At 39.1% G+C, this 144,179-nt stretch overlaps 1 protein-coding gene across 2 annotated transcripts; it reads left to right on the top strand.

Annotated features, from left to right (window-relative positions):
* The first annotated feature begins 2,292 nt into the window (after positions 1-2,292).
* Positions 2,293-61,091, top strand: CENPF (centromere protein F). Of its 2 annotated transcripts, none has more exons than XM_014865782.3 (20): positions 2,293-2,427; positions 4,855-5,057; positions 5,888-6,084; positions 10,304-10,425; positions 10,866-10,957; positions 12,556-12,841; positions 13,971-14,173; positions 22,602-22,727; positions 24,106-24,234; positions 27,595-27,717; positions 33,040-33,175; positions 35,085-38,479; positions 39,742-42,588; positions 43,788-43,940; positions 48,094-48,270; positions 48,861-49,022; positions 51,367-51,529; positions 52,745-53,221; positions 54,673-54,851; positions 60,164-61,091. In XM_014865782.3, the coding sequence occupies exons 2-20, from the start codon at positions 4,896-4,898 to the stop codon at positions 60,365-60,367; spliced, it is 9,333 nt and encodes a 3,110-aa protein (XP_014721268.3). In that variant the 5' UTR covers positions 2,293-2,427; positions 4,855-4,895; the 3' UTR covers positions 60,368-61,091. The 2 variants fall into 2 exon arrangements, with proteins under 2 accessions (XP_014721268.3, XP_044613941.2); XM_044758006.2 differs by lacking the exon at positions 2,293-2,427 and adding an exon at positions 2,493-2,739.
* Positions 61,092-144,179: the final 83,088 nt, after the last annotated feature.

A 144,179-nucleotide genomic window follows, 5' to 3' on the forward strand; every position in this document is an offset into this window, starting at 1 on the left:
GGCATCATACGTATAAAGTAGAGGAAGATGGGCACGGATGTTAGCTCAGGGCCAGTCTTCCTCAGCAAAAAGAGGAGGATTGGCAGCAGATGTTAGCTTGGGGCTAATTGTCCTCAAAAAAAAGAAAAAGAAAATGGAATGTGATGAGAGAGAGGATGACCACTGTAAGGGAATGTAGTTTGAGAAAGTATTTCTTTTTAAAGGGAAAGACTTGAGCACTTTAAGTGCTTTGAGGAAGACCCAGGAAAGTAGGAAAGTGAAAGATTCTTGTTTGCAAGTGCATAATTGAGAGCCAAGTTCCTAAGAAGCAAGGGCCTCCAGAACACGGAACGATTGTTTGGGCTTAGAAAGAGTCACAAACATGCTTCTTATGGTTGTAACAGGAAAACTGGAGGGAAGAATGGGTACAGATTGTGCCAAATTTGAAGACTTGAGTGGCTGGAAGTTGAAGGTGTTCCAGTCAGACATACATTTTCTGTGAACTGGGAGATGAGGTCACCTTCCGAGAGGTAGCGGGAAGACGATGGTTGGAGAAGATTAAGAGAAATTGTGGAACTGGGCGAAAGGGCTGGGGAGTGGCAGTAAGGCCCCAGTTAGAGGTCGTACAGTTACAGCGGCTCTCTGCACAGTCCTGGGATTTCTCTCTAGCCCTATTCTGCAGCAACAGTGCTCTTTGGGAGGAAATAGAAGGCTGCATGGATACAGATTAGGGGAAGCAGAGAACAGGGGCAAGAGAGCTGAGGACACCAGCAAAAGAATGGTTTAAGTGATGGGCCCTGCATTCTAAGCTGGAGAGGAAGAGATAGACTCAAGAGCACTGATTCATAGGCAGAAAGTAGAAATGGCGGATGAACTGTCCAGAGAGAGTGGACTGGCTCAGTGAGAGAGTGGCTTTACAAAGAGAAGGGGAGGAAGCTGAAAATGGCCTCTCAGAAGATATCTACATTTGGTTGGATGGGGTTCACCCTTTTCTCCCCTAAAAAAAAAAAACAATCTGGGCAAAAATAGAGGCACGGGAAGGGAACGGTAAAATTGAAGTCACATAAATATCACAAAAGTTGCTAGAAGTCTTCACCACATAATCCCCTTGTTCAAGAAGGGAATGTATTTCTTTATTGTTTATTATAGAATAATAATAATTTGAATCTGATGGGGGAGTCACATATAGACATATATACATATATATATATTTATATTTTATAAATATAAGGCAAAAATCCTAAAAGTGAAGTATAAACCAATTTGAGTCTGATGGGAGAGCCAGATATAGACACACACACACACACACACACACATATATATTTATTTATATTTTATAAATATAAGGCAAAAATCCTAAAAGTGAAGTATAAACCAAGCTCTAGGAAAGGCATCAGAAATAATTATTGTAGGTGGGAATAGGAAGGTTTAACAAAAGTGGCATTTGAATTGGGTACTGAAGGATGAGCAGAATTTCAGTGAAAGATAGGAGGCAGTCTAGGCTGCAGGAGCAGTCTGATGAAAGGAACAGAGAGGGATACCAAAAGTTTGGAATCTACTGAGGAGAACAACAGCATCAGTTCATTGTTTGCTTTTGCCTTTAGAAGCTTACTTTTAGTTGGATAGGAAAATAAAACAAGTACATCAATACACCCCATAATAGTGGGCTTCCAAAAAAGAAAGGAGAGATTACATCCAGGTTTAAAGATTCTTCTGGCTACATTGTCCTCCCCTGGAATCCTAGCTAACAAGTGTTCAGAGTCACCTCTTTAGAACATGATCATTAGAGCACAGTTGTTAGTGAGATCCTGCATGTTCTAGATTTAATTTCAAAGTACTTAGCTTCTATGTGCCTCAGTTTACTTTTAAATAAAATGAGAATACTTCCGTCAAAGAATTGTTAAGAATGGCACTGGATGAAGAACGCATGGCAGCATAGTACCTAATATCTCTATCCTGATTTAAATATTTAATAAATAAGTAGATATATACGTGCAGCATTAAGAGTTTTCACCAGACAGCGCCTCACCGCTGGCTGTAGGCGATAGACCACACCCTCCTAATCAGCCGGCCCACTCCCTGGCTTTTGCGGAAATAGAGGATCAAAACATCTTCTAGCCCCAGCAACAGCACGTGGTCTCCGCCCCCCTGCAAGAGCAACAAAACTCTAATTCCGGCGCCGGCAGCCAGGTGGTGATAACTTGATTTTTAAATCCATCCGAAAGGACCAATCAAAGGCCGCAATCCGAGTGCGCGGAAGCGGATTGGCTCACAGCTGCTCGCGGCGCCCAATAGGCTTGGAGGCGAGTGCCGTCGAGACCGGAAGCGGGCGAATCGAAAACGGGTGGCGGCCGCGGGCAGTTTGAATCGGAATCTGCGCTCCAGCCCGCGGAGGCTGCACCGGAACCCGACTCTCTGCGGGGTTGTTTTCCCTTCCCCGCCAGCAAGGTGAGCATCCTGCCTAGGTCCCGGCTCCGGCGGCGTGCGTAGGGGAGCCGCTGGCTGTCTCCCCTAGGATACTGGGCGGGGATGCTTGTGGGATCGCGCTCCCGGCCCCGAAGGTGCAGCGGACTGCCCCCTCGCTCCTGACGGGCCTGGAGAATCCGACCCAGGTGAGCTTCTTAGGGGGTGTCGGCGCCCCTCTCTGCTCCGGGTCAAGCTGTGCTCGCAGTAGTATCCAGAGACCCTGCTCGGTCACCACCTCGCACTTTGGGGGATCAGATTCCTCCTCTGAAAGGTCAAAGAATTGGAGATCAGCAGGTATTTCCTAGCAGCCTTCCACGTTCAGGAACCAGTGGCTCCTATTTGAAATGTGGATATCGGTCCTTTGTTGCGTGGAGGAGGCGCAAGCTTGGGTTTTGATCTGGGCGGCGGGTCGGTGTGCCTATTGTTAGTTGCGAGAGCATTTCTCTCCTGCCTTCCACATTTATTTGGATATGCCTGTGTACCTGGTTCTGCTGAGTTATGAGAACCCAGAAATAAATGACCTGACTCCTATCTCTTGAGTCTGATCTAGGGGAGCAGGCAGCGTATTCTCAGGCTCACCATGGTACCCCCCACGCCCCGTAGGCGGAGACTCGGGTTTCTTGGTGGAAATGGGGGATTGCGATAAAGGAAAAGCGTGAAAACTGGGCCTGCAGTGCTGGGGGTTGGGGGGGGGGCTGTCACACGTCACATTTTGTTGGCTCTGGCGTCTTGACCTAATGCTTTCAGTGGCTAGCAGAATTCTTTAGGACAGTTATAGTTGTGTGCCTCAAGGGTGCGTACTCCCACCCCTGAGTGAGCAAGCTAGGTCAGAATGGAAGGAGTAGCCTATCGGGACCTGTAAACTGTCTTTTGTTGGTGGAGAGGCAGGCATAAGAGTTTTGGGGCAAATGGGAGTGGAGTTTAAGATGCTGTGTTCAAAGAGCTGAGACCTGGAAAAAAAAATTCAACTAGCAGAGAAAACACAGCTTTCCTAGGCTTGATATCTACATTATGCGTTTTCTGAGGTCTTTGCTTCTCTCTTAATTTTTGAAAATCTTTTTATCATTCTTAGTACTTTCATCAACTACTTATTAGTTGTTCTGATAAAAATTTCGTTGAAATTCAAAGTCAATTGAAACAAAACACTAAAATGGTCGTGGACTTCATTTAGTAAAAAAAGAATCCTTACTCTGTTGCCAAAATAACTGGGAAATGAATGCTTTTTTCTTTAAGTTCTAAAGGCTAATGAGTAAAGAAGAATTGCCATACTTTTCTCCCAGGTGATTTAAATTTTCTAAGATGTGGCTGAGAAGGAGGCAGGCCACTTGTGGGTTGGTACCATAGGCTGAAATATACAAATGAAAAAGTGTTTTCAAGGACCAACATAATAGCTAACGTGTACAGAAAGCTTATCAGGAGATGCTGTTCTAAGACTTTAGGAAGTCACACCGTTATTATCCCCATTTTACAAACGAGGAAACCGAGGCACAAAGCAGTTAAATAACATGCCCAAGGTCACACGTCTAGTAGGTGGCCAAGCTGGGATTTGAATCATTAAGACTATATACCTGTTTCCCGCTAAGGTCTGTCTGGAGCATGACTTCACTGCATTTTGCAGTGGTTCTGTTATTATATGGCATTCACTCTTTGTTCATTCATGCATTAATTCGACAACTGATAACTGCTTGGAAGGAGAGGGTGGACCTGTGCCATGAGAGACTGTGACTGGGAGATGCCACCAGGTTATGGATGGGTCTCCTCAGGGAACGCTTCCCAGAGGAAGAGGGACAAAGTATGAGTGGGAGTTAACAATGTAAAGAAGGGAAAGAAGAGCATTTGCAAAATAACTTGTCGTGTATTTTATTTGTTTACAGGACCTATTTCATCTGAAACCTTATAGCAAAATATTCATGTTTTGTATAAGGAAAGTCAGGTGAGCAGTAGAAAGCAGGTAGCCGTATAAGAAGTCAAAAATGAAAAATAAAATCGGAGGGGGTGCCCAGTGGTGTAGTGGTTAGGTTCGTGCACTCTGCTTTGGCAGCCCAGGGTTTGCAGGTTTGGATCCTGGGTGTTGACCCAGTACCTCTCGGCAAGCCATGGTGTGGCAGCATCCCACATAAAATAGAGGAATTTTGGCACAGATGTTAGCTCAGTGCCAATCTTCCTCAAAAGAAAGAGAGAAAGAGAGAAAGAAAGAGGAAGCTAAAGAAGCATGTGATGTACTTCACAATCAGAGTTATGGGGAGGGGCCTTTCAGAGGATGGAGAAGATAGATGTTGTACTGTGTTATCTTTTGAAATGTGGAGTTTTGAAACTTGATTCTTAGTGGTGCTTGTGTAGACTCATTAGTCTTAGAACATTACGTTTCCTTTACTGTCTTAAGACCCACAATCTGGTTATTCTTTTCAGTTAATTTCTAAATGTTTGAGTGATAAAGGAAGGAGAGCAAAATGAGCTGGGCTTTGGAAGAATGGAAAGAAGGCCTGCCTACAAGAGCTCTTCAGAAAATTCAAGAGCTTGAAGGACAGCTCGACAAACTGAAGAAGGAAAGGCAGCAGAGGCAGTTTCAGCTTGAAACTCTGGAGGCCGCATTGCAGAAGCAAAAACAGAAGGTATCACTGTAATGCTGGTATTGATTTCATCTTGGTCCTTTAAGTTTAGAGAAAAATGATTTTGCTATCGTCAGGTGTTAATTCCCTCCTCTCCTTTTTGGAGTCATTTTTATTTTAATCGCCTCATGTTCTCCATCCTCTGTCCTCATTTCTGCTTATCTGCAAATATTTAGGGCTGCTGGGTTCCATTTTCACTTCTGTTTCGGACCAGGAATTGGGAACTGCTTTTGCGTTCTGCACCAGCAAGGCCAAAAGTCTCTGGCTGTGAATCTGGGGACAGTATTTAAGTGCGTTGCAGTCCAAATGGATATCGCTTTCTGAGAGGGGGCTTTTCCCCCTCGTATTTCCAGAACTTGTCTCTTCAGGACTACAACATGAAAACATCACCAGTCCTTTCTTGCCTCTGTATTAGCCAAGAAGACAGTGATACAGTCACTGCTTCCAAAAGGTTTTTGCAAGTGAGAGAGTTTCCCGGTTTCTTAGAGTCATTAGCTTGAGCAGCCGAACTTGAAAGTGAATTGCTAAGGGAAATTTATAGGGTTTATTTTTTATTTTTTTAATACTCGAAAGCATATTAAATCTCCTTTCTAGGATGAGTATGTGTGGCTTTGGCCAAAGACGATGTAATCCATGACTTTGTAGACATTTCATGTCTATAGGCTTCAAAGTGAGGTCATCTAAGATGTCTGTGTTCATCAAGCATTGACATCTGGATTATTACAACCTTATCTCAGAAACTTAGCTGTCATTGTTAAACTCAGATTCACAAATAATACCCTGGTAAACTCACTGAGTAAGAGAACGATTTCCTTTTGAACGATTCCCATTAGGTGGAGAATGAAAAAACTGAGGGCACGAACCTGAAAAGGGAGAACCAAAGCTTGATGGAAATATGTGAAAATCTGGAGAAGACCAAGCAGAAGATTGCCCATGATCTTCAGGTCAAGGAGTCGCAAGTGAATTTCCAAGAAGGACAACTGAATTCAAGCAAGAAACAAATAGAAAAACTGGAACAGGAACTTAAAAGGTAATTTTTTTTTGAATGATATATATACATTGATGTCTTTGTATGGATTCATCAGATGCATTTATCTTTTCCTTTAAGGATGTAATTATTATACATTGCAATATATTTTTTTCCAGTGGAATAAAGAATGATTTGAGGAAAATTAATTCTTTTCTTTTATACTTCAGTCCTATCATTGCAAGGCTTAGTACTATATAAATTCATTAAATGGTTGTTTGCTTATTTATTCATGCAGCATATGTTTATTAAGCTGCTTTATGTGCCAGACACTGTGATTATTACTGGGTGATACTATAATAAATAATACAAAAACTAGCAACAGTGGTTACTGAAAAGATGGAGGGAAGTTAAAGCATGGCTTATACTGATGGCTTATGTTTTCTCTGAGTGGAAAAGCTGTTGTAGAGAATGAGAGGTAGGGAATTACAAAAGGACTGAGAAGCACTGAGGGCCTAACTGAGGTTGGAGACCAGAAATTATAGTGGGACCAATCTGTAGAGTTGTATGTCTTTTTTTTTTTTTTCTTTAGCATCTGGGATGTAAGTGCTGAGAAGGTAAACAGGAGGATGGATTTCTGGTTGTTCTTGGCCAGGGTAATGGGGTAGAAGACAATGGAATAATCAAGGATATTGGGAAGAGAGTGGTTAAAGTCATGTGCTGTGGAATCTAATTGGAAAGGGAAGGAAGTGAAGTCAAGAAGAAGTTCCTTCGAAGATCCCCATCTTAAGCATTACATAATCAATTTGCCAGTTTCAATGCCATATTTAAGCAATAAAACGGTGCTTATTACTACTCTTACATTAAAAAAAAAATCCCCCAAACAACAAGAGGCATTAATCAAAATAAAGTTAGTGGGACCTAATAACTGCTAGCTTATAAGTGGTACCTTCTTGTTCTAATAATCGAATTTTGTCAAAATAACAAGGAGTGATAAAGGCTAAAAGCCAAAAGACTTCAGCAGTTTGCCCCCTTGTTGGTTTGGCAAATGCACACCCAGAAATTATAATAAAAAATTATATTGAAAGAACTTTAGACTTACAGAAACGCTTGTTAACATCTTATATAACCAAAATACAATGAGACCAGAAATAAACATTGATTCAATACTATTAAGTAAACTGTGGACTGTTAGGATTTCAGTAGTTTTTTCAGGAATGTCCTTTTTCTGTTCCAGGAACTGATCTAGGATTCCGCCTTGCATTTGTTGATGTTTTCTTAGTCTTTTTCTAAGCTGTGACAGTTTCTTGTCTTCTTGTGACCTTTACATTTTGGAAGAGTATTCATCAGCTCTTTTGTAGAATAGTCCTCAATTTGGGTTTGCCTGCTGTTTTTTCACTGATTAGATCAGAGTTTTCCAGCAGTGTCCCAGTTGACATTTTGGACTAGATTATTCCTCGTGGAAGGCAGCCCTGTGCATTGTAGGATACTTAACAGCATGCCTGGCCTCTATCCACTAGATGCCGGTAGCATCTACTCCATTTCCAAGTTTTGACAATCAAAAATGTCTCCAGGCATTGCCAAATATCCTTTGGGATGGCAAAATCATCCTGGATTGAGAACCACTGGGTCAGACTGAGGTTATAAATTTTTGGTAAGAGTACTGCAGAAATAGTGATGTGTCTTTCTCAGTGCATCAAATCAGAGGGTACGTGATTTATTATGACTTTTAACTTGATCACTTGGTTAAGGTGTTGTCTGTGTTTCTCCACTGTAAAATCACTATTTTTCCTTTTGTAATTAATACATATCTTGATACCAAGAAACTTTTTTTCCTGGCATAGCTATAGTAATCTTAATTCTACCTACATATCAAACATATTTCTGAAAGTTAAAACATTTTAAAATCACTTTTATTTTTCTTTCTGTGAAGATCATTCACATGCACAGAAATCTTTTTCTAATTTTGTTTCCTATCCCTATAGGAAGGTGGTGTCTATAAGTTGTGTGTATGAATGATAAATAAACTTCGATCTCATTGAGTTTTTTGTTTTCTTGTTTGTTGTCTGTCATCTCTAACTCCATGAGAACAGAGACCTTGTCTGTCTTGTTCATCACTTTGTCCATTGCACTTGGCAACTGCAGGCCCTCAAATATTTGTTGAATAAATGAATGAACGATAGGCATTGTTTTGGATAGGAGGTGCTAGGGAAGTGGGAAGCTCACCTCAGTATGTTGGAATAATTATTTCTTTGGAAAGCACATTTTTGCTGTTGGTTTTAGAAATAGTTGTTTTAACAATTTAGATGGAAATGTTTGTATTTTTAACATTTTAGGAACAAAGACTTTTGTATACATTTCTATATTTCATTGCACAATGCCATTTGGTAGCAATACTTGCAAATATAAAGTGCTCAGGATTGTACATGACATGTAGCAACTGTAAAATGGTAGCATTGTTATCAGTTGTTATTAGCTGTCATTGTCATATCATGGGGTTAGGATACCCCCATAGCACATTTAGTTTAAAAATATTCTTCTCTCTCCATTTAGATGTTTAAGAAAGTTTGTAAACTGTAAACTTTAGACTATAAAAACTGTTGAGTATAGTTTTCTATAGTATAAAAACTATAAACTACAACATTATCGAGTATAGTTTTCAAATTCTCACTGGTAACCTTCAAGTGGAGTGCAGGAACTTATTTCTCCGTCAGTGGCCACTGATTAGGTTTCAGGAATGTCTTGAACAAGTTAGTTTGAACCATTTGAAATGATGGCCAAAACTGTAGCATGGTGGCAATCTCATATAGTTAAACCTAGTAGAAAACAGCTTAATTTAGTGCTTTTTCTGGTGGTGGTGGTTTTCTCCCTAAGAGAAAGGAGAAACAACAGGTTTATAATAGCAGGGTATACTTTTATTTAGTATTTAAGATAAATAAACTTTTATATTTTTAAAATGAAAGAATAGGGAAACGGGTAAGGTGAATTTGAGAGGGGAAAGAACACTGATTTTGCAAGGTTCTTCAAAATTCCTCTCTTGAATCACCAACCTTGTGAGACCTTTGGTGAGTCTGTAGACCTGCCCTGTCCAATATGGGAGACGCTGGCTGCATTTGGCTGCCCGACACTTGAAATGTGGCTGGTGCAATTGAGGTGTGTTGTAAATACACAGTGCATACCAAATTCTGAAGATTTAGCACAAAGAAATGTAAAATATCTCATTAATAATGTTTGTATTGATTGCAAGTTGAAAAGATAGTATTCTGAAAATATCAAGTTAAATATTAAGATTAAAGTCACTTATTTCTTGTTACTTTTTTCATGTTAATAGAATATTTGTATTGGACAGTGCTGTTACCTCCTGTAAGTTCGAAAGTGATGATTTGATTTGCTGAGTGGTCACTTTCAGCTCGCACAGTGCTTCTTTCTTCCCAGATTGAATTTGGAGCTTGGCGGAGCTAGGGCACCAAGGCACTTTCTTCATTCCCTGCTTTGAGTAATGCATTGATGGCAAAAAGACTGGTGCACGTCATTAGCCATTGTAATAGGGTGTTCGTTTTATTTTTGTGTTAAGCTAAAATCAGAGATATTAGAGACTTGGAAGAATTGAGTCCTCTTAAAATAGGTTGTTTGATTCTGAAGGGTGTTCAGAGCACAAACGGTAGGGATATTCTGTACATATATACAATATATAGCTTACTTTCCCCATTTCTTCGTGTCTGTTTCCAGCCATATCGTTTCGAGATGTGTTATATTAACTTGATTTTTATATCTGTGTTTTAAAAAAGTCACACAATACATGGTATGTATGTCAAGTCTATGTTTTTGTGGTAACTAATATTATAAGTAATGCCATCCATTCTCACGATTTGTACCCAAGCTTCAATGATAGCAGTTTTCTCTTGTGTTCCTGAGTTCTGAGTTCTTTTATATCTCTCTTTCTTTGGCTTAGAATATAAAATTTGCCTGGACTATATCTCCAACCTCCTTACTCTTTACTACTACAATGGTTATTACGGATCTTCATCATAGCCTTTATAACACTGTAATTCTTGGTTTATATTTCTGTTTCCCTAACTAGCCTGAGTTCCTTTGAAGACAGGGGACTGAGTTTATGTCTGTCATACAAGTTAGTTCTTATTAAATGTCTGTTGGGTAAGTGAAGTGGTAAGAATCCTTAGAGGGGGGCTTCCTTTGTAAGTTTATTACTCTGGAAACATATGGTGTAGGTATCCTATAGCCTTTACTCTGATTTGCATCCTCTTGGGTCCTCCTCTAACAGGTGTAAATCTGAACTTGAAAGAAGCCAACAAACTGCCCAGTCTGCAGATGTCTCTCTGAATCCGTGCAGTACACCACAAAAAATTTTTGCAACTCCATTGACGCCAAGTCACTATTATAGCGGTAAGGATTTTTTCCCTTAGTGTAAAAAGCGCTTTTATTGAGGTTTAAATTCTGCCAAAGAAATGAATTAATTCAACTTTGAATTCAACTTCTAATTTGGGCATTAAAAAAAAAAAACGCAACCGCTTGTTACATATCCATTTGTGTATTTGTTGAACTCTGTTGAGCTGCCACATTAAACCTTTAAACTTTTATCTTTATCCTTCTCTGGGATGTTTTTAAAAATAATTCAGTTTTCGAATATTCAAAACACCTATGTTTCTGTGTATTTTCATATTTGAGTAATTTGATCAGTATTTGTTGCCCTAATCAAAATGTTCTTTTACTTGATATACTAAGATACTAATTTCTAGATTATCTATTGTGATGATTATTGATCTGTGAATTCCTTCATGAAATCAGGGATCGAAATAAAACTGCATCTCCTTGTCTGTGTTTAGGTTCCAAGTATGAGGATCTAAAAGAAAAATATAATAAAGAAGTTGAAGAACGAAAAAGATTAGAGGCAGAAGTTAAAGCATTGCAGGCTAAAGTAAGTTCATTCCGGGCCTTATGATCGAGTATATAGTTAGAGAAGTATGTTGAAATTTCCTAGTTTTAAAAATAGATGAGATGAGTAAAATAGAGCTGGGAGATTAGCTTATCTCCAAATCTTAAATGTTCATCAAATTCCAGGGGAACAGTAGCCATGTAGTTATTTCCCTATTAAGATCTAATGATAAGTAGAGTATTTGGAGAAGGTAGGACCAAGAGTCATTCCTGACACTCACTGGCTGGCTTTGTCACCGGGAAGCAGCTGCTTCCTGTTCGGTTCTTTTGTTAGAATGTGGTGATTGCTACCAGGAACATGGGGTTTGAGGATCGTTATTTATGAAGTTTATTTCAGAGGAGAATGTTATCAACATAATCTCGTCAATTCTTTTAAATGAGTTGCTGACAAGTGTTCTGAACTCCGTTTTGATGTGGGTGAATAAGCTGAGAGCGGTGGGTGAGGAGATTTGCTTAATGTCGACAAGATAAAAATGCAAGGGTTAGAAACCCTTGCTTACAGTTCAGGGACTGACCTTGAAAATATCTGGTATCTACAGAATTTGCCTTTACCGTTTCTGCTCTCATGAACTTATTTGCTAGAAAAAAAAATAACAGCCCAGTTTGGCACTTAATGGTGCATTTCCACCAAATATAAGAACTTAGGGAGATGGCACCCTTCAGCAAACAATTTAAGGTTGAGTTTTTAAGTAGATACCTTAAATACTGAGGATCAATAAGTATCTATTAGAACTTTAACACTTTTAATTTTTTTATGACATTAACCCTTGAGATAACCAGGATTCTGGTATGTAGCAAGACACTGCTTATCAAGATGAATAAAAATTAAACAATAATTTTCTGGTTTGTCCTAGAAATAGCATATGCTTTGTTATCCACTTCAGTCATTGGTACCAATTCTGCCCCTGACATTGATTCCCAGAGTTATTTATGGAGGAATATGAATCTCCATAAACATGAAACCTCTCCCTGTGGCAAGAAAAGCACTTGCTGTAAAAAGCTTAATGCAGCATCTACAGCCAAGTCTTGATATTTGTCAGAATGGAGCCTGAGAGAAGAACCAAAGGAATAATTCAAGGCAGTACAAAATACACAATGTGTATTATATAGTACAGAATACCATATATGACATTTTCGGGGGGAGTGATATGGTGGAAAGTGAGATTCTTGAAAGAATTCTTTAGGTTAATATTTAATTTTGGTTCTCTTTGTGCAAAGCCACAGGGAGAGGTGACCAAAGATGGCAAAGGAAAATCAATATCAGAATTCAAAATGGCGGTGAATACTCACGTGTGTTTAATGGAGTATTTAAGGGATGCAGAATAAATGCAAAACGCCCATTTAAAATAGATTGAGCCTCAAATGGTACTGGCTTTAACCCTTCAATGCTGAAGTCTGACCGACAGAAAATTTCCTCACTGGGTATTGGGACTTAATGGTTCCCTTGACATGATGAACATTCTTTCTTGGTACACAGTGGAAGAGTTAACTTCTTGGCATCATGGCTTTATGTTCTCTCTGAAAATAAATAGCCTTGAATATTGAGACTCTAAAGAGCTCTAAAGATTTCTATTTTTACAGAAAGTGAGCCAGGCTATTCCCCAAAGCACCATGAATCACCGAGACATTGCCCGACATCAGGCTTCATCGTCCGTGTTCTCATGGCAACAAGAACAGACCCCAAGTCGTCTTTCATCAAGTGCTCAAAAAACTCCGATTGGGAGAGATTTCTCTGCATCTCACTTTTCTGGGGAGGTGACTCCAAGTAGATCGACTTTGAAAATGGGGAAAAGAGATGCTAATGGCAGTTTCTGTGAGGATTCTAGCAATTCCTATCTTTTGGATCAATTAAAAGCCCAGAATCAAGGTAACTTCTTGAGCAAAATTTAGTTCTATATTAAATTTTCCTGAGATAATTTCAGAGGTGATTCCAGACATTTTTAGTCCTATGAAGTGCTTATGTGTTTTGTTAGACACATCGGTGGGCAACATCCCAGTGTGGTGATGTGAAATACTGTCTTTTCTACAATAAGTAAAGATACCACAATTTTGGAATGTACCTTTATTTGTACTGAAAAGCTGGTGTCCTGAAGCCTTCAAAAGTAGGATGAGTGGCTTTGACTTGTCTTTCCGAAGGAGGGTGAGTAGGTTGGTTGTAGTTGACACTTCCCACACTTCTCATCAGGCTCCCTTTGTGGCCCATGGAACAATCATGTGGCCTAGGCTGCTTTGGCCAGAGGTGTGGCATGCGTCTGCTGAACAGCTTTGCTCTGCCCTGCCAGGTCGTCCATATGAGAGCAAACCTGTAAGTTTGGCTGCTGTACCGCACTGCAGCTGACAGCCAAGGGCACCAGGTGGTGTTTTGGAATCTACTCTGCAGACTGATAATTTCCACTGCTATGATATATTGAAAATCACCGTCATTGTTCACTGGTGAGAGCTGTCATACTGCCAGTGCCGTTGGAACCCATATTGTGTGTATGTGCGGAAAAAAATGAAAAAAAATTATTGTTAATTTTGGCAATATAGGAAGTTCACACTGTCTTCATCTTTACTGGAGATAAATCTACCAGAGAATATGGGAGGGTGAATTTTTCACTGCCTAGTGCTCATTTGCTTTGATATGGGCACAAAACAAATATTTTTTTGCCAGTGTATAAAACCAAGTGGTAGTTTTAACAAAGCGTGTTAAATGTCATGTGCTTTTTGCAGCTTTGCTGAGATTCTATTCACAATTTTAGAAAAGCATTTTCTCCCCCAAGTTTCTCTGTGAAAACATAAGAAAATTTGTTTCTTCTGCTTTCTGTGGGATGTTTGAATCCAAAAGACAATAGAGACTAAACATTGAAATTCAATCCCACTAAAGTAGCTTCTGTGTTTAAGGTGAATTGATTTATATTTGTGCAGAGTAACAAATCATACATTCTGAATTTAATTGTAAATTATTTGTGAAAAATATATATTAATTGGAATTTGGGTTTTGTTTGTGATTTAAGAGCTAAGGAGCAAGATTAGTGAGTTGGAACTACGTCTGCAAGGACAAGAAAAAGAAATGAAAGGGCAAGTGAATAAATTTCAAGAACTCCAACTCCAACTGGAGAGAGCAAAAGTGGAATTAATTGAAAAAGAGAAAGTTTCGAATAAAAGTAGAGATGAACTAGTGAGAACAACAGCACAGTATGACCAGGCATCAACCAAGGTACTTGACTTTTCATGAGTTATCGGAAAAAATTTCCATTTCTTCATGCAATTCTTTGGAAAGAGTACTTTCTACTTACGTTTCTGAAATAAATGTTAGTAATGGACCTTATTAATATATACCAGGTAATACTGATGCAGTTGAACTAGTAAAGTCTTTTAGAGTTGGGTAGATCTTGGGTCCAATCCGGACTGCACATTCTCCCAGCTGAGTGACTTGGGCAAATCACTCGTTTCTTTTATGTCTCAGAGGGTGGTGAAGAATAAAGATTATGTATCTACAGCACCTGGTGTGGTGCCTGGCACGTGGAAGAGGCACTTTGAAGTAATGGAACTTTAAAAAAGTTTTAGGACATACGATGGAATTTAATCGATCTATTCATAGGATCCAGTATATGTTCTGCCATTTAATCTTAAGGCTCTAATTAAGGCCAAGCTTCTTAGCCTGTTATTTGAGGATTCTTTTGTTTGTTGTTATTGTTGTTGTTGTAATTGCTTTGGCCCCAACCTACTTCTCTAGTCTTTTCTTCTCTTTTTTCTACTCTTCATTCATTCACCAACTCATTCAACAAATATTTATCGATTGCCTTCCATGTGTCAGGCACTGTTCTAGACCTGGGGATGGAGCAGTGAGAAAATAGACAAAGATCATTGCCCTTGTGGAACTTCATCCTAATGGGGGATGTGACATAAGTGTATGAGTCACATGGATAGTATGGTATATGGTGACAACTGTAGAGAAAAACGAATTATCTTCTAGGACCAACCATGATTATTTGGTGTTTCTTGAACCTAACCTTTTTTGGGCCTGGTGTTTTGCTCACATTTGCCTTTCTGCTTGGCACACCCTCCTCTTGGAATACTCTTGACATGTTCCTCATCCTGTGAGCTCCTTCCCTCATCTCTTAATGCACTGAGATCTTTTCTCCTGGCATCCCCCTTATGACCCTTTTAATGTCATTATTTGTGTTCTAGCCTGTGGTTCCCACACTTGGCTAATTGTCAGAATCACTGAGAACCTTGCAAAATTAATCCTATGTCTAACGTAGGCCTAAGAAATTAACTTTTGGTAAGCTCTCTAGATATTTTTAAGGCAGTAGGTAAAAACAGCTGTGGTAGGTAGACCTTTGTCTCCTATTTGCTTCCTGAGGGCAGGTTCTTTCTGTCTTTTTAAAAAAATTAATCTTTTTATTTTAAGATAATCGTAGATTCATATGTCATTGTATGAAATAATAGCTTGTTAAAATGGTGAGTTACATTGATTGCTTTTCAAATATTTGAATGAGCCTTGCATCCTTGGAATAAGCTTTACTTGGTTGTAGTGTATAGTTCTTTTTATTTATTTCTGAATTTTATCTGCTAACAATTTGTTAAGGATTTTTGAATCTATGTTCATGGGAGATATTGGTCAGCTGTTTTCTTTTTTTTGTACTGTCTTTGGTAATTTATATCAGAGGTGAGACTAGCCTCATATAATGAATTGGGAAACATCCCCTCCTCTTCTATTTTTTGGAAGAGATAGCGTAGAATTGATGTTATTTCTTCTTTATACATTTGGTAGGATTCTCCATGAAACCATCCGGGCCTGGAGATTTCTTTCTTGGGAGTTTTAAAATTGCAAATTCAATCTTTAAAATAGTTATAGAGCCATTAAAATTATTTCATATTGGGTGAGTTAGGATAGTTTGTATTTTTAGAGGAAATGGTCCATTTCGTCTAAATTGTCAAGCTTATGTGTGTAGAGTTGTGTGTACTATTCCCTCATTCTTTTGGTGTCTGTAGATCAGCTGGTGACTCCCTGTTTGTTTCTGATATTTGTGTCTTCTCTTTTTTTCTCTTTGCCAATCTTGGAAGAGATTTCTCAGTTTAATTGGTCTTTTATCGATCTTTCTAAAGAATCAGCTCTTTGGTTCATTGATTATTCTCTTTTCAAATTCATTGATTTTTGCTCTTTCTTAATTCCTTCTGCTTACTTTGGGTTTATTTTGCTCTTTTTCTACATTGCTGAGGTGGGTAGCTTAGATTATTGATGTGAGACTTTTCTTCTTTTCCAATGTAGGCATTTGATGCTATAAATTTCCCTCTTGGTACTGCTTTAACTGTGTCCTACAAATTTTGATATATTGTATTTTCATTTTTATTCTGTTCAGTGTAATTAAAAAATTTTTTTCTGAGACTTCTTTTTGACCCATGGATTATTTTGAAATACGTTGTTTAGTTTCCAAGTGTTGTGAGATTTTCATCTTTCTGTTAATGATTTGTAGTTTGATTCCATTGTGTTCAGAGAACATACTCTATGACTTTAATTCTTTTAAATTCGTTGAGGTTTGTTTTATGGTGTGGAATCTAGTCTATCTTGGTATATGTTTCATGGGCACTTGAAAAAAAAGTATATTCTGTTTTTGAGTAGAATGTTCTAAAAATGTCCTTAGCTCCTATTAGTTTATGGTGGTGTTGAATTCTTCTATGTCCTTGCTGATTTTCTGTCTAGTTGTTCTGTCAATTTTTGGGAGGGATTCTGAAATCTCCCATAATTGTTGATTTGTTTCTCCTTTCAGTTCTACCAGTTTTTGCTTCACATAGTTTGCAGCTCTGTTGTTTGGTGCATATACATTTAGAATTTCTATGTCTTTTTGGTGGATGGACCGTGTTCATTATACAATGTCCCTCAGTGTCCCTGGTAATTTTTTTTATTCTGAAGTCTACTTTATCTGATAGTATTATAGGCATTCTTCATTAATATTTGCATGATGTATTCTTTCTGTCTTTTTGCCTTCAACCTATCTATGTTACTTTATTTAAAGTGTAGACAGCATCTAGTTGAGTCATTTTGTATTTTATTTATATTATTGAGGTCATATTGATTTATAACATTATGTAAACTTCAGGAGTACATCATTATATTTTGGCTTCTGTATAGACTGCATCGTGTTCAACCACCAAAAGCCTAGTTTCTATCTGGCACCATATATACGTACCCCTTTACCCTTTCACCCTTCCCCCACCCTCCTCCCTTCTGATAACCACCAGTCTGTTCTCTATGTTTGTTTGTTTATCTTCCATATATGGATGAAGTCATACAGTGATTGTCTTTCTCTGACTTACTTCGCATAGCATAATACCTTCAAGGTCCATCCAGGTTGTTGCAAGTGGCACAATTTCATATTTCTTATGGCTGAGTAGTGTTCCATTGTATATGTATACCACATCTTCTTTATTCATTCATTTGTTGATGGGTCCTTGAGTTGCTTCCAAGTCTTGGCTATTGTGAATATTGCTGCAGTGAACATAGGGGTGCATATATCTTTTCAAATTAATGTTTCATGTTCTTTGTAGAAATACCCAGAAGTGGAATAGCTGGATCATACCATATTTCTATTTTTTATTTTTTGAGACATCTCCATACTGTTTTTCCATGGGGGCTTTACCAGGTTGCATTCCCACCAGCAGTGTATAATGGTTCTCTTTTCTCCACATCCTCTCCAACACTTGCTTTTTCTTGTCTTTTTAATAGTAGCCATTCTGATGGGTGTGGGGTGATATCTCACTGTAGTTTTGATTTGCATTTCTCTAGTAATTAGTGATGTTGAACATCTTTTCATATGCCTGTTGGCTATCTGTATATCTGCTTTGGAAAAATGTCTGTTCATGTCATCTGCCCATTTTTGATCAGGTTGTTGATTTTTTTGTTATTGAGTTATATGAGTTCTTTATGTATTTTAGAATATTAAACCCTTACTGGGTATATGATTTGCAAATATTTTCTCCAAGTTGGTGGGTGGTGAGTTGTCTTCTTGTCTTGTTGATGGTTTCCTTTGCCATGCAGAAGCTTTTTAGTTTGATGTAGTCCCATTTGTTTGCTTTTTCTTTTGTTTCCCTTGCCTCAGGGGACATGATATTCAAAAAGATAACTGCTAAGACCATGTCAAAGAGCATACTGCATATGTTTTCTTCCAGGAGTTTTACGGTTTAGGGTCTTACATTCAATCTTTAATCCATTTTGAGTTAGTTTTTGTGTACAGTGTAAGATAATGATCTACTTTCATTGTTTTGCATGTGGCTATCTGGTTTTCCCAGCAACATTTATTGAAGGGACTTTCCTTTCTCCATTGTATGTTCTTGGTTCCTTTGTTGAAATAGCTGTCCTGGGTCATATTTTTTGATTCACTCTTCTATTTGTCTTTTAATTACCATATTTAGATCATTTACATTTAATGTAATTATTGATATGCCTTGGCTTGTCTACCATCTTATTTTTGGTTTCCTATTTCTTTTTCTTTTTCGTTTCTCTTTTCTTTTTTTCTTTTCTTCCTGTGGCTTAGTTGAACATTTTTTAGAATTCCATTTAGATTTATCTATACTGTTCTTGAGTATATTTCTTTGTAGAACTTTTACAGTGATTGTTTTAGATGTTACATTTTATATACACTATTTATCACAATCTGTTGGTGGTGTATTTACTGGCTCTAATGAATTACAGGAAATTTACTTCTCTTTTCCTTCTTTTAACTCCCCCATTTATAATATAATTTTCTTGTGTTTTTTCTATGTACATTTAGAACCACATTAAACCAGTTCCACTGTCAAGCATAATTTAGAAAAATGAGGAGGAGAAGGAAAGCCTATAATATGTATCAGTATTGCTGTTTACTTTGGTCTTCCTTCCTCCCTGATTCATTCCAAGTTTCCTCTCTTCATCATTTCCTTTCGGTTTAAAGAGTTTTCTTTTCTGTTTTTTTTTTTTTTCTGCTTTATCTCCCCAAATCCCCCCAGTACATAGTTGTATATCTTAGTTGCAGGTCCTTCTAGCTGTGGCATGTGGGATGCTGCCTCAACGTGGCCTGATGAGCAGTGCCATGTCCACGCCCAGGATTCGAACCGGTGAAATCCTGGGCCACCACAGTGGAGCATGTGAACTCAACCCCTCAGTCACGGGGCCAGCCCCCTAAAGAATTTTCTTTACCATTCTTTTAGGATAGGTCACCTTGCTGCAAATTCTCTTAGTTTTCCTTTATCCAAGAATTTCTTGATTTCCTCTTTGTTCCTGGAAAATATTTCCTTGGGGTATAAGATTGTGGATTGATAGTTCTTCCCTTTCAGTACCATCATGTTCTTCTCTCGAGTCCTGAAGTCCCTTGTCAGTACGCTTTCTCTCCTTACAGAGTGTTCTTAACTGTGTTTTAAGATAATGTCCAGGGTTTTGCATTGTTCGTGGTGGGAGGAATAGGGAAATGCACATCTATTCTATCTTCCTGGAAGTGGTAGTCCAGGTACATTTTTAGATATTCTCCTAGTTCAGTGCTTGGACGGAGAAATTTTTGGTAAATATTGATTAGATGTATGAAGGTGCAGTGGAAGGTAATGGGACCATGACCTCCCGTGATCCATGTATTTATTCTCTTCATGCAGTCTAAGTTTGTCAATTGGTTTTTTAAGTTAGAAAGACTTGGACTTGATCCCTGGCTCTGCCATATCACCATTTTTTTGCTTTTGGAATTAATTTAATTAACTTCTGAGCCTCAGTTGCCTGATCAATAAAGTGCTGCTAGTAATGCCTCTGTCATAGGATTGTTGTAAAGACTGAGATAATTTTTCTAAAAGCTTTAGCATAGTGCCTGGTATACATGGTGAACTTATATTAATATTAGTTGTTTTTATTATATTGAGTTCCTTGTCAGTTAAGCTCATTTTCAGTTGCATTTTTGCCAAGTCAGGCCTTTCTGTATATAAGATTTATACTTATCTTTCATCATTTTGTCTTGTCGGGTTTGGTATGACAAGATCACCAAGTCCTTGTTCTGTCTAACATATTTGATGAGGTCTCTCCTTATCAGATGATGACTTAAGACTTTTGACTAGGACAGTGCTGAGAACACAGCTCTAGCTTTATTTCTGTTAGAGACTTACTCCAGGTTCCTTTCTTAGGGCCGGGAGGTGGGGTGGAGACTGGCCCTGAGCTCACATCCATGCCCAACTCCCTCTGCTTTATATGTGGGTATGAGGGATGCCTACCAGCATGGCTTGATAAGCAGTGGTAGGTCTGTGCCCACATCTGAACCAGTGAACCCTAGGCTGCTGAAGCGGAGCATGTGAACTTAACTGCTGTGCCACTGGGCCGGCCCCTCCTCCAGGTTCTTAGGACTCATTTGTTCACTGCTTTCTGGATTGCATTTTTCTCAATGAACTACAAATCCACCTAACTGAAAATTCAGTCCAACCTTCTCCATCTTGCCTCTAAGGATAATATGACTTTGTCAAATGTGTTGCTGAAATCAGATTATGCTTTGTTTATGCTGTTCCCTGATCTACCATTAGAATTACCTATTAAATAAAATGGACCTAATTTAACTCAAATCAATACCATGTTCATTAGTGAACAAATGCTGTTTCTAGTATGCTTCTTTTCCAAGTATTTATGAACCGCGTGGGATACAAGGCTGCAACTCATGTAGAAACAGAGTGTTGGGGCTGGCAGCAAACCTGGAGTTCAGCACTCACATTTTATGGGTGAAAAAGCCACGCCCAGAGCACTAAGTGAGTGCCCAGGGTCATATGCTACATATTTTCAAGGACCAGCTCTGGGCACTGTTTTAGAGGACTATGGAGCATTCATGACACCTAGTGGTCAGCTACTCTTACATGGATTTTGCATCATCAGTATCATAATGTGATTTTTGAAAAATTTGAATAAAGTGTAAATACCTCGTAAGGGTCTTTTTTAACCTGCTGTTTGATTCCTGGGATCCTTTAGTGAAATGTGTTGCAGTTTGAAGGATGGCCAGCAGAGGGTGCCAAGGGTTCATTCATCTACCCTGCCATGCCTGGTTTTCTTTCTTGAGAATTGTTAACCATCAAAATTTTGGACTATTATTTGGGCAATGATTTTTTTGTCTGAGTTGTTTCCTGCTGTATCCCTAGTGCCTAGAATAGTGCTTGATGTATAGTAGGCTTCCAGTAAATATTTGTTGAATTCATATTTACTGTTGTAAATAATTTGTGTAGCACTTTTCGTTGGGGATTTAAGAATTCAAGAATAGGGGCCGGCCCGGTGGCGCAGCGATTAACTTCACACGTTCTGCTTCTTGGTGGCCTGGGGTTCGCCGGTTCGGATACCAGGTGTGGACATGGCACTGCTTGGCAAAAGCCACGCTGTGGTAGGCGTCCCACATATGAAGTAGAGGAAGATGGGCATGGATGATGGCTCAGCACCATTCTTCCTCAGCGAACAAAAGAGGAGGATTGGCAGCAGTTCGCTCAGGGCTAATCTTCCTTAAAAAAACAGAATTCAAGAACATTAAGGATAATGACAAAGGTGCCTTAATGTCCAAGTCAGTGGATTAATTTGAACCACTGGCTCAATATTTTACTTTTTGAATGTGGTATTTTTATAGTTCTGATATTTGCAAAATCAGACCAGACTTTGATGACCATCTTGGGTTAGTTAATGGTGTCTGATTGGTCTTGTAGCAAAGTGTTACATCGTGTTTTCTTTTCTTGTGAATCCTCTGTTAAATTTTTAATATTTCTGATAGTTCTAAATGGGACTATAATGAGTCTCAGAGTAATATATTAGTAGAGAGATTTGCCAAATTGGGGCACATTTCTTTTAGACAAGGGAATTCTCCCTCAGTGACATAAGGTGTTCTAATTCCTGCCTGGGACTTTACAGTCGTTGGGTAGGGCAGTTTAAGGATTTGAGCACCACGGGGAAGAGTCAGAGGAACGGGTTTCAAGACTTGAAAATTTAAGACCGTTTTGTTCCAATTTAATTTTAGAAGAACATCTTAAATTTTGATGTAATTCATGTTTTAAAAATTAGTTTAAGGATAATTGGCTGTGTAAAAAGGCAAAAGAGTGTTCTTTGTGTTGCTTATGGCAGCTTGGTTAAAAACAAACAGTTGTGATGTATCTGGAGAACTATGAACCTCCAGATGTTAAAAACGGCGTCAGTGGGAGCATTGTTCAATTAATATTCAAAATTTCCCACAAAGTCTGTTATGCTTGGAACAGACTACCAGACTGTCCATTGAGGGTATCGGGTACCCTCTGATTATTCCACAGCCTCTAAATTATATGGGTCAACATCACTGCGTTTTAACCTCTCATTTCCAAGCAACAAAATGTTAGGTGAATTATTCAGACGTGATTTCTTTTTTCATAGCACAAATTATGAAGTATTTATTTAAATGGTCTCATGTTTTACCCCCTTGCTAATGTTTCCCAAATATAAATTTTATGTGTGCTAAAATAATTATGGTAGTTTTAGTATTTGGCTAATAGTTTTAAACCCAACTTTTTACAAAATAACAATATTAAAACAACAGTAATCTCGAACCAGATCTTGAGACTAATTTTTCTAAAATTCAAAATATTTGCGTCTTTCCTTGAATAATTTTTGTTTTGTACTGAACATTTTTATTTGTTGTCAGTGTACTGCATTGGAACAAAAACTGAAAAAACTCACTGAAGATTTGAGTTGTCAGCGACAAAATGCAGACAGTGCCAAACGTTCTCTGGAACAGAAAATAAGGGAAAAAGAAAAGGAATTTCAAGAGGTAAGGTAAATGGATTCAGGAGTTTGTCCGGAAGGGTATTGTGGGCATTTCATAGTTTCATCATTTGTAAAGAGAAGCTGTTGATCATCTTTTAGGTTGTTCTAGAGAGGAAATGCTTTGTGAAGAAAAGGTCACTGTATTTTCCTTCACACTTTCCATCTTTTTGTTTTTGATTGGAGAAGGGGCTCGTAGTCAGCATGTTCTTTTTTATCCATGTTTTCTGATTTGTTGGAGATTCGATACTGAGTGGGAAAAGATCATAGCCAGCCCTGGTGGTCTAGTGGCAAAGATTCGGTGCTCTCACACTGCAGCCCGAGTTTGTTTTCCTGTCAGGGAAGCACACCACCCATTGGTGGTTGTACTGTGGTGGCTGCGTGTTGCTGTGATGCTGAAAGCTATGCCTCCAGTATTTCAAATACCAGTAGAGTCACCCATGGTGGACAGGTTTCAGTGGAGTCTTCCAGACCAAGACAAACTAGGAGCAAGGACTTGGCCACCCATTTCTAAAAAAATTGGCCATGAAAACCCTATGAATGGCAGCAGAGCATTATCTGATAGAGCACCAGAAGATGAGAGGATGGTGCAGAAAGACCGGGCAGGGTTCCACTCTGCTGCACACAGGGTCACTAGGAGTCGGAATCGACTGCATGGCACAAACATCAAAGGAAAGGATCATATTTCTTTGAAACACTCTCTGTTGTGAAGGAAATTGTATTACATTCTACAGGTGTTTTTAGAGCCTGTGGGTTGGAAAATAGGAAATGTAGTTGATGTGGTGGGGAAAGAAGTTGGCAGACAAGTTAGGGCCGAAGATGCTGTTCTACACGTATTGGTACCATTTCTGGTGAGTTAGTCTGAAATTGTATCATACAGATTGAAGGTCTATAGTCTTTTAGTTAGAGAAACTGGAAATATTAATCCAGTATCCTTATGTGGTTATCAAAGTTAGTTGGTGGCATATGCTTCCTACCATTCTAAATTGTAAGTGGTATGTGGTCTTTGGTATTTTAAAGCCCGTTTCTGAGTGTATTTGATTTCTCGGCTGAGTTGTGACTATTACAGCTCAGCTCTACTCTCTTTTGCCCCTGGATATTTCAAAAGAGAGATAATTAATTTAAGATTGAGGATGGGGCGGAAACAGGCTAGTTTGCATGTGTTCAACTGGCTGCCTCCTTCCCCTTTCCCACAGAGGCCTGGATTTGATTACTGGGACCAGAGCTCAGGCTGATTATGTTTATCGCTAAGTGGATGGTCAGCCTGGCTCCCTGTTGTCTCCCGCTCTTTCAGTCTAGCATCGCCCTGGCGATGTTTGTGCCTCACCCTGGAATCTCCCTTGTTAACCAGCGTCGGTGTGATGCGTGTGTGTTTTGCTTTTCAGGAGCTCTCCCGTCAGCAGCGCTCCTTCCACACGCTGGACCAGGAGTGCACTCAGATGAAAGCCAAGCTCACACAGGAGTTACAGCAAGCCAAGAACATGCACAACATCCTACAGGCTGAACTGGATAAAGTAGGGTGCTAGCTTATTTCTCACTCCTTAATAACCCCCCTTTTTCCTTATATGTGTTATTTCTGTACCACAACTGACATTATGATACTTTTAAAGAAGAAATGCTCTATCCTCACTTTCCTTGCTTATCAAAGAGGAGAAGAAACTGAACCTGTCAGGGTCTGGGTTTTCTCATTTACAGAAGGGAGGAGGAAGTGAGGGTCTCAGATCTGAAGGTCTCTGGAGGGCTCTGGTATTCCAGGGGTTCTTGGTCATGTTACCAGGTGGGAGCTATCCCAAGTAGTTTATGCCCCTAAATAGTCAAAGCACTGAAAATTATAATCAGCTCACTTATTTAACACTCATTCCAAAAATGATCTCATCCAGTTTTATGGCTTTACATGTCATCTACATGACAAGGACTCCCATGTTTATATCTCCAGCCTGGATCTCTGTCCCGAACTTCAGACTTGTGGGTGTGTACCTGATATTTCCACTCGCGTGTCTCATGGGCATCTCACACTTACCGTGTCAGTAATGGAACTCCAGCTGTGGTTTGCAAACTTGTTCCTCCCTTCGTCTTCCTCATCCTAGTAAAGAACACTTCCCTCCTTCACAATGCTCAGGCCAAAACCTCCATGTCGTCTTCAACTTTGCTTTTTCTCTCACACCTCAAAGTAATCCATTAAAACACTGTCTACTCTACCTTTATTTATTTACATGTTTGTGTATTTGTGTATATCTGTGTATATTTGTGTGCATAAGTATATGTGTGTGTATTATATGTATAGTATATCTGAACTTTTTTGTGTTAAGACACAAAATCTATATAGAACAAATGTTTAACGATAAATTGGTATAAGGCATGCTCTCTCGTAATCATTATCTATGTCAGGGGATAGAATCTTGTCAGCCACCCAGAAACTGTGCTGCATACCTCCCTGCTAAGAATCAACCTGACTTATGTCTGTCTATGTTTTGTACTGAATATGACTGCTTTCACCAACTCTAGTGCTGTATCTGGTCTAAGATGCCATCATCTCTCACCTGGGTCCCCGTACCAGCCTCCTCACTGGGGTCCCCCTACTTCCTCCTCACTGTCTGTTTTCAGCCCGCGGCCAGAGCGAGCCTTTCACAGTGTGAGTCAGATCACGTCACTCCTCTACTCAAAACTCTGCAGTTAACTCCTGTCTCTCAGAGTAAGAGCCAGGTTCTTCCAAAGGTCTGCAGGACCCTCCGTGGCCTTCCCACCACCTCATGTGCTGACCTCATCTCCCCGTGTGCCCCTTGCTGACTCTATTGTAGCCACATGGCTTCTTGCCGCTGGTGGGCACACCCAGCACCTGACAACTTTGGCTTTGCTCTTGGGGATGCTCTTTCCCCAGACAGCAGGGCTCATGCCTTCACTTTCTTGAGCTTTCTGCTCCGGTGTCACCTTACCAGTGACATCTTCCCTGGGGTCACTACATAGATCCCCCCTCATTGCTTTCTGTTTACCTTGGTTTATTTTTCTCCACGGGGCGTATCATCCGACATAAGAGACAGTTATTTGTTTATTTTTATATTGTCTTCCATCACTCAAATCTTTCCACGAGGACAGAGCTGCGTCTGTTTAGTTCTCTGCTGTGACTATAGCACATAAACCCTGCGTATCCGTAGCTTTCAAATGGCAGAACATGCAGTGCCGTTGTTCATGCTTTTCTTGACTTGACCCATTTTGCCTGAGAGGGTGACACTGCTTAGAGTTTACCCTGAATATGTCGGGTATTCACTTGTTGTCACAGTGTCATCTATGTTCTCAGTGTTTGCTTCTTTGTTTATTTGCTAAAACTAAGGGTTTACCATTTAGGTAGAGTCTCTTATTTTATGAAAAATATATTAACTCTCAAATTCAAGATATAACAGTAGGGCATGTCGGCCTCTCTGAGTAGAGGAACCGAGCGTGGGGGATGGCAGTTGGGATGGGGAGAGCTACCGCTTATCGTCATCCATTATACAGGATGGACTGTCAGGAGTGCTTACAGAGTTATCCTGCTCTCTCTGCATCTTTCCAAGTTTGGTAAAAAGAAAAAAAATCCTCCTTTCCCAGGATAAATTATTAACTGTTTAATGGATTTCCTCCAAGCCCTTTAAATAAAAATACTTTTATAAATATGTAATTGGGGTTTTTTGGTTTGATTTTTGTTTAAAGAGGAATATTCTGTTTGTAGTGTCTGAGCCTTGTTGTTATTGGATGTTTTGTGGTCTATTTAATCACCCCCCTGCTGATGTATGTTTAGTTTCTCAGCATTTTTTGTTCACTGTAGCACTGTTGGTCATATCACTGTGCAGGTATCTGTATGCATGCTGAGAGCCCTTCTGTGGACCAGTTTCTCCATGTGAAATTGATGGCTTCAGGGGCATATGTGTTCTATCATTTGTTACGTACTGTCACCAAAAACATGTGGTTTACTCTCCCACCAGATGTGAGAGAGGTCCGTTTCCTCCCATCCTTGCTAATAGCAGACAGGTTGGTTTTGCCAACAAAGGAGTGAAAAATGTCATCTTATCATTGTTTTAATTCATACTTCCTTGATTGTCATTCAGGTTATTTGTTTCAGAAATTTTTTGTCGTTCATATTTTTTTTGCTTTTGTGTTTTTTTGTTTTGTGAGGAAGATTAGCCCTGAGCTAACATCCACTGCCAATCCACCTCCTTTTTTTGCTTGAGGAAGATTAGCCCTGAGCTAACATCTGTGCCAATCCTCTGCTTTATATGTGGGATGCCTCCACAGCATGGCTGATGAGTGGAGTAGGTTTGCACCTGGGATCTGAATCGGCGAACCCTGTGCTGCCAAAGTGGAACTCACGGAACTTTAATCACTTGGCCATAAGGCTGGCCCCATCATTCGTATTTTTTAAATAAAATTTTCTGTTTCTATCCTTTGCTCTTTTTAAAAATTGGTTTGTCTTTTTGTAAATGAAATCATAGAAGTGCTTTACTTATTGTGTTATGGATGTCTCAGTTTTATTCTATTGTATGGTATGTTCTCCTAGTCTGGTTCTTATCTCAACTTTTTTTGGGGGATTGTTTGTTACTATTTAGTTGTTTTATTTTTCATGGTTAAATTTTTTTCCTTCGTGGCTTCCTCCCCAAATCCAGCCTTTTTCGGCTCTCAAATGCTGTTGCTAAGTGATGTCACATGTTGATATGATGGCATTTTAAGTTAAACTTATGGTGCTGTATTTAACAGTCTTGACCAAAATTATATATTGTGTCTCAACCAATAGCGATGGCATCAATTTTTTTAATCCATGATTTGTTTTTTGTTATCGAAGAGTAATGACTATATAAAAAGTAAAGAACATAAAAATGAAACTTTGCCTTGTTTTCTCGCTGTAGGGCACATCAGCGAAGCACCAGCTAGAAAAAAATTTGGAAGAGTTTAAGCATAAGTTCAGCAGAACTGAGCAGGCATTACAGGCGAGTCAGATCAAGGAAAATGAGCTGAGGCGAAGCAGTGAGGTGAGTGAGGGGCAGAGACGCAAATGCAGCCGTTTCTGTGCAGAACGAAGAGGGGTCAAAGAGAATTTCCACACCGTTTTTCAGTGGGTTTTCATGACCCTACATAATTTTCTTTTTTATTTGCCACAGGTGAGTATTACAAAGTATTTTTTATACAACCTATAACATAGAACATAAGTGCTTTTTTTACTTTCTATTCCATTATAATTACTAATTTGCATCTAGCAATTATAGGAAACCTTGACTTCTATTAAGAACACGCACTCCGTTTTTTTTTAAGATTGTTTTAGACCACCTGGGAGGTGGAAGGTTGGAAGAAAGTGAAGGATTTTCCAAATGGAAAGAAAAAGAAATTGGCGATGGGACGTATAACGTAAATCTCTTTTCCAGGGGTTAACTTTTGAGTCATCAAATATTAAAAACCTTGTGGAAAATCATAGATTTCAATGAATAAAAGTAATGACAAAGAGTTTCTAGATTTAAAATTCTTATAAAAACATGAAGTTATTGTACATTATGTTACTCTGGCTTCAAAAGTCAGCACTAACCTTAGTGTTGAGCCTGTGCAAGCGTGGTTGACTGTGTCTTTGGAGATTCATGCTTTTTATACAGAATGGTGGATGAGGTATTCCTGATGGCATGGATATGAGGAGGACCCTGATGTTGCTTCTACTGATGGGATTTTATCCATACTTAACTTTAATTTGGCTTCTCCCTGAATTTATTTAGTAGCCTGGTGTTTATTTTAAAGGGCTTAATTAAGAACCATTTCGGGATGGTTAATGGGCTGAAACAATTCGAATAGAGCCATAAATCAGCGTTGTAATTTTACAAAGAAGCACAGGCCAACAGAAGTTTCTTTTCCTTCAGCTGTCACAGGAAAGAATTTTTTCCCCTTATTCTTTAAATATTTTGCAATCACTTTTTTAGACTGTAAAGATTCCTTTTTTTAAAAATTCTCTCTAAAGAACAGTTACTTATCCAGTTGAGGAAAATCTAAATGGACTTATCCCCATGGCTTTGAAGAATGTAGCGTGATTGTAAGATCAGAGCAGCTGTCGGTAGCAGACTCTTGTGAAAGCATCCAGCCTCAGAGGGTAATCCTGCTGGAGACAGCAGGCCACAGCTCCAGGAACCCAACTGCAAGAAAACTTCATATCAGATGATGGTTTCATCAGCGAACGTTTTCAAATGGAAGTGTTTGTTTCAGCAAAACAAATGTTTGCCTTTTGGCCAGTGGGGACCAACCAACAGATGCTTCTGCTCACATTTCCACAGGCAGACTGGCACCGAACTCTTCCCTCTGTGAGCTTCCCTTTCAGCCAGGAGCTCTCCCGCGACTCCACTGGCTGCTTGGTGGAAACATTTTGTAAAAGCAATCGTCTGGTTAAGAGGGTCCAAACGCTTGTGAAGCTGCTTGCTTGGCCAAGGCGCAGCAGTGGGCTGGACGTTGCCTTGCAGGTGTTTCTGAAGACTTGTGCATCCCCGCAGGGTCTGGTTTGTCAGCTGTAGAGCTGTCCACGATGAACTCCAGCCTGGACCGAGTTAAATGCCTATCGTGTTGCATTTATATTTCATTGATTGCTGCGTCCAATGAGGGCGGTCATGTGGAAGTGCCTAGCACAGGGCCAGGGAATTCATTTAGTATTTGTCTTAATTTATGTGTGTGTGTGCATGTGCATGTGTCTTCTTTTGAGGATGATATCAAGAATTCAAAGGATTTGGCTGACTCTTGCATTTTGAATTGGGATTGGGGTCAGAAGAGTGATTTACCCAGTTAGAGAGTGGTGTAACTTAGTGGTAAAATGTTGGTGGCTTTAGTGAGTGAGATCTGAAATTGCATTGCTTTTCTGCCACCTACCTGCTGTGTGACCTTGGGACAATGACTTACCCTTTCTGATTCTGACTTTCCTTATTTGCCTATAGGGACTAATAATACCCCTCCCTTTTCAAAGCTGTATTAAGGATTAAATTAAATTTTGTAGGTAAAAGGCTTAGACCAGTGCTCAGCACACAAATGCTCAGTAAATTATTGCAGTCCACCTGCTCATTCCTTTCATCTTCACAACTGTTGTGACCTTGTGTGCTGTCACCCAAAGTCACAGAAAGTCCTGAGCAGGGGACAGTGCATTTGAGACATTTCTCATTTAAAATTGTGCCTGATCTACTATTCTTTCACTCTGGTTATCTTTCTGTATCTAGTTATAAGTAAGTACAATCAAGTTTAGCATGCTTATACGTTTTGGATGCCGAAATAATGTGACAGTTGTACTGAAATTTTCCTCGTCCGTGTTTAGCAAACTAATATGTTGCTCACAATGAGAAACCGTCAGTAGTGGAAACGTGATTTAATGGCCCAATCAAGGGTACAGTTAACATTTAGTGTCAAAGTGAATGGAGGGTTTAGAGAAGCTGCTCGTCCAACATCCAGTAGCTGCCCATGTCATTGTGGTTAGCAGTAATAGACCATCATTTGACAGCCAAGATGAGGGAATGCTTGCTTGGGGACCTTCTCAAGCGTGGGGATCTATATTATACCAGGTCCTCTAAGGAGCTTTGGCTGGCAGGGAAGAATGATGCAGTGGAAGGCGAGAAACACATCCTTTGCATCCATCCCTTGTTCACGGTATAGACTTAGCCCCAGCAGGGGACGTATTAAGCTTCATTCATGGATGGGATCAAGAAGTGCCACACTGTAGCTGAAATGTGTTTTGTCTGGCCCTGGGAAATGGTGCTTCCCCTTCTACTGCTAAACCGAAGTTGATCTTGGTGGAATTGCTTGCTTAAGCTCTCACGCTGGCTTGTGGTTACGGGGATTTTTGTTGTGTTTTTCCAGACTAGTGCCCAACTCTGCACACCCTGTGAGGATGCAAGAGATGCCTAGGAGAATAGATCCTTGTATGCTTAACTCATTGTTGATAATGAGCTACCCAGTCAAGTCTTAAGTGGCTGTAGCCTTCAGAAAACTAATTGCTGATGGATGGCAGCCTACAGCTCCGTTTTCAGATGGTCATTTTCTAAATTCTGGCCTTTTAAAATTCTTGGGTTGGTCATAGCCATAGCATTATAAGCCTGCTGGGTCCCAGGATTGGCTGAAAATTTCTTCGTTAGAAACAAATATTTACGGAGCTAATGCCAATGTAGAGAAAGACATGTTAATCTTGCCAATGAGCGCACTATTCATTTAAACGTCTCTCAATATGGACAAAGATAGATAGAGACCACCAGATACATAAACATATGTTGCCCCCTCCCTGCCTGGCTCCCCCCCCACCTTTTCTCCTTCTTTTTACCTTCCTTCCTCCTATTGGGTTGTACCCAGCTTTGCACACAGTGTCTTCTCAAACTTCTTGTCACACCTCTAGATGTAGATGCCATTTGATTAACTTTTTAGAGTAAGAAAATATTTTATAAGTTGCAAAATAACAATGCTAAGTCAACCCAGGTGGTTAAATTCTAGCGATGCTCTTACCTTGGACTCATTCAGCTGTTCTTAGCATTGATCACATGGCAATGGCTGCTGTTAAATTTTGGGAAGGAATACTAATAATAATGCTCCATTACCCTTGTTAAAATGCTTTAAGGTATTTTTCCTTTCACATCTGTGGTCTCATTTGAGTGGTGATTATTCTGAGCCTGAAGAGCAAACAAGCAATTATAGTTTCTGTAGTTTAATGATGCTAGTTTAAGTCAATAACATCGTTGCACCTTAATGATCATTCTTTGCAGAATTTAACACTGACTGGTACAAACATTGGCCTCTCAGTCTTGAGGTCAGTTGGAGCTGCCCTTTAGTCCTGATCGATCTCTTAATTTGGTAGAGTGTGGGTTGAGCTCATGGAAGGGAGGCAGGATTAGGACAAAGGAGATGGGAGTGGAACTGCAACAGACTCTGTCTTATTTTGATGGTGAAATGAACCTCCATACATGAGTACAGCAGCTGCCAGCAAGTTTTCAAGTACTTTCTACTAGCCAGATTCTCCCTCTTCTTGAATTTGGCTTAGCTGCATCGGTACCCATCTGCTGGTAGTAACCAGACTGATAATTGAAGGCAGCCTTCCAGCACAGCGTTGCCAGGGCCATCTGTTTTCTAACAGTGCAGTAGGGTTTTGGAGGATGGGTCTTAATTGTTTCTTTAAGATTCAAAATTTTCCTCTGCTTCTCAGAGGGGTATTTTTGGAATGCAGTTTTATAATAAGTTAGCTCTATGAATTTTTTGTCCCCCCAGGATGTGAGGTGCTTGGTTCTGTCAGTTTGTAGCCCTATGTGCCAATTCCCCGTGGTCCACACGGTGGCATAGAATATAGGCTGAGATATTTATCAGCTATAAAATCGTCGAAGGTTGAAACACAGGTTGAGGAATATGGATAGAGGATTTATAAAATTTATTATGCAAGTCATATTTGGTTAATAAGCAATAGCGTTTCTATTTGGCATATAAATATTGCTTGGTTTTAAGATTCAGAAAAATATCCAGGTCTGCCTAGTAATAGAACGGAAGTGCATGTGTGTCTCTGTCACTTTGTTGCACATCGATGGATGGATTCTTCATTTCATCAGGTACCCAAAAAGCCTGTTTTCGTTGTGAAAGCTCAAATTCCCCATCTAAAATTAATTCTTTCTTCCATGATCCAGCTCTTTGCTTTCCTGTAGCATACGCCACCTTTTTTGTATTTTAGCACATCCTGATGTGTGTTAAGTGGTTGGTATAACATCTTCCCCCACTGGGGGACCTGCCCTCAGGGCAGAGACTCAGTCTTATTTATATGTGCATCTTTATAATGCCCATTCCAGCAGCTTGCACATTGCATATTTTCTTCATAAACATTTATTAAAGGTCGTTTTACTCATAAAGACATCCCCATAACAGTGAACCTTAAGATGGTTTTAATGACAAGTAAAAATGTGTCACGTGGATTTTTTGGTCCTTCAGCACCACAGACCTCTGCGAAGGTATATTTGATCATTCAAGTGTGATAGAAAGTTGGAGCTTGTGTCTTTGAGGATCTTAAGGCTTTTCCTTATGAGCTAACTCTTTAACAAGCATAGAGACATCCAGAAAGTTCAAAGAAATCTATTTCTTAAAGGAAAAAGATTATCGTCAGTATTGGGTTTTGTGCTTTGTGGTTTTTCTTTTGACTTTTATTCATAAATCATTTGATTGAAGTAAGAATGTCTAACTCCATTAAGTGCTCAAAGGGAAAGTGTGATTTCTCCCACAGAGAGAGAAACTAACAGTTCCTTTAGGGACCCTTCCGAAGGAAGAAGTCATAATTGGCTTGAGTGTTGTTTTGATTATAACCAACTGAATGTGTCCTTCAGGAAATGAAGAAGGAAAACAGCCTCCTCAAGAGTCAGTCTGAGCAAAGGGCCAGAGAAGTGTGCCATCTGGAGGAAGAACTGAAGAAGGCCAAACAGTGTTTGAGTCAGAGCCAGAATTTGGCAGAAGAAATGAAGGGTAAGTAAGCTTTGTGTTTTAGGGTTATATCTCTAAGCTCATGTTCCCCTGAGGGAGGATGGATGGCATTAGAAACTTCTCTGAATTTTTCCATATATTCTCCCAGAAAGATATCTGCAGTTAGCAAGGAGAAAGTTTTCCTTCTTCCACTTTTTAGTTTCCACAGTGATAGTCGGCCATTTTTTATATTGGAACACGTTGAGTCCCAAATTGCCTGGCTTTTCAGCACAACAGAAGGGTAAATATTTTCCACACAGAAGTAAATTATCAGTGCTGTCTCTTGCCCCAGAGTGCTATTCTTTGTGTCTCAAGTGTGTTAGTTATGTCTAGACAGCTCATCTCCCCACTCATTACCATTTCCCTGATAATGGAAAAAACCCTATATTAAATACTTGTTTTCCCAGCCCTTAATGACCGTTGTTTTTTGATGACTTACTTCACTGAGTGATTTTATTTCCTTACTTGCTGTAGAGCCGCAGAGTTATGCTATACACGCCAGATGAATCCACCGTTAGTTTCATGTTTATTTCTATGGACTATATGTCTTTTACTTACATTTTTTCTCACCTGAGGTATTTGCATGTCTAGGATTTCTTATGACCTGACCTGTGGAATGTGTGTCACACTTCTCTGTGACTGTTTTCTTTTTGTAAATTCTCATCTCCCCAAGGCAGCTTTCAGTTTTTCCATGGCAGTCAGTAGAAATGTCAGTCTTCAGCTTTCTTGAAAGAAAACTATCAGAAAAGGAAGGATTAGAGCATGTTTCAGTGTTGGTCACCGGTGTCATCGTTTGAGGTCCTCACAAGCAAAGTGGGTTGCTAGCCCTTGTGGTGCCATCTCCACAAGCCATCAACTCTCAGCGGGTTAAAAATAGGACTTGTTTTCCATCCACTGTAACATCTGAGGTTATAATACGTGCTACCTTTATCATCTGCCTTTGAGATTCTCAACTTGTTTTCCCCCGACATTCTTGAGGAATATGAAGCCTTCCCATCACTGTTGAATGAAAGAATTATGGTTATTCTCAACTAGGGAGGGGCCAGTGGGTTGAAGCGGGTTATTAGGCAGAAAACACTGTGGTAATGGAGTTTGAAAAATCTTACAGGTGATTCTCATATTCATGGATACCCCCGTTATTGTGAGGGGCTGGGCTGTGGGTGACGTTGTTCCTTTGTAATACATATAGGCCTTGAGAGCTACTGGTATGCAGCATCACTTACTCTTTTCTATTTAAGCCCGATCCTGTGGATTTTTGGCTAAAACGGTGGAGTAGTTATTTACTTTTCTGGGAAATCAGAATTCCTCCATAGTGAAGTGGGATATTTCCGTTTCAGTGCGGCTCTTGTCACAGTGTTCTCGCTTTGAATAAGTATTTCAAAAGGGGAAAAATACACATATACATAAACAGAAAAGAAAGGAAAGCTTCAAGTGCTTAGGAAAATAATCCACTGGTATTTTATACAACAACACTTGAGTAAGCTACTTAGAAGATGAAGAAATATATTACCATCCTTAAAAGGACTGTCTTCTTATTGTCTTTATATAATTAGATAATTATCAGATGGATCTGCTTTCCAGGAGGGACCCAGGTAATAATGCCAATTTTTTTTTTTTAAAGATTTTATTTTTCCGGTACATAGTTGTATATTTTCTTTTAGTTGTGGGTCCTCCTAATTGTGGTGTGTGGGATGCTGCCTCAGCATGGCTTGATGAATAGTGCCATGTCCACACCCAGGATCTGAACTGGCAAAACCCTGGGGCCGCATGAACTTAACCACTCAGCCATGGGGCCAGCCCCTAATGCCAATTTTTATAGGACTTGAAAAGCCGTTTTAGAGTTTAGAATTCTTGTAGAATAAATATTTATTAAAAACATGACAACTTAATAAAATTTATTTCTTTTTAATAGCTAAGACTACCTCTCAGGAAACCATGTTAAGAGATCTTCAAGAAAAAATAAATCAGCAAGAGAATTCCTTGACTTTAGAAAAACTGAAGCTTGCCTTGGCTGATCTGGAAAAGCAGCGAGATTGTTCTCAAGACCTTTTGAAGAAAAGGGAACATCACATTGAACAACTGAACGATAAGTTAAGCAAAACCGAAAGAGAGTCTGAAGCTTTATTGACTGCTTTGGAGTTAAAAAAGAAAGAATGTGAGGAATTGAAAGAAGAGAAAACTCTGTTTTCTCGTTGTAAAAGTGAAAATGAACAACTTTTAAGTCAGATGAAATCAGAAAAGGAAAGCTTGCAGAGTAAAGTCAATCATTTGGAAACTTGTCTTAAGACCCAACAAATAAAAAGTCACGAATACAACGAGAGGGTCAGAACATTAGAGATGGAAAGAGAAAACCTAAACGTTGAGATCAGAAACCTTCACAACACAATAGACAGCCAGACTGTGGAGGTAGAGACACAGAAGCAAGCTTATGTAGAACTACACCAGAAAGCTGAGTTCTCAGACCAGAAACATAGGAAGGAAATGGAAAATATGTGTTTGAAAGTTTCTCAGCTCACTGGGCAAGTGGAAGATCTAGAACACAAGCTTCAGTTACTGTCAAGTGAAATAATGGACAAAGACCAGCGTTACCAAGACCTGCGTGCTGAATATGAGAGCCTCAGAGATCAGCTAAAATCCAAAGATTCTTCTCTAGTGACAAATGAGGCTCATCACAGAAGTCTTTTGGCTTTTGAACAGCAGTCTGCAATGAGTAACTCCTTTGCGAATATAATTGGAGAACAAGAAATCGTGCCTTCAGAAAGGAGCGAATGCCCTTTAAAAGTGGACGAAAGTCCCAAAACTTCATCCGTCTTACAACACAGAGTCGTTTCTCTTGAATTTTCATTAGAGTCTCAAAAGCAGATGAACTCAGATCTCCAAAAGCAGTGTGAAGAGTTGGTGCAAATCAGAGGAGAAATAGAAGAAAATCTCATCAAAGCAGAACAGATGCATCAAAGTTTTGTGGCTGAAACAAGTCAACGCATTAGTAAGTTACAAGAAGACACTTCTGTTCATCAGAATGTTGTTGCCGAAACTTTAGTTGCCCTGGAGGACAAGGAAAGGGAGTTGCAGCTTTTGAATGAAAAATTGGAAACCGAGCAAGCAGAGAATCAAGAATTGAAAAAGAGCAACCATTTACTTCAAGAAGCTCTGAAGGAACTACAACTTTTGTCTGAAACTCTGAGCTCGGAGAAGAAGGAAATGAGTTCCTTCATTTCTCTAAATAAAAGGGAAATCGAAGAGCTGACCCAAGAGAATGGGACTCTCAAGGAGATTAATGCAGCCTTAAATCAAGAGAAGATCAACCTACTCCAAAAAAGTGAGAGTTTTTCAAACTGCATAGATGAAAGAGACAGAAGCATCTCAGAGTTAGCTAATCAGTACCAGCAAGAAAGACTTATTTTACTACAAAAATGTGAAGAAACAGGAAATGCATTTGAGGATCTTAATGAAAAACATAAAGCTGCCCAAGAAAAGAACTCTAAATTAGAAGGCTTGCTAAATGAATGCACTAGTGTTTGTGAAAATAAGAAAAATGAGTTGGAACAACTCAAGGAAGCATTTGCAAGGGAACACCAAGCATTTGTAACAAAATTAGCTTTAGCCGAAGAAAGAAACCAGAATCTAATACTAGAGTTAGGGGCAGTGCAGCAAGATCTGAGATCTGAGATTACAGATATCCAAAACAATTCCAAGAGTGAGGCTGATGGTTTAAAGCAAGAAATTGTGACTTTGAAGGAAGAACAAAGCAAGATGCAACAGGAAGTTAATGCCTTATTACAAGAGAATGAGCACCTGATGAAGTTAATGAAGACTGAGCATGAGCATCAAAATCTAGAATTGGAACCGGCTAGGGACTCAGTGAAAGAAAGAGAGAGTGAGATAAATAGATATGATCTTCAACTTCCGATGGATCTTGAAGTGGAAGATACTTCTCTAGACAGTTATAAGGCACAATTGGCACAATTAGAAGCTAAGATAAGAAATATGGAATTAAAACTTCAGGAAAGTGAGGAAGAAAAGGAGTGCCTGCAGCGTGAATTACAGACAGTTAGAGGAGAATTAGAAACTGGAAGTTTGCAACAGGTAACCCAGTCTCAAGAAGTTAGAGGCCTTAAAGATACAGAAGAACAGTATATTTCGGTGCTTCACGAGTTGTCAACGAGTCAAAATGACAACGCACACCTGCAGTGCTCTTTACAAACAGCCATGAACAAACTGAATGAGCTCGAGAAGTTGTGTGAGGTACTGCGGGTCGAAAAGTTTGAACTAATATCTGAGCTGAATGATTCAAGATCAGAATGTATCACAGCAACTAGTAAAATGGCAGGAGAGGTAGAGAAACTAGTGAATGAAGTTAAAATATTAAACGATGAAAATGGTCTTCTCCAAGGTGAGTTCGTGAAAGAAATGCCAGAAGGTGAATTTGGTGAACAACAAAATGAGCAGAAGTCTGTGTCCGTAAATCCTTTGGATGACGGTGATTTCTGTGAGTCCTTGACATTGTCAAACAAAGAGGTTCAGATGCACTTTGCTGAATTACAGGAGAAATTCTCCTCTTTACAAAGCGAACACAAAATTTTACATGACCAGCACTGTCAAATGAGCGCTAAGATGTCACAGCTACAGTCCTATGTTGACATGTTAAAGGCTGAAAATTCAGTCTTGTCAACGAGTCTGAGAAACTCTCAAGGTGACTTGGTGAAGGAGGAAATGCCGGGACCTAGGGAGGGGCGTTTTCTGTCATTGTCATTCTCTTGTGTGACTGACAGCCCTAGTATCACAAGTCTGGGAGAATCCTCCTTTTACAAAGAGCTTTTGGAACAGACAGGGGAGGCATCACTTTTGAATAATTTAGAGGGGGATGTTTCAGCAAACCGGTCTCCTGCAGAGGAGGCATCTTCCAGCAGTCTGGAGGAGGAGGTTCTGACCAAGACAGACATCCCACCTGCCCCTGGGAGGAGTATTGAAGAACTGGAGACCCTCTGTCAGATGTATCGGCAGTCCCTCCAGAAGCTAGAAGAGAAAATGGAAAGTCAAGGGATTATGAAAAATAAGGAAATTGAAGAGCTCGAACAGTTATTAAGTTCTGAAAGGAAAGAGCTTGACTGTCTTCGGGAACAGTATTTGTCAGAAAATGAACAGTGGCAACAGAAGCTGACAAGCGTGACTATGGAGATGGAGTCCAAGTTGGCGGCAGAAAAGAAACAGACGGAACACCTGTCACTTGAGCTTGAAGTAGCGCGACTCCAGCTACAAGGTCTGGACTTAAGTTCTCGATCTTTGCTTGGCGCGGACGTAGAGGATGTGAGTAACATGGGCTGTACGTGCTGTTTCTCTAATTACATGCCTAGTAGGCACTCAATGAATGTTTGTTGAGTTGAAATCTACATTAGATCTAAATTAAAATATTTTTAGGATTCAGGACATAAAAACCAAATATACCAATGTTTTTTGAAAACAAACCAGAACTTTAGGAAAATGAGTAAACCTTGCTTGAGGGGTATGTTTTTATTGTAATTACATTTAAACACTATTAAGTGGGAAATTACTAAAGATGTTTTTAAATTTTGGAGAAAGTGATATTAGGGAGTCAGAAAGTCTTCAGGATGTGTATGGGTTGTTACTCTTTGTAAGTTAATAAAGCACATTTAAGTATTAAGTTAGGGCTAATATGATATGAATTTTAACCTCTCCTCTTTTCAGACTATTTTTGATGTTATAGTTACAGTCATGATGCTAAATATAGGAGTTTATTACATATTATTGAGTAATTTTCTAACAAATTTGCTCTGATACAAATCTATGATTTGGTATCAGTCATTTAAAGAGACATTTCTTTCCTTATTGAATATGAAATTGTTTGGTTACTTATAACTTTGTCCTTTCTAGTCGACCAGCTAAGCTAATACAGCTGCTCAGTTGACGAGTCTCGCTGACTCTCTCTGTCCACCTCTGTAAGGTGGGGGGCAGGTGGGGAGGGTGCAACCGTAGTCGTCACAGCAGCAGATCCCCATTTTACAGACGAGAGGAAGGTGAGGCCCAGACATGTGATTGATCCAAGAGTGTGGATTGTCAGTGCTGGATCTCTGATTAGTCCTTGGGCTGGGAATCTGGTCAGGAAGCCTTGCTGCCTTTTCTTTTTGAAGAATATCATAAGTAGTAAAGATGGAAGTTGAGCATTTTGTGTGGAATTTGTTAGCCTCTTTTTTGATAATCACCAAGAGAAATTTTATATTTAGGCTACCTAGAATATTCCTAGCAAGAAAAAAAATATGAAATTTAGATACATCACAATTTAGATGATTAAATAACTCATCTGAAGGGTTTGTCCTTTTGATAGATGCCTTACCCAGGGCCTCAGCCCAGACGACACCTACTGATGTTTGTTTAATTCTGTTGAATATTTGAATGGAGAGAGGAGAATGTGCTGGGAGGCATACCATTTGAAGAGATGTATTTAGCAGAAGAAAGTAGCCAGTTTATATAAAATAATAATTAAGTCTATTTATTCAATTTTATTCTTCTTGAAAAATAAAATGCATTTTCGTTATATATTACAACTACAGGTTATTCGGGATGGAAATGATAGCTGTGACATAAAAGAATCAGAAGAAAATACTTCAGAAACTAGAGCGAGAACACCAAAGGATGACATTCATCAGATTGGTGATAAAGCTGATCAGCAGGACCTCAGCCTAGAGGTGGAGAAAATAACTGAGACTGGTGCAGTCAACCTTACGGGAGAATGGTCCAGGGAGCAGTCTCCGGACACCAGTCACGAGACCCCAGTGGAGGATAAAACCCTGGGCTGTTCAGAATGTGTTTCTGAATTGCCACTGTCTGGTCCTAATGCTTTAGTCCCTATGGATGTTCTGGAGAATCACGTAACCATTCAGAATCTCCAGCTGCAGGTAAAAGAGACATCAGATGAGAATTGGAGATTACTTCATGTCATAGAGGAACGTGACAAGAAGGTCGAAAGCTTGCTAAATGAATTAAAAGAATTGGACTCCAAACTCGATTTACAGAAAGTCCAACTAACTACCAAGGTTGAAACATGCCTAGAATTGGAAAAAACAGTTGAGGAACTTAAGAAAGAAAAATCAGATTTAAGTGAAAAATTGGAATCCTTTTCTTGTGATAACCAGAAATTACACCAGAGAGTAGAAAGTTTGGAAGGCGTCAGTTCTAATTTAGAAGTGGGCACAGAGAAATCGTCCCATGAAATTATTGAAGATAATGTAGCCAACGTGAACAACTGGAGAGAGAGATTTTTTGATGCGGAAAATGAGCTGAAGAGGATCAAATCTGAGAAAAGTAGCATTGAGCTCCACGCCCTCTCTGTGGAAGCTGACTTAGAGAGAGTCCAAACGGAGAAGCTGTATTTAGAAAAAGACAATGAAAATAAGCAGAACGTTATCACCTGTCTTGAGGAAGAACTCTCTGTGGTCACAAGTGAGAGAAACCGGCTTCATGGAGAATTAGATACTTTGTCAAAAGAAAATAAAGAACTGGACCAGGCGTCTGAAAAGATGAAGGAGAAAGTACGAGAGCTCGAATCTCGTCAAGGTGAGTGTCTGCAGCACCTTGACGTGGTGGGGGCTGAGGTAAGGGAGAAAACACAGCTCCTTCAGACTTTGTCCTCTGAGGTAAGTGAGCTGTTAGAAGATAAAGGTCATCTCCAGGAGCAGCTGCAGAGCTTGGAAAAGGACTCACAGACACTGTCTCTGGTAAAAAGTGAGCTGGAAAACCAAATCGGACAACTGAGTGAAGAGAAAGAATCACTCGTAAAAGAATCCGAAAGCCTGCAGACCAAACTGAATGAATTGGAACATGAAAAGCTGGATGTCGCCAAGGCCTTGGAGGCCGCACTGATGGAGAAAGGTGAGGTCGCAGTGAGGCTGAGCTCAACGCAAGAGGAGGTGCATCAGCTGAGGAAAGGCATCGAGAAACTGAGGGTCCGCATCGAGGCTGATGAAAAGAAGCAGCTCCACGCCTTAGAGAAGCTGAGGGAAAGCGAGCGTAAGAATGATTCGCTTCAGGATAAAGTTGAGAACCTTGAAAGGGAATTGCAGATGTCAGAAGAAAACCAAGAGCTGGTGATTCTTGATGCTGAGAATTGCAGAGTAGAGGCGGAGACCCTAAAAACCCAAATAGAATTGATGACTGAAAGCCTGAAAGCTTTGGAAGGAGACCTTACCACGGTAAGGTCTGAAAAAGAAAATCTGATGAAAGAACTCCAAGAGAAACAAGGTCAAGTGTCTGAATTAGACACGTTAGTCTCTTCATTTAAAAATCTATTGGAGGAAAAGGAGCAAGAAAAAATACAGATGAAAGAACAATCTAAAGCCGCAGTGGAGATGCTGCAGACAGAATTGAAAGAGCTAAATGAGGAAGTGGCAGCCTTGTGTGATGACCAAGAGACCTGGAAGGCCAAAGAACCAAGTCCAGACTCAGCAGCGCAGGGAGTGCAGCAGCTGAGAACTAGCATCGAAAAGCTGAAAGTCCTTCTGGAAGCTGATGAAAAGAAGCAGCTCCATACCTTAGGAGAACTGAAGGAAAGTCGGCATCACGCGGATCTGCTTAAGGATAGAGTGGAGAACCTTGAAAGAGAACTAGAGATCTCAAAAGAGAAACAAGAGCGTGTGCGTCTTGAGGCTGAGAACTCCAAAGCAGAGATCGTGACCCTGAAAGTGAAAATAGAGGAGATGGCTCAAAGTCTGAGAGATTTGGAATTAGATCTTGGCAATATAAGGTCGGAGAAAGAAAATCTGACGAAAGAATTACAAAAAGAGCAAGGGCGAGTATCAGAATTAGAAGTATTAAATTGTTCATTTGAAAATCTGTTGCAAGAAAAAGAGCAAGAAAAGGTAGAGATGAAAGAAGAATCTAAAATTGCAGTGGAGATGCTTCAGACACAATTAAAAGAGCTGAATGAGAAAGTGGCAGCTTTGTGTAATGACCAAGAGACCTTTAAGGCCAAGGAGCAGAATTTGAGTAGTCAAGTAGATTCTCTGGAACACGAGAGGGCTCAGTTGCTACAAGGCCTTGACGAGGCCAAAAGTAATTACATTATTTTGCAATCTTCTGTGAATGGCCTCGTTCAAGAAGTAGAAGGTGGCAAACAGAAACTAGAGAAAAAGGATGAAGAAATCAGTATACTGAAAAATCAACTCCAAGACCAAGAGCAGCTCCTCTCTAAACTGTCCCAGGTGGAAGGAGAGCAGCAGCTTTGCAAGAACCAGAAAATAGAACTGGGGAATCTGGTGGTGGAATTGGAGCAGAAGATCCAAGGGTTGCAGTCCAAAAATGACACTTTGCAGGACACCCTAGACATGCTGCAGAATTCTTACAAGGATTTGGAGAAAGAGCTTGAGTTGGCAAAAATGGAAAAAATGTCCTTTGTTGAGCAAGTAAGTGTCTTAATCTGTTTATGTTTGAATATGTTGTCATGTGAATTGTATTTCCTTTGGACAGTGTTTGCAGTATTGGACCTAACTTTGTAAAGACTTTTGAACTATAGGGACGTTGAGTTGGCTCCAGCACTAGTGACTCTGCTTTGGCTCACATTTACTTGAGATACTTTGGTGCATTGGCCCAGGGTTTCTGTGTGGCACCTGGACATGGGAGAAGCTTTGGGTTATGCACAGTTCCTGGTTCTAATTACATTTCCCTTTCAGAATAGTAGCCTCCATACCCATACTCAGTTGAGAACCACTGCTGTAGAGATTATAACAGATTCTAGTTAGGATCAGGAGGGATGCCCTTGGCCCCTGCTCTGCCTTTAGGACAAAAAACTATCAAAGATATTGATAGAACCAACAAAACCCTCATGGCTCCCACGGTGTGTGCTGGGAATCTTGTGTTTCAGTCCCTTCTTTTACACCTCTTTGTGTAGTCTCCTGTTTTGTTAGCTGATGATTAAAGGGCAAATCTGCCATCAAGAAGCTCAGTGATTAAAGAAAAATTAAGTTTTTCCTCTATGTGCTTGCTTACTGAGCTAAGAAAGTGATTCCTTCAAATTAAATTTTTACCGGACAAATATTAAAAGAAAAAGGGAGAGTCCAGAAAATGCAACCCACCATAACTGTATTTCCCAAGAATTTCAAATTTTTGTACACCTTGCAAGAGATGGCGTTATGGTAGAGATGATTAGAAAAACTGTACCAGGCTCTTTCAACTTCCAGGGGTGAACTCATACAATGGAGCTTTAGTTGGTTTTAACTAAGTACAAGCATGTTTCTTGCAGATTAGTATGGCAGTGGAGGATTAGTAGAGACCCGAGAACTGATAAAAATCTAAGATGCTGCCTCATTCAGTATTCTCTGATGTTTAAGTTTAATTCAAATTAATATCTCAATGAGAGACTTTAAGACTTAGTAATTTTATCTTTCTTTGTCACTCCTTTCCTTCTTGCTTTCATTAAATCTTTGCTGAGAAGAAAAGGTGAGCTTTCCAGTAGGTTTTGAGACTATTAGTTAAGGGAAGATTAGCCGGGTTCCATTTTGTTGTTGAAGACTAAAGCGAGTGTCACGAAATATGTGATGTCAGAGTGATTAATTTGATCAAAACAGACAACCCAAAGCAGATCCTAACAAAGATTAAATTTCAGGTAAACACAATGACTGCGAAGGAAACTGAGCTGCAGAGGGAAATGCACGAGATGGTTCGGGAAAGGACAGAGTTGAAAGAAGGATTTACTGGGGAGAAACAGAGGCTAAGAGAAGAATTAAACTTAATGTCGGAAGAAATAAAGAGCAGCAAAGTAAGTTTCCCTATCACAGATTCATTACCCTCTGATAATTCAGTGTGCACACTCTGCTTGTTTGTTTTTGTAAGGCCTTCTGAAATATACCAAACTTTTTTTAGCTTTTGAGAAAAAGTAACCCCACGCTATGTCATGACCAGACTTGCAGGAATCTTCACCACCCAGCGCTGTCATGAGCCCAGAAGGAGTCATGAGAGGCTTCTGAACACATGAAAACACCTGTCATGGAGCCCAAGTATTTTTGCACAGAAGACGAGCCTTGCACAACATTAACGCACATCAGAAATAGATTTCATGCAGTTTTCAGTGAGTTGATCTGCTTTCCTGGCCTGCCACAGATTACAAGCCAGAATGTTGCTAGAGACAGATGCACTGATCTTGCAAAGAACTAACAAAGTAACAGAAAGAAAGTCACAGTGAAATGTGAAGTTGCAGCAGTCTTGGGGTGTCATTTTAGGGCGGGGTTAATGTGCAGATCTATAGCATTTGGGCCACGCTCCCCACTGCTGTTTCCATAGCAGACCTTGCTGATTTGTGCCATCCCTTTCTCCTGAATTTCTTAACACCGAGTCCTAGGAGCAGAGCTGGCAGATGCACTGAAACCTGTCTGCCAAACCTAGTTAAATGGTAAACGTTCCTAGATCCACACAGGCTTCATACAACTTCATCCTAGAAAAAGGTAGCAAAATATAGTTGTGATTGTGACCCTCAATAATCACTAAAACTTGAAATGATATTTGTAATAGCCTGTATAAGGAGTTGGGGGAAATTTGTACTCTTTTCTAAATAAAGTATTTAATCTAATGAAAATGGAAAAGTTTTGGCATTTAATCTCAGCAGCTGATTTATGGAGTTTTCTGGCAATGCTTTGTGGAAGGAGTTCCTGTGGATGATGTCTGAGTGCTTCATCTGCTGAAGTCTTTGGTACTAAGGAGCGTGGGAGTATCCTAAGTATATTGTTGTTTGTATTTCAGTTGCAGGCTCTACTAAAAGGAAAAGCTAGGTGTTCAGCCTCAAGTCCATACATGTGAGTGTGTTAGTCTGCAACAGCTGTATTCATTCATTTGTTCATTCTATAAATAAGTGCTACTAAAGTCTGGATGGAACGTTGAGCCATAGCTATCCTGGGGTTCCTGTACTCAGAGCTTACGGTCTAGACACACAATAAATCATTAAATAGGAAACATGAAATATTCATAAACTGTTAAGTGCTATAAAGGAAACAAACAAGATTCTTTACTGCACAGTAATTGGGAAGTGTGGTGTGAGGGTAGAGAACAACTTAATTTAGATAAGGTGGTCAGAGAATGTCATCTGCAGGATGAGGAGTCCACATGCGAAGAACAGGGCAGAGGAAGGAGCCTTCTAGGTGTAGAGAGAAGTAGGATGAAATCTCTGAGATTAGAAATATCTTTGTATTTTTTAGAAATTGGAAGGAAACCATTGTGGCTGGAGTCAGATGGAAAGTGATAAGAAGAAAGATTGGAACAGTAGGAAGGCCGTGGTAAAGAATTAGAATAAGATCTAAAGTAACACCAAATACAGGAGGCTGGAGTTTAAAGGGAAGGTTTAGGCTGGATACAGGGATTTGGCTAGTACAGAATATAGGCTATTCGAAAATTATGGGAATGTTAGAAAATACAGATGGAGAAGAGAAGGTGGCTCAGGGCCTGGCCCAGCGGACCTCCAGCATGCAGGGTGAGATAGAGGAGGAAGAGCCAGCAAAGAAAACAAGAAGACGTGATGAGGCAAACCAAGAGAGTGTCGTGTTCTAGAAGCCAAGCGTGGAGGCTGTCTCAAGATGGAAGGAGTGGTCAACAGTATCAGATCAACTTCGAGGATGAATGAGATGAGGACTGAAGAGCTCTTCAGATGTGCAAATGGAGGCTGATGACGCCATGAAAAGCTACTTCAGGAGGAGTTTGGGATGAAACCAGGTTGAAGTGGGTTGAAAAGTGAATGGGAGATGAAGAGGACTCAGCATGTATATAAACATATGGAAGCAGCTATTTGGGATCAGGCATAGAGAAGATGGATGCCTCCAGGGCTGCAGTTTTGCCAGTCCTACACAGTGAAGGGAGAGAGGGGCAAAAGAGTTGGGGGCATTTGGAAGAAAATTCTTTTTTTTTTTTTTTTTTTTTTTTTTTTTTTATTAATGTTATGATGGATTACAGGCTTGTGAAATTTCAGTTGTACATTTTTGTTAGTCATGTTGTGGGTACACCACTACCCCCTCCGTGCCCTCCCCCCACCCCCCCTTTTCCCTGGTAACCACCGATCAGATCTCCTTCTCAATATACTAATTTCCACCTATGAGTGGAGTCATATAGAGTTCGTCTTTCTCTGACTGACTTATTTCGCTTAACATAATGCCCTCGAGGTCCATCCACATTGTTGTGAATGGGCCAATTTCGTCTTTTTTTATGGCTGAGTAGTATTCCATTGTGTATATATACCACATCTTCTTTATCCAATCATCAGTTTCTGGGCATGTAGGCTGGTTCCACGTCTTGGCTATTGTAAATAATGCTGCGATGAACATAGGGGTGCAACGGACTCTTGAGATATCTGATATCAGGTTCTTAGGATAGATACCCAGTAATGGGATGGCTGGGTCATAGGGTATTTCTATTTTTAACTTTTTGAGAAATCTCCATACTGTTTTCCATAGTGGCTGTACCAGTTTGCATTCCCACCAACAGTGTATGAGGGTTCCTCTTTCTCCACAACCTCTCCAACATTTGTCGTTCTTGGTTTTGGATGTTTTTGCCAATCTAACGGGGGTAAGGTGATATCTTAGTGTAGTTTTGATTTGCATTTCCCTGATGATTAGCGATGATGAACATCTTTTCATGTGTCTATTGGCCATATTCATATCTTCTTTTGAGAAATGTCTGTTCATGTCCTCTGCCCATTTTTTGATCGGGTTGTTTGTTTTTTTGTTGTTAAGCAGTGTGAGTTCTTTGTATATTATGGAGATTAACCCTTTGTCGGATAAGTGGCTTGTAAATATTTTTTCCCAATTAGTGAGCTGTTTTTTTGTTTCAATTCTGTTTTCCCTTGCCTTGAAGAAGCTCTTTAGTCTGATGAGGTCCCATTTGTTTATTCTTTCTATTGTTTCCCTCAACTGAGGAGTTACAGTGTCCGAAAAGATTCTTTTGAAACTGATGTCAAAGAGTGTACTACCTATATTCTCTTCCAAAAGACTTATTGTCTCAGGCCTAATCTTTAGGTCTTTGATCCATTTTGAGTTTATTTTGGTGTGTGGTGAAAAAGAATGGTCGATTTTCAATCTTTTGCATGTGGCTGTCCAGTTTTCCCAGCACCATTTGTTGAAGAGACTTTCTTTTCTCCATTGTAGGCCCTCTGCTCCTTTGTCGAAGATTAGCTGTCCATAGATGTGTGGTTTTATCTCTGGGCTTTCAATTCTGTTCCATTGATCTGTGCACCTGTTTTTGTACCAGTACCATGCTGTTTTGATCACTGTAGCTTTGTAGTATGTTTTGAAATCAGGGATTGTGATTCCGCCGGCTTTGTTTTTCTTGCTCAAGATTGCTTTAGCAATTCGTGGTCTTTTGTTCCCCCATATGAATTTTAGGATTGTTTGTTGAATTTCTGTGAAGAATGTTCTTGGGATTCTGATTGGGATAGCATTGAATCTGTATATTGCTTTGGGTAGTATGGACATTTTAACTATGTTTATTCTGGAAGAAAATTCTTATAGAGATAGAACGTGGACTCTAAGCTGGTCAAGGAAAAGAACATCAGTCTGAGGGGCTTGAATATGAAGGGTGGTGGTGGTGCTGCTGTTGATGATGTCAAGGAATTATTGCAATGCAAGTACTTAAGTAAGTGAGCCTGGAAGCCTAGGAAGGTGTGGTCCCAGAGTGGTTCTGTTCAATCTGAGGTTTCCGAGATTCTGTGGTCCCTGTGGATGTGACTTTGGAGGTTGGGCTGGAGCAGAGGAGATTGTCACTGGAGATGAAGGCGCAATTTAAAGTGAATACATCGCTACGGATTATAGCACTTTTCTATATGGGTTTTGTCTTGCCTGTAAACTATCTTTTCCCCCTCAGTACTCAGTATTTCCTGGAGATAGATATGCAAGTTCTTAATTATTTTCCTGTGATTTCACTTCTTTTCTCATTAGGGTCAATTGAAGGAGCTCATGCTAGAAAACAGTGAATTGAAGAAGAGTTTGGATTGCGCACACAAAGACCAGATGGAAAAGCACGAGAAGATGAGAGAAGAAATAGCTGGATATCACCTACGGCTCCAGGATGCTGAAAAGAAACACCAGGCTTTGCTTCTGGGTACAAACAAACAGGTAACAACGTGGGCTTGGTTACTGGGGGAGCTGGAGAGGATGTTTTGACCATGGTAATGAGGCATTTTTTACAAGAAGGTCAATGTTCTGCATTATTTTCATGCTGTATAATCTTACAAAGGATCCCATTGTATTAACTTCACTATCTTTCCCCCAGTTACTTGCATATATCTTATTTTGTGACTTGATTTTTAAAACTACATTTCCATCTTGGAGCAGAATAGTAGGAGAGTCTCAAAGACTATTTGAAATGGTCCTTGGAACAGCAGTGTTTTTTTTTCCCTACAATTTTTTTTGTTTGTTTTTGAGGAAGATTAATCCTGAGCTAACATCTGCCAATCCTCCTCTTTTTGCTGAGGAAGGCTGGCCCTGAGCTAACATCCATGCCCATCTTCCTCTACTTTATATGCGGGCCGGCTGCCACAGCATGGCTTGCCAAGCGGTGCCATGTCTGCACCCAGGATCCGAACCAGCGAACCGCAGGCCGCCGAAGTGGAGCGTGTGAACTTAACCACTGCACCACTGGGCCGGTTCCTCCTACAATTTTTTTAGCTGAGCCTCCTGGCTAAATTAACTTTTTTCTGCCCTAGTATGAAATGGAAATCCAAACATATCAAGAGAAATTGACTTCTAAAGAAGAATGCCTCAGCTCCCAGAAAGCGGAGATGGACCTCTTAAAGTCTAGTAAAGAAGAACTCAGTAATTCTTTGAAAGCTACCACTGAGATTTTAGAAGAATTGAAGAAGGCCAAGGTATGTTCACTTCTTGCTTCATGACTTCTCATGTTCTTATAGATAATAGTGGTTTTAATGGTATAGAATTAAGCGCTTTCATTTTAATTTTTATCAACATTTTTTTGTAGTCAAAAATAATATCGTTTATCAATTCTCTGTTGAGTTATTTTAAAAAATCAGTGGATGGCCTGCTGTCTCAAAGCTGGAATAAACTTTCCATTGCTCAGCGAATCCCCTCAAACTAGAGAATGTTAAAGACTTTTCAAGATGGATATGAAGATTGAGCCAATAACAGATTAGGGCAGGCCCCTCCAGCTGTAGATAATAATTTGGTGGGTAATTCCAAAGTCTTGCTTGATTCATCCTCAAATTCACTGCTGTCACCAAACCTACTTTCCTGGGGCTTTTGGGGAGATCAAAGTGTGGCAAAGTATTTGATCAGGCACACGGATGTATACATTCTTCTCTTCCTCTCCAGACAAGCATCATAAAACTTTTTACTTTAGATAAAAAGGAGGTTGAACCCTGGGCTCAGGATTGTTAGACTGTAGATGGTGCTACAGTAATTCTGCTTGGAAAGAGATGCTGTTTTCATTCCTACAGGTATTTTCCATAAAGTGAATACCATCCAGAATGCATAATAATGATCCTGGAAAATAAATATCTTTCAGTAAAGGTCTTCATTTATAGGGTGACTTAAATTTTTAAAATTATGGTATTAATTGTATATTGAATATATTGAAACAGAAAACTCTAGGTATAAGCTTCTTATGTTTATAGCTCTTACACAACTATTATCAAGGTGAAGGAACTATACCAATAAAATATAAACTAATAAAATTCCGTGATCAGTAATGTTCTGCTGCTACAAAATGAGAGATGAGAGACACTAGGTTTAATAATAGAAAGAAGTAGCTTGAGGTCTACTTTTTTATTTACTCACTTTCTGCTTTTTTAATCTTTGACACTTCTCCTATGGGGAATGTCTATTTATATACATACTGTGTACAAAATGGTACATTGCTTATTAGCTGAGTCTATTCAGATCTCATATAATTTTAGTGAGGTACCAGTTGATAAGCATTGTTTAAATTGAATTAAATGGATCTCCAATCCAGTTATGGTTGGAATCAGAAGTAGAAAATTCCAAAAGTGCAGATTTGCCACAACGTTGCTAATAAATTGTTTCAAGATGAAATATGCGAAGAATGAAATCTACTTGCAACATGACTGTGATGCTCAGGTTCTTCTTTATTTTAAATAGTGTGGTCCTCCTTTGTATGTTCATGATCTCTTATCAGATACTCCTAGAGCTAGATTGTTTTAGAATTCTGCATTTTTTAGATATTACATAGTATACACAATATCCCAGCAGGGTCTGGGGTAATACTTCATACTCAAATTCATATTTCTGCAGCAAAATGTATGCATATTCACACAAGGTGGGATAAATAGACGATAAATACCTTCATATCTGTTCAGGTCAAGTTTTGCTTCTAAATCCTTTACAGAGCTTTTTTTGGATTTCGCAGTTGTAAAGAACTGTGAACTTGTCCTACTGAGAAGTGTGTGGTGACACAATTCTCCAACCGTTCTATTCCTTTCTGTTTAAGCTACTATAAAATTTGAATTTGTGTCGTGAGTGATAATTTAGTCTTCACTTGGTGTGACTAAAACAAATGCCATCTTAGGTATTGAAATTGTGCGATAGCACAGGATTACAAATGGGAACACAGTTGTCTCACTGCAGATTCTTTCTTTTTTAAAGATTGGCACCTAAGCTAACATCTGTTGCCAATTTTCTTTTCTTTTCTTCTCCCCACAGCCCCCCAGTACATAGTTGTGTATTCTAGTTGTGGGTCCTTCTGGCTCTGCTGTGTGGGATGCCACCTCATCATGGCTTGATGAGTGGTGCTGAGTCCATGCCTAGGACCCAACTGGCAAAACCCTGGGCCACCAAAGTAGAGTGCACGAACTTAACCACTCGGCCGTGGGGCTGGCCCCTGAAAATGTTTGACCCCCCCAACAATGTTCATGGACTTCTACCCCCACCCCCAATATGTGATTCCCATTGGGTAAACACATACATAGTGGGCTACGCATAATAGGATATTATCTTAGGAATCATGATTTATGCTTGTCGATACTAAGAAAGGGAGTAACAAAACCAGTGTCTTTGGGGAGACCTCGGAAACGGAGTAGAGAAAGTGAATTGTTTTCTGCATCTTTGAATATTTTCTTTTGGACGTAATAATTCTTAAGTTTATAATATATGATTCTTAGTTATATCTCCTAATTAATTTTTCCATATGCTCATAAAAAGCAATTCAAGGTTTTAGGTGGAATTACTTTTGTTTTGTAGATGGACAATCTGAAATATGCAAATCAGTTGAAGAAGGAAAATGAACGAGCCCAGGGGAAAATAAAGTTGCTGATCAAATCCTGTAAACAGCTGGAAGCGGAAAAGGAAATGTTGCAGAAAGAGCTGTCTCGCCTTGAAGCTGCACAAGAGAAACAAAAAACAGGTGAGTGTGAACTGGGCCCGTCAGCGAGCCAGACCTCTTTCCCGCTAGTGACATCACACACGGATGGTGTCTGCCTAGGAGGTGTTTTCAGTGCTCTGTTCTGTTACTGCGTGCTCATTTTTAGCACTTATCCATTTTTCAATTTCTGATGTTTGTGCTCAGCGTGCAGTCATTAACAGGATTCTGAATGAAGCCTATAGTTTGAAATAGAATGATCGCATCTTCTGTTCTATAAAACATACAAAAAACTGGCAGCACTTATTGCTAATGAGCTGTTCCAAGAAGAGGTTTTCATGTGGATGTCCATTTACGTAGTTCTTCCATCAAAGGCAGACTGGTATCTGAGCTGGCATTGATAATTTATAAACAGCTGATTCTGGTTGTCTTTGGCTCATCCGAGTGGGTCAACGAAATAGAAGGGTTGGGGGCATATTTTTTGGGAGTGGAGGTAAAATAAAAATAGAAAAGAAATGACAAGTCTCCTTGTCACTTTTCTCTCCTTATGCCCCAGAGCGGAATGCTCTTACTGTGTGGCTAGATTATGGCAAGTGTGGTAGGCGTGGCTCTTCTGGGCCATAGCTTTGCAGAGTGGGTCAATAATCTTCCCTGCTGAAAAGAGTCCTGAGAGTAGACTGGAGCTCCAGGGAGGTTGTCCAGTGGATTTAATGCCAACCACGGCACTACAAGTTGACTAAGACATCCACCTTTGCAGTATCCTTCAAGCTCTTGTTCATCAGGTCCTCCATTGCTTTCAAATGGTTTTCAAAGCTTTTTTGGACTTACTTTGTCACTGGCCCCTGCCTGTCTCCCAAAGCCATAACAACAGAGACTTTATATTCTCTACTGACTTTTATTGTTCATTCACTTACAATGGAAAGAATGGACAGGGCAAAAATAGAGGATGTGATAAATTGATTCATTTGATCTCATATGATCACTCTAAGAAAGTCTGATGGATTGGCTGAAGTATGAGTTTGAGATTTTGGTGGATTTTATTTAGGCTATCCCAATAAGATGTAACTTACTAGGATATGGACCTTGGTATGATCCCTCCCAAACAAGAGCTATTTGAACTATAAGAACGTACACAGCTGTATCTCCCCCACTCCTCCAAAAAAAATCAAAGAGCAAATCTAAGGTTACCTGCCTTGTGACGCCCAGGGTTAACTAGAGAAGTGTCAAGTTAGACTTGATGTGTCACTTTATTTATGACAGGTACTGTTGTGGATGCTAATGTAGATGAATTAATGACCGAGATGAAAGAACTGAAAGAAACTCTTGAAGAAAAGAACAAGGAGGCTGATGAATACTTGGAAAAGTACTGTTCCCTACTTATAAGCCATGAGAAGCTGGAAAAAGACAAAGAAATGTTAGAAACACAAGTTGCTCGTCTGAGTTCACAACAATCCAAACTCAATCTCCCAAGTTCTCCTTTGCTGAATTCAGTTGTTCCAGGATCATCTCCGGCCCCTTCTGTTACTGAAAAGAAGTTACCGTCCGGCCAAAATAAAGCTTCAGGAAAAAGACAGAGGTCTAGTGGGATTCGGGAGAATGGAGAAGGAACGACGCCTTCTACACCAGAGACATTTTCTAAGAAAAGTAGGAAAGCGGTCAAAAGTGGCATTCACCCTGCAGAGGATGCAGAATATGCTGAGTTTGAGCCAGAGGGCCTCCCAGAAGTTGTAAAGAAAGGTACGTATAATTTAGAAACAAAATTATGTGTCTTCTTTTGAAACTCCATATAAAAATTCGCATACAAAAAAGACAAGCATTTATTTTTTAGGTAATTGTGCAACAGTACGAATTGATCTTCAGAAGCGATAGTCCACTTTTAAATTGATAGGGTTATATATTTTCCTTTCTGTCGTGAGAGAATGACTAGGATCTAATTACTCTTGTCACACTACAAAAGGGGCTGGTAGATTTGAAAAGGACTGGTAAAAACCTGTTTAGAATTTGATATTTCTGTGCAGAAAAATCCTGAATGAAAGACACCCTTCAAGCTTTTCTCCCTTTGGTTGTGTCGCACCCAGGTAGTAGGTGAGCTGGAGGATGGATCTGATGATGCTGGTCCCCTGGCTGGAGCCACTTACCACTTTTTTTTTTAACCAAGTGGTCCTCCAAGTGTGGCCCAGGGACTGGAGCCTGTCTAGGAACCGTTTGTTCCTTGTCCATGACAAAAAACAATGTGCAGAAATCAAGAGTAAGAGTTTAAAATTTTCAAAGCAATTTGGCATTGTTTCGACATCCAAGCACATAATCATTTTTCTATTGATTCATGCTTATTATCTTAGACAAAAGTATCATTCCACAGCAGACTGGGAATTAGGCCCCACCCCTCCCCTTCTAAAAGATCAAAGCTGGTTCTTTGCCATAGAAGGTTTCAGAAGCACTGTTCTGAGTAACTCTAGCCTTTAGGAAATCTGGCTCAAAAATCGTTAGCTGTCTTTCTCATCACTGTTTTTTATTTGTAGTTATAGGGTTAAAAATAAAACAGAAAGAAATGCTGCTTTAGTTAGCCATTTATGCTGCTCTGGAGTGTGTGTGATATGCTGTCTTGAGTGTCCTTCGGATTGACTTTCTCATGGTCCTCACAAGTCCTGTCCGGTTCCTCAGTGGAAGGAGACGATGTATGCAGAGAGTGAGGTGACCCGTAGCACAAGGTCAAGTCTCTCCTCCCACCTACTCTCTACACAAGAGCCATCACCCGAAGTAGCTGTAACCATTGCACATTAGCCCCCCTTAAACAAAAGCTGCCCTTTTTTTTTGTTTTTCCTTTCTATTTTATCCTCTTACTTTCTCAAATGCAAATTTTACAGTAAGGCCTGCTGGTGTGTTCTTCAGATCTTAGGAAAATGTGAGTTAAGACATCCATGTGGAAGAAGCAGGAAAAAATTTCCTGTTTAATATTATTTCCCCGTTGTGGTTTCTTATGTTTCTAATAAGAGAAAACCTGCTAGTTATTTATTCAATTTGATGACTCCCAGGGTAGCAATGAAGTTAATCTATTGTCCACTGTGGCCAGGAGAAAGTATTTTTGGCGTTACCCTTATCTTCGTAAAAACTTTACCTGATGACCGTCATTTCCACTGTAGATAGAATTGCACCCAGCAGTGTTGACAGTCAGCCTTTTTTGTCCTTAGGGTTTGCTGATATCCCTACAGGAAAGACAAGTCCGTACGTCCTGCGGAGGACAACCATGGCCACTAGGACCAGCCCCCGCCTTGCCGCGCAGAAGTTAGCACCGTCCCCCCTGAGTCTCGATAAAGAAAATCATGCTGAGACCTCCAAGCCAACAGCTGGTGGCAGCAGATCACAAAAGGTAAGCTCCTGTGTGCATGTCCCTCCCGTTTGAAATCCAGAGAGTTACAGCGTTATCTGGATGAGGATTTGACACTGCGCCCTCTGACTCGGGAGCTCTTTAAAGTCTGACCTTCTGGATGTGGTATAAATAGGTCAGTGTTGAGGGGAGTGGTAGGCAGACCTGAGGATGAGCATCACATTATCCTGCCTGCCCACAGTCTCATCCTTGACCTAGCAGGCCGCTTATAAATAGTCTATTGGGAAATGACATTGTCAGATCAGAACTCACAGGATTTCTAAGACAGCTTCAAGCATTACCGCTGGAGGATTTGAAGAGGTTGTTTCTCTTTGGGCATAGGCATTGGACATTGCTTGCTTCATCTTTTTTTCCTCTCACCTATCTGCCCCCCAGCTGCCGATTCTTTGTTTTTTTTTACTGCTTTACTTACTACAAAAAGCAAATACTTCAGTAGATTTCTAAAGAAAGGAACTCTGTTTATGGATTTCTATTTATTTATTTTGAGTAAGATTAGCCCTGAGCTAACATTTGCTGCCAATCCTCTTCTTTTTGCTGAGGAAGACTGGCCCTGAGCTAACATCTGTGCCTGTCTTCCTCTACTTTTTATATGTGGGATGCCTACCACAGCATGGCTTGACAAGCGGTGCCATGTCCGCACCTGGGATCCGAACCGGCGAACCCTGGGCCGCCGAAGCGGAATGTGCACTTAACTGCTGAGCCACCAGGCCGGCCCCATATGGATTTCTCTTTTGATTGTTGAGGGTAGAGCTCCGACCTTAGTGATCTCTGTACCTTGCAAACAGCCCGGAAAACGTTATTTAAAGCAGAGAATATTTGCTTAACAGGTCTTTGTTCCATTACTATAATCCATAGCAGCTACCATTTATGTATGCAAAGTATGTGCATTTTATTGAATTCTCAAGTTTTATTTTCTCATTTTATTGAACTCTCGCAGTAAGTGGTATTAGAAAAGGATGAAGAAAGTAAGACTCATAAAGACATAACCTGCCCAGAGTTAACACCTAGCTTCTCTCGACTATAGTTTTGCTCCCCCAGTGTTTCTCAAACTAGCAATACAGGAATATTGTTGGAAGTTGCTGGAATAGTGTCAAGAATTTTAAAAGTTTTGCGATTTTCCTCTGCTTACTTGTCAGTTTGATTAAGTGTGCAATCTGGTTACCTCGAACCAGCAAGCAAAACTTTGACAGTGTACTAACTCCTATTTGGTGATATGATAATTCTTAAGTGAACAGGCGTGCCTCCTCATTAGGCCCGTGGATGCCAAAATACAAAGACATTGGTGATTAGTTGCATCAAAACAAGAACATATGTGCAAATTTGTTTGGTACGTTGATAAATAAGAGCCTTAAGTGTTGAGGAATTTATACTTAGTATTAAGTTCATAACTTATAATAAAAATTTTTTAAATTCAGGGGTGAGGATGAATGGTCTGAGATTTTCTTTCCTTCGTTAAAATGGGCCCATCCTGAGCCAGCCTTGATGGCCTAGTGGATAAGCTTTGGCACTCTCACTGCTTCTGTGGCCCAGGTTTGTTCCCTGGTCGTGGAATCACACCACCCGTCTGTCAGTTGCCACGCTGTGGCGGCAGCTGGCATAGAACTAAAGGGACTTATAACTAGAATATCCAGCCATGCACTGGGGTTTTGGGGAGAAGAAAAAAAATGAGGAAGGTTGGCAACAGATGTTAGCTCTGGGTGAATCTTTCCCTGCAAAAAGAAAAATGGGGTGGGCCCATCCATTACTTGTGTTGGAAATATTCTACCATTTTGTGCAAATCCTCTCCCTGCCCCCCACCTTTTTTTTTCTTTCTTTCTTTCTTTCTTTCTTTTCTTCCTTCCTTCCTTCCTCCCTCCCTCCCTCCCGTCCCTTCCTTCCCTTCCCTTCCTTTCTTTCCTTTCCTTCCTTCCCTTCCTTTCTTTCCTTTCCTTCCTTTCCTTCCTTTCTTTCTTTCTTGTGCTCTTATCCACTCACATTTGGATTTAACTTTTGGATGCTGGTAATAACAAAACACTGAAGAGTTTCCTGGAGTAGGTCCTGACTTTCTAGTGATCACAAGAACAACTTCTTTTCGATAAAACAACTAGTGCTCCTAAAGAGGGAAGCCTCCAAGCTTGACCAAAGCTCTTACCAGCAAGATCACCCCTGACCTGCAGTACAGGAGGAGTCGGGGTTAGGTTCTGGTGGAGGCTGTGCCATTTCCTTAGATGAGTGCCTGGGAGCCACCCCTGACTCCTCAGTACACACAAATATCCTTTCCTGCTTGTCTCACACTTACACCTACAGGGATTGGATGAAGTGTTTGTCCGGCTCTCTCTCTCTTTTTTTTTTTTTCAATTTTTAATTCTTTTTTTAATTGCAGTAACTTTGGATTATAACAATATATAGCTTTCAGATGTACACCGTAATATATTTCGAATTTTGTGTAGATTACATCATGTTCATCACCCAAAAACTAATTATAGTCCATCCGCTCACATGTGAGCCTAGTCACCCCTTTTGCTCTCCCCCCTTCCCCTGTGGTAACCACCAATCCAATCTCCATTGCTATGTGTTTGTTTGTTGCTGTTTTTATCTTCTACTTATGAGTGTGTCCGGCTCTCTTAAAACAGAAAATCACGACAAATAGGCAGTACCCTATACTTCCACCATTTCGCGGTGGCTCACTTTGTTGTAATTACTTGCTTCAATAGCAGCCTTCTGAGTTCCATTATGAGTTCTTTGAGGTTCCTGATCATGTTTGTGGTTTACCTGTGTCCTCATGTCTAAGCACAGTGTTGACGTTCAACAGATATTTGTTGAATGAGTGGAGCTGTTAATGTTGTCCTGACATGACTGCAATAATAGATGTTTAAAGGTATGTCAGGAAAGCATCTTATGAAATCACCCTATGGGTCATTTTTTTCTCTTTTTATGAGGAATTGATGGTAAAAGCAGTTTGCATGTGGAGTTCAGACTTAATATCTGAGAAAAGAGCTTTGCACACTAGGGGGCCCGCTCTCCACGCTGCTGTTGAATCTGATGCGTGTGGAGTAGTAACCATGGTTTCCTGCAGATTTGTGTCCAGTGCATTAGCTACCAGCTGCAGTAGGCACCAGCGGCTATGAATTGCTAAGCAATTTTGTGCACTTGTACGAATGGGTGGAAGGGGGATCCTCTTCAGAGCAGCTTATAGGAGACTTCACGATTAGATGCAAACTCTTCGAAACCTAGCCTATTGAGTTTTAATTTAATTCAGCATTTTCTGAGTTGCCTTATAAATGATTGCCTCATCTGTTAGGTATAATTCATGATTTAGTTTGAAAAATGTAGAGCAGGATGTCATTTCCTAAAGCAGATGCTTAGAAACTCAGGATTATGAGCCCTCTCCTTAAGTGACTGGCTGAGTTTTGAGAGATGTGATTGCCTAGGTCGTTTAGCAGGACCTTTGGTGACATCTGACAAGTTCAAAGGGGAAAACAGGTAAAATGCCGAGTGGTGAGGAGCATTCTCTGTTATCTCTCTGGCATGAATAAGCGCAGGAGCTCCTAGTTTGCTGGCGACAAGGGAGTCGGTGATTGTGTGTAGGCTTGATCTGAACGTGGGATGGGCGCTCAGGGCCAGAGGACTGGCCACTAAATTATAGTCATCCTCTACAGTGAGGCTGGCACCACAGCGTCAGTCAGCATTTCTTGGGATCTTATGAGGTTCCTTTTCACTGAGCCATCTGCATACTCGCCCTCTCCCCACTCGGGCAGCAGACACAGTTTGTAAGTAAGATGATTAGGATATGACCTAATTGTTTAAGTACTTGGTGAATTTGACCTCATTTAGTTATGGACAAGTCTGAGGCTGACTAACCAACATGAGGATCAAATGCACAGTTTAAACCCTGATCACAGACTACGATTTCCTCAATTCAGTATCAGGGAAATTGAATCTGCAGGGGGAAGGCAAGGAGTTTGACTAGCTCAGATTCTCTTTTTCCAACGTGATCTCTCTCTCTTTTTTTTAATTGTGAACCTAAAGATTTGACTCTCCTGCATCTGATGGGTTCGAAGGAAACAGCTGTCTATTGTATCACTTTCTAATTTAAAAAAATTAAAAAGAGTACTAGTAAAACTGGGTTTTTTTCTTTCGACTTTCCATGGGCAGTAATTTTCCACCAAGTGCTGATGCTTCAAGGCTGCTCCTTTTAAGTGTCCCGCGTATAATCAGAGGTGCAGGCGAGCTTTCCAGGCATCCAATCTGTTGGCCAGATTTACTGTGTTTTCTGTAATGAAAAGTATTTAGCTGCCTTTTAAAACCACATACTTCCTGTGGAAAGACTATAAATGGGGACATAATTTCCATTCTTTCTTCTTACTGTTTGAGGAGGTCACGGGCCATCAGTCGCTGTGGAAGTGATCTGTCACCTAGCTGTTTTCCAGCATCGGCACTGAATGCCTCTCGCCCTTGTTAAGAGTCCTTCCTCTTTTTCTTGTGACGATCTTCCTACTTGAATCTTCCACTCTTGCCTTTAACTTTGATTAAGGGAAGCTTTTTTGTGTGTCATCTCTTTTGCTGCTCTTTCTCTTTCCTGACCCCCTATCTTCTTTCACAACTATGTAAACCTCAAAAATCTTGACTCTGCCAGCTATGTGGCCCTCTCTGCTGCTCCTTAAAGCCTCACATTTTCTGAGATCCCTCTTCTTTTTAAAAGGCAGGACATCAGAAAGGGGATTTGCTCTTCTGCTATAATCCAAAACCAATATGGAAACAAAACAACAATGTAAGGAGAATGATTAGAAATGCCATTTTATGAGTAACAGGTTCTAGGTCTTTTAAATGTTGCAAATAAAGCTCGCACCCTGTGAAGGTGGTGTCTCCTATTTGGATTTTATTCATTTGAATGACAGCAGGGGCTCAATGAGGATACATGAAAGCTGGTTGGGGTTCTCTTTGAGGAATAGATTGAGCGATGGCCAGGTAGTCAAGCATATTCTGGGCACTAGGGACACAAAGCTTAAGAGGAGATAGTCTTTGCTCTCAAAGAGCTTACCTGCTGATCTGAGAATGTCATGCTGGCCTTGGGAGTGAATCTCTGGCCATCAGAAGTGTCAAGGAAAGTTTGCAAGATGACTCGTCAGAGGTCGTGTCTGACGTCCTTCTAGCTTCTCTGTTAGGCGTGGCCTGTTAGTGAAGATGCAATAGTGGAACTGTGTACAACTCTGAGAGCAGAAGAACTTGCACTTTGGTGACATAAGTGCTTTACTTTTCATGTTGTAGAAATGTGAACGTCATTGAAGCCTGTAACAAAGATGTTTGTGTTGCAGGTCAAGGCTGCTCAACAAAGCCCAGCGGATTCAGGCTCTGCCTCCCGAGAACCCAGCATGAAGTCTCTCTCGGTCAGTAACCTTCCTGAGAGAAGTTCGGCCGACAGCCCCAGGGAGGGCCTGAGGGCCAAGCGAGGCCACCTCACCCCCAGCCCAGAAGCTGGCCCCAAGTCCAAGAGCAGCGAGAACTGTAGGGTCCAGTAGAAGAGACTTTGTGTGTCAGGACCCCCTGAAGGTGGCAGGAGTTGAATAGAAAGCAGTCAGGGGGCACATTATCAGTGGGAAGAAAAAGATTCCTTAGAAGTATGTTGTACTCTTTAGATCTCCCATGTATAAGTGTTAGAAAAGTTTGGAAGCACTAATCACCTATTCATCATCGATATTCCTCTTCTGTGATGTAAATAGCACTGTGAAAAGCTTTTTGGTAATGTTACACTTAAATGACAAAGAACTTCTGTTTGTATGTGGATTTTACACTAAAAAAATGAAAAACACATTGATACTTCCAGTTCACAGCTCCCAGGAAAATGTAAACTTTTGCTTTATGATTTTCCTACGTAGAGTGTTAGGCATGAAATCATTTTAGATCAAGACTTTCTTTGAGCTGAGTAAAATGAAGGAAAACTATGTTGAGTGTGTTTACGGAAGACTGCACACACATGCATATATGGGTGTATTCATCCTTCTCTTCCAATGTGTCTTCTCAATCTTTGCTTATAAAACCTGTACATATTTGTGTGTGGTGGTGTGAGTTGTGTGTTTATTTTCAATTAGCCCGGTTACAGGCTCCTTGAAGGTGTAGTATATCAAGTTTTCTGTCATTGTGCTGTTTCTTTTTAAGACTAATTTGGTACGCATTCTCAGAAATGGTGATCCTTATTAAAATATAGCATGTTTTTCTAATAAAAAAGTTTCCTTTGTTTTCTCTAAAAATGAGTCTTAAATATAAATGCATCGTGAACATTGGTACCATTTCTTGCTAATTTCAACAACCTCTTATAAAAGTAAAAATGTTTTAACAAGTGATACTAGTATATTTAGTGAACATATTCAGTTAAATTAAAAGACATGATTTGGAATACGGGTCATGAAGATTATATAGGACTATATGTCCAGCTAGTGCCTGGCACATTGTGTGTACCCATTAGATCACACACAGCAAGCATATAAGTACATGGTATTTTCCAGCTCATTTATGAATGTCGGGTTTCGAAAATATGCAGGCATTATGAGCCATATCAAATCTAAAAAACTTTGGAACAAGTCCTTGTGTCCTTGAATCAGGGTAGAAAAGTTTTGCAGGACATCAGCTAGTAAAAGATAATTTGTTCTTGGCTTTCAGTTCAGATTGCTGTATAAACCTTGACAAATACTATCATTATATTTTAAAATTGTCCTTTGCAAGGTGGTTCTATTGTTCAGTAATACTTCAATAATATTAAGCTATTTAGTATTCATCTACTGAAAGTGATATCCTGGCTCTTGTTTCTTCCTTCTGTTTCTCCAGTTGCTAGGGGTTGTGGTCTGGGGCAATGTCCTTATCATAAATCATCCCAAGGTTGCCATGTGCTCAAGGGCATGGCCCGGAGTAGACATCGCTGGGATCAGGCCATCAGCATCATTGGCTGGCTCTAGTGGTTGGAAGATTCCACTCAGTAGGTCTGGCTGGATAGTTCCGTGGGTCCTTGAAAGCTCTTCATCTTTTCCTAGGGGGATTGTAGCTGCTGCTCCTTGTTACAGGGAATACGTGGCATGCCTTCTATTTTCATAATTGTGGAGAATTGTTCACAGTCACAGCATATTACATAGTCTTTTCCCCGAGCTAACATTATGTGTTATACTATCAGCTGAGCTGCATATAGGATAAGTAAATAAGCTACAGTTCCAACTCTGAAGTACGTGAGAAACCAGTTGAGTCACGAAGAAGGTCTCAGTTGACAAATTATATGGAGAAATAGACCAAGTCCAGACATCTAAGAATCGGATTCTCATCTGTACAATGAGAGGCTTGGTAGACAATTCTTTCCTCTTGAAGATTCTTTAGAAACAGAGATGGCCCCTTTGTGTTATTGGGACTTATCAAGAATCCAAAGGGACTGCGTCCTCAATAAGAAGGGGATAAAAACCAACATCGAAACATAGCCTGATTTCCTAAGATCACCCCCCACCCCTGCACACACTCTCCCCTCCTTTGAGATTTATTTGTGGTTTTTCTCACTTAACTCCAATCACCGATTTGTTTGAACCTTAGAAGAAGACAGGATACCTCCTCCCAGGGGCCCCTCATCTAGGAGGGGAGACCTGTTCCACTTCCCAGCTGGCTGGAGTCCGTAACACTTCTAACTACTCTTAGAGTGGCTCAGAACATTGACCTTAGAATTTCCAAGTTAGTTCTTTCAAAGTCATTCAGGCTATGGCAGTAGGTCTTGAAAGTTAATTTAAAAGAGATATAGACTATGATCAATGTTTGAAATGATAGGTTTATTAAACCACAGTTAAAAGTTGAACTGGTCAATGGCATCTATGTCATAGTTCTGTTTCATGGTTGAGAAAGGGTTTATAATTATGTCTTCAGGAGGACACGAAGTACCTGGAGTTGGTAGTTGAGCTAGTTGAGCTATGCCCTCCCTCCCACTTTTATTCGTATCAGCTGCCTTCCCTTGTAGAGGAAGGGGCTTTAAATTAGGTTCACTGCCTAGAGAGAGCAGAACTTTGAGTGCCTGAGAAGAACCAGGCCATTCTAATTAGAAAGCCTGGGACCTAAAGCTAGCATCCTCTCTCCAGGTAGAGTTGTGTATCTAACGCCACCCCTCACCTGAGCTATGGCTCGACACCTAAAACACTGTGGAAGGTTATATACATTTTACAAAGTGTTTTCAAATGTTTGCTCAAACCTTACACCTTTGTGAGCTAGACTTTAAGATCTCCATTTCATAGGCTGAGATTAAGTAAGAGACACAGGCAGGACTTCTGAATCATACATCTGAGGAGACCTTGTTAATAATAATGATAATGTGCCTCACAACAACCTTGCAAAATGGAGATTATCCTCATTGGAGAAAAGATGCAATAGACTGAGAAAGTTGAAGTATTTCAACATCAGTTTTGTGAATACAGAGCCCACTGTCTTGTTTGTCTTGCGTCTCTCTAGGGGCAGGCTGTTCCAGAATAATTCGGATAGTACAAATATTCACGTGATAGAAGCAGCTTTTCTACTTTCTCTTTGCAGTGGAGACATCCTTAATCTAGGATGATGGCCGCTGACTTGTCTTACCTTGTACTGAATTTTCAAAAAAAAAATGAGACTAGCTGTAAATTTTGACTTCTAAAAATTGTAGCTACTAACTTAATGTATAAGCATTATTTACTTAAATCCTTTTAAAGAGTCTGTTTTGGAAAACCTTGGAAAATCTAAAAATTTGTAAGTCTTTGAATACAAAAGTTTAGTATAAAAGTGGATGTTAAAAATGAAAGTGAGGGGTCAGAATACCTTGGTTCCCCATGTAACCTTGGGCAAATTACTTAATTCACTATGCCTCAGTTTCCTCTGGTAAAGTTGACTATAATAATAATACAGTCATGTGTCACTTAGCGACAGGGATACATTCTGAGAAATGCATTGTTAGGTGATTTTCTTGTGTGAACACAGAGTGCACTTACACAAACTTAGATGGCATAGCCTACTACATACCTAGGCTATATGGTGCTAATCTTATGGGACCTGCATCATATATGCGGTCAGTTGTTGACTAAACATCATTATGCAGTGCATGACTAATAACAATACCTCTTGAAGTTGTCATGATGATTAAATTAATTAGTTAACATTTAACTATGTGTGTGATTTTGCACTCAATAAAATGTCTATTGTGTATACAGATAATTACACATAATTAAAATATTGCAGCTTAAAATTGTTAGATAAATCTGTTCATCCAATGCAACACATTAATTTCAGATTAAGTTCTGCCCTACAAAATTCTCACCATTCTCAATACCACTAATGCTTATTTTGCAAATGAGTTTAATAGATTTGTAGATATCGTTCAATTACTGATCTTGCAAACGAACCATCCACTTTTGTTGCAGTAAAAGAAAACAATTACTGCAATTTTAACTACAAATGAGTCGTGTTGCTGAAGTTCATATATAAATTGGTTGTTAGAGCTCAGAATACATTTCCTTATAGAAGCAACATTACAAATTGAGCCTACATTCAAGCCCAGAAAGTCAATTTAGCTGATAATATGTTGAAATGGCAGTTACTTTGTTTCACCTCTACAGAACCTCTACTCATAGCATTGTTTCCCTGGAAAAATAGATGTTAAGCATCGGGTTGCCAGAAACTCATTTTTCTACCCCTCAACCATTTTTCCAGTAAGTTCTCCACTCTTTGCTTCCCATTTTGCGGTCATGGACTAGAATTAGCCAGTTGCCTTGGGAGAGAGTAATGCAGGTGTAGATTCCTGTCCACCATATTTCTAACAGCAGCTGCTCCCAGTATGAAAGGGAAAGTGATGGCTTTTATGTTGGGTCTGATGCTGCAGGCAAGGTCCATCCTATGTAATGTGGATGTATTTGTGTGTGTAAATGTAAGCGGTTTGTTCTATTGATGTTACAAGGAAACACACACATCTCCAAACTTCATACATTTTTTTCTGACTATTGGATTGAGTTTCAGCCCACAAAATTTCCACCAGCCTCGATCCCTTCAATGCAAAGAATGTGGCAGATGAATATTACTGAGCTTTGTTATTCTTCTCTTCTCTGGGACACCTTGAGAACGATCCGGGTCTCATGTTTATCTGTATAAAAATATCACATTTGCCAAACCAAATCCTTGCAGTTTCAACTGATTTATCTCATTTGACAGTTAATAATCTTGGGAAGTGGGTCCTATTTTATCACTCAGGAAGAGACCCAAAGAGGTTATTAAATTTGTGGCAAGACAAAACTGAGGCTCCAGTCTTGATTCCCGGTCCAAAGCTCCTTACGTCTGACCATACACCCCTCAGTAGAGAGTAAAGGGATTCAGGAGGCTGAGAAACTAAATTCCAGCCTGAGAAGTTCTTTTTAGGATCTCATTCTGAACCCAGGGGAACTCAACTCCGCACCTCGGGAAAACATGCTTTATTTAACTTCATGGAATTCTTTGAGGTGGTCAGCGGTTTGGCCTTGGGTTTCCAGCAGAAGTTACCCTGTTGTGATAATGGAGAATTTCGCTTCTCCTGCTTTCATTTTTCCCCAGTGATGTTTTTTGCAAGAAGGTAGGAAAATGGCAGCTTTCCAGTTATAGACTTTTTAGCAAAACGTTGGATATTCCTGAGTTTTAAATGTGAACAGATTCTCGTGGTGTTGAAATTGCAGTTGTGTTATCTAACAGAATTTGCCGGCCATGTGTCTCCTCCTTCCTGCTAGACCTTAGGCCCTCCACATGAGGGTGTTATTTGTCTTGGATGCCACCTGCTTGGTTTTTTTTTGAGGAAGACTAACCCTGAGCAAACATCTGCCACCAATCTTCCTTTTTTTGCTGAGGAAGATTGGCCCTGAGCTAACATCTGTGCCCATCTTCCTCTATTTTATATGTGGGACACTGCCACAGTATGGTTTGATAAGTGGTGCATGGGTTCACACCCGGGATCTGAACCAGCGAATGCTGGGCCACTAAAGCAGGAGTGTGTGAACTTAACTGCTGCACCACCAGGCCAGGCCTAGACCATTATTTTTTAAAGCAACTTTCAGTGGCAAATTCTACTACTTCACTCACAAGCTTCCTGATATTATTGCAAAGACTGTTTTCTGATTTTTTATTAGTCAATGTCTACACACTTTATATTTCTTTTGGGTTTGGCCTGTTATCTGAGCAAGAGACTCCTTTGAAACCCATTTGCTTCATCTTCCCTTCTGCATGTCTGTCATGGAAAGCAATTCTGCTTAGACTCGTACAGGGCAACTGTCTGAAACTTAAGTTATACAGGGGAAAACGTGAAGAGAGTGCGTAATTTTCTAATGCTTCTTGATGCAAATCTTTAAAGCAATTCATTATTCTGCCTATTGTGATTTCCCTAAACATCTAGTGATTTAAATTATAATCACTACAAGTGCAAAATCATGACTTGCGTGCATCCATGAATTCTATTAAAACAATATGGCTTAATTATCTAGGTTCTCTTTATCCCTTTGAAGAAGAAGAAATTCGAGAGCCTAAGAAACAGATTCTTTGCATCCCATACTATGACCTAAAACCTAGATCCCAGCAACTCAGAATGATGCTTTTTAAAAATAGAGCACATGGCTCTTCAATGTAATTATTTGCACATTTTTTTCTAGAAATGATCATTCAAGGTACTAGAAGGAGTGGCAAGTTTGGATCGCATCAAGGTAACAGGACCTTGAGCAGATGGAACATCCCTCCACTCTGCCCTGGCCTTAACAACCAGGGGATGCTACTAGGGAAACCCCGTAGGGAAGCCATGGGTATGCTGCCGGCTGCAGAGACGTGTGTGTGTGCATGTTGACAGAATAGTTATGGGGACAGACACACAGAGCCTGAACACCCGGTGTCTTTGCTGGGAGGATCACAGAACCTCTGCACCCCCCTCACCAGGCTTTTCCCCAAGCCAAAGTCCACACTAATTCTGCCTCTTTACGGACTCGAGCGCTTCTCAAACACGGCAGTAGGTGCCTTTTACACAATGTGGGTTTTAAATTTTTAAAAAACTTCCTCAGCTGTCACCTGTCAGAATTTTAAGACCTCCTTTCTTCTCCTAGACGCCCCCCTTCACAGGTGCAACGTACTTGAATTCAACTGAACTTGTGAAAACCAGAACAAAATCAGAGAATGAATACTGATCTTTCCAAATGATTCCTAAGTATTCCCTTTCAATAACAATGGATGAGACCCCTGCCATATTACATCAGAGACAATCACTGGACAGAAAGACTGAATTTTGGAAAGAAATTGAATAAAGAGTCATACCCGCTGAAGAGTAAATAGAAATACAGATGAATCTCTGCAGGGGTCACTGGAAAGGCAGAATATCTTTTATGTCATTAGAATAATAACAGAGAATTTGGAAAATAGAAATATTGTTTATAAACTTGCCCTAACTCAAAAATTAGTCTTATCTGTAACAGATACATTGAGAAAACATTTTTTTCTCATGTAACTTTTCATGACATATCAACAGAGAAGAGTTATTAACCACACACTCAGACTGTTTACACAGCTGTTTACTTGGTTTCCTCTGAAATCTGTGCTTTGCTTTTTGTTACTTTTTAAATTTGAAAAAGATAAACAGTTAAAAAAAAATCTTTTGTCTTCTGGTTTCATATATCAAATTCCCACTTTAAACACAGGGTCCAGCCTACAAATACGTATTGATGATTATTGCCCAGATGACAGTTGCCTTCTCTTTTTTTATCAGGACACAGAAGGGTGAGAAACTGACAGAGTTGTACTGATTTCTCAGCCTTAGCCCCGACTGGTACTAAGAGCCACCTTCTTGGGCTTGTTTTTGGTAAAGCTAGACCAAATGCATCTTAATAAGCAATCAAATCTTTGCCCACAGCTGTTTCAACGGATTGATTGGGTGAACATCTTATGGAAAATTTCCATGTGATTAATCTCTGTCTCAGAATCCACAGAGTTATTCCATTATCCAAGAGAGTGGGACACAGACAAACCCTTTCCTCCCGCTAGTTTGCTAAGTCTCTACTTCCAGCTAATTTTCAATCTTTTTTTGAGAGAAATCAAGATGGTACATAGTTCAAGGATCTAATCACAGACAGATCAACAAAATGAAGCCCAGAAGGTTTGTGTGCACTTCATCTTTTCACTTTTAGTAAGATTACCTTCCATGACTCTACAGGGGCAGTAGAACCTACTGTATCCATTCCTCTTAAATTCGGAACTTGTGAAAACATCTTACATACTCTAGATGGCTATTTGTATTATCTGGGGAGAACAGGTTTTCTAAATGAATTTAAAAAGACATAGAAGATCTTGGGAGGAATGTTTAGCCTACTTAACTTTTAAAGTTTTTACTTTTTTTTTTTAAAGATTTTTCATTTTTTCCTTTTTCTCCCCAAAGCCCCCTAGTATATAGTTGTATATTCTTCGTTGTGGGTCCTTCTAGTTGTGGCATGTGGGACGCTGCCTCAGCGTGGCTTGATGAGCAGTGTCATGTCCGCGCCCAGGACTCGAACCAATGAAACACTGGGCCGCCTGCAGTGGAGCGCATGAACTTAACCACTCGGCCACGGGGCCAGCCCCCAAATTTTTACTTTTTAACGTTCATTTTTTTGCTTACAAAAATTTTGTCCCTTTTTCAATAGTACTTCCTAAAAGTACCATTTATAAAGCAGTTTTCTTTCAGCTTCAAAACCACCTTCTATACTAGCTTTGTAATGCTGCAGCTGGCACTCTGTAAACCATATTTCTGCTTTGCCATCAGGCTCTCTGATGGGCTTTCCTGGGAATGGGTGCGAGAGGGGCCCTAGGAAGTCAGAGGAGGAAGAAGGGACTCACTCTTCGTTCGCTTCCTCCCAGCACCACCCTTAGCCTCACTTCACTCTAGCAGTGGCAGTTTATTTCAGTAGCGGCATCTGGATTCAGTTGACAAGTTTCCCAGCACAGATCAGCCTCATCATGTTCCCTTGGAGAACCAGCACCAACCTTTCCTCCAGGTTTTTTCATTTTAGTAATTTTCACCGCCTCTCTTTGTTCCTTTGGCCTTAGGCCTTGTAACTGCTTATTGCAGCTACAGTTTCTGATTCCTTTGTAATCATTTTTTTTTCCTGCCCCGCTCTTTCAGTTCTGCAAAAACCTAGTTAACAATTCCTTATTACATTTACTCTATTTGAAGAACCAGTGTCATTTCTGTCTCTTGAATGGATACTGACTGACATAAATCATGTAGTGTTTATATATTTGGAGGTAATAAAAATATTTTAAGAAAATTCTTTAATCCATATTGTTTACCTTTTAAAACTTCCACCAAATGTGTCCAAATTAGTGGCGTGTTCTAGAAACCGTATTTCTCCCTCCACAATAACATATTTACCAGGCTTGATGCTAACACTTTAAGACTTAAAAAAAAAAAAATCCACAAATACCCATTTCCAGCAAGCGAGAGTTGATATTGTTCTGTGTTGCTCTGTCCCCATCACCCCAGAAAGAGAAATGACTTGGAACAGGAGTATGCAAGTCAGCCCCACTCTTGTGACATCCCCAAATCACAGAAGGGGGCAACACAGGACCCTGTAAGAATCATCACCCCCAGGAAACTGATGATTCTGGGCCTTTCTTGCTCCTGGCGGGGGAGGAGAAGCCCCATTGGGAGCAACAGAGTTGATTTAAATATTCCTTTCAACATTGCCCAGCATGAGTGTGAATGGGTTTCAGGAACAGATGCTCTGGCTTGAAGTGGCTATTCTGGGGTCAGGGGAAAATTTCTCCCTTAAGAACTTCTGTGCTCAGATGTGGTGCATGTTGCCATTACTCATTTCATAGGTACTTTTGCATCTCTATCAGATGTTTTTTTTTTTTTTTTTTTTGTCATTATGGAAGGGTATCTTTTGCAGAGCAAAAGTTTTTAGTGAAGTCTAATTTAACAATTTTTTCTTTTGTGGATCATGCTTTTGATGTTGTATCTAGAAACTCGTCACCATACCCAAAAGCATGTGGATTTTCTCCTATGCTTTCTTTTAGAAGTTTTATTGTATGGTGTTCTATCTCTAGGCCTATGATCCATTTTGAGTTAGTTTTTGTGAAAGGTGTAAGGTGTCTAGGTTTGTTTTTTTGCATATGAATGTCCAATTGTTCCAGCACAATTTGTATCCTTTCTCTTTTGAATTACCTTTACTACTTTTTCAAAGATCAGATGACTGTATTTGTGTGGGTCTATTTCTGAGCTCTCTATTCTGATCTATGTGCATTCATTCTTCAGATATTGTTTATTAAGCACCTACTAGAGGGGGGCATTCTGCTTAGGCACAAAGAGGAAAGTTGTTGCTCTCAGTCCTGATAATCAAAGCAATAGTTCACCCCAGAGCTTGGTAAATGATACAGTGGAAGTATGCACAGGGTACTAAGAATTCCCAGAACACAAACATATAAAGCATCCAACCATTTCTTCCCATCCCTATCATGTCTGTTTCCAGCTGGGCCCAAGGCACTATCATCTTTCGTGGATTTTTTTTCTTTTTTTTGCTGAGGAAGATTTGGCCTGAGCTAATGTCTGTGCAATCTTCCTCTATTTTGTAGGTGGGTCACCACCACAGCTTGGCTGCCGACGCGTGGTGTAGGTCCATGCCTGGAACTGAAACCAGGCTGCCGAAGAAAAGTATGCAGAACTTAACCACCAGGCCACAGAGTGGCCCCTTTACCTGGATTTTTAATGTCACCTCCTAACTAGGTTTTCTGATTCCGTGCTTGCCTTTCCCTTAAAAGAACATAGAATTACCTGATTCCTCTGCTCAAAGTCTCCAGTGGACTCCCTTCTACCTTAGAGCAAAAATCAAAGTCCTCACAATAGCCTTCAGGAGGTGGATCCAACCATGCTCCTGAGCTCATCTCCTGTCCTCACCTTCGTCATTCTGTTCTGGCCTCTCTGGCCTCCTTGCTGTTCCTCGATGGTGTAGGAGCTCTTGTTTCAGGGCGTTGCCAAGGATCGTCTTGCCAGATGTCTGCACGCCCTCCTCGCCCCGATTCCTTCAGATTTTGATATAACCTGTGCTACCAGAATTCATTACCTGCTCAATATTTAGTTCTGCTTTTTTTTTTAATCTGTCTCTCCCCAGTACGTTCCAGGAGGTTATGCAATTTTGTTTCTCCTTCTCCCCTGTCCCCCTCCTTCTCTTTTTTCCCTTGTGGTGCCTAGAGTCATGCTTGGAATATAGCATGAACTCGTCAGATATTTATGGAATGAAGGAATGAAAGCACAGAAAAGAAATAGGGACACTTTGGGGGTAATCCCAGTAAACGATCAGCTTCTCAAGGAAAGAGGAGCTTATAAAAGCCATCATTGATTCCCAGTGCCTGGGCGTGAAATCACTGTTGAATCAATGAAAACAGTACACCCACTTTACAGTTGAGAGCACTGAGGCACGAAACCTTCAGTGATTTCCTAAGATTGTGTACCCCAGTAGTGGCAGGCATGCATTGGAGACTATAGGGCTTTTTTTCCCCTACTTCACCATTATAAAACTATAATCTCTAGAGCAAGATGAATTAATTGGGTCAAGGGGATTAATTAGAAGTCATAGGAGGCTTCATGTGTGAGAATATTCTCAACAGGATTTTGAAGGAAAGGAGCTTCAATTAAAAGGCAAAGAAAAAGAGCTCTTCTCCCTCCCAAATTCCTTATCTTGGCTGACATGTCTGCTAATGCAGGACTATGCACCAGAGGGTCCTGACAGCAGCCCTGACAAGTGGCCATGGTGACCTTTGTTTGCCAGCTAACGGGCCGTGGAGGGTAGGGGCTGAATGGATTTAACATCCCAGCAAGGCCTTCTTTCATTTGCGTCAAAAGGCAAAAGGCTGGAGGATGAGGAACACCCGAGGTACCTAAGATGAGGAAGCAATTTTCTCAGACATGGGCTCTTCTCAGGGAGCACCGGAGATGACCTGGAGAAAGGTATCCTTCTCAGAGGGTCTCTTTTGGACCCCAGCTGGAGATCCCCATCCCACACAGCTCTTTCAGGAAAACATGGAAAAAGGATGAGATGTAGTCAACTCTGCTCTCAGCATTCTGCAGGGCAGAGGTGTGCTGTGGGGTGGGAACTGTCTGCGGCGATATCTCACCCTGAGTTCAGTTCAAGAGCAAGTGGCTATTGGACTTCTGTAATAATATCACTGATGCTCGGGTGGGTGCTTGCACAGGTAATTGGGCATGGCCGTGTCTGGTCTCTCCATCAAATGGCATTTATAGCTTTTCTTTGTTAGTATCAACTGTTTTGCTGAAAACTTATGCCATTGGAGAACAAATAATACTGACTTATATTTCAAGATTTATATAACTGATTCCATATGCCTTTGACAATTTTATCATATTTTTAGACAGTTACAAAAGATATCTTTTTCTCATGGATATCAAGGTAGTACCTTGGAAAGTGGAGGGCTGTCTTGGGAGGAATGTAAAAGAATAGAAAGTCAAACAACTAACTTCCAGTGTTTTTACCAAAACTGCTCTACGAAGAAATGAGGAGAGAGAGTCTTTATTGTGAGATTCTTTATTCTTTATTTTACCACAGAGTAAAAAATGCTGCTTTTTTGCTCGACTGCTGTAACTTTCTTTTATTTTTAGTTTACTATCAGTAAACCATTAATATGTCTTAAATATGTTCTGAGTTTTCTCTTTAAATTTGCCGTGCTTAACATTATTCAGTGTCCTGGATTGAAATTTTGCTTTTGAACCTACAGAAGCTTCATGAACTGGATTCATAATTCAATCAAGTACAACTAAGAAAGAATGGAACGTTTTTTAAGTTGATGTTTGCTTTGTGGTTTTATCCTTTTATACATGTTACAAGAGAAAAAAAGAGTTTTCACTTTAGGAGAAGCATCATGACACCAAATTTCCTCGCCCAATATTTCTACGCCCAGGACCACTTCTGGAAGTCAACTGCCCTTTAAGAGTTTCAGGAACGGAAAGAGTGACTCAGTTTTCACTGTGTAGAGTCTGATTGACCACATTAAATTTTTCTTTGCATGTGGATACATTTTCTTGTACTCACAAAGAGAAAAAAATAGATTTGGAGCACTTCTTATTCCCTCTGAGGGTTCTTCTCTTTCTTTTCCTCCGCCATTTGGCTGAAGGAGCAAAGATGAATGCAAATGGCTATTAAACAATCACTTGTTACAAATAACTGATTAGGATTTGGACCATGTCAACAGCTGTGGCCTGCCAGCCTCTTGGCAGAGCTCTGATCATGTTAGGTTTTGGGTAATCAATTTATTCTAATACAAACCATATTGGATGATTGAGATTTTATGTCTTTTTATTTCCTTTAAACAGCCTTCTGAACAAATGCTTATTATTTTGAAATGCAGCCAAGCTCTGGCCACTACAGGAGTCCAGTGTTAGGATGGAGATCCTAGTACTTTAGATATTTTCTTGGCTTATGCAGAAACACTTAGACAGTTGGACAGAAAAATTATGTTTCTGATTTTCTTTATCTGATGATTATTTGAGTTTCATTAGGAACTGACAGTAACCTTTTAATCTGTGGAACTTTTTCTGTGATAAAACCTTCCTCCTCTGGCTTTCTTTTGCGTACATTTTAGGTAAACAAAGAGTGCCCCAAAATTTAGTATTCAAATCTGGTAATAAACAGCAACCATGGGGTGGTCGGAGGCCCAGAGAAGGGAGCAGAGTGGGGTTTTCTGGGAAGACACCATGCAAATTGAGAACCAGCAATATGGGGGATTAGAAGGGTGGTTAAGCTGAGAAGTTGAGCATAGAAGTTGTTTAGGGCCCTCCATGGCAATGGGGCTAGACCACAGCCACGTTCTAAAACATACACAAGGATAACATCAACAAACCAAATATTTCGAGATACATAGCCCAGCAGAAGAAAGATAGGAACTTCAGATGACCACCTAGGGATGTGATGGAGAGGTGGCTAAGGTTTGAGCAGCAGTGGCAAAGTCAAGTGTCTGCAGGGAACAGGCAGGTGATCTACACGCAGGGATGCTATTAATAGCATTTAACAACTAATACAGCACCAACATTTACCCATCAGAACAGACACTGGCCATAGAGGTGGAGTAGGGTCCAATAGGTTCCTTGTAACAACTGGCATTTCTCCTTTATTTCCTGTATCTTAGGGAGATCTGGAGGATCCTTGAGGGGTGTGTCTGGGACAGCTGGAGAGGCAGGGGTACGTTTGGAAGGCATAGGATAGTGCTGATTTACCAACTGATAGAAAGTATTTCAACAGTCTAACAACTCATTTGGCTAAACTATGCTGGTGGATTATCAGCCTTTCCCATGTGGGTAAAGAGGACTCTATGAAGAGACAATAGAGAGTGGTGCAGACTGTGGCAAGCCTGAGCAGGCACACTACCATTAGCTGCAGTCCAATGGATTTAACATTTATGGGAAAGCTCCTTTTTAAAAACTATTCTTTAACCCTTTGTGGGTGAAACAAAACACATCTGCAGGGTGATCATGGGGCTTTATCATCATAGGAGACTTTATAACTCAGGTTTCTATCTTAATAGTTGGTGTGTTATAACACTAAAATGTCTCAGGTAAGAAATCTCAATTGTTTTTGACTTCATTCACTCATTTCTCTATTTATTTATTCAACACTACTGAAAATTATTTTTTTATTGAAGTATAATTGACATCCAATAGCGTATTAGTTTCAGGTGTATATTATAGGGATTTGATATTTATATGCATTTCAAAATGATCACCATGATAAGTCTAGTAACCACCTGTCACCATGCAAGTTACTACAATATTATTGACTATATTCCCTATGCTGTACATTACGTGTTCATGACTTATTTGTTTTATAACTGGAAGTTCGTACCTCTCATCCCCTTCACCTATTTCACCTGCTCCCCAGCCCCCCACTTCTGGTAACCACCAGTTTGTTTCCTATGTCTCTGATCTGCTTCTGTTTTGTTTATTTGTTTTGTTTTTTAGATACCACATATAAGTGAAATAATATGGTAATTGTCTTTCTCTGTCTGGCTTATTCCACTTAGCATAATACTCTTTAGGTCCATACATGTTATTACAAATGGCCAGATTTCATTCTTTTTTATGGCTAATATTCCATTGTATACATATACCACATTTTCTTCATCCATTCATCTATCAATGAACACTTAGGTTGCTTGCATATCTTGGCTATTGAAAATAATGCTGCAGTGAACATAGGGGTGTGTGTATCTGTTTAAATTAGCGTTTTTGTTTTCTTCAGATAAATACCCAGAAGTGGAATTGCTAGACTGTATTTTAATTTTTTGAGGATCTTCCATACTGTTTTCCATAGTGGCTGCACCAGTTTACATTCCCACTGACAGTGCACGAGGGTTCCCTTTTCTACAGATCCTCACTAACACTTGTTATTTGTTGTCTTTTTGATAAGAGCCATTCTGACAGTAGTGAGGTGGTATCTCATCATGGTTTTGATTTGCATTTCCCTGATGATTAGTGGTAATGAGCATCTTTTTATGTGTCTGTTGTCCATCTGTATGGCTTCTTTGGAAGAATATTTATTCAGGTCCTCTGCTCAGTTTTTAATTGGATTGTTTGTTTTGTTGATATTGAGTTGTATGAGTTCTTTACATATTTTGGGTATCAACTCCTTATCACATGTATGATTTACAAACATCTCCTCCAATTAGTAGGTTGCCTTTTCATTTTGTTGATGGTTTCCTTTGCTGTGCAAAAGCTTTTTAGTTTGATGTAGTCCCATTCATTTATTTTTGCTTTTGTTGCCTCTGCCTGAGAAGACAGATCTAAAAAAATATTGCTCAGACTGATGTCGAAGAGCTTACTGCCTATGTTTTCTTCCAGGACTATATGGTTTTAGGTCTTACATTCATGTCTTTAATCCATTTTGAATTTATTTCTGTGTATGGTGTAAGACAGTGGTCCAGTTTCATTCTTTTGCAAGTAGCTGTCCAGTTTTCCCAATACCATTTATTGAAGAGACTGTCTTTTCCCCATTGTATATTCTTGCCTCCTTTGTCATAGATCAATTGACGATATATGTGTGGGTTTATTTATTTATTTATTCTATTCCATTGATCTATGTGTCTGTTTTCATGCCAGAACCATATTGTTTTGATCACTATAGCTTTGTAGTATAGTTTTAAATCAGGGAATGTGATACCTCCATCTTTGTTCTTTCTCAAGATTGCTTCTGGGTCTGTGATTCCATACAAATTTTAGGATTTTAGGATTCTTTGTTCTAGTTCTGTGAAAAATTACACTGGTATTTTGATGGGGATTGCATTGAATCTGTAGATTGCTTTTGGTAGTATGGACATTTTAAAAACATTAATTCTACCAATCTGTGAGTATGGTATATCTTTCCATTTATCTGTGTCACCTTAATTTATTTTGTCAATGTCTTATCATTTTCAGAGTACAGGTCTTTCACCTCCATGGTTAAATTTATTCCTAGATATTTTATCCTTTTCGATGCAATCGTAAATGGGAGTGTTTTCTTAGTTTCTCTTTCTGATAGCTCATTATTAGTGCATAGAAATGCAACAGATTTCTGTACATTAAATTTGTGTCCTGAAACTTTATTGAATTTATTTATTAATTTGAATAGTTTTTTTGATGGAGTCTTCGGGTTTTCTGTACATGGTATCATGTCGTCTGCAAATAGTGACAGTTTTACTTCTTCCTTTCCAATTTGAATGACTTTTATTTCTTTTTCTTGCCTAATTGCTGTAGCTAGGACTTCCAATACTATGTTAAATAAAAGTGGTGAGAGTAGGCATTCCTGCCTTGTTCCTGATCTTAGAGGAAAAGATTTCAACTTTTCACTGTTCAGTATGATGTTAGCTGTGGGTTTGTCATGTATGGCCTTTATTATGTTGAGGTATGTTCTTTTTTTTTTTTTTTTTAAAGTAAACTTTTTTTTTTTTTAAAGATTTTATTTTTTCCTTTTTCTCCCCAAAGCCCCCCGGTACATAGTTGTGTATTCTTCGTTGTGGGTTCCTCTAGTTGTGGCATGTGGGACGCTGCCTCAGCGTGGTCTGACGAGCAGTGCCATGTCCGCGCCCAGGATTCGAACCGACAAAACCCTGGGCCGCCTGCAGCAGAGCGCGCGAACTTAACCACTCGGCCACGGGGCCAGCCCCTGTTGAGGTATGTTCTTTCTTCAGCCACTTTTTAAAAATCATAAATGGATGTTGAAATTTTGTCAAATGCTTTTTCTGCATCTATTGAGATGATCATATGATTTTTATCCTCGTTTTGTTAATGTAGTGTAGCATGTTGATTGATTTGTGGTTGTTGAACCATTCTTGCATTCCTGGAATAAATCCCACATGATCATGGTGTATGATTCTTTTAACATATTGTTAAATTTGGATTGCTCATATTTTGCTAAGAATTTTTGCATCTATGTTCATCAGAGATATTGGCCTGTAATTTTCTCTTTTTTGATGTCATTGTTTTTGACATCAGGGTAATGCTGGACTTGTAAAATGAGTTTGGAAGCATTCCTTCCTCTTCAATTGTTTGGAATAAATTGAGAAGGATAGGTATTAACTCTTGTCTAAATGTTGGGTAGAATTTACCTGGGAAGCCATCTGATCCTGGACTTTTGTTTTTTGGGAGTTTTTAAATGACTGATTCAATTTCATTACTTATAAATTGGTCTATTCAGTTTTCTATTTCTTTCTCCTTCAGTCTTGGAAGGTTGTTTGTTTTTAGGACTTAGCCATTTCTTCCAGGTTTTCCAATTTTTGGTATGTAATTGTTTGTAGTAGCCTCTTATGATCCTCTGTGTTTCTGTGGTGTCAGTTGTAACTTCTTCTCTTTTATTTTTGACTTCATATATTTGGACTCTCTCTTTTTCTTGATGAGTCTGGCTAAAGGTTTATCAATTTTATTTATCTTTTCAAAGAACCAACTTTTGGTTTCATTGATCTTTTCTATTTTTTTCTGTCTCTATTTCATTTATTTCCATTCTGATCTTTATTATTTCCTTCCTTCTACTAACCTTGGGCTTTCTATTTTTCTAGTTCCTATAGGTATAAGGTTAGATTGCCTATTTGAGATTTTTCTTGTTTTTTAAGGTAGGTCTGTATCACTATAAACTTCCCTCTTAGAACTGCTTTTGCTGTGTCCCATAGATTTTGGAAAGTTTTGTTTCCATTTTCATTTGTCTCAAGATATTTTTTTGACTTCCTCTTTGATTTATTCATTGACCCATTGGTTGTTTAGTAGCATTTTGTTTGGTCTCCACATCTTTGTGTTTTTTCCAGTTTTCTTCTTGTAATTGATTTCTAGTTTCATATCATTGTGGTCAGAAAAAATGCTTGATATGATTTCAATCTTCTTAAATTTATTGAGTCTTGTTTTGTGTCCTAACATGTGATCTATCCTGGAAAATGTTCCATGTGCTATTGAAAAGAAGGTGTATCCTGCAGTTTCAGGATGGAATGTTCTGTTTATATCTATTAAGTCCATTTGGTCTAATGTGTTGTTTAAGGCCAATGTTTCCTTATTGATATTCTATCTGGATGATCTATCCATTGATGTAGGGAATGTAAAGTCTCTTACTATTATTGTATTACTGTCAATTTCTCCCTTTATGTCTGTTAATATTTGCTTTATATATTTAGGTGCTCCTATGTTGAGTGCATAAATATTTATGAATATTATATCTTCTTATATTGACCCCTTTATCATTATGTAATGCCCTTATCTCTCTTTTGTTACCATCTTTGTGTTAAACTTTATTTTGTCTGATAAGAGTATTGCTACCCTAGCTTTCTTTTTGTTTCCATTTGCATGAAATATCTTTTTCCATCCCTCCCCTTTCAGTCTGTGTGTGTCTTTAAATTTGAAGTGAGTATTTTGTAGGCAGAATATAGATGCGACTCTTTTTTTATCCATTCAGCCACCCTTTGTCTTTTGATTGGAGAATTTAGTCCGTTTACCTTTAAAGTAATTATTGATAGGTATGTACTTATTTCTATTTTGTTAGTTGTTTTCTTGTCCTTCTTTGTTGCTTTCTTCTTCTCTTGATGTCTTCCTTTGTAGTTTGGTGGTTTTCTTTAGTGTTACATTGGGATCGCTTTCTCTTTATTTTTTGTGTATCTAATGTAGATACATTGTATTCTATCTATTACATCTAATACATCTATTGTAAATGTATTTTATTTTTTGGTCTGAGGTTACCATAAAGTTCATATATTTTGACCTGTTTATAATAGTCTATTTTTTTTTTTATGAGGAAGGTTGGCTCTGAGCTAACATCTGTTGCCAATCTTCCTCTTTTTGCTTGAAGAAGATTGCTGCTGAGCTAACATCAGTGACGATCTTCCTCTGTTTTATGTGGGATGCCACCACAGTGTAGCTTGATGAGTGGTTCTAGGTCCATGCCAGGGGTCTGAACCTGTGAACCCTGAGCTGTGGAAATGGAGCGCATGAACTTAACCACTATGCAACCAGGCTGGCCCCTATAAGAGTCTATTTTAAGGTAATATTCTCTTAAGTTCAAATGCATTCTAAAAGCACTACATTTTTACTCCCCCCTCCTCACGTTTTATGTTTCTGACATCATATTTTACATCTTTTTATTTTATGTATCCCTTAACTACTTGTAGTTATAGTTGGTTTTACTACTTTTGTCTTTTAACTGTCATACTAACTTTTTAACTGACTGATCCATTGCCTTGCCTTTACTAAACATTTGCCTTTACTGGTGGGGTTTTTCCTTTCATATATATATTTTTTATTTCTAGTTATGGTCTTTTCTTTTCCACTTAAAGAAAATCCTTTAACATTTCTTGTAAGGCTGGCTTAGTGGTAATGAGCTCTTTTTGTTTTTGCTTGTCTGGGAAACCCCTCTGATCTCACCTTCAATTCTGAGTGATAACCTTGCTGGGTAGAGTATTCTTGGTTGTAAGTTTTTTCCTTTCAGCATTTTAAATATATCATGGCACTCCTCCCTTCTGGCCTGCAAAGTTTCCATTGAAAAATCAGCTGATAGTCTTATGGGTGTTCCCTTGTATGTGACTTGTTGTTTTTCTCATGCTATCTTTAAGATTCTCTCTTTATCTTTAACTTTTGCCATTTTACTTATAATATGTTTTGTTTTTAACGTTTGCCATTTTAATTACAATATGTCTTGGTGTGAATCTCTTTGAATTCATTTTGTTTGAGGTTCTCTGTGCTTCCTGGACCCAGATATATTTCCTTCTGCAGGTTAGGATAGTTTTCAGCCATTATTTTTTCAAATAAGTTTTCTGCCCCTTTCTGTCTCTCTTTTCCTTCTGGAGACTCTAAAATGCAAAAGTTAGGATGCTTGATATTGTCCCAGAGGTCCCTTAAATTATCTTTGTAGCTGCCCCTGATGCCGGAAGGGTTAATAATCACTGGAAAAGGCTTGCCAACAAACTGTGACCCAGAGGTGAGAAGGCCGGTTAGCCAATGACAGGTAAGACCTCCAGGAGGAGGCAACCTAAGCCAGGCACTTGTTGCCTGGGGGCACAGATGGAGACACGATATTGGGAGCAGGAGGGGCCGTTGCCTAGGACGCCTTGCATGTTCCGAGATAAAATATATGAGCACAGCAATAACATGATAATATCAAAACAGAGGCCAAGGGAGGGCTCCTTGAGAAATCACTAAGAATTCTTGGCACTCGCTAATTACATTGTCCAGAACACCCGTGTATGTTTAACAGATGTAAGCTATGTATATATTGAAACGCTGGTTATAATAAACTCAGAGTGGCCATCAGCCCTCTCCGCATCTATCCTGATGTGTACATTGGATTGTGACACCGACAATCTTCATTTTTTAAAATTCTTTTTGCTTTTCTGATTGGGTGATTTCCACGATTTTGTCTTCCAGATGACTGATCTGTTCTTCTCTATCACCTAATGTGCTGCTGATTCCCTCAGGTGTATTCTTCATTTTAGTTACTATATTCTTCAGCTCTGATTGGTTCTTTCTTATATTTTTTAGCTCTTTGTTGGAGTTCTCACTGTGTTCCTCCGTTCTTCTCCTGACTTTGATGAGCATCTTTATGACCATTACTTTGAAATCTTTATCTGGTAAATTACTTATCTCAGTTTCATTATGGCTTTTTTTCTGGGGTTTTAATTTGTTCTTTCATTTGGAAGATGTTCCTCTGTTTCTTCACTGTGTTTGAGTTTATGTATTTGTTTCTATGAATTAGCAAAACAGCTACCTCTCCCAGTCTTGAAGGAGTGGCCTTGTGTAGAAGTGTCTCCTGTGTAGACTGTGTATGCTGGGTGGCTTTGGAAGACTGGCTGGAGCTAAAGTGGATGTGTGCTGGGGTAATCCCATGGTGTGCCATGTTCGGTCTACCCTGGAGGGATAGTTGGAGCTGAAGTGGCCTGGGCCAAGGGGTCCTGGGTTGCACTGCCCTTGGGCCACCCTGATGGGATGGCTGGAGCTGGAGTGGGCATGAGTTGGGGGATCCCAGGGTGCTCTGCACTGTCCTACCCTGGTGGGATGACTAGAGCTGGATCAGGCATGGTGAAGGTTATTTTTGTTCTTCATGTTTTTATCACTTAATTCCTAATATCTTTCTTAGGGTATCCATCTCCATCTCCCATTTAACTTCTTGGGATTGTATCTGAGCCTGTCTTTCCTGCACTTTGACATCATACAGTAATTCCTAAATTCATTTGTTCTTCTGTTTATCTGTTTAAAATTTATTGACAACTTCCATGCCCTAGGCATTGTGCTAGGTGCTGGTATAGGAAGACTTATAAGATAATCTCTTCTTGTTGCCCTCAACGATCTTACTGTCTAACTCGATTTAACTATCCACTGGTAAAGTATTATTGAGATTCTGGTTGACATCATCTTACTCAGTTCTTAGAGATGCTGATTGAAGGGGCTTCTCCTTTTTTTTTTGCTTTTCCATTCCCCTATCCTCATGCTACCAGAGTGGTTTCCTTAGTGTTTCACTTCAGGGCCTAGTCCTTTTTCTGAGTTTCAAAGTCGTTACTAAGCTATCTTGACAAACCTCATCTCTCTGGTCCCTTCACATCTTTCTTCCTTTTCTGGCTTTCAGACTTGCTTGCTGAATGCAAACCCTCTTCCTCCTACTCAGCCCTCCTAACAGCCTCATTTCTCCAACTTCACCAGGAAAACTTTCAGCAACCCAGTTCCTTAAGGCCTATGAATTCCTCAGAGTTGCTACCAAGATCACTTCGTCTAGGGGAGACTTGCGCCCTTTGCTCTTGGCTGGTACATAATATTAACAAGTTTCCTAAAGGTTTTGGTGCAATGTGAAATACCACATCCAGTAGAGGAAGGATGCTGCTTGACAAAAAGGAGCAGTAGACACATCAGACTGACTTAGCAGAGAGAATTGAAGGGAAAGACAAAAGGAAAGAAGGGCAAGTGCACTTTTTCTTTTTTTAAAGGAAAGCATTCCCTTATCTACGCTTCTGAGAAGCTGTGAATAGTGGTGCATTCTGAAAGCAGCACTGTGCAGGCCAGACCACAGAGGCAGCTCTAGTTTCAAGGCTGGGGAAATCATGCCTTGGGCTCCACTTAAAGTTGCTTTATCCTCAGTCCCCTGCTAAACCTGTGCCTAGCTAATCAGAGAAGACACTAGAGAAGGCTAAACATGAGAAGATGGGGCTTCTCAATATCTGCTGATCAAAGTTTTATGGTCAATGCTTTTATGTGGAAATGGGAGGCTGCCAGGACCTCTCACCTGGTCCTGCTGCCCTTTAAGGATTAGAAGGGGAGAGGAACCATGTTAGCTTTCAGGGATTTGCCTACCTCCATATAAGGAAATTATTGCTATACTGAATCTTCTGTGTTGAATTATATGCCCCCCTCAAAAAAGTCATGTTGAAGTCTTAACCCCCAGTACCTCAGAATGTGGCCTTACTTAGAAATAGTTTCTTTACAGAGGTAATCAAGCTAAAATGAGGTCATTAGGGTAGGCCCAATCCAATATGACTAGTGTCCTTATGAAAAGGGGAAATTTGGACATAAAGACAGACACACAGAGGGAAAACAATGTGAAGACACATAGGGAGAAGAGAGCTACATGATTCTAGCGATGCATCTACAAGGCAAGGAACACCAAGAATTGCTGGAAAACACCAGAAGCTAGAAGAGGCCAGGAAAGATTCTCCTCCAGAGCTGTCAAAGACAGTATGGCCCTGCTGACACCTTGACTTTAGACTTCTAACCTCCAAAACTGTGAGACAATGCATTTCTATTGTTTCCAGCCACCCCCGTTTTTGGTACAGCAGACGTATGAAGCTATTACTCCTTCTTACTTTGTCAGCATCTCAGAGCAGATCTGCCTAAGGCCTAAGACCTACCACAGGCAATATGTTAAAGATAAGTTTCTCCTGCTTAGAGTGTGGAAGGAACCACTGTATTTTGCACACACATTTGCACATAGAGCTAGCATTTGTCTATAAGCTAATAATATACAATACTTTCTTGGTTATTCCAGAGCAGCACTGTCCAATAATGCAGTGGCCACTAGTCACATGTAGTGCTTTAAAATCGAATTAAATTAATTAAAATTATTAAATTAAAAATTCAGTTCCTTAGACATACTAACCACATATCAAGTGCTCAATAGTCATATGTGGCTAGTAGCTACTGTGTTGGATGAAACAGATACAGAACATGTTCATCATGGCAGAAAGTTCTCTTGGACAACGCTGTTCTAGAGAAGGAGGTATTCTAGTCAGTTGAATGTTCTAGTTAACAGAGAGACTCCACATCACATATGTCTAAAAAATTAAAAATAAAAGAAAGAAATAAAGGAAAAAGGTTAAAGAAGCCAATACAGTTAACTTAACCCTGAAACTGTACTTTGATAATTCTGGAGGAATGTCATAATCTTGAAATACTTTAGAGGTGGGAGTATGAATTTCAACACTCAGTGTACTGATAGAAGGCCAGAATGCAGGCAAACTGAGAGCTGGGTTGATTGAATACTAAATAAATCAGTGTTTGCTGTCTAAACCATGGCCCAAATACAAAACCTAACCAAGCCCGGGGAATAATTTAGGAACATTTGAAGTCATTAGGATCATTAGATCTGACTCGAGCAAAGCAAAATAAACAACTCTCCTAGCCTGATTTGAAACTAGTTCCACCGCCTTCTAAGTCGAAGCTAAATCCTCTGAGTTTAAATATATGACAAATGTTTTCCTTTGTTTGGCTATGTTTATTCTCACTTCTATTTGTTTTAGTGTTTGTTCCATTGTATTCTATACCCTAATGACTCACCGTCTCAGAGCCATAGGACTCAATAGTCTAGTTTGTGTCTTTGCCTCCAACTCAGAATTCAACTGAGCAGACTATCTATGCTTCCTGTATTCTTTCATGGGACCATGGTCAGTCCAGGGGGCTACCTAGCACTTGGACATTACTGCTATGATTTCTCTTGTCCCCTCACTTTTCAGAATGGAATTTTTACATTGTTTCTAAACCTTTGGGTCAGAGTGACATTTAGTTCGTCCCTCTGATCTCTAGCTGCGATTGTCTTTGGGCTACAGAGAGGGAGACTAAGTTTCCCTTTTTATTGTGGTTAGAGGGTTCACCGAAGAACAATGGCAGGAATGCAGTTCTGAATTCTTAAATCACAGATAACTAAATAATACTTTACAGACAGAGGGGACTCCAAAAATATTCTTAACTGACTGGTTGGCTTAAAGGAATTAACACTCTTATAAAAAATGATTTTGTCTGTATAAGAGATAAGTGGTGCTCTAAATTTGAAATAAATTGCTGAAGAATGACTTCAACCCAACTCCTAACAAAGTCAAGTCACTATATTCGGCTTTATTGATAACAGTGGTTTGGACATTTATTTTTTTCCTATACCGGGAAAATGTGCCAGTTCTGTTGCCAAGAGCTACAGAATTGGCTGGGCTCTGATGAAGGCTTGATAAGATGGGGTGACTAAGACACTCTCCTGGTGAGGCAAGCTAAGGCTCTGCTGGTGCCCTGGGTGCTCCTTAGGGAGACAGTTGGGCCAGTAGGCTTCTGACCTTTGCAAGGCCAACTATCTGATTATGTGACTGACAGATTATTTAAAAAAATTTTTTCCTACTTTTTCTCCCCAAATCCCCCCAGTACATAGTTGCGTATTTTACTTGTGGGTCCTTCTAGTTGTGGCATGTGGGACACCGTCTCAGCGTGGCCTGACGAGCGGTGCCATGTCCGTGCCCAGGATTTGAATGGGTGAAACACTGGGCTGCCGAAGGGGAGCATGCGAACTTAACCACTCGGCCACGGGGCTGGCCCCTGATGGACAGATTATTATGTCAACTAAGAGGAAAGATGAATAGATGAAACGAGAGGGAGTTTAATAGGACGTTTCCTCTGTGCAGAGTAGAGAGGTTCTAGCACATTTTCAAGTCACCCCTCACCCTACACTTTCTGTCCTTGCCCTGAGCTTGGAAGAAACACGGCATTTCTCACTTTAAGAAATTCAATAAACAAAAATCTAGACAAAAAGACCCAGAACATCTTTAGAAAAATAGCTATTATTGAAAAAAACTTTCCAAATTACCAAGGAACATATATATGCAGGATTTCTTTGAATAATAAGGTTGGCAGAAATCTCTGTTCTGGTTTTATATAAATTCATTAATTTTTTCTTTTCCACCTAGATTCTGGACACTTCATGATTTACTCAGGTTGGTTTACAATGGGCTGCTTTTTCTCCTATATCGAGGCTCTTATTGCAAACTATAGAAAACTCTTTGTCTCTACTCCCAAATTTATAGCTCCAGCCCAGACTTCTTTCCTGGACTCCAGGTCTATATACCCAATCATCTAGGCAGCTTTTCCACTTGATGGTCCCAGGGACATCTCAGACTTAACAGTGTCTAAAACTGTCCTTCAACTCCACATCCTTTCTACTGATAGTTTTCCCTGTGTCAGTTTTGCTAATTCCAAAATTCCATCTGCTTAGGCCAAAAACCTTGGAATCAACCTTAACTCTCTTTTCCCCTTTTCCCATATCCCACGTCTACCAGTCAGGAGATTCTCTTTCAAAATATCTCCAGAATCTGACCACTTCTACCTCCCCCACTGCTACCATTACCACCACGATCTCCCACCTTGATTACTGCAGTAACCTTTTGGCAGTTCTCTCTGCTTTCCATTTGTAGTTTCCTGATCCAACAGCCAAAGTGTAGGAGACATTTCAGGGTTTTGACTAGAGCAGTGACAAGACCTGACTTTTGTTTTAAAATAGTCTCCTTTCTCAAGTATCACTCACTCAATAAGACCTACAATATAGACTCAGTTTAAAATTACAAGCTACCCTCCCCTGGGCATTCTCAATGACTTTAGCTTGATCAATTTCTCATAGCACTAATCACTTTTATCATAATGTATAATTTACCTATTTATCATGTTTATTGTTTGTGTCTCATCCTACTCCCCATATCCCCACCCCAATAGAATGTAGATATTTGGTCTCTTCAGTGATATAACTCAAGGATTAGAATTATATATGGTACATTGTAGGCACTCAATAAATACTAGCTGAATGGTTAAAAATTTTCTTTGTAACCCATCCAGGAATTTTCAGCCCTGTTCAGTGAAGGCTGCATTTCACCCCCTGCTCTTAGATAAAGTCTTGACCAGATCCTATAGCTTTTCCAGTTAGATTTAGATAAGGAAAAGGCTGTGGGACACTTCCTGTCACAAGGACAGTCTTATTTCAGTGCTTTAAATGACCCACTTCCATGTAATACTAAAATTCAGAACTTCAGGCAAATCTAAAGTTTCCCTATGCCCAGTTTCTGAATCCTGCACTGGGCAAGGGCCACGGATACCTCTGTTCCATAGCCCACATTGTTCTACTTTTCCAAGCCCTGCTCACCGGGCCAGGCTTCTGACTTCTTCTGAATTGGGAAGAGAGAATTAGGAAAATGCACAGTCTTCAGAGATTGGTGTTTTTACAGTCTGTTCTTGGTGTTCATGACGCCTAGCAAATGTACACCTAGGTCTTTCTCTTGGGATCCATTTTGTGGGTTTCTAGGAAATTCCCTCGCTGAGAACCTCCAGTGGTCATTCCTATGATGTGGGATGTGGCTGGCCACTCAATAGTACAAACTCTCCGCCCCTGGCCTCGGGCCTTCCACCCCACAAGGCTCTCTGGTAAACCTCTTGAGCAAGGTCTCTTTGAAGATGGCTCCAGCCTGGCTCCCACGAGAGCCATATGTGGTAGATGGGGACCTCTCCTACATCCTTGCCTGTGTGAAAGCGCAGTTCTCTTCCAATGCTGCCACTTCCTCTGAACACTGCTCCTTAGCATGGCCGAGCACGGCCTCTCGCCTCTAGATATTTCCGCTGAGTCAGGCACCAGCCCATCGTGGTCCTCTAGAGCCCCCACTCGATCTCAAAGTGTGGGTAAAACTCCCTCTTCTCCTTTGTGGAAGAGACAGAGGAAGGGAGGGGAGGCAGAGCATAAGGACACCTTCTCCAGAGAAATTCTTGCTCTCAGACTTTTCGAGTTATGGTTTAGCATCTCCTTACAACTTTAAAATAACAAAGAAACAAGTTGAAGTTTTCAAGACATCCCCAAGTCTCCCTTGCTCCCACACACTGCTTCATTCTAGGCTCAGACCCTTCATGTGCCCAGCTCCTCCTCCATTGCGGGTCTCAGCTTACGTATAGCTTCCCACAGATGCCTGCTTTGCCTGCCAAGTCTAAAACACGTCCCTGTTATACTCTCCCAGCTCCCGCTTCGTCTCCTTTACATATTTATTACAGTTTGTAATCATATATGTATTGACGTGATTAATTACTGTCTCCTACAGCAGACTCTCAGCTCCGGGAGGACAGAGTCGGCTGGGTTCAGAGCGGCCTCCTCGGAACCCAGTTTAGAACCAAGCATGCAGCTCTGGCTCACGGAATGTTAGGAGACCCCACGGTGCGGCTTAGTGCCACGCTGCCTGGTGTGAATGTTGGCTCTGCCGCTTACTAACCACATGCGCTCAGGAAAGCTCTTTTTCTCAGCTGTAAAACTGGGATAACAATAATACCAATTATTAGGTGATATTATAAGAATTAATAAAAATAAAGTGTTTAGGAGAGGGCCTGGCACATAGCAAGTACTTTCAAAGTGTTTGCAATGATTATTAACTGCATATGTGTGAAGAATTGTCTAAGCAGTAGGTGAAGTGTTTTTAGGGAACATTCAGTTAAGGAAGAATTATCTTTCCACCACAATCCAGAGAAAACTCACCGGTGGACTGTGTTTCAGAGAATGTGAAGTCATCCCTCATCGCCGGGAGCTGAGAGGCGCTCTCTGGTTCCTGCATCACACAGATGTGGGGAGAGAACATGCAGAATAGCACTCAAGCTTAGCGGTTCAAGCACAGGGTCTGGAGGCAGACAGACAGGGTCCAATCGTGCCTCTTCCCTTATAAACTCTGTGATATTGGGGAGTTAATTTCTCCTAGGTTCAGTTGCTTTATATTTAAAATCGCTATAATAATAGTGCCTACCTCACAGGGCTGTTGTAAGGATTGCATGAGTGTGTATATGTGCTAGTACTTGGACTATCATAAATACTCAAAAGAGGCAGCTGTTATCAATATTGTCACTAGTAACAGTAGCTAAAGCCATAGAAAAACAGCAGACAAGGACTCTGTACTTTAGAGGGAAACTTTTAGAAATTGCACATAGAGAGCGTGATTTTTGCAATTGGTGTTGTGGCTGGCATGTAACTGTTGGATGTAATCTCATTATGAGGAAAACCCAAACAAACAAAAATCTCAGGACAAAGTTAATAAAATACTTTTTCACTCCATACTTATTTCAAGTAACATTCACTGCAAGTAGTTTCTAGAATATAACATCGACCAGATTGCAAACACAAGGAATAGCTTGAATCCCAGTAATCTCTGGATTTACAGGCAAGCAATGCAGCTCCCCGGAAGGCACTTCGAACTCTTAGTGCTGAAGGCACCATGTCAGTCAAAGGTGCTGGAATTATTTCAACCAAAATCAAATTCCGGAAAGCTCTCATCTTACACATATGAATCTCCTAGCTTTCAATCTGAAAAACATTAAGATTCTCAGTGTCTGGTTGACTGAAAAAATATGTTTGGATGATTTTAGAAATGCAGATTCCTCATTAGTTCTATGAGAACCTGGATGAAAAAGCTAGATTTTTATTTAGAATTTCTTTCGCTTGCATTTATTTCTTTGTTTAAATTGTGTAAGCATTCATGTTTAGCAGAGGGCAAATGAAGTTGATAAAAGACCTTTTACCTGCAAGATTCTGTCTCTATTCAGACCCGGCTGGGAAAGCTGTACCCTGGGGGTAAGTGCTCAGCAACTCCCCGCTATAATCGGTCTTTGTTTTTAAACACTTTGAGGACATTCTCTTGGTCCATTTTTTCTAAAGACAGTTGTTCTCTTTTGACTATGGAGACTTGAAGTGAAGTCATTTTCTTGTTTTCTCAAGAAAGCTGAATAAGCTAGAGTTTAGAGTTTTTTTGTCACTGCTTATGGAAATTTAAGTAATATATTTAGCAGGACTCCAAATCTGTGGTTACTAGTTTGGTCGTGACAATCATGTGTTTCTGTCGCTCACCAGAAGGCTGGAGTTACTGTGCTTTCTTTGATCTCCCCAGGCTTCTCTTCTGAACAGTCAGCTGTAGAATGTCAGGGAAGCTGTGTTCCAAATGTCAGGGAGCCCTGTGGCATCGGGCAGGGCGAGCCCTTGGGTTGCCTCTCCATCTCGGTTCCATTCCTGGATGAGCCTTTCTGTATTTGGTCATTGGGGGTCCTACTCTAGATTCAGAGAGCCAGAACTCAGGGGGTGGGGGAACATGGTAGAGAAAAGGGGCCTTTTGTTCCATCTCTCAACACAGTGAAATGCCTGGTCAGGGTGTTTGAGAAGGAGACTCAGTCACTCAGTCACTTTCCTCTCCTGACAAGCCTTTCTTGTTGCCTTTATAATAAACTTTCCTCCCTTCACCCTAAAGCTTTTCTTCTGTTGCAGAGCTGTGGTCTCGAGTACCTGGATGTTGTAAACTGGCAGAGAGAGAATGGACTCAAGGGTGACCTGGCTGAATTAAAAGTACTGCCACCTGAGTGTGTGTAGGTTGTAGTCCACATTCATGGGGCTATTTGGAGTTATGCTTACCTGCACCACCGCATGGGGCAACCTTAACCAGAGTAATGGCGCAACAGAACTTTAACTTGAAGATTTACTGTATACTTTGAGTATAACAGTATACCAACTAACTTTCTAATTACGTGTTTAGGTTTTGCTTATGAAAACACTTCTAGTACCTTGGAAAAATAAAAAGTATTTTAATAGCAAATTCCTTTGAGAACTTATAAAATCCATCATAGTTGTCAAAAGCATGGTGTATGGAATTTAAGAGAGAATACAGATATGCCAACATCACCCCTTGTCTCTTACAGAATGCAGATGAGGTGTGTGGTGGTGAGGAAAGAGCGTATGTGCATATGGCATTTTATCAAGAGACCTGTGGTATGATCCGCAGTGAGGAATGCCGTGGCTTACTAGATTTCAAAACATCCAAATGGGGAAATATTCCATATTTTAATAATAAAACTACTGGAGTATTAGATATAGGAGGGCATTTTTGTAATTTTGAAGAGGAGAAAGGCCTTCCCAAGCAGATATAACACGAGAATGATAAAGAAAAAACTGGCAGAACTGACTCTAAAAATTAATTTCTCATTGATTTTTTTTCTTTTTAATTACGATTTTTGAGATAATTATAGATTCACTTGCAGATGTAACAAACAATACGGGAGATCTGATGCCCCTTTTGCTTGGTGTCCCCCAATGGTAACATCTTGCAAAACTACAGTACAATAGCACAACTAGGATATTGACATTGATGCGGTCAAGAAACATAATATTTCCATCAACACAAGGAGCACCCAGATTATCTTTTATAACCACATCCACTTTCTTTTCACCCTTACACCCTCCTTAACCCCTTGCAACTACTAAGCTGTTCTTCATTTCTATAATTTTTCCATTTCAAAGATGTTATAGAAATGAAATCATACACCAGGTAATTTGGGGGGATTTTTTTTAAAACTCAGCATAATTCTCTGGAGATTCATCTAGGTTGTTGCGTGTATTCATAGCTTGTTCCTTTCTTTTGCTGAGTGGTATTTTATGGTCTGGATGTCCACGGTTTGTTTAACCACTAGTTTTTAACTATTATGAATAAAGCTATTATAAGCATTAGTGCACAGGTTTTTGTGTGAACATAAATTTTTCATTTCTCTGGGATAACTGCCCAGGAGTGCGATTGCTGAGTCATATGGTAGCTGCATGTTTAGTTTTTAAGAAACTGCCATATTATCTTCCAGAGAGGCTGTAATATTTTACGTTCTCACCAGCAATGTGTCACTGATGTAGTTTCTCTGCATTCTTGCCAACATTTGGTGTTGCCACTATTTTTTATGTTAGCCATTCTGATAAATGTGTAGTGATAGCTCATTGTGGGTTTAATTTGCATTTCCCTAGTGGCTAATGAAGTTGAACATCTTTTCACGTACTTATTTGCCATCTGTATATCTTCGTTAGTGAAGTGTCACTTCATGTCTTTTGCCCATATTTTAATTGGATTTTTTGCTTTTTATCACTGTTGAATTTTGAGAGTTCTACATATATATATTCTGGATAGTAGTTCTTTGATGGATATGTAGTTTGCAAATATTTTCTCCTCTCTATAGCTTGTCTTTTCATTCTCTTAACTGAGTCTTTCACAGAGCAAAAGTTTTTAATTTTGATGAAGTCTAATTTATGAATTTTTTCTTTTTGTGCTTTTCCTGTTAAGTCTAAGAACTCTGTGCTTAGCTCTAGACTATGAAGATTTTTCTCCTATGATTTTTTTCTTAAAGTGCTATAGTTTTACCTTCTATGTTTAAGTCTGTGATCAATTTTGAGTGAACTTTTGTATAAGGTGTGAGACCTAAGTTGAAATTCCTTTTCTTAGCATATGGACGTCCAATGCTCCAGCAGTATTTTGTTGAAGGTTTATCTTTCCTCAATTGAATTATTTTTCACCTTTGTCAAAAATCAGTTAGGCATATTTGCGTGGGTCTATTTCTGGGTTCTCTATTCTGTTCTATTGATCTATGTATCTATCCCTCTGCCAATAAGGCAAAGTCTTGATTATTGTAGGTATATCATAAGTCTTGAAATTGAGCGTACTGAGTAGTCCTACTTTGTTCTTTTACGAAATTGTTTTAGCTATTCTAGTTCCTTTGCCTTTCTACGTAAATGTTAGAATAATTTCCTGTATGTCTACAAAAATATTGCTGGGAGTTTGGTGGACATTACTTTAAACCTGTATATCAATTTGAAGGGGAATTGACACATTTACTGTCTTGAGTCTTCTGACCCATAAACATGGTATGTCTTTCATTTATCTAGATCTTTTTGAATTTCATTCATCAATGTTTTGTAGTTTTGAGCATACAGGTCCTGTACCTGTTTTGCTAGATTTACATGCATGTATTTAATTTCTTTTGGAGTGACTGTAAATGATACTACATTTTATTTTCTGCACCCCTGGACTCATTACCAGTATGTTGAAACACAATTGATTTTTGTATGTTTGTCTTGTATCCTGTGACCTGGCTAAACTCACTTATTATTTCTAGGTTTTTTTGTAGATTACTTGGGATTTTCTATGTGGAAATTCCTGTCCTTTGCAAATAGGGAGAGTTTTACCTGTTACTTTCTATATGCACTTAGTGCTATAAATTTCTCTCAGTGCTACTTGATCTGTGACCCACCAATTTGGTACATTGTGTTTTTGTGTTCATTGAGTTCAAGGTAGTTTTTGACTTTCCTTAAGCATTCCTTTTTGACCTATGGATTATTTATAAGTGTTTAGCCTCCAAGTGTCTAGAGATTTTCCTATCTTTCTTTTATTGATTTATAGTTTGATTCCATTGTGTTTAGAGAATACACACTGTATGATTTTAATTTGTTAAAAGTTGAGATTTTATGGCCTAGGATAAAGTCTGTCTTGGTTTCATGGGTGCTTGAAAAGAATGTATATTCTGTTGTTGAGTAGAGTAAAAACGTCATTAGATCCTGTTCATTGATAGTGTTGTTAAGTTCTTCTATATCCTTGCTAATTTTCTGTCTAGTTGTTCTGTAAATTGTTGAAGACTCCAACTATAATTGTTCATTTGTCTACTTTTCCTTTCAGTTCTATCAGTTTTTGCTTCACATATTTTGCAAATCTATACTTTGGTGCATATACATTTAGAATTGCTGTGTATTCTTGATGAACTCTTTCATCATTATATTATGTCCTTCATCGTCCCTGGTGATTTTCTTTATTCTGAAGTGTATTTTATCTGATATTAATATAGTCTCTCCTTCTTTCTTTTGATTAATGTTTTTCTGTTTTTTACTGTCAACCTGTCTATATCATAATATTTGAGATGAGTTTCTTTTAGATGGTATTTAGTTGGGTCACATTCTTTAACCAGTCTTTGTCTTTTAATTGGTATATTTAGACCATTCATGTTTAATGTAATTATTGATAGTTTAGGGTTTAAGTCTGCCATTTTATTTTTTTCTTGTTTGTTCTCTAAATTTTTCATTTCTGTGTTTTCTTTTTCCTGCCTTCCTGTGGTTTACTTGAACATCTTCTAGAATTTCATTTTGATGTATCTATAGTGTTTTTGAGTGGACCTCTTTGTAGACCTTTTTAGTGGTTCCTTTAGGTATTACATTATATAAACATAACTTATCTCAGTTGACTGGTGTCATCATTTTACCAGTTTGAGTGAAGGATAGAGATCTGACTTCCTTTATGTTCTTTTATCCTCCCCATTTATAACATAATTGTCTTAAATATTTCTTGTATATACATACTGTACCACATCAGACAGTGTTATATATAATTTTTTCTTCAATTGTCAACCCTAATTTAGGAAACTGAGGAGGAGAAGGAAAGCCTACTGTATTTACTCATGTTTTTGCTTACTGTACTGTTTCTTCCTTTATGATATACCAAGCTTCCTTCTTTTATCATTTCCTTTCTATTTCAAGGACTTCCTTTAGCCATTCTTTTAGGGTAGATCTGCTGATGACAAATTCTCTTAGTGTCCCTTTGTCTGAGAGTGTCTTGCTTTCCTCTTCTTTCTTGAAGGATATTTTCACTGGGTATAGGATCCTGGGTTGACAGCACCTGAAAAATATTGTGCCACTTCCTTCTGTCCTCCATGGTTTCTGATAAAAAAATCAGCTCTCAAATCATTGTTTTTCTCCTGTAGATAGGTATTATTTCCTTTTGCTACTTTCAAGATCTTTTCCTTGTCTTTTGTTTTCAGAATTTTGAAATTTAATTCTAATTGTTTTGGTATGGATTTTATTTGGATTTGTCTTTTTTGGGATTCATTCAGATTCTTGATTCTGTAGGTTTTATGTCGCTTGCCAAATGAGACGTTTTCAGTCATTATTTCTTTGAGTACTTTTCAACCTCACCTTCTTTTTCTTCTTCTTCCAGGACTACAATGACAAGAATATTAGATTTGTTTTTTGCTGAGGAAGATTCACCCTGAGCTAATGTCTGTGCCAATCTCCCTCTATTTTGTATGTGGGTCATGCCACAGCATGGCCACTGACAAGTGGCATAGGTCTGTGCCTAGGAACCTGGGCCACCAAAGTGGAGCATGCTGAACTTAACCACTAGGTCATGTGGCTGGCCCCTCAATCTTTTGTTATAGTCTTACAGGTCCCTGAAGCATGCTTCATTTTTTAGTCTATTTTCTCCTTGTTCATGTTCAGTAATTTATATTGTTCATCTTCCAATTCATTGTATCTTTTCTCTGTCCTCTCCATTCTACTATTGATCTCATTTACTGAGCTTTTCATTTCAGTTATTGTATATTTCAGTTCTAAAATTTGCACTTGGTTCTTCTTTGTTTCATCTTGATATTCCTTTGATTATACTTTCTATTTATTTGCTGAGAATTTCTTTTTCCATTTGTTTCAAGCATGTTCCTAATTGCTCATTGTAGCATCTTTATCGTGGATGCTTTAAAATCTTTTTCTGATATTTTTTAACATCTGTGTCATCTTAATGTTGACATCTATTTATTTCTTTTTCTCATTCAGTTTAAGATATTCCTCATTCATGCCATGGCAAGTGATTTTCATTAGAAACTTAGACTTTTTTTTATTATGTTATGAGACTCTTGATCTTATTTAAATCTTCTCCTTTCCCTGGCTTTTCCTGATACCATTCTGGTAGAGGAAAGAGAGTTCTGCCTTGTTACTGCCAAATGGAGGTAGAAGTCCAGCTTCCCCACTTGGCCTCTATTGACATGTGAGGGAGGTGCCTCCTTGCTGCTGCTGGGTGATGGTGAAAGTCCTGACTCTCCACTCCTCTGATGCCACCCCAATGGAGAAGTGTTTGGGTGCTTTGTTACAGCCTCACTAGGATGGAAGGCTGGGAAGCCCATTTCCCCTTTGCTGGCATGAGTAGGAGTGGGGTCACAGTGTTTTCTGTGGTGTTTAGTGGAGTAGAGTGGTTATTGTCTAAAATGTTTCTGTTTTGCTAGGCTTCCCCCCTTCTTTTCCTTTGACTGGAGACTACATATTTTGTTGGGACTTCTTTGGTCTGTGCCCATTGGCATTTCTGGTTTGGCACCTTCTTCAGCTCAAAGTCTGGGCTATCTTAGGCCAAGACAAACAAACAAACAAAATCCCTTCAATGAGGGAACTCATCAACATGTTGTTCCTTGGGTCCCCAGGTCCTTAGCCAATTTGCCTTCTCCTCCTCATCTTTCAGAGTCTTCTTATGTTTGTTTTATATATATTGTCCCAGGTTTTTAGGTGTTCTTGGTGAGAAGAAGAGGGAAAAGTATCTCAATTTTATCCTTCCAGATATGAAAATATTCCTCATTGATTTTTAAGATTTCTTCTAATATCCAAACGTTAATTTTTTTTGTTACTTGTATTGCAAGTATTTTCTCCCAGCTGCAATTTCTCTGTTAATTTTGCTTTTGAAGTCTTTCAGCATTTCATTCACAGGAATTTTTAAGAAGACAAAATATTTTAAAATGGGAAAAAACAAAAGCAGACCATTAAAATGGAAAGAAATATGGCTGGCTAACAGCTAGCAGATGAAGTTTGATATCAGTGAGTTCAATTTGAAGCAAAATGATGAAATTATAGAGGTGCTACAAATGTTAAGATTCAAAATATAAAAGCATTGATGAAAAAATTTAGTGAAATATCAATCTACAGTTTCTTGTAAGTAAAAGGAACTTTAAAAAATACACGCAATTCTGGAAAATTTTTCATCCTACTGTGATGTCTCTAGTTATAAAAAAAAGAAAAATATTTATAAATCAAACGAAGATGTTCAATTTACAAGGAATATCATGGAGATGTCAGAGATTCCTTTAAAACTGGAGATGTAGAGAGTTTATTATATTTTTGTTATTTTTGTGCAATGCACAAAAGAGACATAAAATTAAAACATTGGAAGTACTTAGATAAGAATTGGTGTAGAATTCTTGATAATCTAGGTAAGATAAACAGTCTCTGTGAGAGCTAAATGATTTTTTGGGGGGTATAATAGAACCATACTGTAATTTACTAAATGCATCAAATTACTAGGCCCCAATAAAGTAAGAAATATTTTCCACATATAAGGTTCCTTTTAGGGTAGTGGCTTACTTTTCCTGTTTCCCAAGATGCCTTCAGCCTCTTATGTGCTTTTTATATGTAGGATTAATTTTGCAACACAATGCTCTTGAGAATTCACAGCATATCTAGCCTCCTCAGAAAAGTATTTTAGAGGATTACATTGCTTGGTTTTGTTACTGGCCTCACATAATCACATACACTGTATTGGGCTGGATGAAAATTACCTTGGAAGGTTTGGGAAATTTTACTGATGATAATGTAGATATCTGTTTCGCTATTATACCCGCAATTGGCATTCAATTTTCTCCAAGGAAAGGGAACATAGACACTGGATTAATCTTGAAACTTCATTTCAGCTCTGTTCATAATAAAAAGTTACCTGAACTATAGACTATCAGGGAAATTAATTTTAGTTTTACTTGACTCTACCTGGCTATTTTATGAGACTGTTGCTAATGCAGTATGAAAGATGGGTTGGAATAGCAAAGAGAAACAGATGACTGGATTAGCCAGAGTTAGCTGGAAAATTCTCTTCTCAAATTACAGAAACTGAAATACCCATCAAATGTCTTCATATCATGACATAGGTATAAAATAAAAGTAATGATGTGTGATTAATTATTGAATCGTGGAAAAGTCGTGGTAATGCAATATTTGCCAGCCTGAAAAGGAACATTTCTTAAACTAATAGTATATTTCACCATACTGGAAGGTGGTATTTGAATAGAAGTTTTTAGGTTGAACCAGATGGAATTACCATTTTTTTAGGTCAAATATCGACATTTTCATGTGGTTCAATCTATACAAATTGCCCAAATAGACAACACATATTGGGCAAGATGATTTTAAATAGTGAAATCCTAGACTGCTCTCAATGTGGTGGGTGAGAAGGAATGAGGCTGGGGAGAGAAAGTGTTGCATGTTGGATTGCATGACACAGGAAACAAGACGTCAACTCTTCTGTACAACAGGAGTGCAATGTAAAACATGTTGAACTTTCCTTCCAGGCCAGCTATCAAACCTTCACTCCCACCCCACCCTTACCAGTACCTCCGTGCAGACGTGTTCACAGGTCCATTGAGGTGTAAGAGTCTGGATCAGTCCAGAGGAAGAGGAACCAGCCATTCCCAGCATGACTGGGATCTCTAATTGGTGCTGAAACAGCACGAAAGAATACCATGAGAAACACAGGAAAAGGAATCATGGAAAGATACAGAACTACAATAAGAGGAGAGTGCGTGATATCTACTCCCATCCTGGTGTGTGACTGGTTATATTTATTTGGTTCCTTACAGAATAATTCCTGGAAAGCTCTGATCCTTTTTCTCCTAGACAGCTCTGTGTGCTCCACTTGTTGCATCACTTGAGAACTGGTTTGGATTTATGAACCAACATGCCTCAGTGAGGAACAAAGCCACAGTTCCTATTCGGAATGTAGCTGGGTTTCTGGAATTAGCTGTTCTAGTTGCTGGCACAAGCTGCCCATGTAAGTTTTAAAAACCATACAACCTCTGGATCTGAATTTCTGTTAACTGCTCTTTGCCAAATAGGATATTTTGGTGTATTATTAAGAAGGACATCACGGACTATGAAAGGATCCTGATATGGAGCACGGACTACACATAATAGGGAGATGAAAGGAAAAGCAGAAAGAAACCAGCCATTTGTTTCTTTTACAGTGTGCAGAAATTGTCCCTCTGTATGTTCGCTCCAGCTGAAGAGGGAAAATATGAAAGACATGAAGCCATACAGAGTTTTGGAGTTCTTCTCAAGGAGCTTTTCTTGTTTGCTAGGAAACAGGAATAAAAGAAACGCGATAAGATATATTGGAGTATATGAGGAACTTATTTGTTTAGAACTAATTTGGCCTAAATTTGTTTTTCTGGAAAGGCCTGATGTGGCCTGTTGAGCATGCATTTTACATCTGCTTTAAACATTGACAATGTCCCAAGGCCAAGAATGATGTCTCTAAAGATAGGGATGCGGCTTTCCCTCATATCAGCATTTCTTTAAAGATAAGCATTTCTTTCCAGAAACTAAGGATTAATTACTGACCTGCTGTGCTCAACTTGTGACCAGTGACCTGCTGTGCCAGCAAAGCATCTTGCGGCTGTAGTAAAAGAGATATTCCTGTCACATGTGATGCTTGTTCCCTATTTCAAGAGAGAATATAACCACTCTGTGCACCCTGCTTCTTCAGAGGGCTTCCTTCCTTGGGGGAGGTTCTGTCCCGGGCTATGCGGTGTTCACGATTGGCTCATAAGAAACTCACCTCAATTTGATGCGTTGATTCATTATGGATTGTTTGTGTTGACAGAACATACATGGAGAGTGACTACTGCACATCGTAAATAAAATAAAAATTTAACATACAGTCATAAATCCCAAAGAAAGGTGTCACAGTGTTCCATAGAGAGGAGCTGGGTTTATAGCTTTGGCTGACTCTGGCTGACAGTAAGATAACGCCTGAAGCTGGTTTTTAAGAGAACACTTAGATAGCAACAACCAGTTGAAAGTCAACACTCATGTGGATGAGAAGCTAATAAAAAGAACAATTCTGAAGTGAGTCTAGGAGTGGGGAAAGCATGCAGCATTACAGGCACTCATTTCTTTCTACAAAGATCCTTTTTGTCAAAAAGATTAACTGATTTTAAGAGATTTCACTTTATTTTTCCTTAAGAGACTGTTCACTGCCTACTATATGTCATTCAAATTAAAATTTAAACAACCACTGAAAACATCCATTCTATACTAATTGAGACGTCATGAAGAATCCAAGATTATTTTTTGCATTTAGTGCACTTTTAGTGTGTAGATTATGATTCAACTTTCATACATTGTGCACATTTCACTCCCACATACCTATCGTGTAAAAGAATGAAAAACCAAACACCAGAATGCTGACATTGTCTGTCTATAAAAAAGATTATACCAGAAAAAAAATTTATGGCAAATTTTCAAAAGAGTAGAGTCAACCTAATTCCTCCACAGTTTGAACAAGTTTAAAATCGCATCACATTCATTTCAGAGATGTCCTCTGCTTCTGATTTGGTTATCAGAAAATGGCTAAATGCACATGAATATTATTCGGAAATCTTGAGGAAGCTATTATTACTAAGATTCAAATACATTATTATAATTCTTTTAGATAAAATCAAATTGGTTATAAACACATTTCCTTGAGAGCAGATTGCTAGTTTATTTCTTAGGGATCTCATCCTGTGGTCAAAGTGCGTGCCAATATTCATCATCCTACTGAATATTTTACCAATAGTTCCTCTCCCTGGGCAAGGCAAACCCAGTAAATAAAGCCAGCTTCCCCCACACTGCCTGACACAGGCCTACAGCCCTACTGGCCAGATAGCAGGTAGGCAAATGGCAGTACAGATGCGGCAGGTTGAATCAATGAAGTGGTTGTTTGCAAAATCAGTTTAGCAAATTGTAGCATATCAGCCACATAGTAGGTTTCAGCCTCTCTCTTAATATTTTTCTATATATAATATTCATTTTCAAATTTAAGACGAGCTGATAAAACTGTAGAAAATAAGATTTCAAAAAGATTTTCTGCTTTTTAAATGTTTTCAACTAATCTCTGTCCATCTCTCTCGTTTGTTTTACATTTTCTACTAGGATCTTTTTTTAATCTGGATCTTTTTTCTTTTATTGGGGTAACATTGGTTTATAACGCTATAGACATTTCAGGTGTACATCATTATATTTTGATTTCTGTGTAGATTACATCATGTTCACCACCCAAAGACTAATTGTCCATCTCTTTCTTGACCAATGACCTTGCTCTCAATTTTGTAGATAAGATTGAATTTCGCATCACATGCATGTCTTAATTTTCCTCCTCACCACTTCTAAAACCCCTGTGAATATTCACTAGGCCTTTGCTCCCTTCTTTTCTGGTAAAAATTGTCCTTGTCCTTGTGAAGTCCAAAGCTGATACCTAAGCTCCTGCTTCCATTTTGCGTGTCCTCCACCTTGGTCACACTTCATGTGTAATCCACAGTCTCTTTTCCGTCTTCACTTTTGCCTTGTCTGCTTGCTCCACCTCCTCGGCCTCTAAATAGATCAAGTTTTTGGGTACAACATACTTTTTCTTGATCCTGCCACCATCTCAAGTTCTACATATCTCAGTATGGTGCAAAGCTTAAAAATCTAGAATCTACAGCTAGACTGTTTGGGTTCAGTTTCAGTTTCGATTCTTAACTAGTTGTGTGATGTTTCTCTGTAAAATGGGCATAACCATAACCCTCGTATGCTGTTACACTAGTTCTGGGGGCAGGTGAGAGAGGAAGCCCTCATCTGTGAGTGTGCCACTTTCCACTGTGTAAATACTTCCACCTCGCTGATTTCAAGCTACCGCCATGACCTCACTGAATGCTGAGTTGGGATGAGACCCCCACATTCAGCGCTGGGCAGCAGGGACCAGCTGGCTCCAGCCACCACTGGGTCCCCCTTTCACAGGGCTATTGTGACGATTGAGACAATATAAGCAAAGCACTCAGAAACAGGACCCATCACATTGTCAGCATTCCATAAGTGCTAGCTATTATTATTTTGTTATTGGAAGAATTAAAAAAAATCCTTAACCATTCATTTATTTCCTAAACGCTGGGGAAGTATGTGGTGACAGAGCACAGACTTCATAGTTAAATAAACCTGGTTTGAATTCTTACTTATTCACTGTCTGAGTTTGTGATAGTCTTTAAAAAATATGTAAAATAGTGACAATAATAACTACATTTTAGAGTGAAAAAATTGAATGAGATAATATACATGAAATGCTTAGAACATAGAAAATGTTTATTAAATACCTGTTTCCTTACCCTTCCACACTACTGAAATTGTCTTCAGGTAATCAATACAATGCAAGACAAAAATATGTAAATCTGATGGCAATTTCTCAGTCTTCCATCTCCTTGACCTTTTTGCTTTATTTCATAAATTTGATTACTCTCTCTGGACTTCCACAATTTTGATTACTTTTAATTTTCCTACCCTTTTGCTTTTACCGTCTCCTTCATTGATTTGTCTTTTTCCTTCTCTCCCCTAAATGTAGACATTCTCTGTGCTTCTCTGTTTTTGCTTCCTCATCAGCCTTACCCACTGCTCCTGATTTGCTGTGGTCTGTCATACTGCTGGCCTTCTATTTCAGCTCCGTCACACTTTTTTATATAGCACTCATATTCAGCAGGATTACCCTAGAGTTAGTCCCCTTGCCTTGGGAACATCACTTGACACAATCCAACAATCCTCATGACCATTTTCAAGTGACATTTTTCATTAACCCATCTTTATTTCCCATAATAATTTCCTGTTTTCATCTCCCAATGGTCACATGTCACTTTCTTCAGGAGGCCTGCCATGACCAGCGACCACTCTATCCAATAGCGCCCATCACCCCCCTCACTGTTCACCCCTCTCTCCACTTTTTCTGTCTTTGTAGCACTTATATGTGATATTATGTTGTATGCTTGCTTGTTTACTTGATTACTGTCTGTCGCTGATGCTAGAAGGCTAACAGTGAGGACAAGGATCTTGTCTGGTTTAGCCTTGGAACCCCAGTACCTAGAACAGTGTTGGGCACTTAAGAGATGTATAATATCTTAATGGAAAAATAATGTATATATTTGGCTTTGGAATATGGTTTCTCTTTCCCAATCTCAAGCTCAGCGTGAACTCTACCCGGTTCGTGATATACTGTTGTGATTGGTTCATGAAAGGTTTTACTCTTGCTTTATTTTACTGCTTTCCTTTTTTTTTGGTAACCTTTACTCCCTCTCCACACTTTATTTCTCCTCTTCCTTTTCCTCTCAGGCATCCACTCTAGCGGATTTGAAACAGCTCTTTGGAGATATATCTCGCTAAAACAATAGTGTTCTTTTATGTGTGTGAATTTTAAAGTTCTGAGTTATAATATGTAGGTTCCATTCTGTTTTTTATGTTTTCACTACTACGTTTTCAAGAGAGTCCTGTGTTTCCTTTTGCATGATATTACTTTTATTTTTCTTCTCCCTCCCACTCCGTCAGTGGGGACGCCTAGGCTCAGCTCAGCTCTCTGCTGCCAAAACTAACGCCGAGATGAAGCTCCACATATGTGCTTCCTTGCAGATCTGTATGAAAGTTTTCTGGGATATGGACTCAAGAGTAGGATTGCTACACTGTAAGCTGTAGGCTTAATACGTTTCTTCAAAGATTACCAGGTTGCTTTCAAGGATGACCGCACTAGTTTGTACTTCTGCCAGCATCTCATGAGAATCCTCGTTCCCTGTGGCACTGGCGTTATCTTACAGCAAATTGATGCAATCTGATGAGTGTAAATGTTTGTTTTACTTTGCGTCTCTTTCATAACTAAGAAGGAAATTTGAGATTTTCCTTCTGTGCGTTATGTATTCATATTCTTTACTCATTTTTTTCTATCAGGTTTTTATCTTTTTCATGTTGAATAGAAGGAGTTCGTATATTTTAGATATTGATTCCTTGACAGTTTCGGAAATTGAAAATATTTTCTTCTCATCTCTTGCCTGAGAAATGTTGTCCATGGTTAGTTTCTGTTCCTATGAGTTCTATTGGCCTTTTCCTATTTAGGAACTCACCTTTGTATACAGAATGACGTAGGGAGACTATTTATTTATTTTTCATATTCTTAGTAATTTTCTTCATTACCCTATTGAACTACTCATCATTTCTCTATCATTTTATATTTATAGGAAAATTGCAAACATAGTACACAGTTGTTGTATACCCCTCACCCAATTTTTCTTTCTTTTAATGTCATCATCTTACTTCGCTGTGGTATATTTGCCAAAACTAAGAAACTAACATTGGTTTATTACTATTAACTAATTTCCAGACTTTACTCAGATTTCACCAATTTTTCCACTAAAGTCCTTTTTTTGATTCTAGCATCCCGTTTAGGTTTTCATATTGTATGTAGTTGTCATGTCTTCTTAGTCCCCTCTGGTTTGTGACAGTTTCTCAATCTTCCTTGTTTGTGTGACTTTGACAGTTTTAGAGTATAGTGAGGTATTTTGTAGAGTGTTCTTCATTTGAGTTTGTCTGATGTTTTTCTCATGTTTAGACTGTGTTTATGGATATTTGGGAAGAATACCAGAGAGGGGAATCACCCTTCCTTATCACATCAAATCAGTGGGTACATGCTGTTCATGTGATATTGACCTTGGTTATTTGTGTACTAGGTTGAATAGTATCTCCCCAAAATTCATGTCCACTCAGAACCTCAAACTATGACTTTATTTGGAAATAGGGTCTTTGCAGATGCAATTAGTTAAAGATCTCACAATGAAATCATCCTGGATTTAGGGTGGGCCATAAATCCAAAGAAGGGGGTCTTTATAAGAGATAGGAGAAGAAGGTTTGAACACAGAAATACAGGAGAGAAGGCCGTGTGAAGAAAGGGCAGAAATTGGAATTAGGCTGCCACAAGCCAAGGAAACCTGGAACTACCAGAAACTGAATGGGGCACCTTCTCCTTTAGAGCTTTCAGAGAAGGGTGGCCCTGCCAACAACTTAATTTTGGACTTGTAGGCTCTGGCACTGTTAGAGAAAAAATTTTTGTTGTATTAAGCTACCAAGTTTGTGGTAATTTGTTATGGCAGCCCTAAGAAATGAACACAATTTGGTGAAAGGAGTTTGTCTCGACTGTAAAGCTACTAGTTTTCCCTTTCCAGTCTCTGTCTTTTGGAAACAGCCCACTAAGTCCAGCCCATACTTGTAGGGTGGGGAGAGAAGCTCCATATTCTGAAGTGGGCAATGTCTATGTATATTACTTGTCATTCCTCTGGAAGGAGGATTTGTCTCTTCTCTCCCATTTATTTATACAATTATTCATTTATATTGTTAGGAACTCAGGTATTTACCTTATATTTTGGCCAATGGGAGTTCTTTCAGGTTTGCTCCTGTGTCCTTTTGACATGTCCCCATCTTTTTTTTTGAGCACTCCTTTACTTACTCGTATCTCCATAGAATTTCGATGCCACTAATCATGTATCAAGCTTCCAAAAGCTATCTTTATGCTTTCCATTCTGATGCATTGATGTGTGTGTGTGTGTGTGTGCCAGTATCATTATTGTATATTTTAGATTAAGTTTGTCAAGTTTCCCTCCAAATTTTGCTGAGATTCTAATTTGAGCTTCTTTGATTTTATAAGTTAATTTTGGAAGAGTTGATCGCATTGCAATTTTAAGTCATTCTATCTGTGACATGTTTTAACTTTTCTGTATATAATCCTTTAAAAGAATTTTTTTAAAAAAGCCTTCTCCATAAATTCTTGAGAACTGTGAACACTATCTGTGCAGACATTATTGCTTGGATGACCCAAACATTCTTTCCAACTCCTTTTCTAGTCACCAAAGATGCCCCACTGAAATAATCTTATTTCCCAGGTAGGGGTGGTCCTGTGATACAGTGCTGCCAATAAAATGTAAGCTGGAGGCTGTTGAGGGGGAGTTTCTGTGAACAATTTTCCTTCCCTGAAAAAAGAGATGGATGCACCTGGCACAGCCTCTCCTCTTTCATTCCGTCTTAAATATGGATACAATGCCCAAAGCCGCAGCAGTCATTTTTGCACCCAAGAGGGGAAAGACAAGAGTGTTGACAGAAGCAATCTCCCTAATGTTATTGCAGCCCTGAGTGAAGGCAAGCACACATCTACCTTCAGAGATGTGAGAAAAAGCAACTCTTATTTGTTCAAATTGCTGTAAGTGGAGTTTTTCTGGTAAGTGTAGCTGAACGAAAGCTTTAACTGATATGCAGCTGATTTTCCATTTCCTAATTGGATATTGCTGGCATAGGGGAACACCATTAAATAATGTAGATTGATCTTGTGTCTAATAAACTTGCTGAATTTTCTTATTCTGTTGAACAACTGGGATTGTCTCCTGGATTGATTTGCTTGAGTTTTCTATGTGGAGGATCAAACCGTACGCAAATAACGCTAACTTGTATTTTTCTTCCCAATGCTTATAAGAACTCTTTTTCTTTCTTATCTCAGTGTACTGACCAGGACTTCACAGCACCAACATCATTCAGCCTATAACTATCTATTGAGCATTTGTTTTATGCCAGACACTTCCAGCCACTGAGGCAGACAAAGCCTTCTTCACTATACTGAGGACATTCTTGTCTTGCTTCTTATCTTAAAGAGAATTCAAATAAAGTTTCTCTCTAAACATGATATTCACTGGAGGTTTTGGTTAGTAACCTTTAGAAAGTCAAGGAAATTCTATTCTGTGACCAGTTTGCAATAATTAGAAGTTAAAGTATTAAATTGTATCAGAACCTTTTCTGGGTTAGTCATGATGATCATGTGATTGTTTTCTTCCATAGTTTATTAATGTGTTGAATCACGTTGATTTTCCTGAGATTTTGCTCTCTTGTGTTCCTGGGATGAACTCCATTTGATCATGGCGTATTACTGTATTTTAAATAAACCATTGGATTCAGTTAATATTTTATTGAGGATATTTTTGCATCTATATTCTTAAGTGATATAGTCCTATACTCTTTATTTCTTCCTTTTTTTTTTTTTTTTTTAAAGATTTTATTTTTTCCTTTTTCTCCCCAAAGCCCCCCGGTACATAGTTGTGTATTCTTCGTTGTGGGTTCTTCTAGTTGTGGCATGTGGGACGCTGCCTCAGCGTGGTCTGATGAGCAGTGCCATGTCCGCGCCCAGGATTCGAACTAACGAAACACTGGGCCGCCTGCAGCGGAGCGCGCGAACTTAACCACTCAGCCACGGGGCCAGCCCCTCTTCCTGTTTTTTAAATTCCAGTTTTGTAATCAAGATTATTTAACCTCATAAGGGGTTACTTCTCTTCTTCTGTTTTTTGGAACAACTGTTATGATATAGAAGTCATCTGTTACACTAATGCTGGCTGGAATTCACTTGTGCAATCTTCTGCATCTGTTCAAATTTTCTGTTTCTTCCAATTTTGGCCTTGTATGTTTTCCCAAAATTGTGTCCATTTCCTCTAAATTGTCAGATATATTAATGTATAAATTTTCATGTCATCTTTTTATTATTTAAAGTATCTTTTGACACTTTGATATATCTTTTGTTATTTTTCCCTTTTACTACGTATTTTGTTTACCCAGCTCGTCTTTTTTCCCATCTTGTTGCCAGAAGTTTTTCCGTCTTGTTAAACTTTCCAAATAATCTAATTTTGGTGTGGTTTATCACATTTGATTCTTTTGTTTTCTACTTTATTGATCCCTTCTAGCTGTCAGCTCCTTTTTTCTTGTTCTTTCGGGCTTGTTCTGTTGCTCTTTCTACCTTTTCAAGGTGAACATGCAGCTCACTTATTTTCAACTTTTCTTATTTAAACTATAAAATTTCTTTTGAGTACTGCTTTAGTACTCAACTAGAGTCCCACAAATACTGACATACATTGCTTTCATTGTTATTCAGTTCTCAGCATTTAACAATTTCCCTTATAATTTCTTCTTTAAACCCAGGTGTTGTTTCTTAGAATATCTTTTGTTTTCAGACAAGCCAGCTCTCGCACTTTTGTATTATCACCTCGGGATGAGACTATAAGCTCCTTGAGGGGAGACATTGTGTGTTTCCTCTCAATGTCTTTCCTTCTAACACCCACCACAGATGTTTTATATCTCTATAAGTGCTTAAAGCACTTTTACGATAAAATCGGTAATCTATAGTAGAAAATTACTGAAGTGATGTTTACATCATTACATCCTGACAACAGCATTGCTGTCATTGCTGGTTATCATGCTTGGTTTCGTTTGTGCCAGACTGTAAACAATTGTCCTCTCAGGAGTCATGCTCTATAAATGACCCAGATAAAGAGGTCCATAGAACACACATAAAGCTTAAGAACTGCAAGCAGATGATGACATTCGTATTTTTGATGCAGCTCATGTGTTGACCTAAGTCACTGAGCGATTTTCCACCTTTCGTTATGGTAGATTCGTGCCACAAACCTGTGAAAGGCTGGGAAACTAATGACATAGTGCCGATTCCAGCTCTGTATTTATTTGTTGGCCTAACCCAGTGAAGCTAAATGACTGAGAAGGAACTCTAGATGCTACTACTTCTTATTTTTATAGCCCATAGCTTCACGTGTATGGCTACTTCATTATCTGCCAAAGATACTTGAAACTCTTCTCTCTCCACTTCAAATACATAGTGGGATTTATCACTTTCTAGAAATGATGGACTAAGAGTCATTATTTCTGGGTCCCTGAAAGGCATAAATATGTATACGTTTCCACTTTTTAAATTTCTTAGTTTTAAAAATCAGAGACTAGGATATGAATAACCAGGCACACCTTAAATCACTTAGTGGCACAGGACATTCATAAATAGTTTGATCTAACAGTCACCCTGTCGCTGCTTTTATGCTATTATTATCCTGACCCTAACTCTTATTTATGGATGACAGCCTAAAGAATGTGACCCAGGATGAGCGATTGTTTGCTGCATCTGTTGGTCACAGTGAAAAAGTCGCTATGGAAACTGCAATCTCTTCGCCTCTCCACTCCCCGACCCTCTTACCATTTACTCTTCAAAAGCTTCTGGACGCATTCGTGCACATTGCATGGGCAATGATAATTGGAGAAAAGATGGCCTTGATTTTGAATGCAGATCAAAGTTCCTTGGAAGAAAGAATGTCTTTGTTTGATGTAGGGAGATTGATTGGGAAAGAGACACATCCTTGGACATATATTCGAAAGAGCCTCACCTCGTCCACATCAGTCAGAGACCCAGCCCCCAGCAAAAGGAACATTTATACGTAGCATTATATTTGGTTGTTTGTAAAAACATACATTTGTGCTTTATGTTTGCATATGAAATATGTTTCTAGACATGCAAATTTAGTTTATAATATTGTGTTTATGGAGAAAAACAGCTCAGTTTACAACACCTTGACTTGTAGCTGTTGTCCAAGGAACCAAAGGTTGTAGGATGGGGATCATTTGCATTTGAATATCTGTGTTCATTTCTCTTTGGACAAGGTCATGCCTCATCACAGGAAATTTGCTTTTTGTGCATTTGCTTTGAGCATTTTCAGTTCATTCATTCATTCAACAGAGGATGCCCATGTTCCCCCTCATATTTCTACCAAAGGAGAGCGCTACTCCTTTCCCAGTGGGTGGGGGACTAGTGGAGTGAACACTTCAGTTTCTTTCTCTTCTCACCTAAGTAGATGGACTAACCAATTTTGTTGGTCAGTGTTATTGCCTGACAATGGGAAATTTCTTTCTCGGGAAATGCCTGTGGCCTGTGTTCATGCAAAATGGGCCTCCAGGACTATTCTCCATCCTAGGCCCCCAGAGAGGGGCTTTTTAAGGGACAAGGGCTAGAGAAGGGAAAGTCTGACATCTTCTATTTTCTCTGGTTGCAAATACTCTGCAGGCTCAGCTGTTTTCAAGGACTCCCAGTTTGGCCTCAGGTTCTAGCTGCATTCTCCAGTCCAGCTTTATCAGTCTTTTTAAAAAAATTTATTAGATCATCACGAATAAAACTGATTTTTAGATCTCTATACAGGTTCCAATTGATAGATCCAATTGTGTTGATCTCTATAGAGCTATTCTCCACTGGGAACGGCCTGGATAGGAGCAAAGGTGAGTGATTGATGCTCCTATCTCTAGTATTATGAGATATAAAACATGTAAGGCTGCAGTCCTCAAGTAGCTTATAATGTAGTTGAGGAGGCCAGGAATGAGCATGTAAAATTTAATTAAAAAGTTAAAGTCTTATGAATAAGTGTCACCTTCCTGATGCAGAGAAGGATTCATAGAAGACAGTGACCCCTGAGGGTTGGAGTGCTCAGAGTGGGATTTGTCAGGGAGGAGATAGAACTCTGGAAGCAAGATGACTTCAACTAAGTAGAGAAGCATCACAGAAGACAGAACTAGAGTCAATAGAAAAATTACAAAAGGGCCTATTTTTGCCTAATATAAGGAAGCTCTTTTTAATATGAAGGGCCACATTAGTTTAAGATTATTAGTTCTAAGAAAAGAACCTTAAAGTAATATCACTCTGAACAGAAAATATAGTAAATAGGAAAGAAAAGTTTTCAGACTTAAATTGAAACAAAAATTATGAAAATAAATTTATTTTATCTTAGAGTTAACAAAGTTCTGGTTTTAACGGCACGTATGTACTAATTCTTAGAATAAAAATAAATCAAATGATTTTTATTAAGTTATGTCTGATTATGTTAGATGATGGTAGGCTGTGGTAGCCTTCACAAGTTTGACTTTTGCAACCTGGAAAGGTTTGAAAGGTTTGTTGATTATTCTCTCTTTTCCTTTTTCTTTTCCCAATTTAATTTCCCAAATTTAATTTCCCAAATTAGAAGACTGAGTTAGTCTTCGTCCTTGCTTGTGATACAGTATAATCATTGGCCTTTGGATTTATTTACTTAATAATATAATTGACATCCTTGAATCCATACTGCAATTCAAGAGCTATGGTGCAATTTACGTCTTCACTTGTGCTCCTCTCTCTTCCCTCCATCTGCTTCTGCACTTCCTGTTAGCGCTATCTTGAATTTTGTGTTTATCACGCACTCTCCTTATTTTTTTCAGTTTCAGAGCTAACATTTCCTTCTACATTTTACTTAGTTTTGTTTGCTTTTGGACTTTAAAACAAAGGTTTCATATTATACATTGTCTTTTAGAATTTACTTATTTCTCACAATACAATATTACAAAGATTGAGCCATGTTGCTGAGTGTGGCTTTAATTCATTCATTTTCACTGCTGTATATTATTCCATTGTATGAATATACTACAATTTCTCCATCTGCTCTTCAGTCAATGGACATTTTAGTTGTTTTGAGTTTTTGGCTATTTGTTCATGCTACTACGAAGATCCTTTTTGATGTCTTCTTGTTCACATGTGCAAGATTGTCTCTAGCTAAAAGTATATGTCTCAGAAAGGAAGGTATCTTCAATTTTTAAAGATAATGTTAAAAGTTTTCCAAAGTGATTGTATCAGTTTATACTCCCACTAGTAATGCAGAAGAGATTCTATTAATCTACATCTGCTAAAACACCTGATGTTGTCGGGCTTCTTCATTTTTATCAATCTATAGTTATAAAATGGGATCTCATTTGGTCTTAATTTGCATTTCCCTTATTTCTCGTGAAGCTGAGCTTTTTGTATGTGTTGGTCATATTTGATTCCTCTGAAATCACTGTTCACATTTTTTTGGTTCTCTGAGCCTCGGTCTTTTTTTTGATCTGTAAATTCAGATAATAATGCATATCTTATGAGACTTAACCAGATACTCTATCTGGTTTAGTATATGTCACAATAGTAGATCTTTAACAGATTTTTTTTTCTTTTCTTCTGTTCCCGAGGTTATCTTCTGGTCTTCTCACACATTTCTGGATCCCTCCCTCCCGCCCTCTCTCCCTCCTTCCTTTTGTCATCCAACCTCAGAGCCCTTCTATTATATTCCAGCTCAATGTGTGAGGTTCTGAAACCTACATGAACCATCCAAGGAACCAAAAGGTATTTACTACCTTTTTGGACTTTTAAGAAACCTATCTGAGTGGACCACTGCTGGGTTTTTTCTCCATTTTTTTGAGAAATATTTCTACTTGGTCTTCAACCATATTTTGTTAACAATTTGCTCAGCTTATGATCAGACACTTCTGTTTTCTTTTGGATCCTGGGCCTTCTCCTCAGCTTAACTCTTCTTTTTCATATCAGCTGTGGGATGCGTTTCCCAGGGCCTCTTATTTCCATCCCATCCCGCCATATGCTACCACACCTGCCTCCTAGGTCTCGCGATATGACTGTACTTTGAGCCCCAGACTAACCTAAGTCTGGGCTTGGCAAACTTCATTGTGCGTGTGAATCACCTGGGGGTTGCTTAAATGCAGATTCTGATTCAATACATCTGGGTGGGCTCTGAGAATCTGCAGGTCTAAAAACTCTCAGGTGATGCTGATGCTGCTGGTCTGTGGACCACACTTGGAGAAGAAAATGTCTAGGAAATTTCTGAAGGTTTCTTCCAGCTCTAGATTTTAATGGGCTGTGAGTAGTACATCATCATGTTCTTTTCCTGAAAACACTTTGCTTTCTTTTCTCCGCAGCTTCTCTGTTTTAACAGTGATTCATTCACTTATTTAGCAAGTGTTTTTTGAGCACCCACATGTGGCGGGCATCGATCTGGTGAAAGGGACAGATCCATGAACAAAACAGATAAAAACCCCTGTCCTTAAGGTACTACCATAGTTTAAGTGTAACTTCTAAATAAAAATGAATGGCATGTATCTTTTATATTATCTTTCTTCTATTTCTCATTTCATGAAGTAGCACTTTATTTTTACATGGCAAAGACCAATACCACTACTCTCTCTTACCCTTGGCTCTATGTGGTGGTCTCTGTTGAATGCTATTTTAAATTTTATTAGAATTTAAAAAAATACTCAAACTGTTTACAATATTATCTTATTTAGGACACACAGCTTGTATTTTTTGCTAGAAAGTTACTAACAGACTAAACCATGAAGAAAAAGCATGCTGAAACTTTTGCAAATTAAACATTTAGTTTTTTTTTGATAAGGAAAATTTGCTTTCTGTATCTCTTCAAGTTTTCTTTCAGGCTGACTTTCCCCCATTTATTATAATGCTTTTATTTTTCACCACAGGAAGTAATTCTCAATAAACCTTAAAATTCAGGATGTCTTGGTGTGCGTTTCTCTTCATAACACTCTTCAAGGCAAAGCTTTTGAAGTGGAGTGAACTTCAAAGTTGGACCCTAGGCTTTTGAAGTGGATCTACTCTGAGACGGATTTTCAAAACAAGAGAATTATCTGCTCCTTCTCTCTGTGCTTCACACATGACGGAGAAGAAATTTGTAGTGACAAACGGCGCCTCTCCCAAGGCCTAAAGAATTTAAACCAATAAGTACAGTAGCCAAATGGTTTAACTTAAGATTTTGGAGGCAGAAGTAAAAAATGCGTTTAAAAATATAAAAGGAAAGTTGGAGGCTCTTTACTGTCTGTGAACACAATGGGTTAAAACGGCCGTTTAATTTTCAAGCTTGGTTTTCATAAAAATGACCGTGAGGTGACTCCAAAAAGGCAAATTTAAGGTATTTAAACTAACCTGCCTCATCGAGCTCAGGCTTATCTATTCTTAATATGTGTTAGAAATGCAGTCAAATGTCCTTTGAATTAGAAGAAAATAATAAAACGAGATTGTTAGAAAAGCAAAATAAAAAGATAATATCTAATTCCCTTATAAAAAAGCAAAAATATTGACGGCATAATTGATTGTGATACTCTAGCTGTAACAGGTACAAACTGTAACTATGTACCAGGTTCCCTTGTTTTCTAAGTAATGTTGGAATTTTTTTGGAGCCTACTAAACTCTAAATATTTAATCAATGACATGTCAGGCTGGAAAAAAGTCTAAAACTCAGTGTCTTTTAATTTCTAATTTATAGTCTCCAGCCAGGGCTAAAAGAGTTCAACACAAAGGAAATGCCAAAGCATGAGTATTACAATGCTAGACCAGGATAAAAAGAGACACTTACGACAGATGAGTATGTTACTTTCGTCTGAGCATTATCTTAGAGCAGAATTTTCGTATTGTCATTTCTGGGACATTTTGTTTGAACCCTCTTATCTCTCATTTCTAAAAGTACAGTGTAGAAACTATATTTTATTAAAATAATTTGAATTCCTCTAGCTTGTTCATGTTGGTTTCTTAAAGAAAAATCTACATTTCGATTCATCACCACAATGTGTTGACGTATCAATCTTTTCTACTTTTAGAAGGAAATTTTTTCAGACTGTTTTCCGTGGTCAAGTCTTTGTCACAAATCTCTCTGCTTTATAACTATGGGTTTTGGATTTCAGGGCTTGCAATTTCAACTTTGCAGTTATCTTATTAAAGGTGATTGTAGGGCAAATTAATTACTAACCCAAATCGTCATAGGTCTCATGCTTGAGTAGACTGCATTTGCTTGACCTTGTTTAAGGCAACATTCGTTAACTCTTCCACTCAGTTCCCCCCTGCAGCCTCTCTCGGATTAGCTGGTGGGTGAGATCACACTAATTTGAATATTAAATAAGAAATATATCCTTATGAAATTGACCCAACAGGCTGAATCCTGCACACTTCTTTTCAGTATACCCTGGAAGTTCACGGAGTGACATGAAGCCAGGGTCAGAGCGTCAACTCCTGTGTAAGCTGTTTAGTTTCTCCATCTTCTCCAACCAGAATCTGCATCTTGAACTCACCCAGTTGGCTCATAAATGCTTGTGACAGATCGCCATGGAAACTGGGTGAAAGAGAGTAAGTAGATCAGCTCATACCAAGGTCACCAGATGGGAAAAACTGAGGAGTTCTGGACTATCGAGGGATCAATGGTACCAGTTTTCTAAAAGAAGAGTATTTTTTGTATTGCGGTTATTGCTGAGTAACAAACAATGCCAAAGTTTATTAGCCTAAACAACCGTTTCACTTTGTTCACAGTTTTGTGGGTTAGGATTTTGGGAAAGGCTCTCCTTAGACAGTTCTTCTCTGATCCCTGTGGTGTCAACTGAGGTGGCTGGGCCTTGAGTACCCATTCCCAAGGCGGCTTTTTCACTCACTGGTTTCTCAGTGCTCCTGGGTACCTCTCTTTCTCCATTTGAATTCTCACTCTCCAGGGCTTCTTCAAGTCGCTTGGATTTATACTATTAGTGGTGCCAAGGGAGTAAACTTCTCATATGGTACCCGGTTTCCCCCAGAGCAAGCATTTTAATAGAAAGCAAAAGCATACCAAGCTATAAGGAGTCCGATTACTTAGCTTCAAAAGTCCCAGAGCATCATTCCTCTGTGTTCTATTGGTCAAGCAAGTCTCTCAATACAGCACAGTTTCAAGGGACAGGAGGAACAGATTCTACTTTACTTTTTTTTCTTTTGAGGAAGATTAGCCCTGAGCTTAAATCTGCTGCCAATCCTCCTCTTTTTGCTGAGGAAGACTGGCCCTGAGCTAACATCTGTGCCCATCTTCCTCTACTTTATATGTGGGACACCTGCCACAGCATGGCTTGCCAAGCAGTGCCATGTCCGCACCCGGGATCTGAACCAGCGAACCCCGGGCCGCCGAAGAGGAACGTGCATAACCGCTGAGCCACCGGGCCCACCCCTTCCTCTATTTTTGTATGTGGGATGCCTGCCACAGCTGGGGATCCTAACTGGTGAACCCTGGGCCGCTGAAGCAGAGTGTGCGAACTTAACCACCAGGTCACCAGACAGTCCTTTAGATTCCACTTTTTAGTGGGACAATGACATCAAAAATAGATTCCACTGTTTGATGGGGGAATGGTATGGGAGGGAAGAAATTAATGACAGTTATCTGGAAATAAGCTGTCACTAAGACTGTTCTTTTTAGAGTGCATGAATTAACTGTTGCAAGACTTTGGTGGCCATAGTCCATCACTATGCATTAAACCATTTCCTGCAGGAGTTTACATGGCTTCCTAAGGGGTGAGCTTCTTGGGGGAAGAGTGTCTGGGGCTCAATTCCTTTTTAATTTGAAAAACGTAAAAATTGACTTTGCAGAGATGTGGATGGAAGTAAAAGTACTTTGAATAAACTTAAATCACTTTAGCAACTTCAACATTATAATTGGTTTTCGCCCATTACGCTTTTATCAGTAAAATATGTTCCTGAAATTATGTTATCTGCCGGTAATCATTTCATTAATGCAGCATAGCTATAATTCTAAGTCGACTTCTTAAACTTCTTATGAAAACTGTTAATGTTTGAACACAAAATTCATCATTGATGCCTGCCAAATGTCTTTGAAGGTAAATACTAGGAATTTCCTAAAGTTCTTCTGCCTGACACCTATGTCGCAATAGTAAAAGTTGTTCTGTTTTTAGGAAACTAGCAGAGGGGGAAAAAAGGAAAAGAAGCTTAAATACAAACAAGCATTCCCCCACTTTTATTATTCTGGCATCAAGAGTTCTGGAAACGTAATTGCAACTTGACCTATATCTAAAAAGTTCTTAATGAGTTTAAACAATTTTAATTCCAGAGTAAAAGAGTATTTAATGGCTGGAAAAGATTAGGGGTGCAGCCTGAAGGAAGAGCTGGAGCCCAGAGACTGGAAGAAGAGGCTAGATTTGTGCTCGTTACTGGCTATCCTGGGCTATGTGTGTCGTGATGAGCCTGACTCACAGTCCCCAAATAAGTTTCTGATGTGAAGTAGAACGGCAAGGAGGGTTCGCCCTTTACCATTAGAAGCCAGGCCTCTGCTATGCATGTTACACGTATTATCGCATTTTTCTTTCTTTTTTCTTTTTTTGAGGAAGACTGGCCCTGAGCTAACATCTGTGCCCATCTTCCTCTACTTTATATGTGGGATGCCTACCACAGCATGGTGTGCCAAGTGGTGCCATGTCTGCACCCGGGATCTGAACCCGTGAACCCTGGGCTGCCCAAGCGGAATGTGGGAACTTAACTGCTCCGCCACCAGGGAGGCCCCCATTATTGCATTTTTAAACTCACAGTTTCATACATTAGTATTATCTCCACTTCACTGGTGAGGAAATTGGCTTATTGAACTTTAGCAACTTGCTCAAGATGACATGGTTTAAAAATGAGGAGCTGAGTGTGATCTGACGTCTGTTGGTCTCCAAAGTCCATTCACTCTGCCGGTTAAAACACACCTGAACAGTCATTATTATCTCAACTAGTCACCCCCATCTGTGAAGGCAAGCTATTATAATGTAATTTTATATAGATGCTGAAACTGAGGCTCAGAGATATATTTTTTTCATTGAGAAAGAAAGGTCAGAATGGCTTGCACCAAAACAAAACTAGTGAAGAGAAGTGGCAGAACTCAAACGTGTTTCTATGGCCACTTCTTTCTGCAACAATGAAACTCACAAGAGTTGACTCCTGCTCTCTGATTTCTGATTTCTACACTATTAAATGCTAAAATGTATTCATTCATTCGCTCATTTGTCTACAAATACTTATTTAGTGTATAGTACTTTATTAGGAGCCTAAAATATTTAAGGAAGTTGAAATATTTAAGATGGTTCTCTCTAATTCTCGTCTCCAGAAATTTAAAAAGAAAACATGCATTTCACGTTTTCTTGTTTGAAATAAACAAAAAGCTAAAAGCTCAAGGTGACACTTGATTCAGCTTTATTTTTTTAAAAAAATTTTTATGTCACGTCGGGGGTAGGTTGGATCAACTTATAGGGGAAACCATTGACTTGCAGTCAGCTAAGACATATCCTAGTTTATTTTGTTGGCAAATTGCCTCCTTGACTAAGGAAAAGTCAAGGCCTGAGCATGTCTGTGGCCAGAGAGATCTCTTTGTATCCTGGAGGACACGGCCTTGCCTATTCTAAAGCGAGTAACAAACTCAAGTTGTAAAAGGACTTGAGGGAGAAGAGCTTTCTTTATGCCCACGGTGGTGTGGAAATTGATGTGGAAATGACAGATGTAATATGGAGAGTAAAAAAGTACTTGGGATGGGGGCAGTATGATTTCTCAATCTTTTCCAACTCACTTGATTTTTCAGATATACCTTTAATTTTTATTTGTAAAACTAAGACACGTATGACAATACTTAAATCTTAAGGCGGATGTTATCTTTTGCATCACCCATTTCTTCTACAGCTGTGGTACTATTCTGAGGGAAAGTGTTTGGGGTCAGGTAGAAGGTTTATCATTAATGTTTTATTAAATTTGAAGGAACGAAGGTACGTCTACACAATAGAAATGGTATTTGGGGAAAATAATGACATGGAAAAATGCACACAATATAATGAAAACTAAAAACTCAGGACACAGCATCATACTACAGACTGAGACCTCAAGATTAGAAAAAGGCTGGAAGGAAAAAAGTAAAATATTAACTGTGTTATCTCTGGGTGGGCACGTTTACTGTGGTTTTAACTTTCTCCAGGTACCTTCCTGTGTTTCTCAACCCTCTGTGCCATCGTGTGCTATTACTTTAGTCAGAGAAATGCTTCATCAGGAAAAATAAAATAGTTTCTTTGTCTTTTGGCCAGAACAACTAGATTTCCATTATGTTCAGATCCACTTAAAATTTGGCCCACTTACTTCACTGGTTTGTTGTTCATCTCATTAATGAATTCTGTGTATTCAGATTGTACTACCCAAGAGAAGACGGAAACTGATGAGACACTTTTTTTTAAATTGAGATCTAGCTGACATACGATGTTATATTAGTTTTAGGTATACAACATAGTGATTTGACATTTACATACATTACAAAATGATCACCACGAAAAGTCTAGTAACCATATCTCATCATGCAAAGTTATTACTATATTATTGACCTTATTCCCTATGCTGTACATTACATCACCACGACTGACTTATTTTATAATTGCAAGTTTGTACCTCTTAAGCCCCTTCATTTATTTCACCCACCCACTTTTCTCACTCCCCTCCAGGGACCACCAGTTTGTTCTTTGTGTCCATGAGTTTGTTTCTGCTTGTTTATTTGTTTTTATTTAGATTCCAAATGTAAGTGAAATCATATAGTATTTGTCTTTCTCTGTCTGACTTATTTCACTTAGCATAACGCCCTCTAGGTCCATACATGCTGTCACAAACGGCAAGATTTTATTCTTTTTTATCATGAGTAATATTCCATTGTATATATACCGCATCTTCTTTATCCATTCATCTATCGATGGACACTTAGGCTGCTTCCATGTCTTGGCCATCATAAATAATGCTGCAATGAACATAAGGGTGCATATATATTTTCAAATTAGTGTTTTCATTTTCTTTGGATAAATACCCAGAAGTGGATTTATCCTTCTGGATTATATGGTAGTTTCATCTTTAATTTTTTGAGAACCTCTATACTGTTTTCCATAGTGGCTGCACCAGTTTACATTCCCACCAGCAGTGCTAGGATTCCTTTTTCTCCACATCCTTGCCAACACTTGTCATTTGTTGTCTTTTTGATGACAGCCATTCTGACAGGTGTGAGGAGGTATCTCATTGTGGTTTTGACGTGCATTTCCCTGAAGATTAGTGATGGTGAGCATCTTTTCATGTGTCTGTTGGCCATCTGTATGTCTTCTTTGGAAAAACGTTCATTCAGGTCCATTGCCCATTTTTAATCAGACTGTTCTTTTGGTATTGAGCTGTATGAGTTGGTATATTTTGGATATTAACCCCTCATCAAATGCATAATTTACAAACCTCTTCTCCAACGCAATAGGTTCCTTCTCATTTTGTTGATGGTTTCCTTCGCTGTGCAAAAGCTTTTTAGTTTCATTTAGTCCCATTTGTTTATTTTTGCTTTTGTTGCCTTTGCCTGAGGAGACAAATCCAAAAAAACATTGCTAAGACTGATGGCAAACAGATTATTTTCTTTTAGGAGTGTTTTCTTCTAGGAGTTTCTTGGTTTCAGGTATCACATTCAAGTCTTTATTTGAATTTATTTTTGTATATGGTGTAAAATGGTGGTCCAGTTTCATTTTTTGCATGCAGTAATCCAGGTTTCCCAACATCATTTATTGGAGAGACTGTCTTTTCCCCACTGTATCTTCTTGCCTCCTTTGTCATAGATTAATTGACCATATAAGCATGGGTTTATTTCGAGCTCTCTGTTCTGTTCCATTGATCTATATGTCTGGTTTTTTTTTTTTTAAACAGTAGGTTTTTTTTTTTTTAAAAGATTTTATTTATTTTTCCTTTTTTCTCCCCAAAGCCCCCCATGGTACATAGTTGTATATTCTTAGTTGTGGGTCCTCCCAGTTGTGGCATGTGGGACACCGCCTCATCATGGCCCAATGAGCAGTGCCATGTCCGCGCCCAGGACTCGAAACAACGAAACACTGGGCCGCCTGCAGTGGAGCGCGCGAACCCAACCACTCGGCCACGGGGCCAGCCCCTCTATATGTCTGTTTTTGTGCTAGTATCATACTGTTTCGATTACTATAGCTTTGTAGCGTAGTTTGAAATCAGAGAGTGTGATACCTGATGAGACACTTTAAATAACATCTCCAAAGGGAGAAAAGAGCAAAGAAAGTGAAGAACAGAGTAGTAAAATCAGAGGAATACCCAGGGCAAAGTTTTGGGATTCTTGCATTTTATTTCAGCATATACAACCAATTAGATTCTCTTGAAGTCCTTCTTTACTCTTTTCTCATTTGTCCCCTTTCTTTTCCTATTTTTCCCTTTCTTCTTCCTCATATACTTCCCTCTCTTTTCTTTCAAACCTGTTTTTTTGGATAATAATAATAATTACAGCTACCTGCTACGTGCACTGCAAAGTAAATTTATAAGGGGCACCAGGATTCAAATCTAGGTCCTTCTGACTCCCAAACCCTACATCATATTGCCTCCATATTGAAATCCAAGGGGAGAAACTAGTGTTTGATGTTTTTCTTGTTAAAAATAAAGAAAAATGCAGATTGCAAAAATACTTGTGATGTTTCCATGTCATTTTCAATTTGCATTCAAACAAAAAGAAAACAAAACCCAAAATAATCATATCTTCCAGCTTCTCCAATGTTAAATGGCATTGCAATATGTGAAACAGAGAGACTAATCTTCACACTCAGAATACAGATACGAGCTAGAGAAGCCAAATGCATAAGCTTTTGAAAACAAAGGAATGACCCTAAGCCACAGAACATTTAAATTCATGTTTCTAAATAGCTCTCGTTCATTATACACTTAGATATAATTCTCATCTTCAGCTGAGTTTATAGGAGGAGAAATTTCCCACTTGTTGTGGTAGCAGTGTTGAATCAAAAAGCAATTTGTATTTTGTCAAAAGATAAAGCTGCTTCAAGACTTCCCTGGACAAATGTAACAGAGATTCAGCATCAACAAATCCTCCCCACTCTCTTGATAATGTTTGTTTCTTCATTAAATTGCAAACAAATTAGCAACTTTGCCTGTTATGTTAATATTTTAGCAATGATGACTACCACTTACTGCGGATCTGATCTTTCGGAAGTCTTTCCATCAAGATTTCTGGAGAAAATAAATTGTGTTAGTTATTACAAAGCTTCATTAGAACTCAACTTATTGGCAATTCACACTTAAAGCTTGATTATGTATGGCATCTATTGTTTTTGTCTAATGAGCGTTTTTTTAAAAATAGCATTAAACTGAAATTCACTTAACATAAAGTGAACCACTTTAAAGTGAACAATTCAGAGCCATTTAGTATATTTACAATGCTGTGCAACCACCATCTCTGTCTAGTTCTGAAATGTTTCCATCACTGCAAAGTGAAACCTCTATCCAGTAAGCGGTTTCTCCCCATCCCTTCCTCTCCCCAGTCCCAGGCAACCATCACTCTGTGTTCTAACTCTGGATTTATCTCTTCTGTTTATTTTGTATAGATGGAATCATACAATATGTATGATTTTATGTCTGGCTTCTTTCACTCACAGAACGTATTCGAGGCTCATCCACGTTGTAGCATTTATCAGTACTTCATTCCTTTTTTCTTTCAGTTTTCAGTGGTATGATTGTCAAAATTGTAATACATTGAAAGGGTGCAATGTGATGATTTCTTATCTGTATACATTGTGAAAGGATTTCCACAATCAAGTTAATACATCCATCACCTCCATCACCTCATATAGTTACCTTTTTTGGGTTAGAATGCTTAAGATCTACTCTCTTAGCAAATTTCAAGCATACAATACAGTTTACCAGCTATAGTCACCATGATGTATATTAGACCCACAGAACTTATTCACTTCATGACTGAAAGTTTGTATCCTTTTACCAACCTTTTCTCATTTCCCTCATCCCCCAGCCCCCGGCAACAGCCATTCTACTCTGTTTCTATGAATCCAAAAAAAGTTTTATTTCTTAGAATTCACATATGAGTGACACCATGAAGCATGTCTTTGTCTGGCTTATTTCACTTAGCATAATTCCCTCCTGGTTCATTCCGATTGTTGCAAATGTCAGGATCTCCTTATTTTTCAAGGCTGAATAATATTCCACTGCATATATATACACTCCACATTTTCTTCATTCACTGATCTGTCAGTAGACATTTAGCTTGTTTCCACATCTTGTCTATCGTGAATAACACTGCAACGAATATGGGAGTACTGATATCTCTTCGAGATAATTTCATTTCCTTTGGATATATATCCAGAAGTGGGATTGCTGGATCATATGGTAGTTCTATTTTCAATTTCTCGAGGAAACTCTGTACTATTTTCCATAGTGGCTGTGACAGCTTATATTCTTATCAACAGTGCACAAGGGTTCCCTTTTCTCCACTTCCTTACCAGTGTTTGTTAACTCTTGTTTTTTTGATAAAAACCATTCTAACAGGTGTGAGGGGACATCTGATTGTGGTTTTGATTTACATTTCCCTGGTGGTTAGTGATGTTGAGCACCTTTTCATGTGGCTGTTGGTCATTTGTTTGTCTTCTTTGGAAAAAATGTTTATTCAGGTCCTTTGTGCATTTTTAATTGGGTTATTTGTTTTTTGCTGTTAAGTTGAACAAGTTCCTTGAATATTTAGCATATTAACCCTTCGTCAGATATGTGGTTTGTAAATATTTCTCCCATTCCATAGGCTGCCTTTTCATTTTGTTGACGGTTTTCTTTGCTGTGCAGAAGCTGTTTAGTTTGATGTAGTCCCACTTGTTTACTTTCTCTTTTGTGGCCTTTGCTTCTGATGTCAAATTAAAAAATCATTCCAAGACTAATATCCAGGAGTTTACTGCCTATGTTCCCATTTGGAGCTTTATGGATTTAGGTCCTATGTTCAAGTCTTTAATCCATTTTGAATTGATTTTTGTGTATAGTGTAAGGTAGGTGTCCAGTTTCATTTTTTTGCATGTGGATATCTGGGTTTCCCAACACCATATATTGAAGAAGAGACTATCCTTTTTCCATTATATATTCTTCATGCTTTTGTCAAAAATTAATTGACCAAATAAGTAATTGTTTATTTCTGAGTTCTTTATTCTGTCCTATTGATCTATGTATCTGTTTTATGCCAATACCATACTGTGTTGATTACTATAGCTTTGTATCATAGTTTGAATTCAGGAAGTGTGATGCCTCCAGCTTTGTTCTTCTTTCTCAAGGTTGCTTTGGCCATTTGGGATCTTTTGTGGTTCCGTATGAGTTTATGATTGTTATTTCTATTCCTGTGAAAAATTCCATTGAAACCTTGATAGGGGTTGCATTGCTTCCTTCTGGTAGTTCTTTCCTTGGCCTTTCACACTTGTGCCAGTCAATCCTCAGCCTGCAGGTCTCCAGGGCTCAGGTGCGCTCTTTCCCTGTAGCTCCTCCTCTCCTGACTTGGTTCTGCAAACCTAACCTTCCAGGCCTCCCCTACCTCGATCTCTGTCTCTTCAATCTGGCCTCTGTTTAGCCTCCCCACTCCTTCCTCGCAGCCTGGAAACTGCCTCAGACTGAGCTAACTATAGGGCTCATTTCTTTTGTTTCCCTTCTCTCAGAGACCACAGTCCTGCACTGCCTGTTGTCCACTCTCCGAAAACCATATTTTCATATCTGGTGTTCTAGGTGCTCAACATAAGAGGGTAAAGAAATCCAGTTGCTGTCACTCTATCATGGTGGGATCCAGAAGTCTCTCTCGGATGCTTTTGAGTCAGAGTTTTCTTCTTAAGTTTCTTTTTTCCAGGCCACTCTGCTTTTTGCCGTTTTCCCTCCTTATTTCTTTTGGTCTTTATCTTCAATACTGTTAGAAGATTCCTTCAAATGCCTGCTGAGTCTGAGCTGCTCATATTTAAGACGAGGTTGCTGACACTGATTGGAAGCTCCGTGTTAATGGGTGGAATTTGTCACCTGGTCAGTTTCATTGGAGAGTGATCTGATTTTTAGAGCTCTTTAAATTAATGACTAAGATTGATCTTTAAGTAACAGCATAATTTGTTTAGAATTAAGAAGTGGGCTTACACCCTTGAACTTGTAGTGAATGAAATAACGGCCAGTAGAATTTGTAAAGGAAAGCTGATGAGAAGAAATAGACTTTCTTGTATACAGTAAATTCTAAGCTGATCATTTCTTATTCTGTGTCAGTGCAAGAGGACTCTGTTTTATATAACTTCTTGCTTTACTTTGAAGGGCTGATTGTATTAGTCACCTGGGGCTGTCGTAACAAAATATCATGGACTGGGCAACTTCAACAACAGAATTTTATTTCTCACAGTGCTGGAGGCTGGAAGTCCAAGATCAAGGTGCCAGCTGATGTGGTTTCTGGTGAGGACCTTCCTCCTGGCTGGCAGACAGTTGCCTTCTCTCTGCATCCTCATGTGTCTGAGACAGACAGCAAGTCTCTGGTGTCTCTTCTTATAAAGACACTAATCTTGTTGGATCAGGGCTCCACCCATATGACCTCATTTAACCTTGATTACTTCCTTAGAGGCCCTGCCTTTAAATACAGGCCAGGGGGAGGGATTTACCGTATGGATTCTGGGGGGACAGAATGACCAACTATGTTTCTTGTCTGGAGAGTAATCTCCTTTGAAAGAGGAATCAGGTTTTTTTCTTTTGCTATGTTGCAGTCTCTCCGTCCTTCAACACCTCCACTCGTCTGCTCCCCAAATTTCATTGTGCCCTGAGAATCACCTAATCGGTAATTAGGTGTGGTGACCACGTTGATTCCAGGTGTAGCCTCTCTAGTTCATAATTCATGTTATAAGGTCCTTCAGAGTACACTCGGTTTGCAGTAGCCTGAAAACACTGATTGACCTAATGAGTTATTACTAGATACTGTGGGAGGTGATGAAGAATAGATGCTCATGGGGGCCGCCCAATGGCATAGTGGTTAAGTTCATGTGCTCAGCTTTGGTGGCCCAGGGCTCACCGGTTCGAATCCTGTGTGTGGACTTAACACACCACTCATCAAGCCATGCTGTGGTGGCATCCCACATACAAAATAGAGGAAGATTGGCACAGACATTAGCTCAGTGACAATCTTCCTCACCACAAAAAAAAAGAATAAATGATGATATATTTATCAAAACTTTTCTGTGTCTCCTGACATAAATTATTATCTATGATAAGACAGAATTTATGGCCTCCTAAAAATATATCAGTTGTCAACCTTAAATGGAACAGTGTTAAGGGAGCATCTGTTAGCATTGTAAAACCCTCTTTAAAATCATCTTAATATATACATGTGTACGTGCAGGAATTATTACAAGATAAAATAGAAAAGTGCTTCACAAATCATTTTGCAAGAATGGCAATAATTAATACTTCAAGCAATACTTTTCCTAATGAAATATTTTAAATTCTAACTATCCAACCATCAAATTAATCCGTTACTGATGGAGTAACCCTGAGACTCTTTCACTGGAAGGAGAGTTTTGAACTGCATATCAATTTGCAGTGACTCAGCTCTTAGCTGACCTTTGACTAGTTCTGGTCCCTGAATTAAACATAAAGATAGACTTGTGACTCATCTGGATTTTAAATTTTGGATGCTACTAGGACAAAACTTTAAAATAAACATTGCATTTTAATGTGTTTATTTTTCTGAAGGGGGTGAATTGAACATTTTACATTTTAGAACCCATAATTCATTTCCCTATGTTTTTCAAACCGAAAAATGAGCCGGGGAAAAAAGCCCATCTTTATTATTTTAGCTCTCTTTGTTATCTGACTTGGTGTTCAGTGAGATCATCTTGAAAAGGTTAAATGACTTGGGAATTTACAAGATGTTATTAGTTTCATGTCCTCATCAGTTCTTCTCCCAGGAGAGGATGTTGAAGACAGTGCCCATCTTAGGCATTAGTGTTTCTGAACTGTGGAACCATTTGAGTAAGGTCGTACTGAAGAATGGGAAGAGTAATGAAGGTAATAAGAAGCTAGAGCTTCAGAGGACACAGAAAAAAATATGGTGTGATTCCTGTACATATGCTGTTTTTAGTAAGATACTGTAAATCAGAGTGACATGAAAATTAGACAACAATACAAGATAGTATATAATTAAAAGCTCGATCACATGGTATAAATTGTAAATGATAAAAAGATTCAGAGAAAGGAGACAGTGTGGGTTTAGAGGAACTGAGACAGACAGCAGAACATTCTGGAAGCGTATTATAGAAGGGAAGGCAGAACTTATTCACAAGGCAGGAGGAAGGAGTGTGTGCTCTCTAGATGGAATAGCAGCCAGCAAAGATGTTGAGGTGACAAAGGGGTATTTTTGCCCAACGGTCACCTGCTGGAGGAAGGTCTCATTGGAGAGCAAGATCCCTAATATGGGAATAAAGTTGAAGAAAATGTTTTCATGATGATAGAATCATTAGCCCACCAAAACAGCTATTCATTCTGGAAGTAATTTTTTTTCCACCATGCAAATTTTGAAAAATCTATTTGAAGTGAGGGCTGTAGAAATATTGCAACAGTTCTGGGGGCTGTGTCCTGGCTCGGTCCCTGGCTCGCTGTGTGATCCTGGGAAGGTTTCTTAATTTGCTGAACTTCTAAAGCCCCCATAGCCTTTCCTCTTTCTACTCATCTTGTTTTACTTCCTCCTATTTTCCAGCATGTACCTTTCACGCGTATCAAGCTGATACGCGCCTTGGCCCATAAACTTCTACCTTCATCTGTTTTACCTTGATTAAACTTTTGGATTTTTAAAAGATATCTCCCCTGTTTATAACATCTGGATGAAGGCTTGAGGCCGTTGCAGGTAAGGTGGACCTCTCTGAGCCCCTCTTCTCCGGGCTCTTAACGTTTTGAATCTGCAGCACACCTCATTCAAACCTTACTCATAAACTGTCACATTTTATGTATATTTTGGGTGAGTGTTTGTGTGTCTCACGCTGCTATAAACATTTTTGAACCCACAGGAGATGCTCATTGTGCACAATCAGTGAGGTCAATAAGTCAATATTTCTGAATCTTTGGTGTATTTTTTGGTTACTTTAACATTCTTAAGGATTGTTTACTAAAGTGTGCCTTTAGAAGTTGGGAGGGAAAAGAGAAGTTTCCATATCCACCAGAGTTCTTATTTTCACTTTTTTGAGATCATTCACAGCAAAAACTGAAGTAGGAAATAAGAGAAGGAAATTCTGGGAATAAGTCTAGTGAAACAGGTAATAATAAAATCTATTTATAGAGTGTTTCTTATAAAGTTTTCTCTTATGATAGTTTCATAATTTTAGGTGAATAGTCGCATAGCTGTGTTTTTCTCCCTAAGAAATTTTATATTTTCATTAGTATATCCTCTGAACATTATCTTAACAGAATTTATAATATTTTAATGCTTATCTTTATGTAATGAGAATTGAGGCATCACATATTAAAAATAATTACCATCACATTTCCAAAAATTATATTATCTCTACATATGGCTATTTTTAGGCACTTATATTAAAAAAATCAAACTTTTGCCACTAAAATTATCGTTATGTAGATGATTATGATCAACTCTGAAAATTGTTCCAATCTGAATTGTTGAAACAGATTTACAGGAATTTTTATTTGTGAATATAGATGCGTCACACCCCAGTAAATAGAGACCATCTTAATTGGAAGTTGGGTGCAATAAGACACATTTCTCTTTTAATGTGTATTTTCTAAAGAGCTATATGATTTCTTTAGAAGCAGCTAAATTAAAATAATTTTGCTCTCTAATATGATTTGCTAAATTCTTCTCAAGAAGCTTATTAGAACAAAAGTTGCAAAATTACACTCAAATTACTAGTGTGGCTTTAACAACAGAGCAGATGGATATATTTTCCTTCATGTGGCATTTTACTCTTCAAATTCTGTTTATATTGGTATATAATTTCTAACAAATTCCAGTTGGCTAGGTTAAACTTCTTTTGTTCAAAAGGGTATAATACTTATATTTTGGAAAAAAGGAAAACTCTTTCACATGGTTCTTCGAATTGTACAAGTTATCAGGCTGACATGGCACAGTAATCCAGTTATTTATTTATTTTGAGAAGGTGGCTACTGTGCATATTACTTTCTTAAAATTAATTAAGTTTTGAATAATTAATATATATGTGATACATGATTGAAATCGTTCAAAAACAGGTGCCATGCAAAACACATTTTCTACTTACCTTTCTTGACCAGCAACCCAATCTTTTGTCTGAATCAACTGCAATCAGTTTATTAAATATCCTCCCAGTCTATGCTTACAGATAATATAAATATGCACATATTGTGTTTTTCACACTAATAATATACAATACAGTTTTCCATTTTTTCCGCCAAACTACATGTATTGGGAATTGCCCAATTTCAGAACCTATCAAGTTGTACTTTTTAGTGGCTGTTTATTCATCTCTTATATGTATACACCAAAATGTATTGAACTGTTCCCTTACCGATGGGTGATCTCAAGTCTGTTTCTGAAACATTCTTCTTCTCACGCTCAACTAAAAGCCTTGCACCTACAATGTTGAGTACATGTTGGAGCATTTCTAAAGGACAAATTTGTAGACGTACAGTTGTCAGGACAAAGGGATTGTGCCTTTTAAAATTTGGCAGACATTGACAAACTCCCAGCATAATAGCAGCACTAGTTTCCCACCGATGAAGAGGCTAAGGGCCCGTCTATCCCTATCCTCACCAAAAAAGCATCAAGCTTTTTGATTTTTGGAATTCTGACTTAGTAAGGTAATGAATAAGATAATAAATGGTATGTTACAGTTTTGTTTAGAATTTCTTTTATAACGAGTGAAATTCAATATCTTCTAAATGTTTAAGAGCTATTTTCACTGTATTATAAGTCATCTCTTCATATCTTCCACCCATCTTTTTCTATTGGTCTGTTGGCCTTACTAGGCATTCATTATACACTAATGGCTAATGGAATGTTGCTGCAAATATTTGTTCTTGTTTGTTTTTTTTATCATGAAGAATTGATTTTTTTCTCCATGTTTAAGTTTATTAATCCTTTCTCTTTTGTCTCCTGGATTTTATGTCGTACTTAGAAAGGACTTTTCTGCCCTAAGATTAAAGAAAAAAAATTCTTTCCTTTGGTGTTTAGTGTTTTTTTTTCTTTTCTACTTCTTTAAAAAAAGTGTTTTAAATCTTTCCTCCATCTGATATTTACTTGGATATAAATAATAAAATAGGGATGAAGTAATTTTCTCTCACATGGCTGCTCTGTTGATACAGCATTGTTTATCAAATAATAAATTTAACCAGAAATCCATCTTTAGCTTCTGGAATGGAATGACACTCACATCATATTCTCAAGACCTCAGTATATTTGCCTCTATTTCTGGATTCTTTTTTCTGGTCCATTGATTTGTGTGTCTTGACTACTTTAGTACCAATATTACTGTTTTAATTACTGTAACTTTAAAATTGATGTCAATCTGGTGGGTCTAGTCCTGATTTCTCTGTTTTTTAGAGGATTACCCTATGCAGTTTTTCATGGGAACTTTAGAATCAGCTTGCCTATTTAAAAGGAAACTCCTATTTTACTTAATTGCAATGACAACAAACATACAATTATTTAGTGAGAATTGACTTCTTTGCAACATTGAATTTTGCTATCCAATAATAGTATATATTTTCCCATTTATTAAGGTCTAAACTACCTCTCAGTAGTGTTTAAAATATTTCTGCATATAGAGTTTTTACATTTGGACTGTTTATTTCTAGAAATTTTATCTTTTTGATACTACTTTGAACGTGTATATCTTCCCCTCTAGAATGTCTTCTAACTGGTTTTGAGCTAATTTTGAACTCAGTCATCTTTCTGAATTCTCATATTTTTTTCAATATGGAAGTTTTCTAGTGGATTCTTTTGGATTTTCCAGGTTTATAAGAATCTAATCTTCAAAAAGTGTAAATATCACCTCCTCCTTTCTACTGTTCACATCTCTTATTTCTTTCTTTTAATTGCATTGGTTAGTAAATTGAGAACAACGCTAAATAGTAGGGGTGAGAGTTGACAGTCTGGTCTTGTCCTTGACTTAATGGAAATTTTCTTACTGCTTTTTGACTTTTCTAGAAACCAATTCATCTCCTCTATGTTTTCACATTTATTTGAACGTAATTGAGAAGTCTGTTTTGATTTGTGGTTTTATTCCCAAATTTGGGACTTCTTTCTCTTTATTAATTTATTATTTACATGCAAAAAACCACCTACTAAAACTGAAAATTCAAGTCAGCTGCTGGGTTTGACTTTCATATTCATAATTTTGATTTATTTTTGGCATCTGGAGATTTGTCTACTTTCTTATAAGCTCAGTAGTGTGTTTAAAAGTACTTAAACTATTTTATCTAGCCTTTCCAGGTATTTTATGGCCAATGGCTTTCAGTCCTCTTTATGCTGTTAATAGAAATCCTACATGTCTTTTTAAAGGTTACTGATACTTGTTTTTTAGGAAATACTTTTCTTTAGCTACTCTCACCTCTTTCTCTCTTACTATATTTCTCTCTTCCACCCTTCTTCCTCTTTATTATTATTTTCATTTCATAAATACTGGATTTTCTTTTGTAAATACAATGTTTGCTGAATTTATTGGATTTGAAACATAGTTAGGGAAGCACAGAAAGCACAATACTTCACTGGCTGCACACTGCGAATGAATTGAAGTTGTCTTTTGAAAAAACTTAGAAGAAATTGTCAGTGACAACCCCAGGTTCTAGATGCCCCGGGCCAAGGAATCTACATGCAGAATTTCAGTTCATTGGATGAAACTCATTCTAACAATCAGAAATTTCACAAACTTGAAAAAAACTGCGGTCTCTCCCACTGGCGTTTTCCCATGAGATTGCATCCTTGGCTATTTGATGGAGGGCACAGGAGCCTCAGGTAGGGAGCTGCAGTGATGATCTCTACTCCCTCCTAGCTCTGACACGAACAAACGCTACAAAACACTAGTCTGCTCTGGCTGTTGTCCTAAATGGTCGTTGGGTGGCATTGTAATAAACAGCTCTCCTTTACTGAGTCTGCTTGCCTTGTGTTGGATCTGAATATCATCAGGACTCATTATTCATAAAACCAGCCTGCACACTCTGTTGCTTATTTTGTGGGGCTCCTTGGAAACATTTCTGGACTTAAGTGGGGATGAGAGTAAAGCTCAAGCATTTCTTTTGTAGGCTTTTAAAGGCCAAGATCAATTTTTATTTCCTCTGCTGTCTTATCTGTTAAATAGGAAAGTACATACAAAAAACTTGGTGCACGAGAGTGCCTGTATGATTTCAAAAGTGATGCTTTTCGTTTTTTCATAGGTCACAGTTGAATCTTGGGTCATTTTGAACCAAGCGGTGGGTTGCGGCAGTGTTGTGGGGTGGGGCATGCTGAGAAATCCCTGATGTAGCCTGATTGATGAGAGTATGTAGCCCGCGTGAAAGGGATGGAAGAGAAAAGAGGCTTAGCACCTTCGCTGAAGACTATCCATGGCATATTGCTTGGCATAACATGACAGAAAGGCACTGTGTTGCTCTGTGGCCTGAATTCTTGTAGAATATATGTTTTTCATACACTAATAATCATTTATTGTCTGCCTACTATATGCAGGGCATTTACATACATTAGTTCTAAGCCATGTAATGCTTCCAGAGTAGGAAAAATTATATCCTCGGCTCCGCCACTGTTATAGATAAGAAAAATGAGATTTAAGGATGTTAATAATTGCCCATTTTGCTACTCTTAGAGGTGACGTTCAAAATGTGTAACAACTTGACATTCAATCCATACTGGTCCCTGACTAATCAGTATCGCATCCAGTCCACTGGACGAGGTACAAGACTGCCATTGGGCCCTATGGACCTTAAGTTTCCCCTGATGCATTTCTAACATCTAGCTTTGAAGATCATGACCCCTGCCCTCACTCCCTTCCTTTTCACCTCACACTTAAAAGAGTGTCATTCTATCTGATAGGCTCGATCACATGTCTCTCTTTCTCCACTCCAATCCATCCCCACTTCACCGTCGATTCATCTTCTCAAGTCACTCATGGGTCATGTCCCGAGTGTTCTCAGAAAACTCCCCTGACTCTTCACTTCTGTTGACTCGAATCACTGCTATTTATCGAGCATGTGCTGTGCTCCAATCACCACATTAAGCTGTTCCCATATATTTTCTGGTTTAAATGCCACAAAAACTCCAATGAGGCAGATATTCCTACTGTTTCGATTTCACAGATGGTGAAAACGAAGCTTAGCGAGTGCTTTGCCCACCCCCAGGCAGCTTCTATGTGGTGGAGCCAGCAATAAGAACTTGCCTCGCTGACCAAACATTATGACTTGGTTTGAAAAAGTCCTCTACAATCTGTTTATATGCAACATAGTGCCTGACATGTAGTATTTGCTCAATAAATGTTTGTTGATGACTAAATAAATGTCTTTATATTTTTACCCCTTTACTCTAGGAACATAGATCAGTTTATTGTCCTAAACATGTGTTGCAATTTGTCAGCTGAGTAATCTTGCCTTTGAGGTTTAGCTAAATGTGCCTCAGCCTCCTATCTCACCTTCTTTGGGAAATCCAATGTTCTCCCTAAGTTTTTATTCATGTCTGGAGGCTCTTACCCATATAGTCAACTTTGATTCTAACAGTCATATACCCTCTCTTGATATTACCTGTATTTTAATTTATATTGTTATTTACTACTATGTACTATTATTTAATTTCTCATTTTTAAAAATCACTCAACTAGGTAGTAAAACCTTTGAGGGAATGCATAGTCTCTGTAATTCCTTGAATCCCTAACACAGTGCCTTGCACAATTCATGACTGTTTGACTAACGTTGGTCTCACCCTTTGGTCTCCATGCTCCATGATGGCAAGAGTCTTGAAACCGTAGGGCTGAACAGAGGAGGTAAACCCCATAATAAGTTCTCAAAATATTAATATTAATTCTGCATACTAAGGTATAAGAAAATGCACTGCCTTTTGAAACAGACTTTTCTTTTGTCCTTTAATAGCAACATGACCTTGTACAAGTTCATTAACCTCTCTGAACCCAGTTCTCATTTGTAAAATGAAACAATAACAGTGCTACCTATACAGGGCTGTTGTAAACACTTAGGACTTAGGATGAGCTCAATAAATGGTTTGCTTGAAATAGATGCGGAACATAAATTAACTGTTACTGAGAACTATTTCACAATCCAGAAATTTCAACACAGAATAGCATAAAAGTCTGCTCCTTCTTGACAAGTCCTAGAACACCATAAATCGGAAGATTCTAGGTCACATCCTAGGAGGACTCTGAAATATCGCCCATCCAGCCTTCTGCCTTACTGCTCTCTAACCCAGCATTTCCCAATGTGGGGACCAAACCCATCTATGTTTAGGATGTTTGTAGACATTCTGTGAGAAAAGGATTTAATAGTAAAGAAAAAATTTACAAGAGCTAGATTAAAAACAGATGTTCTTTAAGCAGTACTTCTCATGCTTTTTAATATGCCATGAGCAGGGTGTCACTTGCAGCATTTTCCATTCTTATTTGACCACCAAATCTTTTACTTTTTGCTCACATCCTGAGGATTGATTAATAAGTGTTTCTCAGACCATCCCTGACAAAATGGAGGATGGTTAGTTTCCAGGCTTGTGCCAAAGGGCTGTCAAAGTAACACATCCCAGTGAGCAAAATGTTCTTCTCTGAAATACAGAAGAAGAGGTTACACTAGATTTTTATGGATAAGTGTGACAGATATTCCTAAAATCAGTGCTTTCTGTGAACAATAGTGACTAACATAATAAGCAAGTAGCCAATGTGATTCTTACAGAAGGCAAATAAAACCAAATTGTAAAAATTTGCCTTAATCTCCCTACCAGCCATCAGAGCTCAAACCACCATCTCCCACCGGGTGTGGAAGTTTTGATTGATATGCTGGAGAGAAACTGAGAGCTTGTTTCATTCTAAAGGCACGCCTCTTAGGAGAGAAATTGAAGCATAATAGGAGTAGAACCCTTCAGGTGGAATGAGACATAAGCAAATCAGAATATAACATCCCTCATTGCATAGCCAGGAGATTTGATTTTTAACTCTTTATAGAGGTCAAAAAATGACAAAACTCCTAATCATTAGAGATCTTATGTTGCAAGTTGAGGGCTGGTTGCCATTTTCAAAGTTTTGAGATTCTTTTATGAATCTGAGAAATGGCTTCTATTTTCACATGGTATCATGACTGTGAATATCTATTGGAAGTGTTAAACAATGCTTTGTAGATATTGTCCTAAATAAACGTCCTTTTTTATTGCAGTTTACTTTTTAATGATTTCCAAGAGCTGATGTTGAAAAGTTGAGCTATCTGCAAAGTGTTTTGCTTGAATTCTCCATGTGATAATCTGAGATACTGGGAACAGTCATTCCAATAATAATATCCCCCTTTCCTTTATATTTTTTCTTTCATTTTCTTTTTTAAGCAAAAAACCTCCACTTTGCAATGGATTTTTCTCTCCTTAGGCAGGAACCATTAAATCTTCTCTTTTATGAGATAGGCCTTGGGAGGCAAGAGCTGAGGATCTTCTGCGACACTGTCCACACACATTTTTCCGTTATGTATGTACCTTAGAAAGATAATATTCTACATCATAGGGCAGTCTATAAGATGTTTTTCCAATTTTCACATTTACTTATAAAGTAGGCAAAAGAAAGGAAAAATTTTTTCTCAGACCTAATTTTTCTGTCATAAAAACACTCATTGAGGGTTAACTATACGTCAGGCTTTGAAATAATTATCTAATCCTCTTTTCACACATGAAAAAACAGAAGAGCCAGGATGTCACCCAGGCAACAGCGCTCAGAGCCTGGCTTCTAATGGTCTGCTTCTTACGCCTGTGCCAGGTGCTCCAACAGAATCTAAGAGAATTAGTGGAAAAAAGAAGTTACACCTTCCACTCTACTCCTGCTCTCTCCTCAACCCTTTCCTTGACCTCAACCCCCGCCTGTAAAGTGAAATACCCTGTTAGTGTTGCAAGTAGATATCTGAGTGGGGGTAAGAGCGGAATTAGGATGGGACAGAGAAGTGATGCCTGTCTGTATTCATCGTGTCTGGACCCCGGTTCAGCCAGCCATAAATGCCTGGTTAATGGTGTAACACAGATTACCGTCTGGCTCTGCCTCCCAAGGGTTCTTTGCTAACACCCTAGGACGAGGGGCTCAGTAAGAAGTTAAAAGTAAATAAAATGAAATAAAGTAAAATATGGGCCATCAAGTATTTCTTTAAGAAATTGAGTGAATGGGCAGAGTTGGGAATAGGATGTAATGCAAGCGGATATCCTCTGGTTTAGTCCCGTGATGGTGAGAATGGAAGGGGAGTACGACCGGGGCCATCATCCTGGCACCCTGGGAACCTCTGGAGAATGAGAGTAACAAAGCGAGGGTGGGGTCAGTCATGGTCATTTGTGTGCCTGTGAGAGATGCCCCCAAATCCTCTTGACCTGGAGGAATTGACCCTGGTACTAGGATTACCATGAACTGGAGGTGGGTCTTGTTATCGCAGTGGCCTTTTTGTGAGCTTTTTGTACCCTTGAGGCCAATTTGTTTTGGGAAATTTGGGCCACTCAATCTGATGTTTCTAAATCTGTTTGTGAGAATTTAAGATGAGAGGTTCTAGACTTTCGATATGGCCACACTGTGCTTATTGTGCTGCTTGATCCGACAAGGAGTCTGCCTTCATGTAGGAATGAGAGAATCTAATAGGATCCTGGTGTTTATTTTCCTGCTCTCATTTCTATTTTCAACATACATCATATTTTCATTTTCTTATGTCTGATACTCCATTCTGGTGGTCTTTAAAATCCTATGAAAGATTCACAATATTTGATATGAACAAATAGTTAGGTGGGTCAAAGTCTGTCTCTGCATATATGAATCAGAATAAGGACTAAAAATACTTTTAAAAATTCTGATTTCTGAACCACAAATTCCTCCTTTTCTGAAATCCTCTAGTATTTTCAAATGACCTCCTCAAACTCTCAACGGGGAGAGCAAATGTTCTTTCTCTACCAGGAAATGAATTAACTGTCATAATTTCTTGAAACAGATTTAATAGAGTCCCTGATGGGCATGTGAAAAATAATTTTCTGTTACTATTGAGAAAAACTATGCCTGGCTAGAGTACCTCAAGAGACTATGAAATGGATTATTACAAACCTGATTTCTTAATCTATCCATATCTACCCAAAGACGTAAATATTCTGGTTCCATTATTGACATCTGCTAATAAATAAGGGAAATACATATATTTTAACATATGCCCATATTTTCAGGTTTGAATAAGAGAAGAAGAGTCATAATTTGTTATACAAATAAATCTTGGTTAACTAGACTAGAGGTGGGTAAATAATTATTATTAATTCACATTTTTGGTTTTTCTAATCAAGTGCCTCTCCTCAGCTAAAATATGTTTATGTCACTGACTTCCTCAGTTTTAAATTCTGTGGCAAAGGTGAGTTTTGTCGAACATCACTGTGTAGTCATAATTATAAAAGAAGTCAATATGAATCTTCACTCCTCAGCAAATACTGCTTGCTTCTGTCGGGTTGGTCTCCTGCCTGTGTCTTAGCCATGCTGCACACAGCCTACCTGGAGGCTTTTAGAAATATATTTACATCATCTGGATGGCCTTACCAAACCTTATTTTGCCCACACCCTGTGAAGCCTGGTTCAGGATATCTACACACTTTGATAATTTCCTTCTTCACATCCTTCCAAGTTTGTCTGTACCTACCCAATCAGAATCTTAATATATATTGTCTTGTTCACTAAATGTCTCTACCATCTACTTTTACACAAATAGCAGTGGATATTTAGTTTTGTTCACGAGTTATTTCATAGCACATATCTTATTTCTTCAATTATATTCTAAGCCTCTAGAGAGCAAGCTGTGTATCTCAGTCTAATTATTTTCTATTCCTTCCTACCTAGAGGAGGGGTAGTATCTGTGAGAGGCAGTTAATAATTTCTTGGGCATTGGTTGCAATTTGATATTTTCCAAGATTAGCTCTTTTTTTTTTTTTTTTTTGGTGAGGAAGATTGGCCCTGAGCTAACATCTGTTGCCAATCTTCTTCTTTTTTCTTGAGGAAGATTGTCCCTGAGCTAGCATCTGTGCCAATCTTCCTTTATTTTGTATGTGGGATGCTGCCACAGCATGGCTGGAGGAGTGGTGTGTAGGTCTGTGCCCAGGATCCAAACCTGCAAATCCTGGGCCACCGAAGTGAAGTGTGCAAACTTAACCACTGGCCCCCCAGCATAGCTTTTAACTGACCTATGGACAGGTTAGTTCATAGTCTAACTTAGCTAGTTTAATAAATTACAAACTTAAAAAAATGCCATTAGCAAGACATTTCTCTCAGTTAAGTACAAAAGACTACATTTTTAAAAAGTTTTATTTCTGATATTTTTTACCCATTCACTGAGTGCTTATTGTATACTAGGCATTACTGTTATGTGTCCAGGCTGAGAGACTATATGCAGTGGTGATTATTTTTTAGACATGTTTCAAATTCAGCCTAAAGAGTTGTTTAACATATAAGATGTATGGTTGTAAGCACACAAAAACTTTGCAGTTGTCTAAACATTTTTTATTATAAGTTTTTAAAAATTATAAATAGTACATGCTTAGTGTAGAAAACTTGGAAAACATGGAAAAGCAGAACAAAATAAAACACGACAAAACAAGAACCCCCATAACCGCACTGGTTTCCTCATCACTAACATCATGGTGTATTTTGGTCTTTACAGTACTTAGTCTAGACCAGGAAAGAATCTAGAACTTCTGTGAGGCCCAAACTTTTACATTTTTGAGGACCATCTTTAAGAAAAAGAATACAAAATTACAAATACAAAATTGAGTTCAAGAGTGAATGTTTATATAGAAAAGTAAAGGAAATCACAGAAATTTTAAATTTTATAAAGTTGAAAACTACCACAAATGTCACACAATCTGGAAAAATAACAAACTGTTGTTTTTAGTATTTTACTCTTTGATGCTTCTCCTTTTTACATTTTGGGTTAAATACTCATTAATCGCTTCTTCGTAACACAATAGTTTTGTAATACTTTTTTTTGTTTTTTGCTGAGGAAAATTCACCCTGAGCTAACATCTGTTGCCAATCTTCCTCTAATTTGTATGCGAGCCACCACCACAGCATGGCCACTGACAAGTGGTGTAGGTCCACACCCTGGAACTGAACCCGGGCTGCCAAAGCAGAGCATGCCAAACTTAACCACTAAACCACCGGGGTTGGCCCTGTAATACCATTTTCTATAAAAAGCTAGAAAGATAATTTAGTCTTGCCTCTCACATGGTTGATCAAAATTCCTTTTTTATTATTGATGGTTTAGATGGGTCTTTTTTAGCTCTATGTTCCTCATTGGTATTGCCTCATCTGTAGCTTTTCCTATACAGATTGGGGAGGGAGGAGTGTTTCTGGCTGGGGGGCAAGCCCTGCTGCTGCAAAGGCTGTCTAGTCTGGAGGAAATGGAGGTGTCCATGAGACTGGGGTCAAAGCAGCCCTCTGAGCCAGGAATTGAGCAGTGGCTATTCAGATCCTTTTCCTAGAGGACAAAGATAGGGTCTGAACACTGTAGAAGATTCTCCAAGGTGGGTTCTTGATGGGCTTGGTGGATCTAGAAGTGGATCTGGCAGCCTGCAGACTCTCGAGTCCCCAGATGACTACCAGGGTGGAGAGGGTGGACTCCAGTCTGAGGCAGTGGCCGAAGCACTCCTTTCTCCTTGGGAGAGGGCATGCCTGACCTTGGAAGGGCTGGTGCAGAGAGGGGGTCTAGAGCTAAAGTATGGCAGCTTTATAGTCAATCTACCCTTGTTCTTGATACATATTTAAACAAGAGAGTATTTGAATGATCTGAATTTTTTCATTTAGCAATATATTGTGACTTTTTGCCATACTAATAACTATTTTTCTAGAACATGATATTGAATAGATGCTTAGTAACCATCATAAAACAAAATGTACCATAGTTTTCTTAGCTAGAAACTAAGAAATTCTAGACATTTAGGTCCTTTCTAACTTCTTATGAACAGCATTGCATCTAACATTACTATGCACATCTGATGCTATCTTTCAGGGTAATTTTTTTCATCTTTTTTTTATTGCTGTAACATTGGTTTATAACGTTATATAAATTTCAGGTGTACAGCATTATAGTTTGATTTCTGTGTAGATTACATCACGTTCACCACCCGAAGACTGATTACCATCCACTACCACACACACGTGTCTAATCACCCCTTTTGCCCTCCCTCTTCCCCGCTTCCCCTCTGGTAACCACCAATCCAATCTCTGTTTCTATGTGTTTGTTGGTTGTTGTTTTTATCTTCCACTTATGAATGAGATCATATGGTATTTGACTTTCAGCCTCTGACTTATTTCACTTAGCATAATATCCGGGTAATTTTTTATTAGGATAAATTTCTAGAAGTGGCAATTTTGAGTAAAAGGATGTACAAAAATTTTTTTAAGGCTTTCATATATACACTAAAGCTTGATACATTGCCAAGCTATTTTATAGAAATATTGTAACAATGTATCCTCTCTATAGTAGTTGATGAGAGGGAAAAACTTTGTATTTCTTGAATGGAAAGCACTATAAATTAAGACTATTACTCAGCACCCCAGAGAGAGCAATTAAGGAACTGCCGACTGCTTTGAGAGAGACATACAGGAGGCATGCCTGCTGGACACATTGGTCAGGATAAGGCCACACAGCAGCAGACTATGTGAACAACTTTACACTAGCTTTTTACTGACATCAAAAGCCTGTGATGTGTTACTGAATTTTGCTACTTATGCAGTATGTGTGATGTGATCTTGAAAGAATTTTAAGAAGTTTTGGGTGTCTTTTGGGAGGCTGAATTTGGTGCAATATAAGTTCAAGCCCCTTTCACATCCAGTGTCTGCAACGCAGTATTGATGTCCTTTGGTTTTGAAGGATGGTAAAACCAGGAGTTTCTAGTCAGGCATGAATGTGCTACTCTGTTTTTATACAAGGAAACTTGATGGCATAATTATTTTCTATCCTTTTGTATTTACTATGAAATATGAAGAAGCAAGGGCATGTTTCATAATAAAAACTATAGAATGCTATTAGTGAAAGTCAAAAAAGAAAAAGAGCAAAAGAGCTGTGACATATTGCTAAACAAGCCAATTAGTCTTTAATAACGACTGGAATTTCTACATGTTACACAAAAAAGATTTTGTTTATAAAAAATTTACTTGTTTTGGACACTTAAAATCTCTTATGAAGCCCATGATGTAAAATTCACTAAAGTCTTACTCTTCGGAAAAGACACTTTAGTGTGATATGTTATAAATAAATCAAAGAAATTTAATCAACAATTTCATTTCAGATTCCATGAAAACAAGTAATGATTCCTTTTATAACCAGCTCATGTGTCTGTTCTGGGAAATGCAAAGTGAAAAACTATAAACATGATGTAGCAGCCTAAGGTATTGAACTGGAAGAAAGAAAAGGGATATTCAAATGGCACAGAGCACTTGCTAAGTTTGGAACCTTACAGCATGGGGCATCCACAGGACATTGTTATAACCAGGCAAATGTGTCTCTCTCCAGTTTCCCTGGGTGAGGCACCATCTCCATTTTTCATGTCTACTTCCAACTGTACTGTGGTTGTGTTTGCCTTCTTGGTGTCCAAGTCATGTGAGGATCCCTAGCTGTAATAGAATCTGGGAAGTATAAAAACTCTGGATTTTGTCTCCAGGTACCGGTTTTCCAGTCTCTCTAGTACAAGTGGGCACGCGAGAAGGCAGTGGAGTAGGTTTCAAGTAATCACCTTTGCCAGGTCAGACACATGTGATTTAACTTCTTTTCTTTACACAGAGCATGAATCAACTCATGGGTTAGAGATTGCTGCACAATGTGCTGAATTCCTCCAACAATCTAATGTAATCATATTTGGGGGTGCCTGCTAGGTGCTTCAGGATCTACAAAGAAAAATATTTAAACCACTTCTATTATGAAATGAGAAAAAAAGTCCACAAATAACTATAATGTGGAACACTATGACTGATATAAGAGAAGAAACATGAAGTCCTCTGAAAAATTCACAAGAAGGAGAGGTTTTATGTTTTGGGGGCAGATTTGAAAGACATCATGTAGAAGGTGTCATTTGAGATGTGCCTTAACGGATAGGTAGAATTTTACCAGGTGAAGATGTAACATTATAGGTGACGAGGACAAGATCAGCAAAAGCACAGTATCATGAAAACATGGCATGTGTTTGGAGAACAGAAAGTCATAAAGTTCCATAGAAACACAGAGAGGTAGTGAGCATAATGACTGAAGATTCATCCTTGATGAGAAAATACCACTTAATTCATAGGCGAATGGTGGAGGTGGTGGTAGAGTTGAGGAGTGGTAGGAGATGGCTATTAAGATTTTGAGCAGTGAAATGACATGATCAGAGTCTAAGTCAGAATACTCTCATTTGAATGTCTTGGATCACTTAGAATAAAGAGAGGCTGAAGATGGGAGACAGAATGAAGGCTATCGCCGTAATCCAGTAGACTGACCTGAAAGATGTGAGCAAGGAGGGTGGCAGCGTGTATCCACTCAGGATGCCAGTGTGAGCAATAGGAACACCTCTGGCTAACCTAAGCTAAAAGGGAATGCATTGGAAAGATTGATGGAATGATTGGAGAAACAAGCACAAGAAATAGAACCCAGAGGAAGCAAGGAAGCTGGAACTATAGCCACGAAGAACCCATTGAATAGCCTAGTTAGAGTCCTATTGCCAGCTTTTGTTGGTGGACATGCCATTGGCCTATTGATAATTTTGCTGTTGTTCATACTTTCTAAAGTGTTCCTACATGTTTATATCACTTTTTTAAGTTTCACAGCCCCAGGTAGGAGAATCTGACTGGCTGAGTTATTGTCTCCAGGTGCCAGGGGCTGGAAGAGAGAGACTCCTCCACTTGGGCTTCTAGAATGGGAGGTAGGGTACTGCACCTCCCCAAGACTACACACAATGAAGAAGAGAGCTTGGTTCCTGGGAGGCCAAAAAGAAAAAAGGTCAACGTTTTCTGGATCCTGCCTCTCTGCTGCTTACGAGACACAGCCTTTCCCTACACTTACACTGAAAAAGAAAAATATGTAATATTGCCCAACCAAGAAGATTTCACTCTCATCAGTGGGAAATAACCCAGAGCCTCATCATATTTTGCATCTCATTTAATATCTCTGACAAGTGCCCATATTTCTTCTAGATGTGTCTTCATCCATTTTGATATTCTGCCATCTCTGAACTAATTTGTAAAGCCAACCATCACCAGTAAAACTTCTATACAATAATGAGAGAAAGGGAGAGGAAAGGAGCTGGAAAAGTTTGTGCAACTGGTTGAGAGGCTGTATTTAGAATGTATGACTAGGCTCCTCCACGGCCCTTTTGAGAATCCTTTGCCTTAGGTGTTTGGGAGTCAGGATGATCCTAATCTTATTTGTTTTTTAACTTCTATATTCTAAATTCTTCTTATAGTGCCCGGCACAGAGTAGGGTAATTAAGTTTTTCCCTGGACTTGACTATACAAGAGGGGTTCCACAAAGGATGATCTGGCTTCCAGTCATACTTTTTCCCTGTCCCCCAGGAAGTAGCTGCTAGTCTATTCTTTTTGCTGGTCAGAAATAATCACCAACATCTTAACATCATTCCCTTGTTTTTATCCATTGTCAAGAGATGTCCGAAACTGGAAGCTTTCGATTCAGTGGAAGCATTGTTAGGTCCTGCAAATTTGCTTCTGTTTCAGAGCGTTTGCTGCATCTTGCACAGTAGCACTCCGACTTTGCAAATGTTGATTCCTTTTGAGCACTGTAGCCGAGTCTCTAACAGACTGATCGTATAATGTCTGCTGCACGTAGATGTTGTGGAAGATGATGATACCAGCGAATGCCATGGGCACCAGCCTTCTGCCTTACTCCTTCTTCACGAAGTGGGTTTATTGTTCAGAAGAAATGTTGTTTGATATACTCTTACCCTGCAGGTTGAAAAGACCTGGCAGAGCAGCAGGAGAAGGCAGGCTGGGAAGTGTAAGCAACCTGTTCAGGTAAATTCCTTGAGTCTTCAGGACTTGCTGGGGTCCAGCTCCTTGTATATCTTTTGTGCTTGAAGATGGATATGGCAGAATTTATGCCACCCAGCTCAGATCCCATGGTCACCTGTATTCTCTTGTAAGTCATTCACTCTGCACCTGGGCTCAGTAGCAAGCCGTGAGCTTCTAAAGAGGGCCTTTCATTTAACGCAAGGGGCCTCCTCTCTGATTCTCCTAGAGGATTTTGTTACAGTCTCCATACAACATCCTGATCCCTCTGAGACCCTTTGAGTTCCCCCCACATCTTTGGGTCATAAGGTGATGGCGGAACTCCTGGCTTTACTGGCTGGAAGTACTGTCTACACAGCCAGAGAGCGTTATTTTGCTGTTGGCCTCACTCAAGGCCAGTGGCTGTTAGGTCACTTGGTAAATGTATCAGAGCATCTCCTCCAAATGAGACTTATGTTGCTTTCCACATTTGAAGAGACACACAGTATATTGTGACTTTTTTCTTATTGGTGGGGTGAAGAACTTGTCTTTTTCTTTAGAGGGGATATCCAACATGACACCGCTGACCCCCGACTTGTCTTCTTCACTGAGTTGTCAGGCCTCTTTACTCCTATAGGATCTATTCCCTGCTCTCTAGCACATACGTCTCTTTCTAAAGTATTGAGAGTACCTGCTATTTCCTGCTCTCCAGGTCCTGCCAGCATGCGAGGATGTCATCAAAGTAGCGACCCAGCATGATGGTGACGTGGTCAGTGTTCTGTAGACTCAGTTATGGCACAGAGCAGAGAGCTGGTCTAACCCTGGAGCAAGAATATTAAGCTGTATTACTTTCTTGCCAAGTGACAGAAATAGACTTCTGCCATTCTCTCTATATAGAGATACAACAGAAGCACTTGACAGATTAAGGGCTGCCTTCCAGGTGCCAGACCTATATTGCTTTGCTCTTGTAAGGGGACGACTTTCCAAACAGGTCCTCCTGTTTGTCACATGACTTAACTTCTCAGAATACAGTTCTGTTTCTGAGACCTACGTACCTTCTGCACTGGCCAAGATGGAAGAGTTAAATGGGGTTGTATAGGGTCACCACCCCTGCATCTTTTAGATCTTTGATGATGACATTAATCTCTGCAATTTCTCCCAGGGAAGAGTTAGCTCTTGTTTTGTTAAATTTTGGATTTATTGGTTTGGTGAGGAAGTGGAGGAGGAACAGGCTTCTACTCAGCTCTTTCTCGCATCTGATCCTTTATTGCCACGGGCTAGTGAACCAGCATAGGGAACTTTCCAGTTCCTGAAGATATCCATTTCAGTTATTGGCTCAGAAACTGGGAAAATAACCTCAAAATGTGTTGGGAGATTTATCAAGATTACCATGTCTGAACTCCATTACCGGGTCTGAACTCCAATTATTGTTTGATTGTCACATCAGACCTCTGTTTATTAGGTTTGGAGCATTTTCCATTAAAAAAAAAAATCAAAGAGGATCTCAGTGAGCAGCCCACGTATTCTCTCCTTTGGACCCCTTGGTTGCTGCTGAAGAACTGGACCATTTTGATTCCCTGCCTTGACATCTACTAGGAAAGCCACTCTGCTTTGTTGTAGGAGATTGAGACTTTTGCTCCTCCAGGATCTTTCAAATCCAGTTGGAATCAGAAAG

Source organism: Equus asinus, chromosome 25 (genome assembly GCF_041296235.1).
Source record: "Equus asinus isolate D_3611 breed Donkey chromosome 25, EquAss-T2T_v2, whole genome shotgun sequence".
Lineage (NCBI taxonomy): Eukaryota > Metazoa > Chordata > Mammalia > Perissodactyla > Equidae > Equus > Equus asinus.

Coding starts and splice junctions, on each gene's coding strand:
- CENPF (XM_014865782.3), top strand. CDS start 4,896: ATGAGCTGGGCTTTGGAAGAATGGAAAGAAGGCCTGCCTACAAGAGCT. Junction 5,058..5,887: donor TGCAGAAGCAAAAACAGAAG/GTATCACTGTAA, acceptor GATTCCCATTAG/GTGGAGAATGAAAAAACTGA. Junction 10,958..12,555: donor TTAAAGCATTGCAGGCTAAA/GTAAGTTCATTC, acceptor CTATTTTTACAG/AAAGTGAGCCAGGCTATTCC.